This window comes from Choloepus didactylus, chromosome 7, assembly GCF_015220235.1.
Source record: "Choloepus didactylus isolate mChoDid1 chromosome 7, mChoDid1.pri, whole genome shotgun sequence".
Taxonomy (NCBI): domain Eukaryota; kingdom Metazoa; phylum Chordata; class Mammalia; order Pilosa; family Megalonychidae; genus Choloepus; species Choloepus didactylus.
In genome coordinates this window covers 3,927,056-4,048,951 of record NC_051313.1, presented here as the reverse complement: position 1 = coordinate 4,048,951, position 121,896 = coordinate 3,927,056, and the positions used below count along the sequence as shown (strand labels likewise).

At 48.5% G+C, this 121,896-nt stretch overlaps 3 protein-coding genes across 5 annotated transcripts; 2 read left to right on the top strand and 1 right to left on the bottom strand.

The window, feature by feature from the left end:
• Positions 1-2,805: 2,805 nt before the first annotated feature.
• Positions 2,806-13,914, top strand: LTV1 (LTV1 ribosome biogenesis factor). Of its 2 annotated transcripts, XM_037842563.1 has the most exons (12): positions 2,806-2,917; positions 3,832-3,963; positions 4,869-5,042; positions 7,277-7,364; positions 9,661-9,802; positions 10,116-10,374; positions 11,139-11,266; positions 12,198-12,251; positions 12,388-12,521; positions 12,902-12,954; positions 13,220-13,420; positions 13,518-13,914. In XM_037842563.1, exons 1-12 carry the CDS (start codon positions 2,915-2,917, stop codon positions 13,626-13,628), a joined length of 1,479 nt encoding a protein of 492 aa, XP_037698491.1. In that variant the 5' UTR covers positions 2,806-2,914; the 3' UTR covers positions 13,629-13,914. The 2 variants fall into 2 exon arrangements, with proteins under 2 accessions (XP_037698491.1, XP_037698492.1); XM_037842564.1 differs by lacking the exon at positions 12,198-12,251.
• Positions 13,915-23,900: 9,986 nt separating this feature from the next.
• Positions 23,901-42,184, top strand: ZC2HC1B (zinc finger C2HC-type containing 1B). The gene is made up of 8 exons (XM_037843378.1): positions 23,901-23,925; positions 24,199-24,260; positions 25,785-25,904; positions 26,554-26,692; positions 34,049-34,188; positions 36,612-36,717; positions 41,510-41,594; positions 41,980-42,184. The coding sequence occupies exons 1-7, from the start codon at positions 23,901-23,903 to the stop codon at positions 41,578-41,580; spliced, it is 663 nt and encodes a 220-aa protein (XP_037699306.1). The 3' UTR covers positions 41,581-41,594; positions 41,980-42,184.
• A 1,182-nt stretch (positions 42,185-43,366) lies between these two features.
• Positions 43,367-77,595, bottom strand: PLAGL1 (PLAG1 like zinc finger 1). Of its 2 annotated transcripts, XM_037842565.1 has the most exons (4): positions 77,555-77,595; positions 63,629-63,700; positions 46,422-46,784; positions 43,367-45,189 (listed from the first exon to the last, which is right to left on the bottom strand). In XM_037842565.1, the coding sequence occupies exons 3-4, from the start codon at positions 46,571-46,573 to the stop codon at positions 44,052-44,054; spliced, it is 1,290 nt and encodes a 429-aa protein (XP_037698493.1). In that variant the 5' UTR covers positions 46,574-46,784; positions 63,629-63,700; positions 77,555-77,595; the 3' UTR covers positions 43,367-44,051. The 2 variants fall into 2 exon arrangements, with proteins under 2 accessions (XP_037698493.1, XP_037698494.1); XM_037842566.1 differs by lacking the exons at positions 63,629-63,700; positions 77,555-77,595 and having other exon boundaries at positions 46,422-50,924.
• Between the last annotated feature and the right edge of the window lie 44,301 nt (positions 77,596-121,896).

Below are 121,896 nucleotides of genomic sequence, written 5' to 3'. Positions count from 1 at the left end.
ACGTATGAGAGTCGGGATGTTACCATTTCTTAAGATTGTCCTTGAGCAACATTTATTGAACTGGATTATATTGTTATCTAACCTGCTTCCTCTTTGAGTTTTGTTTTTAAATATCTTTACTGTTTCTAATATATCCACATAATACTTCAAACTCTCACTGTAAAGATGTAAACAGTGAAGAAATATCTAAACAAGAAATTCAAAGTTCCCTGTAGTCCTAACCCATCACAGTTAACCGCTGCTGGCAGTTTGGTACAGTCTCCCAGATTTTTTTCTGTGTTTGTACTTTGATATATCTGTGTAAAATGTTTTCCTTTTTTATAGGTTTATTTGTTTTATTTTATTTTATTTTTTACTAAACAATGTCATACCCTCTATCATGGTGTTCTGCAGCCTACAGTTTTTTTCCCACCTAGAAAGTGGCAGTGCATGTCAGCCTGCCTCCTCCGTAGATCTTCATGGGACTTCACTGTGTGAATGGATTGTACCTTTTTTTTTTTCCAAATAATTCCTTACTAATGGGATTTTAATTGTTTTATTTTTCATTCTTACAAACAAATCATTCTGGATACATCCACCTTGATTTATTTTCCCTTTTGGTAAATAAACTACATCCAAAAGCTCATTGATATTTCCGAGCATGTAATCTGGCACTCCTAAAGTCACAGCTTCAGGGTCTGGTTAGGTTGATTTTACCGAAGCAATTTTTCTCCACTTTGGTGTACATTAGTTTGCTGGTGTTTGGGGTTCCTTGGATGATGCCAGTAGAGAATAGTTTTCCAAGTTGGAGGACCACAGAGTGTGAGATAAATGGGGTTAAAATGGTAAATAGATTTCAATGGGTGAGTCAGTTTCACATGGGAAAAACTCTTTCACAGCCAAGACTCAACCAGAAATTGTGTTTAGTCCCTTTGAAATGGTTACCATTAATCAGAGCATACTAATAAGAGAGAAGAAGACATGAGGTTTGGATTTATTATCATTACTCTAATATTTCAACTGTGGATGTCTTTAATGGTAGGAAGTAACATTTTTCTGTATTAAAACAAGCCAGGGTTTTGTACATATACCATTATAATGAACTCATTATGCCTGATACTGTATTCAGCAAACATTAAATGCACTGACATGTATATGACAGCACTCAGAACAGTCTCTGACACATGTGAGCTCACCAGATGTGTTGTCTTTTTGAAATGAGGTGTATTGAAACAGTTAAGGGTGTGACTTTAAAGTGAAAAACCTGAGCCCACATTCTGGCTTCCTCACTTGGTGCCCTTAGGCAAAAATCACTTGCCTTTCTGTTCCTCAATCTCTAATCTGTAAGATGGGGATAATAATAATCTCTCCTTAAATCCTTTAGTAAGGATTTAAAGGGTGAATATGTGAAAAGTGCTTTGAACAGTGCAATTATTATTGCACCCTTACTAGGCTAGGTCCTGGGGAAGTAAAGTTAGCGGGACAAAAACCCGTGCTGTCAAGTGAGTTACTGCAGTGAAGTTCCAGAGACAGGTGAAAATAATCAGGATTTACAGTGGCGTGTGGCTCAGTAGAGTAGGGCCATCACGGGTTGCAGTGACAGTGTTGGGAATGTGCCCCTCACCCAGCTGTGGGGAGTGTGGGAAAGATTCCTAGAGGCAGAGATGGCAAAGCTAAGACCTGAAGAAGGGCAAGGCAGAGGGAGAGCCTTCTCCATGGCATGAGAGAGTGTCCCTCTTAGGTACGCCTGGGAACTAAGGGCAAATCATTTGATAGGGCTGAGTCACAGAGTGGTGGTGGGGAGAGGACACCAGGCCAAGCAGATGGGTGGGTACTGGACGATGTAAACTGTTGGGAGCCTCACACAAGAGTTTGGACTCTGTTCTGAGGCCAGAACGTAGCAATGGAAGGATTTTATGCAGGGGAGTGACATGATTGTATCAGTGTTAAAAACGAATTTGATAACAGGGGCCATGAAGTGACATTTGGATATTCAGAAGACGAAATGGACAGAATTGCTGGCCCACCCCTTAGGGAGGCAGTGTAGGGAAGGTTAGGGTATGGCCTTCCTAACCAGACCAGTAGGCTCCCCTTCCGGGCTCTTCCACTCAATGTGTGACCTTGGGCAAGTAACTCTGAGCCTCAGGCTCCACGTCTCTGAAATGGGTTTGGGGTTAGCTAACTGTACTTCCAATGACACAATGAAAACAGGATGAGTGACATAATACAAAGTATAATGTGTTTAGTATTAGACTGATAAATAATCCGTCTGCTGATGAAACTAACAGCGCATCAACCACCCTGCGCATTAACCAGAGACGGCCCAGCAAAGGCGCTGAGGGGGCGCCGTGCCCACCTTAGATCTTCCTGAGAAGGGGCGCCGACGGCCGACTGCTCAGGCCAGTTAAATACATTCCAGGAACGTCTCGGGAAAGACTAAACAAATTCCTCCCTCACCGGTCGGGGTGTGCACACACCAAGGAGACCCTGAGTGTGTGTTACTAGTTCACGTGCCTCCCGCAGTCAACAGGGACAACTGAACGCCGTCCATTAAACATGGAAAATAACGCGTTGATGTCTGGCGCGCCCTGGAAGAAGTCGGCCCAGCGTCCTCCGTTGCTAAGGCAACTGCCCTGCCCCCGTCCCGCCCCGCCCCACGGGGAGGAAACCTGAGACCTCGCGTGGGTCCGCTCCGCCGGGACGAGCCCCGCCTCCCACTCGTTCTCGCGATCGTTGAGGCGGGGCTATGACGTCACTTCCTGTACGACCCACACCGCTCCTCCGTGATTGGCTATTTCCCGGCGCACAGTCTGATGTGCAGGCTGGGGGTTCCGGCGCGGGCGCGCTTCCAAACGCCGTGGTAAATCGGGACTTGCGCAAGCCACGGGTGTAGCGTGTCGCCTCCGGGGCCTCGAGAGCGTGGCGCGGCGGCAGCATGGTGAGCGAGCCCCCGCTGTCTCGGCGCCGGCGGGCTCCTGCGGCCGGGGGCGGGGTCTCCGGGGCCCGGGGGTGCGACGGACAGAGCCCCGGCGCCGTTCTCGGGCACATGGCGGTTCAGGGAGCGGGCCGAAACGAGGGCCCCCTTACCCCGAAGGGCCTGCAGCACCGCGCGTCTTGGGTTGGACAAAATCCCTGATCCAGGGCACGGACTCGCCGTCCTGTGCTTAATGGGGTGGGGCGGCGAGGGGCTCTGTCTGCTCTGAGGAAGGGACCTTGTGGTGGAGTCTAAGATTGGACCCCCAGCAAGGCTGCTTGCTCACCTGGGGCGGTGATTTCTTCGTTTAGAAAATCAGGGTTGAATAGCAAACCAAGAATGTGTGTAGAGATAATGAATCTTATTAGACCTTAGGTGATTGGGTCATGGTTTTGTTTAGTAGCCACTACATGAAGTGATCACCCTGCTGGGAACTGTCCACTCCAGATTTTCTTGTGGCAGACTGGTCATTCTGGCACAACTTATCTGGGATCTGCCCTGGGCATCCAGTCTAAAGTAACTCTTCATTCATTCCCACATCACCATATTTTGTTTTCTTTATCTCAAATCATTAACTTGTTTCTTTGCTTTTTATAGTCTGTAAAAAACAGAAACTTTGACTTGTCCACTGCTGTACACTCGGTGCCTATAACATGGTCTTGCCCAGAGTAGGTGCTCAAAGAATGTTGGCTGAAGGGAGAGAAGTATAGATTCATAGAAAGTAGCTGTTGCTGCTTGCCGCACAGGTGTAGGTATGAAAATTTTTGAGCATAGGCTTAGCTTACATAGCCTCGTGAAAGTTCCTGCACAGATGACAATATTGTTGGCTGTGCTTTGGTTCTGTTTTAATGACTTGTTCTGATTTTGTTCCTTTAAAGCCTCACAGAAAGAAAAAGCCCTTCATAGAGAAGAAGAAAGCTGTGTCTTTTCACTTGGTCCACCGGAGCCAAAGAGATCCTTTAGCAGCAGATGAGACTGCACCCCAGAGGGTTCTGTTGCCTACACAGAAGGTAGGTCCTGCAGTGAGCCACTAGTTTTGTAGAGGAGATGGACTGTTGATAATTTTTAATAAATTATGTTAATAGCCACTATTCCCAGATAAGTATGATCTTCTGGAAAACAAAATCTATGACTTAATTTTCAGTAAATGTGCTGATTTACTGAAAAAATATTTATTTTTTTAGGAAGAATAAAGCCTTGAGAAGTTTAAATGAGCAAATTTTATAAAATAATATTTACTAAATTATCAGCTGCACTGGTGCAAGGTGTTATTTAGGGCATCATCATATGCTCCATCTCTGCTTTCCCTTAAATCCTGCCATTTTGTCATCAATAAATGTCATTTTGCCACCTGGTCATTCATCTCATAAGCTGTAAAAATCCATACTCAGAATCAGATTCAGAAATGCAAGGGGACCCTGAAGAAGGCTGTTTTGATTGTTAGTTACAGACTACTTGTTAAGAGTGGGTAGGGTGAAAGGGAGTGTTGGGGTGTTGGGGGACTTATCCATGGCTTTCAGAAAACCCAGTTTGGGTTGTATTTTGAGACATTTCTTTGCATGTAAATATAAAGAAATTGTGCTTATCCTTCAAGGCCCTCTGGTCTTCTAGTCTTCCAAGTACATAGACGTATCTAATGTGAGTGTGTGTCTTCTTGGCTTGAGTTGTTGCACAGCAGCATCTAGGAGGAGGAGGAATTGTTTTCATTCGCTTTAAATACGTAGCACTGTGCTGACTTCGGCGGGTCACTTCTGGTTTAGAAGCTTTGTGAGTTTGTCAGGAATTCTTTTTCTCCTTCTTTTTCAGCTAATGTGCTCATGTGCCATTTGCCTTCTGTTGAGAAACCTGTGCCTCTTAAGGTTCCTATGCCTTATCCTGGGAAAGGGACCTAATTCCATGTGGTTTGCTATCCAAGGTAAATGAGGAAGAAAGGCGGGCAGAGCAGAGGAAGTACGGTGTGTTCTTTGATGATGACTATGACTACCTGCAGCACCTGAAGGAGCCGGCCGGCCCCGCAGAGCTTATTCCCACAGACGGCTTCGCTGCACATAGCAGGAGAAACGAGGAAGAAGATGCTTCAGTAATTCCAGTAAGGCATTTCTGCAATTGGAGTGTGATTTGGGGGGGGTAGGGGGGATGGTTGAGGGATGAAACCACATTTTTAAATCAACATAACTATTTGGGTTTAAATATTGGGGATTAGACATGGTGACAATGTGAAGAACACAGAGTTAGGCCATGCCCCTTGTTACACTTGTGTGTGTGCATGTGTGTGTGCACAAATGCCATTAGGAGAGAGCAGGCCTCCTGTTCTCTGGTGGCAAGTGTGAAAAGTAAACACTATTAGCTGGATGGATGTGGTTGTGCTAGGTGGCACTTTTCAGTAAGTTCCATTGAGAGCACATGTTTCTGTGAAATTTTTGCTGCTAATTTAAGCTCAGTTTTTCTCCCTCTCAAGGACACCCATGTTACATGCCTTTGTTGCCTTCTCATTTTCGGTTTCACAACAAGTACATTTCTATGTGGAAAGCTTATGTTACACACACTCTTTGTTGCAGAATGGCTTCTGTAGTTTATTTACTTACAGGCAGCCTGTTGGAATTCCAATGTTTCAGTTTCCATATCACTTGGCACTTAAGAAAAGAAAAGTTGGTCATTGGGTCTGTAGCCAAAAGGGAAGAGAAATTTCCCAGCTTGTCCCTTTCTAATCCTGTCAGGTTCTAGGCATTCTTCACCTCAGGGTGAGGTGGTTGAGCTCCAGTCCGCAGCTATGGCTGAGGGAGCGTCATTGGGGTTAGGGCTCAGGAACGAGGACCGCAGCTGCCCCACTCGCTACCTAGGCCTTGGCCCTCCTGTAAGACGCCCAAACTCACTCACAGTCAGGCCAACCGCTCTCCCCACCCCCCTCCTGGAGACTGCCACAGCCGAGGGGGACGCTGCTCTTGTCGGCCACTTCCCTCGGGGCGCGTGGAGGGAGGGAGGGATGGGGGCCTAGTAGCTGCTTAGCTTCTTTCTAGGGAGAACATTTGAATGTCAGAACCTTCTCTGGCTGATCACATGGCCAGTACAAGACTAGTGCTTAATTCATTTTAGGTAAAGATAATCATTATCTAAACATGTATATGATTTTATGTCTGTTCTTCAAGGTTTGAAAAATATCCACCAAGGTAAATTTACTGAATACAAGCCCTACCCTCTTGTTACCCCAATTCCAAGGTTAGATAATCACAAAGAGAACCTTTTAAAAAAAAATGGACTGTGTAGCAGAAACACAGATCTCTGCCCATGTTTGTTTTTGCTGTTGAGAAGCTGATTTGGAAGGCCTGACAGATTGCTGTGGGAGTGCTGCTACAGCAGCTTGCACGCCTGCTCCCCTTGGGCTTGCCATTCAGAGTCTGGGCATCAGCCGTGAGGATGTACCCCCATTTCCTGCCTCCCTCCCCACGGAGGTGGGGTTGGGTGGGAGGGTCAGAGACGGGAAACACATGAGCCCATGCCCTGGGGAGCCTGTGCCTGGCGCAGAGTCTCCGTAAATTATTTTGAATTTTTACATGACAGTGAGGAAATTGGACTTGACTGGCATGGAGGTCATTTGTTGAATGACAGAAGTTTGGATACATAGAGTTGGCCTCGATTGTAGAGGGCCTTGGGAAAATGAGGAACTGAAATGTGGAGTGAAAAATCACGGACTTGTAAATTCCAGGAGAGTCACTTGGTAATGATGTTAAAGACCTTTCATCTGGCCCTGTGTGCAGGCTGGATGAGGTGTTGGCCGGCCAGGCAGCTGTTGCTGTATCTGTGACTTGGCTGACTTTGACCAGGTCTGAGCCCAAGGGAGCAGTGTGAAGTCAGTGTATCCAGGAGGTTTCAGAGGGGCAGGGGCAGTGAGAAATGACCCACGATCACCCTAGGATTTCAGACAGCTGATTTTGAGGAAGGCTGTGCCACTGCTCTAGATTGCCTTGTCTCTGGTTTGAGAAGGAGAAGATTCACTTTATTTTGAAACTGCGGGAGAGGGGAGCCAGGAAACTTGGAGGTGAGCCCTGGAACCTTCCTTCATGACCAGTCTCAGTCAGACAGGCTGTTTTGCATTTCTTAGCTCTCATCTCTAACTGAAACATGCTGATAGTGCATGGGGTTGGTGGATTAAATGGGTTTATGTCCTGGAGGAAGCTCTGGAAGTTTGTAGAGAGGTTGCTTTAGAGGTGATGATAGGATGCATGTGTTTGAAATCGAAGACTGGAGCTCAGGTGAGAGAGAATGCAGAAGATAGTTCAGAGTATTTCTAAATAACCCTAACCATTGTGCAATTCCTTTTTCAAGAGCACCGGAATTAAGTTGCCTTCATCGGTGTTTGCGTCCGAGTTTGAGGAAGATGTTGGATTGTTAAATAAAGCTGCCCCTGTTTCAGGTTTGTACTGTCTTCAGCTTTGCAGGTGGGTAGAGCTGTGTTTCACAGAAGGCAGTGCGTGGTGGTGAGGGTGGAGTGTTTCTGTCCCTGATGAAGTGTGGAAGCAATTGAGATGCATCTGGAGTTCTGAGTCATTAGAGCGTGAGCGTACCAGTGTCCTTTTCATTGCTGTTATCAATTCACAATTCCCATTTGGAGAGGAAATTGGGAATTTTAACCTTCCCCTAACCCACTGAGAAAGGAAACAATGGTATCTAACTAAACTTAACAGATGTATAATGTGATCTTTGATTTTGTTTTATTGTGGTAACATATATATCATAAAATTTTCCGTTTTAACCTTTTTGTTAAAATTTACATTTTGAGAGCAGCTGTAGGTTTACAGTAAAATCATAGGAAAGTTTCATGTACCCTCCCCACTCACACACAGTGTTCCCTGTTATTAATATTTTACATTAGTGTGGTGTACTTGTTAGAGTTGATGAACCAATATTATAATTATTAATTAAAGTCCATCATTTACATTAGGACTCATTCTTTGTATTGTACAATTTTTTGTGTTTCGTAACAGTTTTTATTTTGGTAACATATATATATGTAATTTCCCATTCTAAATACTTTAAAGTATAGAATTCAGTATGCTGAATTAATTAATTACATTCACAGTGCTGTGCTACCTTCAATTACCAAAACTTTTTCATGACCCCAAACACTCACCGTTCCCTATCCCCACCCCCAGTAATCTCTAATCTACTTCTGTGTCTGTTAATTTGCTTATTTTTGTGCAGTCTTGAAAATGCTTAATCTGTTGGCTTTAATAGTTCTTCCCAAGAGAGCTGAGGTTCTAGAAGCATTTGTAAAAGCCCATTTACCATCCCTGTATACACTGAAAAATGGTCATAACACATTGGGGGGGGGCATCAACATGGTGTTTTAGAACAAATGCTTCTCCTGTGGACTCCTCCTCAACTGCCTTAGCTGCCAGCTAACATGCCAGGTTCTTTTGTTCATTCCTTCTGCAGATTTTTGATTTGTCACTGTGTGGTGGAGTCTTGGGTTTAAATAGAATAAAAGCATCATTCCATACCACTGGTTGGGAAGATAGGCAGTGAGAAGTTAGGGCCGTCACACAGGTTGATAAATAAGGGTTGGTGAGGGAGTTGGACAAGGCTTCCTAGAAGGGATTAGGTCGGAGTTGATCCCTGAAGAAGAAGTTCCACAGGTAGGAGGAGGAGGACAGCGTGAGAGGAGAGGATATTTGCAAGGAGCTGTGCAGGTGTGAGGGGACAGGAATCCAGGACCCTGTACAGGCCTGCCTCGGACATTGCAGGCTCAGTTCCAGACCGCCGCAATCAAGCAAATAGTAGAGTAAAGTGAGTCAGTGCTTGTGGCAGTTAGGTTTATACTCTATTGTAGTCTTAAGTGTGCAATAGCATTTATGTGTTTAAAAAAAAAAAAATTTAGATGCCCATAATTAAAATGTGACACAGACACAAAATGAGCACATGGTGTTGGAAAAACTGCATCAATAGACTTCCTTGGTGCAGGGTTGCCACAGACCTTCAATTTGTAAAAAAGTTCAGTTTCCATGACTGCAGTAGAACAAGGTATGCCTGTACACGTTCAGCCATGGGGGGGGCGAGGGGGTTGCCGGAGTGCACACAGCCTAGAAGGGGGCGGGGCTGGAAGTGTGCAGCCAGGCTGGAAGGAGAGTGGTGTAAGAGTGCACAGTCAGCCTAGGAGTGGGGGGGGGTGCCGTGAGCGACAGATCCAGAGGGTTAAGCAGTGGCCCTGTGGGGAGGGTTCTTGGGGGCTGTGTCCGACTGCAGGATTGAACTTAGAGGAAGTTTTTCTTGGACTCTAGTATTTTTACAGAAGGGAGAACAGCTTAAGGAAGGGGCTGGTTTTTATTAAAATCTCATCCTGAAACAAGACTGGAAGTTTAACAGTCTATAAATACTTCGGTTAAGTTATTTGTGAATTTAAAGACCAGTTTCTTCCTAGAGGTGAAAGCTTTAAAGTTTACTAAATAGACAACATTTATTATTGCAGATATGTAATGGGAGGCTGTTTTTTCCTGTGGGCTTCTAGAGGGGAGGGTTTTTTAAAAATTCATTTCTGTTGCAGTTCTCCATCTCTTTGTCTTTTCCTCACTAGAATGAACTTCTTACAGCTTTTTTTCTTTTATCCTTGGTACACAGACAGACTCCTACCCCAGAGGTGTTCAGGGGATGGTAGTTGAGGGAATGAATGATGCTATTTGGGGATTATTGCTCAGTTTTTGTTTTCTTTCTAGGCCCTCGACTGGATTTTGATCCTGACATTGTTGCGGCTCTCGATGATGATTTTGACTTTGATGACCCAGATAATCTGCTTGAAGATGATTTTGTCCTTCAGGCCAATAAGCCACCAGGAGAGGAAGAGGGTGTGGATAGACAGTATGTACGGTTTGTTTCAAAGCTTCCTCTGGGATGGTACTTGTAAAATTTTATAGCTGGAAGAGACTTTTAAACGTTGAATCTGATGCCTGTATTTTAGAGCAGAAAATGTTAAGTCCGGAGGCCTGTGCCAGCCCTCGAGGTGGGGCTCACCCCTGGGTGGCCTTCCTGCTGGTTGGCTGTCCCCCCACCCCGGATCTGTCTGGCAGCTGTGGTTCTGCAACAAGAGCCCTCCCTGGAGTACTCTCCGGTTTTAAGTGTGTAGACTGTTTTCTGATTTTTTGACAATGAATTGGACTCTTTGTAACTTCAGGACGTTTGGATCTGAAGATGGCAGCGAATGGGAAGATGTGGATGACGCACAGGAAGGAGGCGGTAACGCCGAGTGTGACTCGGAAGGGCTGTTGTCAGATGAAGACGATGTGTCCGCCCCAGGCGGACCTGGTGGAGCAGCGGAGAGGCACCTTTTCTGGGAAGAGGAGGCAAAGAGCCGCTTCACAGAGTATTCGATGACTTCCTCGGTCATGAGGAGGAATGAACAGCTGACTCTGCATGACGAGAGGTTTGAAAAGGTGAGGCCCTAAAATCAGGGACCTTTCATAATGGCTCCAGCAAATTGTTCTTTATCACAGCTGGAGTGCAAGAGAAAGGAAGGAGAGTATGTGGTGCTTAAAAGGGTGAATTGTAATGTCCTGGGGCTTTACGGACTGGCTAGCTCAGGGCTTGCAGGCAACACCCCATTCCACAGTCCATTTGTCCACACAGGTTCTCCCCACCCCTAAGCTGCCTTGTCCTTCTGCCCGGTAGCACTTGGACAGTCTCTGACGTATCCTCTAACACTTATTTATTGCGAGTGTTGTCTATAGGTTGGTCTCTGAGTGGAATGTAAGCTCTGGAGGGTGGGGATTTTGTGTGGTTTGTTCCGTGATAGGTCCCAAGTCCTAAAGTGATGTCTGGCACCTAGTAGGAGTTCAAACTATTCAGTGAATGAGTGAATGAATGGTTTCCTGCATGGTGAATTCCACTTAAAGATTCTGACACTGAAAATGTCTAAAATGTTCTACTGAGAAAACGATCTCTTCTGCCTGGCATTTTGCTCCCCAAGCTGAGTAGGATAACTGCCTGTTCCCAGTCTCACGTAAGCCCGAAAGGGCTGGGCAGGGTCTCCTCACCTCATGTTGTTAGGGTGCATATCCCTGCTAATATTTGAGTGGCGAGTGGAAGCCTGTGGTGTTGCTGAGATGCTGTGTAGGATTAAATCAGTGTGAAGATAACATTTACATGACCGAGTCGTAATGAGTGCATTTGTTTTTCGTGCATTTCTGCTCGCTTTCAGTTTTATGAGCAGTATGACGATGACGAGATTGGTGCTCTGGACAACTCAGAGTTGGAGGGCTGCATCCAGGTGGACAGCAGTCGGCTGCAGGAGGTGTTGAACGACTACTATAAGGAGAAGGCAGAGAAGTACGGCCACTCTTCTTTTCCTCACTTAGGTGCTCTCTTACTTCATAAAGTCTAGTTGTGCAGAAGCCACATTAAGAAAATGGCCTTTGGTTTTGTTGAGCTCATGGGTTTTCCCCCTTTGGGGGTCCCTGTTATGGAGCTAATGGCAGCAGGCGGGGGCACTGAGAACCACCTGCTCTGCCGTGTCGACTCGGGCAGCATCCTACTGGAGTAACCGAGGGTGGCTGGTGGCATGCGGGCGCATTCCAGCCAGAGAATGAGAGCAGCTTGTAGCCTCTTTGTGGCAGTCATCTAAAAAAATTTTATTGTGGTAACATATGTAACACAAAATGTCTCCTTCTAACCACTGTCAAGTAGATAGTTCTGTGGTGTTAGTTACCTTCACCATGTCATCCTGCCATCACCACCATCCATTACCAAAACTTTCCCATCACCCACACAGAAGCCCTGCATGCATTAAGCATTAATTCCGTGGCATCTTGAGTCCGTCCCTGCCAATTCGCAACCTGAAGCGGCCTTTGGACCCTTACCTGGTCTTTCGTTCATCTTCCTGAGATGCAGGGTGTTCTGCGAAGCAGATGTCTTTGGCTTATAGACGATAACGGATCTGTTTCTCCAGCTGGATGAGCAGAACTGACCAGCCAAATATTTGGCGAATCTGCATCCACATCAAGTTGACTCTTCCCAGAGAGAAACGAGTGAGCTGGTCGCATCTGCCGGAAAGGTCTGATGTGACGCGCTGTCACTCACACAAGCCCACCCCAGCCCTGGAGGGCAAGGACCTGCAGGCTCTGAACTCGGAATACTTTGGAGCCAGGATTGGCTGTGTGTTTTTAGGCCTTTTAGAAAGATTGTGCTTTTTAGGGAAACCCTCATCTTGTTTAACGTATTGTAGCCTTGCAAAGACAAATGGCCTTTTCCTCCTTATCAGCGGAACAGACGTCCGGACCTGCGTGAGGGCAGAGGCAGGGCTGGACGGACAGGGGTACGTTTGCCAGGACGTGACAAGGGCACCCGAGATGGGTTTAAAAAGTGCTGCGAAGTGCAGGTTTAGTTGCAGATAGTGTAACGGTATTTTCCTCCCTCTCCTCTATCTTGGTTTTTAAAAACTTGACCGAAAGCTGTGTCCAGTTGAGCACCCTCGAGCCCCTGGAGGACCTGCCTGCGAACGAGCTCGATGAGTCAGATGCAGAAGAGACCACTGCTGTCGTGATCAAAGAAACCAGAGAGAAGTGGGATTGCGAATCCATCTGTAGTGAGTATCCTAGAGAATGCTGACTTCTTTAAAAGTGGTCTTCAACATCGTAGTTGAGGTTAGGTTTCCAGAGAATTTTTGGAAATGATTTGGAAAGAATGATACTCTTATGACTGAGTTGTAAACGATTTACAGACATTTACATGAAGGACTCTAATGCTGTTTTGGACTATAAAAACTGCATTTTCTCATTTCGAGCATGCAGGGATTGATTTGAAAGGTTTTTAAGGTTGGTCCTGTGGACTGACCACTGGGGGCCTCACTGCCACTGCCCACCCGGGGAGCTCACAGCCAGGGGTGCAGGGGGAATGCCAGCTAGGTCTTGCTGAGCTGAGAGCATATGTACGTGTGCATGATAGTGTGTTTCTTTTTTTGTTTAGGTACATACTCAAATTTATACAACCATCCACAGCTCATTCAGCACCCACCAAAGGTGAGTCCTGCTCCCCAGGCTCTTTTGCGGGTGCAGTGCGGGGAGCAAAAGTGCATGTGCTGGGCAGGGAGCGGGGTGCACACACTGTTCCCACAGCAGCCGTACTTCTCGGAGGGAGGGAGCAGGGTGCACGTACTGTCCTCACAGCAGCTATAACCCTCAGGGGCAGCAGTGCCCTTAGGAAAGCGACGTTGGTGTGTGTTAGGGAGCTCTCCATTTAAATAGGAATGCAAAGTAACCATAGTGCATTTTACCTTTATTTCAGCCCAAACAAATCCGAATATCTTCTAAAACAGGGATACCTCTCCACGTCTTATCTGAGAAGGGCCCCACGGCAAAGCAGGTGGAACGAATGCAGATGATAAGTAGTGGCGATCTGCCCAAGGTATCAACCCAACCACGCTCTAAACACGAGAACAAAGAAGAGAAGCGAGCCAGGAAGCAGGCTGTCCGGGAAGAACGCAAGGTGGGCCAGAGAGCTGCGGGAGGGGGACACAGCGCCTGTGTCCAGGTTAGTCCATGTCAGTTTGCACAGTTGATTAACAGGAATCTGTCTTGTGCAGGAACGGAGACTGGAGAAGAAAGCCAACAAATTGGCCTTCAAACTGGAGAAGAGAAGGCAGGAAAAGGAGCTGCTGAACTTGAGAAGAAACGTTGAGGGTCTGAAGCTGTGACCTGAGCACACAGAAGACAGCGGTGCCCACAGGGACGCCTCGTTCTGTTCCTCGATGACCAGGGCGCTTTGTGGGACACGTGCTCTGCTGTTTTCACTGACAGATGCCAAGAAAGTACAATGACTGTTTTTATACAAATGAGTTTTCTTTGCTGACCATCTTGTAAATATTGTCGTATTTTAAACTTAAAATGTTGTAAGCTAAGATTTGCTCTGAAATAAATGGCTCCATGAACATGAAATGTTGGGATAAATTAAAGGAAAATGTCCTCCTAACTTGAATGGAATTGGTGTATTCTTCATGTATTTGTATACTTCTCTCACTTGCTTTTTGCAGATTATCTCAGATATTTCATGGAAACCTCTCTGCCTTTATCAGGAATTGCAGTGGCCCAGTTAAACCTAGTTCTGAAAGGCTGAGTTTATCCTGATGAGTGAGAAGAACTTTCCTCAGAAGCCTCCCCGGCGAGAAGCCAGATTTTTCCTTGCTGTAGGAAAAGGTCCATCTCAGAAGGGTGGCGAGACAGGTTTAAGTTGGAAGGACTCAGACGTCTGTTACTAGGTGAGTCGCTGTTGGGATTTGGGAGCAGTGAAGGCAGGAAACAGTGGAAGAAATCCAGAAACCTGCACCACAGTGAGTACCTAGTTCAGAATCAGAAATCCTGGCTTTATTTTGTCTTTCCAATATATGTTTAATGTTTGGGACCATTCTTACTTGATTAAAACACATAGTGGTAAAGTCATGGCCTGTGATTTTGGTGAGCACTTTTGACTTTAGATGCCAAGACTCGGGTGGTGGCTGCATCACAGCCATCAATTATTTGGTGGGCCATGACCTCTGCCCCAAACAGGTGGCTGTGGACTATCAGGTGGCCGTGTGGGATGTGCCCGGCTCTCCTGCAAAGCCTGGGGGCACGCGCCAGTGGTCTCAGTGAGGAGCGGGATGGCGGGGGCCGCTCCCTTCCTGACAGGTGGGCCTCTTTCATCTCCATGGTGGTCGAGAGCATCTTGGTCTTTGTAATTCCCTTGATTACGGCTTTTCAAAAGTTGATAGGTGTTTTCTTTTTCTAGCACGTGATCAATTCTAAGTCTAAGGAATTACTGTAGAATTTCTAAGAGTGTCGTCAAAACCTATAGCATCAGGTATCCTTCAACATCAGTACAGAAGCTTGGCTGAGGAGCCGCTGCTTACTGAAGTGGAAAACTGGAAAATATTTAAGTGCTAACCTATGTGAACAAAGGCTCAGATATTACTTGAGTATTGGGAATGTACTAAATCTAAAGGGTTGCAGTTGATTTTGCCAGCTATCAGTGGGAGTTCTCGAAATCAGTGAGAGGCCAAGAGACGCTGGAGGTTCCTTTGTCCCGGTGCTATTCATGTTCCATCTTATGGGCTCCCAGTTTGCGAATGACCCAAATGGTTTAAATCAGCGCATCAAATATTTTGCAATTAAGACAGTGTTACGGAGGCACAAGTCTTGGAGGAGCATGTTGTGATTTAGGCTGGAGATTTACCTTCCTGACATAAGATCATCATTTTGTTTTAGAGAAACAAATTCTTTCACCGTTTTTTTAGCACGTTTGCAAATACCTTAGTCATCTGTGAGCAGTGATTGAGAACCCACTGTGGGTTCCCTGCCAGAGGTCGGGAGGGTCCAAAGAGATACGAGGGCTTTTGCCTACAAGGATGTCAGTCTGAGGCCACCGTGCCCAGTCGCTGGGAAGCACCAACTGGGGACAAGGGTTTTGGCTGTCGCTGCCCCCTGTTCCCCACTCCCAAGTGCTCCTGCGACGGGTAAACCTGCCCCCAGGTTACTGCTCGATTGTCACCTGCCCTGTGTGCTTTTCCTTGAGCGACTGAGTTAAAGAGCACATGTACCCCTCCCTGCACTTTTCACCCTCCTCCCCGCTGTACCCTTTTCTGTAGCACCTGTTGGCATCTGAGCCGCGTCTTGTTTTTCAGTCCCCTCTTGCTCAACTTCCGCTGGGACGGGGGGCTTGGTTTGCTGCTTTATGTTCGGGCCTAGACCGTGCCTGGTGTATGGCGCACAGTCGCTGAGCAGTACAGGAGCAAATGGGTGGGTGGGAAGGAACTGCTTCAACCTGGAGGGACCAACAGTGCCTGGCCTCACCCAGGGGTGCACGAGGAAGAGGCCTAAGGAATCCCAGGCAAGGGCGAAGCCTTGAGGAATTTGTCTTGTCTCTTAAAATCTCTTGTGTAAACACTGTCCGTGAATGGCTTAAAAACCACTTTTTCTGATGTCTTAGTACTACCGTTACTTTACAGGTCACATTCCGTATCTGGAAGTGATTTCCGTTTGTGTAGATGATTTGATGTGCCTTATGTCTGCCCTTTCATTGTGATGTCATCAGTCACTGTTAGTTTCAGTGTTTTTGTGTTGCCTCTCTGTGTGTGGACGTAAGCAGGTTTTCTGAAGCTGGTTGGTTCCAGCCATAGGTCAGGAGGAGGTAAAAGAGTTAATGGCCTTCTAAGCCAACTTGGCAGGTGAAATCACTGCCCTCCCCACTACGTGGGACCTGACACCCAGGGGAGTAAATCTCCCTGGCAATGTGGAATATGACTCCCTGGGAGGAATCTGGACCTCGCATTGTGGGATGGAGAACATCATCTTGACCAAAAAGGGGATGTAAAAGGAAATGAAATAAGCTTCAGTGGCTGAGAGATTCCAAAAGGAGTCGAGAGGTCACTCTGGTGGGTGCTCTTACACATAATATAGACAACCCTTTTTAGGTTCTAATGAATTCGAATAGCTAGCAGTAAATACCTGAACTATCAAACTACAACCCAGAACCCTTGAATCTTGAGGACGATTGTATAAAAATGTAGCTTATGAGGGTGACAATGTGATTGAGAAAGCCATATGGACTACACTCCCCTTTGTCCAGTCCAGTGTATGCATGGATGAGTAGAAAAATGGGGCAAAAAGAAAAAAAAAAAGTCTTAACATTTTTTTTTGCCTTATATTTCATGAAATTTAAAGGAGGGTGTAGGTAAAAGCTCACAGTTTAAAGGGTAGTGAAACACTGGAAGGTGGCAGTGGCGAAGGTGCGGGCCGTTGGGGTGGGTCAGGGGGAGGCGACTGTGAAAGGCTTGTATTTTTACAGAGTTCCACAAATGAAGAAATAACTCCTGTATTTCAAGAAAGGGAAAATTTTCCTGTTACAAAGTTCACTTTGTGAAACTTCAAGTTAAAGCTTGTGCTTTGAGCCAGATAAATGCAGAGCTTCTGGCTGAAATGAAGATAGAGAAGGATTTCTTTCCTGGGAGAGAAGTTGCTGGAATTGTGTTAGATGATTGAGAAAATATAAAAACAAGTACAGTGCCAGAAGATGACCGATCATTTATTCATCCATTCATTTATTCTATAATGAGTACTTGCTGTGTGCTTAGACTATGAAGATAAAAATAGCAAAGTCCTGCCCTCAAAGAGTTGACTATCCAGAGGAAAGACCGTTACATGAGGAGACTTTTGAAAGCTCCTAAGAGAGGTGCCTAAACCCATCTGAAGAAACAAGAGAGGCTTCTTGGAAGAAGGTGTTAGCCAGGGAGTAAGAGGCAGGCAGCGGGAGAACCAGACTCATCAGAGGGGACATCATGAGCAAAGACAAAGAAACAAGTATTACTGCGAAGTATGTAGGAATGACGAAGAGTTTGGTGTTGCTGGAGCAAATAAAACCCTGAGCAGTGGGGAGGAGAAGAAACCTGGCATCAGGGAAACATTTTCTAGAGAAAATTTTCCGATCAGATATGCAGAGTAAAGGGTATTGAACAAAAGGAAACAAAAGAATAATGAAACTAGCACCCGGTATTCCACTTACGGAATACAGCACAGGAGCAGCCCTTGGGTCCACCCCCAGCCTCACTCCACCTTCTCCCTTCAGGTGACGTGTGCACTCCCCAGCCTCTTGCAGTGATCCTCTCCTTGCCTTTATTTTGTAAAACCATGTGTCAACATGTTATCTTGTTATGTTTGCACAACTGAGAGATAAGCACAAACCTGGCCCTGTGAGGGCACTGTCTGCTGCCCTGGAGGAAGGCTCCCAGGAGGAGGCGAGCCGACCAGCTCTCGGGTGCCCCCATGGAAGGGGCGAGAAGCCAGGTGGCGAGTGAGTCTAGGACACAGAAGTCACTACCATTGGCATATGGAGTCTACAGAGGTCTGCTCGGAAGCTGGGTGCCCTTTTCTGCTTTCTGCCTCTAAGTCATCAGGGCCTGCCTCTATTTCAGGAGAAGAGCAATGCGGAACCTTCCTTGGGGGGATGGGTGGCCTCAGCCCATCGAGACATGATGTGATGAGGATGTGGTCAAGCAGGCCCGGAAGAACCAGGGGATGGGGAGCCAGCAACTCCGGACACTGCCCTCAGCCTCCCACGGCAGGGGTGTCTGGGTCAAGGTTGCTGGTTTGGATGTATTATGTCCCCCAAAATGCCATGTTCTTCAATGCAATCTTGTGTGGGCCATGTACTAGTGTTGATTAAGTTGGAAACTTTGGATTGGGCTGTTTCCATGGAGATGTGACCCACCCAACTGTGGGCAATACCTTTGATTGGATTATTTCCATGGAAGTGTGGCCCCACTTCTTGATTAGTTCACTGGAGCCCTGTAAGAGCTCAACAGACAGGACCTCAGACCTGCTGCATTTTGAAGACGGCCATTGGAAGCTGACGCTGACACTTTGGAGAACCCCATTTTGAAACGCAACCTGGGAGCAAGCAGACGCCAGCCACGTGCCTTCCCAGCTAACAGAGGTTTTCCAGACGCCAGTGGCCTTTCTCCAGTGAAGGTACCTTACTGCTGATGCCTTATCTTGGACACTTAATGACCTTAAGACTATAACTGTGTAACCAAATAAACTCCCTTTATAAAAGCCAATCCGTTTCTGGTATTCTGCGTAATGGCAGCATCAGCAAACCGGAACAGCAGCCCTTGGCACGTCTTCCCTGAGCTCCGGTCCTGGCCATGGTAGCCCTCACTGCACCTGCCCGAGCACACACCTCCGGTCTGGACTGGCTGCCCTAGGGCTCTGGTGCCCAGCTATCACCCTGGAACTCCCTTCTTTCTCCCTCCTGGTTGAATCACCTGTTTCCTGTATCTTCGCATATTTTTGTTGACCACATCCTCCAGTAATTCCTGAGAGCACTTACATGGGATGTAAATGTTTTGAGACCTCGCATGTCTGAAAGTGACTTTTTCTACCCTCACACTGGAGTAGTTGCTTGTCTGGGCAAGAATTCTAGGTTGTAGATTATTTTCCCTCAGTAGTTTACGGGCTTTGCTCCATTTATTTCCATTTTTGCTGACTGGGAATCCGAAGCCACTCTGATGCCTGATACTTTGTGTGTAACTGGTCTTTCCCGCTAGAACTCTCCAGACTCTCTGCCTCACTGTGCTGGGCCCTTTCAGCCAGGAGGTTCACGGCCTTTACTTCCGGGAAGTGTCTAACAATGGTTCTATTTTTCTTTGAATTTTCTCCTTTTTCTTTCTTGAACTCCTGTTATTTGGAGGAGGTCTTTCTGGACTGGCCTCTAATTTGCATATGTTTCCCTCCCGTTTCAATGCCATTTTACTCCACTTTGTGGAAGATTTCTCCAACTTTATTTTTTCATTCATCCAATAAGGCTTTCAATTTCCAAGAGCTTTTTTTTTTTTTTTAATACAAGAAACATTAATTTTCCTTAAAGTCGCTGTTTTAGTTTGCTAATGGTGCAGAATGCAAAACACCAGAGATGGATAGGCTTTTATAAAACGGGGGTTTATTTCACTACACAGTTACAGTCTTAAGGCCACAAAGCATCCAAGGTAACACCTCAGCAATTGGGTGCTTTCACCGGAGGATGGCCAATGGCGTCCGGAAAACCTCTGCTAGCTAGGAAGGCAGCTGGCATCTGCTCCAAAGCTCCGGCCTCAAAACGGCTTTCTCCCAGGACGTTCCTTTCTAGCAAGCTTGCTCCTCTGCAAAACATCACTCCCAGCTGCACTCTCTTTTCTCTCTTTGAGTCAGCTCATTTATATAGCTCCACCAATCAAGGCCCACCCCGAATGGGCGGGGCCATGCCTCCATGGGAACAGCTCATGAAAATTATCTCCCACAGCTGGGTGGGGCACACTCCAAGCAAATCTAACCAGCACCAAAACTTCTGCCCCACACAAGACTACAAAGATAATGGCATTTGGGGGACACAATACACTCAAACCGGCACATTCCACCCCCTGGAACCCAAAATGGCATTATCTTTCCAAATACAAAATACATTCATTCCACAATACCACAAAAACTTAAATCATTTCAGTAACAAAAGTTAAGCACAAAATCCCATCAAAATCAATTAGGCATGGTCAGTCCCAAGGCACAATCTTTCTTTAGCTGTGGATCTGTGAACTTAGATAAGTTACGTGCTTCCAATATACAAAGGAGGGACATTCATAGGATAAACATTCCCATTGCCGTAAGGAGAAACAGTAAGGAAAACAGGGTTAACAGGAGCAAAACAGTTCTTAAAACCCGCAGGACAAACTCCATTAGATTTCAAAGTCCAAGAGTCATTTACAGAACAATGTTGCATCCTTGGGGCTTGAGAGAGCGGGAGCCTAACCCTTCCCAAGGGCCTTTTCGGCAGCCCGTTCCTCTCCAAACACTTGGGTGAGTGCTCCCACATATCCACACATTGGGGAGACCACCTTCTCGGCTCCTCGGGGCAGCTCCCGGATTCCCTTCCATCTCCGGGGCACACGCTCAACCCCTTCAGAACAGTGGGGTGGCAGCCAGGCTCTCCTCAATTCCCTGGAAATGTGCTCCACCCTCTTTGGGACCTGAGGTGGCAAAACTCTTCCAGAGCATCGAGGCGGAAAGCCCGCCCTCGACCTCCAGGGCAAACTCACCCTTTCCATGCGTGTGGGCTGCTCTGCTCTCGCAGCCCGAGACCTCCTGACTCCAGACCTCAACCTCCATGGCTCTGTCTTTAAAGAGATTTTTCCTTTAATTTTTTCCTTGTCTGTCTCCTCCAGTCCAGACCAGCAATGGCTCTGTCTATAAAGATCTCGCAAAAATTCTGTTGGCTTTGCATGAAGCACGCAAGGGTCAAAGCCATCAGACAATAGGACTTTCCACACATCCTTTCTGCTTAACTCCTTTTCCAATCTTGGCTTGTACTGAAATGGCGGCTGGGTTCCATGTTTGGTTCCATCCTCATGTTGGGCTGTAGCTTCTGGAATTCCACCCCCTGGAAGCTCATAATTTTCCAAGCCATCAGCTTCTGGTTTCTTTGAACCCAAGAGTTCAGTTCTAAGTTTATCTCTCTCTGCTCGCATTTTACTATAAGCTGCAAGGAGAAGCCAGGGTATATCCTCCACATGTAGTCTGGAGATCTCCTCAGCTAAATATTCCAGGTTGTTGCTTCCAGATTCTTCCTTCCATTTGACACCAGGACTCAATTTTGCCAAATTCTGTGCCACTTTAAAACAAGGATCACCTTTCTTCCAGTTTGCAACAACACATTCATCATTTCTGCTCAAGTCCTCATCAGAAGTATCTTTAAAGTCCATATTTCCACAAACAGTCTCTTTAAAGCAGTTTTGGCCTTTTCTATCAAGCTCCTCACAACTCTTCCAGAAACTCCTCCTTATCCATTTAAAAAGCCATTCCAACATGTTTGGTATCTGCAAACTCAGCAGCAAAAGCACCCCACTTCTCTGGTACCAAAATCTGTTTTAGTTTGCTAATGGTGCAGAATGCAAAACACCAGAGATGGATAGGCTTTTATAAAACGGGGGTTTATTTCACTACACAGTTACAGTCTTAAGGCCACAAAGCATCCAAGGTAACACCTCAGCAATTGGGTGCTTTCACCGGAGGATGGCCAATGGCGTCCGGAAAACCTCTGCTAGCTAGGAAGGCAGCTGGCATCTGCTCCAAAGCTCCGGCCTCAAAACGGCTTTCTCCCAGGACGTTCCTTTCTAGCAAGCTTGCTCCTCTGCAAAACATCACTCCCAGCTGCACTCTCTTTTCTCTCTTTGAGTCAGCTCATTTATATAGCTCCACCAATCAAGGCCCACCCCGAATGGGCGGGGCCATGCCTCCATGGGAACAGCTCATGAAAATTATCTCCCACAGCTGGGTGGGGCACACTCCAAGCAAATCTAACCAGCACCAAAACTTCTGCCCCACACAAGACTACAAAGATAATGGCATTTGGGGGACACAATACACTCAAACCGGCACAGTCGCTTTGTTGTTTGCTTCGGGCTGGCCCTTTGGAGGCTTTCCACAGCTCTTTGGAAATTCTTGTCTGTCAGCTCATGATTAAGCGAGGAGACAGGGCACACTGGAAGCTCTCGATGACTCTGACTTCACCATGAGGTGCTCGGGGTGGTGGGCTGTGTGTGGGGAACCTCCCTGTGTCGGGAGCCGGGCATTTCCTCGCGGACTGGGTAGACCTCTGGGAAGTTTCCATTCTCCCTCATGGTGAGGGTCCGGCGAGGGCGTGCTGTGCGCTGACCATCGCTCCACGTGAGCTCAGCCGGGGGCATCTCCCTGCCCTGGGTGTAGTGCGTGACTAGTGCACACACCTCTGCGGCCCTCAGAGAGGGGGCTTCTGCCAGCAGGCGAAGGGCGGTCGCCTGGGGGCCTGGAGGGGCCGAGGGGGCTAGGGATCTTGACTCCTTTTCCTTCTGGTTCTCTTTTCCCTTCCACTACCCCACCCCAGCTCAAGGCTCCTCCGACTCTGCAAGGGTCTGCAGTGTGAGTCCTGTTGGCTCTCAGTCCTCCTCTCGGCCAGCTTGGGAGGCGGCTTTTCATGTGGCTCGAGGTCCTTCATGTCTGACCGTGGTCCCCCAACTTCTCAGCAGCCAGTTCTGCTGTCGCCTCCTCTGCTAGCTGTCCCGTGGTCTGTCCTGTGGTTCTCTCCGTCCCTCTGTCCCTTTACTGTGGTCCCACTGGGGTTTGGGGGAGGCAGGATCAGTCGGGAGCTCCATCTGCCACCCTGGTTCATTCTTAATTCCCTTTTGTGTTTCACGCCTCACGCTCCTGAGATGATTCGGTAACTCAATCCAGCCAGGGCCATGGAGCTGTCGATGTCACTTATGTGTGTGTCTTCTGGACTGCGGGGAACTGGGGGTTCTTTGACTCCTGACAGCTGCGTGAGAAGATGCCGCCTTTCTCCCTCCCCTGCCAGGCCTCTGGGGACTGGCAGGCACCTCTGCGAAGAAGTCTGCACTTCCAGCTCCGAGAGAAGGCTCCGGCACCGGTCGAATCATTTCGGCTTCCTTCTAGCCCTAGTGCTCCCTGTGCGTCTTAAGAAACTCCTGAACTGACCTCATTGTCACACCTGCTTCCATTGTTGACAGGTGTAGCAGAACTGTTTACCACTCCCAGAGCATTTCCTTTCCCTCATTTAAAAAATATTCTAAGATTATAAACCAATGTTTAAAAACAGTCACTGCAACAGTCTACTGGGTGTGATTCCAGGAGAGAGGGCCTGGTGGAAGCAGCCAAGTCCACACTCGCCGTCGTAGAACATTCTCTGTCAAGGGGATTCTTTGTGTCTTTCCCAAAGTCACTCTTTTATTCTGATTTTTAAAATGGTAATATATAATCTTTGTAGAAAATTTAGAAATGCAGGAAACTGAACAAGAAAACAATTACCTTTATTCTTACTATTCAGGGGTAATCATTTAACATTTCTCTGATATCATTCCAGCTTTTTTTTTAATATATATTTACATAAATGTCATGTTTATAATTTTTATGGCCATTTATATTTAAGATATTCATGTATTTATAAATATGTAAGTAAACATGTATCATTAACATTTCCATGTTATTCTGCCATAAATTATTTTTAATAACCATGTTCTCATCCAGCACAGGCAGCCTTTATTTACTAGTCTTTTCGGCTTTGTGGGCTGTATGTTCTCCGTCACAGCTACCCAGCGCTGCCGCTGTAGTGTGAAAGCAGCGTAGAGATTACGTAAACAGATGAGTGGTGCTGTGTTCCAAGAAAACTTTATTTACAAAAACATGCAGCCCCAGATTTGGCCCACTGGCCATAGTTTGCTGACCCCTAGATTTTTTTTAACTTTCTATTTTGAGATAATTATAGATTCAGAGAAAGTTGCAAAGACAGTACAGAGTGAGCTGCTGTGTCCTTTCCCAGTTTCCCCCCAAATTGCATCTTCCGTCACTATAGAGCAGTATCAAATCTAAGAAGCCAGCAGCCACGCACCGTGCGTTTATAGCCCTGTGCATTCAGTCACATGCGTAACCACCGCCACCAGCCAGGTACGGAATTATCCCTTTACCCAGAGACCTCCCTTGCCCTACCCTGTAGAGGCACAAAGTAATTCGAGGCCGGTTGCTGGGAGGATGTAGAGTTCCCTCTTTTCATAAAGTGGGGAGGTGGCATCATGAAAGGAAACACAGGTGAGGCTGAGGGGTCCTTGTGAGGGAGGAGGTGGGTGGCAAGAAGGGGGGGGGGGCGAGGCCTCAGGGCCCTGGGGTCCCCCCACTGCGCTCCCTGCGACTCTGACACACTGTCCTCTCGCTCCCCTGCAGATGGCAGTCAGGAATTAGTTCCCTGCGAGGTCTGCGGAAGACGCTTCGCGGCAGATGCTCTGGTAAACATAAAGACTTTCCGTGGGTGTGCTTCACTGCTGCTCAATGAGCTGCAAAGGCAGCAGGAGGCCGCAGCAGCAGAGATTAAAGACAGATGTGGAGGGAAAACGAGGCCGAGAAGCCCAGAACCCGCGGCCGTGAGGCCAGAGCACGGCCAGGCAGCTGGAGGCGGCAGGTGGAAAGAATGTCCTGGGACAGCCAGTTATTTCTGGAGAGGTTTTGGCTCTTTTGCCTTTCCCATAAGCATCAAAAACTCAAATTTCAGGGTCAAAGCACCAGGGAAATTAGCTGGTCGAGAGGAATGAGCCCTGAAGTTGGGACATCTGGAAACTTGGCTTATAGCTTCACATTTGTCACTAATTCCATAGAGTCCTTTAACCTCTCTGTTTTCTGCTTTGACATATATAAAACAGAACACTCTGATTTCAGGGTTTTTATACAATTTGAACAAAATAATGCGTTGCTATCCAGATTCCAGCTTGCTGGATGTGAAGTCCCCTGATAGATGGCTATAAAGTTGAATTACAAGCTTGATTTATTCCAAAATTACAGCACCACACCCAGTGTTAGACCCCAACATTATAAAGGGATTCCAGTGTCTATAAAGAAAGAGGATTAAAACAAATCTAAGATGATAATGCAATTGTTAGCTGGGGCATTTTAGAACCCCAAGACTATGTTGAACTTGGAGGGTTTGGCCTATAAGCCTTACTGCATTTGGGGCAAAACTCTACAAAAGATGTAGTAGGTATTATTTCCCTGGGGAATTTTGTAAGTGGGGTTTCCGTTCCTGTAATTTGGCTGAGGTTGGAGCTTCCAGGCCTGGGAGGCGGCTCAAGGGGCCTCTGGTGGCTGCAACCCCCTGACCTGCTGCCTTGTATAGCAGCTGCTGCCAGGGCCTGCCCTGGCCATGCCCACCAGGATGGTTTGGGGCCTCGGAGGTCTCCATTTGAGGAGGGCCCACTGAATGTCAAGTGTATCTGTGGGCTCTCGAGGTTCTTTTTCTAGGTGTGCTCGATCACGTGACTCCCACCCCCACCCCTTTAATTTAAGATGTTTGGCTCGCAGTGATTCATGTTCTGGCTCAGACAAAGCAGTTATGTGAACGATAGCTCTTATGTGGTCCATGTCTGCCAAGGAAGGCCCCTTCGCTCAGAAGGGGAGGGTGTTGGGGTGTTTGTATGCCCCCCAGGGTCGCAGTCCCAGGCAAGCCCTGTGTTTGCACGGGAGGTGCTGGGAGCTCGCAGGTCTGCCAGTGGAGGAAAGCGGTGAAGTAAGGAAACCCAGGGGGAAGCAAGGCCCTTCCACTGTAGAGGTCTTTGATCGTCCCTCCCAGACACGAAGTCTGGTTCTGTGGAATGCGGGAGGGGAGCGGCAGGTGGGTCTGTTCTGCTGGTGGAGAGCGAGAGGGCAGCTGGGCTCTGCGGGTCGACCCAGACCTGGCCGTGGGGCTATGGGGATGAACAGGCAGAGCCGGGCACCCAGCAGTTTGTGATGGTAAAATTCCCATCCTCACCCCTTTCTAGGAAAGGCACGGACCGATATGTAGAAGACTCTTCAACAAAAAGCGTAAACCTTTCAACTCCTTGAAGCAAAGATTGCAGGGCACAGACGTGCCTACTGTGCGGGAGGCTCTGCCATGCAAGGTACTTGCTGTCTCCCCACTGCTCCCCATCACGGCCCGAAGCACGGAGACTCCTGATTTGCAGCTCTCTGTGTGGTTTCGTCGTTGCTTGACGGTGCAGTGTGATGCCATGTAGGAATAAGCCACCTGTATGGGTTTTTTTAGAATCTTGCTCACTTGTATTTCCAAATACTCTTTCAGATACTTTGTGGACTTGGCAAAAAAAGAATCTCATTTATGTTTTCATTAGCTTGGCATTAAATCAAGCAGTTAACTTGAGAGAAAGTCACTTTTAATCTTACATTTAAGTCTTCCTTTAAGTTTTGTAGTCTTCTTTGTTTTTCTGATTTTTATTTTGGGTTTTCCCTCACTATTGTGACTTGCACATTTTTATTGCTGTATTTTCTAAACCTCTTTAAGTAGTTCTTTAGAAAAACAAACTTCCACTGTAGTGGGGAAAAGGAGTATATGGGAACTTTCTGTACTTTCTGCACAATTTTTCTGTAAATCTAAAACCACTCTATTAATAATAAAAAAAAAACCAGATTCTTCCTTTTCTCCAAATTTCATACCCCTGTTTCCTGTAAATTCAAATTCAAGCTTAAAAAATGGTAAAGGATAGGTTTATAGTACAGTTACTGTTGTTTGCTAGTTTGTTTTGTTTTTTACAGTCTCCACCTGTGAAGAAATATAGCTGGCGACAACAACACGAAGAATTCATTAATGCCATTCGATCGGCAAAGCGGTGCACGTTAGCCATGAAGGAAGGCCGGCCGCTCCCTCCTCCGCCCCCTCCATCCGTCAACCCAGGTGCGTGGCCATTGGCTTTGCTTTTGATGTTTGCGCCTAACTGAATGACGCTGTGCTTGACTTTTGTCCAAGTCATCCTGCCTGCCTTCCTCCTGTGTATGCTGAAACTTAAGAGAATTATGTGAAAGTCATTTTATCGTCAAATTTTTATCTTATCCTAATATTTCTCAATTCTACATAAAAATACTGTGTTTCCTTTGAACTGTGTCTTAAAATGAAACTGGGTCTCAGAGAGAGAACCCTGCCCTGGCCACACTGGCGGCCTCCTGTGTCCCAGAAGACGAGTGCCTGTCCCAGTGGAGGGTAACCTTGTGCCTGATACAGCATGGGGTGAGATAAATCAGAATTTTCTCCTCCTGTTGCTTTCCTTTTCAAGCAATTTCATGAGTGACTATGAAATGAGAGAATTATACTAGACTGTGATTGATCCCTGAGGTTGCTGCCAATAAGAAAATAGATTCATTGATAAGTGAGCTAGGTCTGATATTTTTATGTGCTCTACAAAGTTCAGAAATTATGTAGCTGTATATATAATTTGCATATGCATCTATGTTCACACACACACAACATCCAGCATCCTATAAAGGATGTAGGCATGCCATGTAGCAGGAAAATATAACCCATAATCAAGAGAAGAAACAATAAATAGAAACAGACTAAGAAATGGCAGAGATGATGAAATAGACTTTAAAACAGCTCCTATAAATGTTAAGGGCTTAAAGAAAAACATGGGTATAGTGTTAAAGAAATGGAAAAAATGAAAAAGAGAACCCCTAGAGCTGAAAATGACTGTATCTAAAACAACAACAAAAAATTATTAGATAGGTTTAACAACAGATTAGGCACTGAAGAAGAAAAGATCATGGAACTTGAAGACATAGCAATAAAAACCGAGCACTAGAAATTCAGCTGGGAAAAAGATAAACAGCTTCAGTAACCAGAGGGACAGTCAAGTGGTGAACACAAGAGCAGCTGGAGTCCTGGAAGGAGATTAAAAATGGAAAGAAGAAAAAATATTTGAAAAACTGACCAAGTATTTTATAAAGCTTAGGAGATGTATAAACCCAGAGCAGGATAAATGCAAAGAAAACCACATAAAAGCAAATCATAAAAGGCTGCAGGAAAAAGGGAAAAAATTGTCAACCTAGAATTCTATACCCATAAAAAATATCTTCAGATGAAGGCAAAATAAGAACTTTTTTAGGCAAACAAAAGATGAGAGAATTCATTGCCTGTAGATCCCCACAGTAGTAAAAATTGTCAAAGAAAGTTCTTTAAGCAGAAGGAAAATTATTCCAGAAGGAAACTCAGCTCTACATAAAGGTATAAAGAGCACAGAAAATGGTAAATATGTGGGTGAAATGTAAAAGATCTTTCTCTCATTTTTGCTTTAAAATGTGATTGACTAGTTAAAGGAAAAGCAGTTGAATACTATGGGGATCATAATATGGAGACATGAAATGTATGGTAGTGGCACAGGGTCAAGTGAGGAAAATGGAAGTATATTGTTGTAAGGGTATTATACACTAATAGGAATAATAGTATTTGAAGATAGACTATTAAAAGATGCCTATTGTAAACCCCACAGTAACTACTCAAAAATATTGAGGCATAGCTAATAAGACAATGAGTCAATAGCAGGGTAGAGAGAAAAATGGAAAAATTCAGTTCAAAAGAAGGTAGGAGAAAAGGGTCAAGGAACAGACAGGATAGAGGACGCCTAGCAAGATGGTAGAGTTGAACCTAATCATGGATCGTTACATATAAATGGCTTAAATAGTCCAGATGAAAGGTAGATATTGTCAGACTGAATAACAAAAGAATGTCCGATTATACATTGCTCACAAGAAGAAAACTTCAAACAGAACTTTAAAGAAAATGAAACAAAGACTGACAAAACTGGAAGAAGTAGCCCAGTCCACATTTATATTTGGAGATTTCATCATTCCTCTCTTAGGCACTGATAGAGCAGAGGCAAATCAGTAAAGATACAGAAGACTTGAATAACAGTGTCAACCCATCGTACCTGCTGGTGGCTATAGAACATGACGTCCGGCAACAGCAGAGCACACATTCTTTTCACATGCACCTGCAATGTTCACTCGAGAGGAACCATGTGCAGGACCACAAAGTGGGTCCTGATGAATTTAAAAGGATTGAACTCATACAGAATTAAAATTTTAAACTGAATGATAATGAAAACATATCAAAATTGGTGGGATTGATTCAGCTGAGGCACTGATTAGAGGGAACTTTACATCTGTAAGTGCTAATATTAGAAAATAAGAAAGGGTTTTTATTAATAACCCTAAACTTCCACTTCAGGAGGTTAGAAGAAGAGCAAATTAAACCTAAGTTAAGTAGAAAAATGATCAATGTAAATAATCACATTAACAAAAATATTTTTAAAAGCATGATCGTCTCAATAGACACAGAAAAAGCCTTGACAAAATACAGCATGCGTACATGTTAAAAAATAAAACAAAAACAAAAACTCTCAGCAAAGTAGAAGTAGAAGGGAAGTTCCTCGAAGTGGTAAGTCTTCTATGAAAAACCTATTGCTAACATCATACTTTATGGTGAAAAACCGAACACTGTCCCTGAGATCCGAAACGAGGGAAGGATGTCCACTCGGATCACCTCTGCTCAACATTACGCAGAGATTCTAGACAGTATAATAAGCCCCCACCTCACCCCCCACCAAAACAAAACAGATATAAAAGCATAAAGATTGGAAAGGAAGAAGTAAAACTGTCTTTACTCACAGACAGTGTTGTCATGAATGTGTATATGCCAGAAATCCTAGGAAATCTACAAAAAAGCTACTAGAATTAAAGTGAACTTAGTTTCAGGATATGATGTCAATACATACAAGAGAATTGCATTTCTTTATACTGAGCATGAGCAAGTGAAATAGGAAGTTTAAAATACCATTTACAATAACATCAAAAAGCATTAGATACTTAGGGATATCTTTAACAAATTATGTGCAAGGCCTGTAAAATGAAAACCATAAAACATGGGTTAGAGAAATAAAGAGGATCGAGATAAATGGTGAGATGTATTATTTTCATGGACTGGAAGATTCCATGTTGTGTTCAGATGTTGGTTCTCCCCAAAATGAGCTAAGGATTCAGTGCCACTCCAGTTAAAATCCCAGCAAGTTTTCTTTGTCAAGTAGGAAGTGACCACCTGATTCTAAAATATAAATGGAAATTCAAAGGATCTGAAATAGCCAAGGTAATTTTGAAAACAGAAGAAAATTGGCATACTCTGTGACTCCCTGATGGCAATGTGTTATGGTGTAGGACAGACACCAGTAACAGAAAAGAGAGTGTACAAATAGGCCTAGGAATTGCCCATCTCTGGGCAGTTGGTTTTTGGCAAAGATGCCGCAGTAACCCAGTGGGGCCAGGAGAGGCTTAGTGCAAACTGATGCTGGAGCAACTGGATAGCCCTGTGGGAGAAATGATTCCTGTTCTTTACCTCACCTCATGCACAGGGATTAATTCACAGTGGATCATGTCTAAGTAGAAGTCTACAGTTATAAAACTTTTAGGGAACATAAAGAAAACCTTTTAGGTTAGCAAAGATTTCTTAGGATACAAAGTGCGCTAACAATCAGAACAAGGAATTGGTAAGTTGACTTCATCAAAATAAGAAATTTTAGTGTTTGAGCAACACCATTATGGAAATGTAAAGGCAAGTCACAAGCCGCCGGGAGAAAATATCCACAGACAGGTATCGGACAAAGGGTTTATACTGAGCATATAGAAAGAACTCTTACAACTCAATAAGCAACCCAAGAGGAAAAGGCCAAGAGATTATTTGAAAGGAAGCATCACACAATAAAGGCCAATAAGCACATGAAAAGATACTCAACATCTTTCTCATCAGGGAGCTGCAAATTCAAGGCACAATGAGACACGACAGACTCCTTGAATGGCCAGAACTGAAGACGGCCCAGCTGCGTGTGGGCAGGGTCTGTCCTGCCGCCCGGGGGAGGGACGGCCACTTGGCAGAGGCAGGTTCTTACCGAGTTATAAGAACTTATAAGGCTCATTTAGCTAAACAGCAGTTCCACTGCTAGAGATTCATGAAAACAAACAAAAAAGAACCTACAAAAAGACTTTCCCATGAATGTTCTTAGCAGCTTTATTCCCACAGCACTGGCTGGAGACGGCTGAAAACACGTCATCAAGTGGACGGATAAGAACCCGTGGGAGGGTTATGGGATGGGCCTCTCGGCAGGGGGAGTGTGGCGTCGTGGTGAACTGAAGTCTTACATTGAAGGATTCCATTTGTGTGAAATTACAGAACAGGAAAATCTAATCTGTAGTCCCAGGAAAAGAGATCATAGTTGCCTGGGACTGAGTTTGGGGAAATGTTGGCTGCTGAGGGGCGTGATAGAACTTTTTAGGGTAATGGAAACCCTCTGAATTTTTACTGGGTTGGTTACACAAATGTATACGCTCGTCAGAACTCATTGACCTATGCTCAAAATAGGTGCATTTTATTGTGTGTAAATTAATTCCTCCAAAATGTTTGTTTTGAAAAATGCAGTTATATTATAAAAATCATCTGAGCATCTATACCAGAAAATAATCTTCATGGTTGCTTCACTTTCTTGGTGTTAACGAAAATGTAGCTTAATAAAGTGTGCTACCTTACAGCGGCCAGGAGAAAGCGTGGTGGCCGTGGCTCTGGCAGCACACAAGTCTTTTGGCACGTCAAGGGGCAGAAATAGCTCTTGTGATGTTTTCATAACCAGGGGTGCTGGGTTGAGGGGGCCCTGGTTCTTTACTTGAATTAAGAGAGAACAGGTCCGTATCCTGCATTTCTTGATTATTGTTTCTTTAAAAAATTTTTTTTCCCTTTTACAAGTCCTCATCAAATATACAATTTATCTTTCTGCCTTTTATATTTTTTATGACAAACTATAATTTTCTAATTAAATTCTTTTCTGTGCCATTACAATTTTATGCACCAAGGAAAACAATTAACAGCACATTTTCATCACTTTGGTTATTTCAATTGTATGGGAGTTTTATTCAGCCTCTTTATCCTCAGGCTTAAATACTAGAAAAATTATATACACCTGGCTACAGTAATTTATATTATGGCCCAGTAGGCATGAATGTGCAAATAATTCCCTTTTTTTTTTTTCCCAGCATGATACCCTATTTTCATGACTCAGTTTTTGTGACATGCATGTTATTCTAATTCTCTCTGACTTAAGCAAGTCTGCCAGTGATTCAAATTTCCAGGGCATCATGACAGTTTTGGGGAACAGTGACATAGAATATTTATAGTTGGGATTATTCCGTGAGGTCTGAGACCTCCAGCCACCATCTCATAGAGCCACCGGCCCTGGGGACTCAACAAAATTCTTGCCTTTTAAAATGGTGCTTGCTTTTTACTTTAATTTTCTACGAGATTCTGCCACCTTCCCCAGCTTTGCCATGGGAATGCATTTGCAGTCACATGTTTAGAATCAGTGTCTACTGAAACAAGTAGTGCATTTGGTTTGTATGCCAGCGCCGGTGCTGGAGGAAGGGGTAGGCGAGTAGAGGTGAGGGTGGGTGTGCAGCCCATTGGGCCACAGTCAGACTTTGGTTGCAGAGAGACTTTTCCTCCCTTCCCAGAGAGTTTGAAGCTCGACATAACCACGGCCAGCAGCCAGGTGCTCAGCAGCCAGGCCCCTGCCACCCCTGCCCCTGCCATGGGGCCGCTGCCGTCCCCAGCTTTGCCCACGGTGGCTGACTGCAGCCCCTGCTGTCGCCAGACGGCTTGGTTGGAGGGAACGGGCTTCCCCATACTGTCTGCTCGGTGGCCTGACGTGCCCATCATGGGGCGGCAAGGAGCCCTGCGCAGGCGAGCTCGTCATTGCCAGCCCTCGTCCTTGCCAGCCCGGGGGGCTTGCAATGGCACCCTTCCTGGTGTAGGGCCTGACTGACCAGCCCAGCCACCCTAGAGCAAGCAACAGGCCGACAGCTGTGTTCCAAAAGTCTCTGAATGGCAGTGGCACCTGCGCCTGCTCTTTGGTTGGTGTCCCTCCTGTTTGGCACTGGGAAGCTGCCCTCCTGGGCCTCACTCTGTCGTGGTGGCCTGTGGCACCTGCCCCCAGAGGTACCTTAGTCAGTCTTCACGAGGCCTGTGCGGGATGGAGGCTCCACAGACAGGGGCTTGTCCAGCACCACACGCGAGGCACACGGAGGGCTCAAGCCAAGCCCAGCTGCCCAGCCTGGCTGGCCCTGCTTGGCTTTTCTAGGCCTTGGTCCTACGAGTTGTTTCTGTCCTCGAAGGCCTTCTCCTCTGTTGAGGGCATGTCGTGTCCCCGGGTATGGAGCAGAGCTGGGCATGTAGTGTTCACCAAGTGCTGAACCCAGGATCCGTACTTCCTTCCAGAGTGTGAAACGAAGGGCAGGCCAGATAATTCTGGGCCTTACAGTTCTTACATTTTATGAGTCTTCATTTTAGGAAATAATTTATTAAATAGAACACTCCCCAAACTGCTTACAGAGCTGGCCTGCAGGAAACTCTTCGCTTTGAAGGCCTCACAGCATTTCATATCCATCCACACGTGTAGGAATTTGGGCCATATCCTAGTCCAGAGTTCCATGCGACGCTTATGGTGTGGTTTGTACAGCAGCCCCATCCTGGGGGCAACTCTTTGGTTGTGTTGCACGTCCCTGAGAGGTGCCGCAGACAGCAAAGCAGACGCTCAGCCCTGGCCGTGCACTGGGCAGCCCCGGCCCTAGGACCTTGGCGCGCTCTCACTTCCCATTTCTGTCACCGGCCAAGTATGTCTGGTGATTGCAAATGAGAGACAAATGTGGAGGATGGACGTGGCCCAGCACCAGGTGCAGCTCTGGGGATGGCGGGTCCATGCGGAGCCCCGTTCCCACACCCCCCTGCTCCCCTGTGCTCTGCTCTGTCCCCACCGCTCTCCCTCTCCGGGGGTGGGATTTGCCTCCTCACGTGGTGAAGTGAGAAGAGCCAACTGCTTTGGAGGCAGCGGGTCCCTGCGTGTGCCCCAAAGCCCCTTCCTGACGCCGCTGGCCCTGGGGCCCCTGGGCGCAGCCCTCCTCCTGCCCTCTGTCCCTGCGAGGCGGCACCTGGGCTGCCAGGCAGCCCCGTTTCCCTGAGGGTTCCCCAAGCGGCTCACAGGGAGGGTCCAGGTGTGGCCCCTGAGTGTCTAACAAGCAGGACACAAGGCCTGAGGGGCGTGGGCTCCCTGCTGCACCTCACGCTCCGGGCACTTGGGACCCCTTCTCTGGGTCTGAGCGGAGTTGGGTGCCCTGGGGCCCCATAGCAGGTCAAAGGTCACAGCCACCCTGTTGCCTGCACTTTCAGATTACATCCAGTGCCCGTACTGCAGGAGGCGGTTCAACGAGACCGCGGCGCAGAGGCACATCAGCTTCTGCAGGGACCAGCCCTCCCGCCGCGTCTTCGACCCCGCGCAGACAGCAGCCAAGCTGGCATCCAGGACACAGGTGATGCCTCTCCCCAGGGGTGTGGTGCTGGAGCGGGCACCGAGGGGCTGCCAACGTCACCGGGCGAGCCCGGCCCAGGACGCGTGCCGAGACCCGACGACCATCCCTCGTCCCTGAGGGGGAGTCTGCGGCTTGGGGGTCTTTCCAGCCACGGGACTTTTGGTGTCATAGAAAAAACTATTTCCACAGTGTGTGAAGCTCCTTGGCATGAAGCTTCTGGGTCAGTCTGACCCATCACCCAGAGGTGGCCGTGGACTCTGGCCTGAGCCCTCAGGAGAGGACGGGGCCTGCAGTGGGTGCCCGTAGCGCAGGTATCTGGCTCTGTTGAGGACAGTGTGCAGAATGGATGGGTGGTGGGTGTGGGTGCATGGGAGCTGCTGTCAGAGAAGATGGAGTGGCCACAGCGTGCGCTCCACGGTCACCACTGACTCCCTGCAGCCGGCACAGCCAGACACCAAGGACACTGGCACCGCTCAGCGCTGCCGGGTGCACGGTGAGCCTGGGAGGGTCCCCTTCAGTCCTGCCCACATGTGGGGGTCTGAGTGCCGTGCCCCTGTACATGGGACGGGTGTCGACCTCCCTGAAGCGGCACGGGGCCAGGGCTGACTGATCTGTGTGACTGGGGAGTGGGGAGTGGGGGGCACAGCAGCCCCAAGCACTTGGGGCTCCAGAGGGGAGCAGACGTCACTCCTGGTGGACATGGGCCCCAGCCTGGAGTAGGGGTGCCGGCCTGAGGGCAGGGCTGGGGCGGGAGCTGGTGGGCAGCATGGGTCCAGCCCAGAGGCGGGCAGCAGACTAAGGGGGGCCCTGAATCCCGGGCAGCAGGCTAGGCCCCACCTCCCCTGCCAGGTCTTCCCGCGTTGCCGGCTCTGCCCACCCCAGGAAGGACCTTTTCAACTTTGGTGCCACTTGCCCATCATCAGCCCACATGTGCCCCTGTAGGCAGTGTAGACGGTATGAGCAGTGTAGACTGGAGGGGCCTCCAGCTGGCTTTCTGGAACACCCTAGAGGTCAGTGTTCAGCCTGACCTGGTCAGTAGACCAGACAGGAACCCCACCAACGGGGAGAAGAGGGATCCCAGAGTGAGAGGGTTAGCAGGGTGAGGGGGAGAGGGTTAGTGGGTAGGTGAGGGGAGAGAGGGTCCGTGGGAGTGGGGGTGGGAGGGTTGACGGGTGGGGGGTATCTGAGTGGTGACGGAGGCCTGTGGAACTGCCCAGACTTGGGGCTGCAAGCACTGGAGGGGTCACCGACTTTAGCCCCCCCACCCCAAGGCAATCCCTGTGTCCAGGTGGAGGACAGAGCGGGGTGGAGAGTGTGTTTGGGGGGATTATGATGACAGTTGTTCTTTTGCCTTTGCACTCGAAGTTGCTTGGAGATCGCGTTGTAGGAAGACAGGGGATCTGGACGGGTAGGCAGGGTTTGGGCTTCAGTTCTGGGGCATATGTGGAGAGCCCCAGGACTGCAGGGCAGCGGTGGTGACTGACGCCATGACTGGGTCCACTTCCGTGCCCCTGCCTGCGGCCCCCTCGCTGCCCCTCCTGCACGGGTGGCACCGCACCCTCGGAGGCAGGTGTCGGCTCTGGGCTTTGCTCTAGCCGGGTTCTGGGAAGGTTTCTCCAGTGACGCTGCCCTCGCCTTGCAGAGCAGGGCAGGCAGCTGCATCCAGGCAAATGGCTGCACAGTTCCTCCTTGTCGGGGGACCAGCGAGAGTGTCCTTAGGGCTTGGCTGCCACCCTCCCTGCTTTCCGGAGCTCGGTGGTGGCTGGGAGCTCAGAGCATGATGGTGTCTGTCTGGTGACTCGGGAGTGGTGCGAAAGGGAGGCTGTGCACAGCAGCGCAGAGATGTGTTTCTATTTTAAACATAATCAGCTTAAAAGTGTGTCATGTCCTCCACCTAAAGCCACCAAGACGGGCCTCTAAAATTAGCCGTCTTGCTGGCTGGGGGCTTGCTGCCCGTGGGTGGCAGCCACTGATGTTGCTGTGCTGCGGTTTCCGTGGAAACGGAGGTGGCAGGTAGCAGGTGACAAGGAGCCCGAGAAGGGCCTGTGGGTGACGAGGGGAGGCTCAGACTAGCAGCTGCCCTGGGCCGGGCCAGGCTCTGCGGTGCCGTGAGCTGCCCGTGTCTGTTTGCCTTCTCTGCTCATGTATTAAAAACAAAATCCTCCTCAAGTGCGAAGGGCACCGAGTCCTCCGTAGCCATCTGCTGGTGTTAACGCCTCCATCCGCCTCTCCTTTCACCAGGTTCCCAGCCCCTGCCCAGGGCCTCCTTGGTGGCTTGAGCACCACAGCCAGACATGGCTCTGCACCCGCGGGGGCTGAGGGGTGCGTCTTGCCTGCCCCTGGGCGTCTCTGGGTGCAGGAATCCCTTGGTGCTGGCTGCTGGCTGGGGGCCTGCTCACAGCACCGTGCACCCTTTCTCCTAGGCTGGGGCTCAGGTGGGCCCCAGAAAAGAGCCAACTGTGACGAGGGCCGTGGGGGCCCTGCTGCAGAACAGGGCATCCGAGGCCAGTACAGCTCCCGCCAGGAGAGGTGAGTCGCGTGGACGCTGTAGCTGGGTTGGTGGGTGGGAAGTGGGGTGGCGTTGGGTGCTGGGGACTCTGCCCTAGGTGGGTGGGAAGGGAGCCCGTGTTGGGTGCTGGGGACACCATCCTAGGTGGGTGGGAAGGACAGGCTGGCATTGGGTGCTGGGGACACCGTCCTGGGGCTCCCTGCCTGCCTGCCCCCTCGGGCCATCGCGGCTCCTCCGGGGTGTGCTCTGCTGTGGTGGGGAAGGCTCGGGCCGAGGGCACAGCCCCCGCCTGGCACCCAGTGGCCACCCGCAGAGCCCGTCATGACGCCCCCCACCCCCACCCCACCCTATGGCTGCACCCACTGCACCCCGACGCGCCACAGGGCTCCCCCCCACCCCGGCCCGGCAGGCGGTGTTTCCAAGGTGTCCTCAGGACCGTGGCGAGAGCCACCAGCCTCCCCGTCCGGACTGTTGCAGCACCAGAAACCTCGCTTCTCTATTTCTCCTGACTTGCCTTTTATCATCGGCTAAAAATGGAATTGATATTTAAAACTTCCCCCACAGCCCTGCAAACCAAAATCATTAGTTTTCTTTTTATTTTTATTGTGGTAACAAATATACAACATGCATTCCCCATTTAACCACTTTCAAATACCCAATTCAGTGGCATTAATGACATTCACAATGTGGTTCTACTGTCACCAGCCATGGACAAAACTTCTCCATCACCCCAAGGAGAAAATCTGCACCCATTAAGCATTAGTTCCCCACCCCCACCTATGCCCTGTCATCTTCTGACTCACTGAATTTGCATATTCTAGTTATTTCATATATGTGAGATCAGATAGTGTATATTCTTTTGTAACTGGCTTATCTCACTCAACCTGATGACTTCAAGGTCCATCCATTTGTGGCAGCTACCAGGACGTCAGTCCTCTTTACAGCTGTCCGTACATGCACACCACACGCTATCCATCCCTCGGCTGATGAACTTGTGGGTTGCTCCCACCTTATGGCAACTCCGAGTAACGCTGCTGTGGACACTGTTGCATATATGTGTTGAGCCCCTGCTTTTGGTTCTTTGAGGTACATACCTAGAAGTGGATTGCTGGGTTTTATGGTAATTCTATACTTAGCTTCCTGAGGAACCACCTACCTATCTTCCTCAGCGGCTGCACCATTCTACGTTCCCACCAGCAATGCACAAGGGCTCCTGTTCTCCGCGTCCTCGCCACCACTTGTTATTTTCAGCTTTTTAAATGGTAGCCATTCTAGTAGGTGTGAAATGGCATCTCATTGTGGTTCTGATTTGCATTTCCTTGAGGGCTAATGATGTTGAGCATCTTTTCATATGCTTGTTGGCCATTTGTATACCTGCTTTGGAGAGATGTCTATTCAAGTCTTTGGCCCAGTTTTTAATCAGCTTGTTTCTTTTTGTTGTTGAGTTGCAGGAGTTCTTTAAATATTTTGGATAGTAAACCTTTATCACATATATGGTTTCCAAATGTTTTCTCCCATTACTTAAATTTGATGAGGAGCATTTGTCTATCTCTTCTTCAGTTGCTCATGGTTTTGACGTCAAGTCTTGGATTCTGTTGCCTAACACAAGGCCCTGAAGGTACTTCCCTGTTTTCTTCTAGGAGTTCTATAGTTTTGGTTCTTATATTTAGGTCTTTGATTCTCTTTGAGTTAATTTTTGGGGATGGTGTGAGGTGGGATCCACCCTCATTCAACTGCATGTGGATTCCCAGTTTTCCCGGCTCCGTTTGTCGAGGACACTGTCCTTTCTACGCAGAGCAGCCCTGGCGCCTTGCTCAGGAAGCAGGCGGCTGGAGACGGGAGGGCTGACGACTCAGCCATGGAGTCGATTTTAGTTTTCACTGAGAAAAAAGAATTCCAAACTGTGTATCCATGTGTATATTTGGCAAAGCTTTCACTTACATTTCCTTAGAGTGTCATCATTAGTGGTCTTCAGAAAAGACAGTTTCTTTATGTTATGGTTTCTTTTCTTACATTTGCAAAGACTATATTATCCACTTCCTTCAAGTGGAAAGCACTCTGTAGGCTTGAGGTTAAAGCGTATTTGCCACCAGGGCTTTCTGGCTGCTGGGAGTGGGTGGCCCCTGCAGCGCGGCCCGAGGGAGACTGTCGCAGCCGGGCTGGACCTGCTCTGTGGCCTGGCGAGATGGAGAGAGACCGGGAGTGGGGAAGGGCGTGCGGGCGTCATGTGAGAAACAAGCCGAGTCTTACTCCTAGAACTCAACACCCTCTTCAGAGTAACAGCAAGGCCTCAGGAGGAGGTTCTCCACCAGGATGCAGAGGCCCCGCGTCCCAGGTAGGGCGTCCGGGGACACCATTCCATCAGAAAAGAGACGGAGGCTCGCGGACCTCCCAGAGGTGCTGAGCGTGCTCTTCGCTGGTTAATGCGGCGACATCCATCAGCGAAAGGCCACGTCTCTCACGGGGCCGGGCCGGGGCCTCATCCCACCCACTGCGCCAAATTCTTACCCCCTCCCAGTCCTGCTCCTGCCTCGGCTGCTCCCCCACCCCAGTGCCCGCCGCGCCACTCGCTCCTCCCTTCCTTCTTGGCCAGCGGGTCCTCTGGCAGTGCGGCCCTCGGACCTCTGTGTTGAGACTAAGCAGCCCCCACTGACTGCCCCCACCCCAAAGAGCCCAGAAGGAAGGTTTCGGGAAGGCAGAGGTCACCTACCTCTTTAGTTTTATTTTTATTTACTGCCGTGTTCCCACCCTTTTTCGTGTTCCATGGCATGTGCAGGGAGCTTACTTGATACTCAGTGAAATACGTGGGAGGAAGTGGACATCCTGATTCTTTGAATCGCTGGCCCATGGATAGAATTGTTGTTTAAATTCTCTTTTAAGTCACTGGCCCATGGATAGAATTGTCTTAATTCCCTTGAGGAGATGGCTTTTTGGTTTATTTCAGGCTCAACATGCTTTTGGAATTTAATTTGTGTGTTCTTTGCCATGGCTTCACCTGCATCTATTTAAAAATAAAATCTCCAGGGTTGGAGTGCCTTCAGGTCAGAGCCCTGCTGGGGTAACAGAAGCATGTGGCGGGAAGCTCAGTTCCCAGGGTCGTTTGGGTTTGTCTCCAGGAAGAGAAGCTCGGGGCCTCTCACTAAGGTGGCAGGGACCTTCATGGGCAGCTGGGACCCTCGCGGGCAGCCGGGACCCACACGGGCAGCCAGGACCCTTATGGGCAGCCAGGACCCTTGCATGCCCTGAGGCCCTCCTGGCAGTGTGGCTGCTTCCAGCAAAGCTATGCAGTGTCACCCTCTGCCCGTGTGACCCCGTGACCCCCAGGACTCCAGCTGCCACCAGGCTCTCCCAAGTGAAGTAAGTGGCAGCACCTCCCACATTTAACACTTCGTCCTGAATTCACAGTCAGGGGAGACGCGGGTATGTGGGAGGCCCAGGCCCCTTCCTGAGCCTCTTGGGCACGTCTGGGGGGCTGGCGGCCACCACAGGGGTGCAGAGGAGGGCCTCTCATTCGGGGGTCGCTGGGCGTGGACCCAACAGGGCCTGAGAGGAGGTGCTGGAGGTGGCGGGGCGGCAGCCCTAGAGGGGGGCTCCGGGCGGGGGCGTGGGAGGGGCCCTTGGCAGCAGCCGAGGAAGGAGAGGGCTGGGCACGGGGAGCAGGGGCTCAGGGGTGGCCACATCGCCACCTCAGGGCCCCAAACTACTGCTTCCGATAAACACATTTAGAAATCAGCATGTAGGGGGTTCTGGTGTGCCACAGAAAATTTTGGAAAGGGGAGGAAAAGGAAAAGGAAAAAAAAAATCCTCCAGAAAGCCACTATCCTGCCAGGTCTGAGTGACATTTCTCCCCGTTTCTTCCCGCTTGGCTGCCTCCATCGGAGGTGTCCGGAGCTCCCCCTGCCCACAGGGCACCCCCGGGGCAGTCCCTTGGAAAGGCTTCTGTCACGGGAAGGCACCCTGGGTGACGGCCTCCTGCTGTGCTCAGCCCTGGCCCCTTCTGAGCCCCTCTCGGGGGGTAACCTGCTCCCCAGGGGAGGAGCCAGGCTGGGGGAGGCCGAGCCAGCCCAGTGTCTGCCTACTTTGGGAAAACTGGGCCCAGAACCAGGAGCCATGAGGGGACCGGTGGGCATTAGGAATTTGTTTTAGAAAAAGGTGTGTGGTCCTGCCCACATCCTCACAGGATGCTAACGGTCCATGGGAAGCAGGTTGGCTGCCCAGGTAGCAAGTGTAGGCACCGTCAGGGCCAAGAACCACGGAGCTGGGGGCCGTGACTTCTTCGGGAACGGGGGTCCCATGGTGGGGCCAGCGTGAGCTCTGCCCTTAGCTCTGGGGCCAGTGGATTCTCTCAAGTTAAGGACCTTACCTGCCTGGCACCCCCTCCTTGCCAAGTCCTTAACAGAAGGGGGAAGCGTGTACACCTTTGGGTAAAGCTAACACTGAAAGCTCATTCTATTCCTGCGTCTTTTGATGGTCTGATTCCAAAGTCCTGGGAGGTGGTTTGCTTCCTGCTTCACAAAACTGATTGGAAAGAGGCCCCGGGGAAGGGGGCAGCCCCCACACTCAGCCCTGACCCAGGCTGCTGCGGGGCCCAGAGGCAGGAGATGGGGCAGATGGGAAGACGGGAGGACAGGACAGACTGCTGTGGAGAGGCCCACAGGGAGGGCTGGGGCTTCCCCAGTTGAGAGCTCCGCTAAAGGGGAGAATAGAGACTTCTAATTCCAACGTGGGGATTTTCAGTCCTTCCTTTTACACGTTTTTCTCTTGCTGATGTTTTGCTTTGACATAATAACCAATCTGTTTGTGTTTGCAAAGGATTAGCAATGGACCCTGCTTCTGGAGCAAAACTCGGACAAGGATTTACTAAATCTCCTAAGAAAGATTAACTCCCAGAGACCAGGTAAGAAAACACTGCTGCCGCTCGCCCAGGGTTGGTGAAGGTGCAGATGAGTGCGTGAGCCAGGCTGGGCAAGCTGGGGTCCTGGAGGGCTCTCGTGGGGCACAGTGTCAGAGGCCACTCGGCTCTCAACTCAACAGGCCAGGAGACCCATGTTCCCCCTCTGACCTGCGTGGCCACTGCTGCCCTGGGCCCTTTTGCAAAGTCACTCCCAAGGAAGGGCAGCTCCCCAAGACAACACACTCAGGATTCCCATGGCATTGGAGCCTTTTCTTGATGTTGTGAATTGTTTGCGAAAATTCAAAAGTCAAAGAGACCTGTGCTGCTGAACATTCTCCCTGCGGAGATGACGATGTTCTGACATCACTGCTTGTTTTCCTGCTTTCAGACTCTCCCTGACACCTCCTGGCCAACGGCTGAGCACCCAGGAGTGCCACCAAGTGGGGTACGCAAGGCTCACGGGCCCACGCTCCTCCAAGGCGTCACCTAGCGCACGTAAAACCGGCTTCCTCTTTTCTCATTTACACCTTCAAAGTTCCCAAACAAAATCATTAAACACCCCAGCAGTCTGTATGAAAGGCTTGATTTCAAGATTCACTTTCATTTTTTAGAATGGACATTTAACAAGCTCTTAAAGAAAATGATGCTTTGAAAGGGAGCCTTTTAGTGAAACCGTCATTGGAGCCCTGGCATTATTTACTTCCCTGGAAAAAGTGGTTTTTACCTCGCTGCTCCTCCGCGGCAGCGGAGCCATCCCGGCGGCCCCCTGCTTCCCCCTGCTTCCCCGGTGACCGCTGGGCTGTAGTTAGTACCGAGCCCGCTCTAGCCACCGTCTGCCCGGGTCACTGCAGTGGAGGGGACGGCTACGAAAACCTCCCAACACACTCCTTCTGCAAATTCTTCTACACTCAGCTCACGCTTTTTAATCCAAGAGCTTTATTTTTCCTAATTCAAGGAGATTTTAACTAGGAAAATTAAGCCATTTTCCTTGTATCAATTTAAGTCGGAGAGTCCCAAGCGCCTCCCACCTGCAGGCGCGGCTACCGCATGGGAACCGGGGCAGTGCTCTGGGGCCTGGAGGCTGCAGTTGGTGCCCAGGTAAATCAGGTGTGCATCGTGGGGTTGCCTGGTGGAAGCTTCTAGCAGTGGACCCAGAGGAGGGCAGAGGGAAGCAGGCACAGTGGGGAAGGAAGTCGCTGTCCAGCCCACCTCCCGCGCGCCCCAATGGCTCACTGCACCCCACACCTCCCCCAGGCCCCGGGAGGCCTGCTCCCATCTGCCCCACAGGCTCCTTTGTGGGGCATCGGACTCGAGGACCCCCTCCCCTTCTCGCTCCTCCCCACCCTGCTTAAAAGTGAAACACAACTAAGAGGTCTTGTCAGATTTAAGGGGCAAGACTTTCTGAAGGAAGCCTGATGAGGAGTAATTTCTAATTTGTACTGAAGGTTAATGGTAAACGCTGCTCTGACCTGGGCACTGACCATATGTCAGAAAGAGTAGCTGAGCCATACAAGCTTCCATCTGCAGTCGTCATTTCACTCAGAAAGCGCTACGCTCCTCCACGTGCTGGCAGGAGGGCAGGGCCGCGGGCACTGGGGACACGGCCGCGTGCGGGAGACGGCGTGCGCCGAGGCGGAGCCGTGCGTGTGGGGGATTCTAGTCAGGACGGGTGTGACAGCAGCTTGTTAATTAGCTGCCAAACGCACAAGCTAAACTGGAGTGACATCACAAAATATGGTCCTTTTTGAATGAAAACCAATAATGACTTCAGTGGATGAATTAAAAATGCTTTTATTTATTGGTGATTAAAAACAATATTGAGGAACTTAAGTAGAGTAGTATAAGCCAGATAGAGCAAAGAAAATTCTTGTTTAATATATATATATATTTAAAATTCCAGTAATATTTTCTTAAATTCCTGTTAAAAATATAATCAATATTAAAGTCAGCAAAATGCTTTCCTTGGCTGACGCCGCGATTATTCTATCACTTAACCTGGTTACACAGTGATATATATATATATATTTTTTTTTTTTTTTCTGTCAGATGAGACTGACAGTTTAGTCTTTAAGATAAATGAAGTCAGTGATAACTCACATTGTAGCATCTTGTGGAAAATATTCAAACTAAGTTTACAATGCTTTTCTTAAAAGGAGAAATCTACTGTTCCACAAGAAGTTGTTTGTAGAGGACAACAGGTTGGTTATGGCAAGAGTGAGAACTAAGCTACGTCCAACCCTGAAGGTAGAGAAATCCCTGAACAGAAGTGCTGGCCTGGTCGGAAGGTGCCGCACAGGCTGCTGTCACTGGACGCAGCAGTGCCCCCTCCGTGCCCGCACTGAGCCCGCCGTGACCCGCACCTGTGTAGCAGCCGTCCCTGGGACGTTGGGAGGCACGCAGCGATAGTGCAGCCCCCCGGGGGCCCGACGAGCTCGCGGGGCGAGGGCTCCCCCGGCCGAGTCATCTGAAGGCGTGGTGGAAATGAGGCAGGATGGCCGGGCCTGGGCCTGTGGGGAACACGGGGGGCAGGGGGGCCAGGGGGAGCTGACCCAGGCCCATGGCACCCAAGGCCAGGGGCGGCTCCGGCTGCCCCAGACAGCCCAGCCGGTGCGGCAGGGGCTCGGCCGGCCCCAGGGGCAGGGCGCTGGCGCCGAAGGCAGCGGGGCCGGCGGGTGGGGGCAGCTGCCAGAAGCCCAGGAGGGGCGAGAGGTCCAGAGTGGCGGGCAGGGGCAGGTTCACGTTCACGTTCACAGCATCCACGGGGTGCTCCTTGGGCACGGCCCCTTTGCCGGCACCCCCCTTGGCCAACTCAAAGCCCGGGATGAGCTTGGGAGGCGGCGGAGCCTCCTGCAGAGGCAGTTCCTCCAGCAAACCAATGGCGCCGAACCCTTTAGCATCCGCCTTGGGCGGCGGGCCGGCCAGGGGGGAGAATGAGGTAGACCCGGCTTCGTACTTGGGGCTCTGGAAGGCTGGTGGGGGGGGGCCCGGGGCCGGCTGGGGGGCCAGGGGCTCGGGCAGCAGCGGGCCGGGCGGGACGGGGGCCCCCTGAGGCAGCAGGGGCCCGGCGGCGGGGCCGGTGGCCAGGGGAGGGCCCTGCAGGGCCCCCTCGCGCAGAAGCTCCTGCGAGTGCGTCTTCTTGGTGTGCCGCATCAGGTGGTCCTTGCGCCCGAACCTCTGGGCGCAGAACTGGCACAGAAAGTCCTTGCAGCCCGTGTGCACAACCAGGTGGCGCCGCACATCCTTGCGGGTGTGGAAGCGACGCTCGCAGTGGTCGCACCGGTGCTTCCTCTCCTTGGCGGCGCCGCCGCGCGCCTTCTCCTCGGCGTGCGCCTTCAGGTGGTGCAGCAGCCCCTCGGGGGTGCCCAGCTCGCGGGCGCACACACCGCAGGTGAGGTCGCCGGCGCTGGCCGCGTGCAGGGCCAGGTGCCGCTTGTAGCCCAGCGCCGTGTGGTACTTCTTCCCACACTGCGCGCAGCCGAAGGCCATCTTGTTGGGGTCGTGCGTCTGCAGGTGGTTCTTGAGGTGGTCCTTGCGGTTGAAGGTTTTCTCGCAGTGGGCGCACTGGTGCGACTTCTGGGGCGAGTGCGTGGCCATGTGCCTGCAGCGGGGCGGCAGGAGGGGGCGGGCACGTCAGGGGGGCTCGTGGCTCCCAGCGGAACCCACTCCTAGTTTCCAGATCCCACAAGGACTGGAATCCCTACATTCAAAGCAGAACTACCCCTGCCAAGCGTGTTCTGCAGGGGGACACGTTCCTAAAGTGGACGAGCACGGTGTGCAAGTGTTTTAAAACGTGATCATGAGAAGCATTTTTCTCGGAGGGGCTAAACAGTGCCCTGGGTTTCCCCCACCTGCCGCCTTCTGCACAAAACCAAGCTATTCTGGCTTGGTCCCTGCTGGGGGGTGGGTGGGGGGCATCACCCAACCGAGGACACTTGGGAGCTGCTTGGAAAGCCATCCTGAGCCTTGGGGACAGCATCACAGGCCCAACTTGCCCCCTCACCCCATGAGCCCTGGGCCATGGCCCCTGCTCCACGAGGCCGCCCCTCCTCGGCTCTCCCCGAGACCCTTCCAGCCTGACGCCACCTTTGTACCTCTCTTGAAGGGTGCTTCAATCAGGTCAGCAAAATCAGCAAAATCCAAAAAGACCTTTCCTAGGAAAACTAAGCTCCTGCTCCCAACAGTATTTATAAGCTCTTCCACATTGGGTTTTAGTCTTGGTTTCAGACACAAGTCATAGTCGTCCTAGTCAATCTGGAATTTCAAAGTAGCCACTTGGTGTTTATCTTTGCAAAACACAGATTAGTTGTGGGAACCACCATCATCTCATCTCTATCAGTTGTGTAGAATTCCTGAACTCCGAGCCCTGAGCTGCTTTTTACAAGCTCAGTGATGGATTTCCCAGAGTCTGTCACCCGTGAACTTGAACAAGGTTCATGTTAGTAACTAAACATAGCACGTGAGACGCCAAGCACACCATGTTTGCGTTCCTGTCCTCAGGACAGCCACCCCTCTGGGTGATCTGTCTGCGGGGGCTGAGGCCTGTCCTACTGACAGTCTACAAGCACCTGCCCCTTTGAGCCTGACTTCTCTCTGCCCCTCCTGAGGCGCCCACCCAGGTCTCAGCGCGCAGCGGACAGCGAGCTGCCCCGCAGGCCAGGCCCATCCCAACTGGTGAGTTGCAGGCACATGAGAGGCCTGTCGCCAGGATGGCCGGCCCCGTGCAGCAAAGCCGCCGAGACGAGCGGGCACGCTGCAGTGATGGCCGGGAAGGCCGCCTCGGTGTCTGCAAAGGCTGGCGGCCCGGGCAGCAGAGCCCCCGCAGCCCCTCACCTCATTAGCTTGTATCTGGACACGAAGGCCTTGCCGCAGTCGGGCTGCAGGCACTGGTAGGGGCGCTCGCGGGCGTGGGAGTAGGTGTGCACGGTGAGCTTCTCCAGGGTGAGGAAGGCCTGGCCGCACAGCCGGCAGGGGAAGGTGGCCATGGGCGAGGTGCTCACTCGTGGGCGGGCGGGTGGGCCTGGGCCCCTGGCAGGGCGGGCGGCCGGGTGAGGGGCCGCATCCCCCCGACGCCCCTCAGGGCCCGCGAGCTGCCTGCTCCTCCACAGCCCACGCTCTGGGGTGGGGGCCTGGCCGAGGCTCCAAGGGCGGCAGGGGTGCGGGCATCACGACGCCGGGCCACAGGGCACCGGCCTCCTGCGGAGAGAAGGGGAGACAGGGCTGGTCAGCGATCACAGGTGGCCCCCCACCCGCCCGCTGGCCTGGGAGCACCCCCCACACACAGGGATCCTGCTCAGTGTCACCCCTTGGCGGAGGCTTGGCCAGTGCAAGGACCCAGACCCAAAAGCTTACATGTATGCTCACATGGGCACCACTTGCCCTTCCCAAGCGTGCACGAGCCGCCCGAGGATGAGGGGGTGGGCTGTGGGGTCAACAGGATGCAGGGAGGGGTCCTTGGGGGGATGGACAACCCCACGGAGACGGCAGGCCCTGATCGCTCCGATGAGCTGGGCTCCCAGCCCCGACACCACCTGCCTGGGACCCCGTCATGGCCAGGCCTGGCCCGGACTCTCCAGCAGACAGCAGCAAGGGGTCTAGCTGCCCAGGACAGCACGGGAACAGCCGCATGTCCAGGGAAGACGGGCCTCTGGCACATGCCGCAGGCCACCCACTGCGGGCAGCATCTCCGCCAGCCAGCCTGCCCTGGCCCTGCCAGCTAGTCGGGCGCCTGAGGACTGGGCAGCACGGCACGGCACAGGGGCTCCCTGCAGCCCCTCTTTACTGTCAGGTCTCGGAGGTGCGCGTCTATAAGATGCTCCCTTTTACTTGCCTTCTCAGTTACCTTCTGATTGGAACCATCCCAGGAAGCGACCGTAGCCAGGGGTTTTACCGAGGTGAAAGCTCGAGCATCTCTGTGCACGTGCCTATCATACAGCACACGTTCAGGGAGCTTTCGAGGTTCTTCGCCCCTCTCATGTGTCTCCAGGGTCCAGTCAGAGTTCACTGGGGTGCATGGGGCACCTCCCGCCTTCCTACCCTCCTTGGGAGCCTTCCAAGTGGACGTAGCCGGCCTAAAGGCTCCGTGTTGACCCTGATGGGTGTGCAGGAGACACGGCCGGCAGCTCGGCCATGAGCCTCCCACCTGATGGCGGATGCCAGTGCCACACTCGGCCCTGCTTCTCCAGGCCAGGTGGCTCCGAGGGACTCCTGGCTTGGCCTGAGCCCCTGCCCGTGGTCCGAGCACACCTGGAGACTACCTTGAGGCCCCCCCACAACCTGGCCGTGTTCAGATGTCCATCCTTCTGGGGACGCCATCCTGTGTGGCCGAGCTTTGCTGCTGTCCTCATGCAGCTCACGTCCATTGTCGTGAACACACCCACTGGAAACTGCTCTGAGTCACAGCCTGCGCAGCCGGCTGCAGACGGGGACACGTGACGCCAAGTCGCCATCCCCTCCCCTCCCATTTGTGGCTGCACGTGATGTGGCAGTGGTCACTTCAGGGGCTGGGGGGTGGGAGGGCTGACTCCCACCTGCTTCCACCCATCCCCCTGCACAGGGCTTTCAGCCTCTCCCGGTGAGGTCACCCCCACGCCTCGCTTTAGGAGAGGGGCTGCAACATCCCAGGCTTCCTGTGGTGATGGCCATAGCCAGGAGCCCAGGACACGCCGGGCTTTCCCTCAGACCCCGCGGGGGACTGATCCCCAGGACCGGGGAGGGGTTTATGCAGACCCATCGCTGGCTTTAGGAACACGGGAAGACCCTAGTTCAGCCTCCAGCTCATCCACCGGCTGGCCGTGCCCCGAGCTTCAGCTTCTGTCCCAGTGAGACCCACCAATTTCTGTCAAAGTGCTGCTGGTGACAGTCATCTGAAGCAAAACCGGTCTAAAAGTGCACTGCAACCTACGCAAACGCCACACAAGTGCACAGGGTCTGGAAGCACTGGCTTACAAGGTGGGACCCACAGGCCGTGCCATGGCACGTGGTTCTCACCAGCTCAGCCGAGGGCACAACGGGGAAGACACGTTCTCTCCACATGCAGAGGACGGTCGGAGCCGGGAGCGTGGAGGACAGGTGCCCACAGTCACACACACGCAGAAGGGGACGCAGGAGGCAGCAGGGAAAAGGCTGCACCCTTCGTTTCTTGACAGATCACTCGGCGACACACAGGAGTGCCAAGGGAGGGAAGCTGTAACGAAGCCGGCCACCCTTGGCACCGAATGCTGTCTTCCCCGACGCAACTTTGCAGCCACTTCGTCCCCAGATCCAGGGCCCCCCCGTCACCGCAGCTGTGCCGGCCTCGCCGTAGCCTCCAGACGGGTGTGAGCTGAGGGAGGGGCCCGGCTTTATTGAAGGTGAGACCTTCCCGCCACCTTCAACTCCTTGCCCCATCTAACTTCCTCTCAAAGGCCCAAAACAAGTAAAATCTCGCAAACACCTTTATACCCACTTACTTCATGAATGACTTTCCCCGAGACCTTCTTGTTGAGTTTTAGGCCTGCGTGTTAAATACGCACAGCCCGACGCCAAGTGCAATGTCGGTGCTCCAGTGTTGGACTGACTCACATGGTGGTGCACGCAGGTTAATTTCTTCAGGAAGTCTTTAATGGTGAGCACAAATTCACAGTTACAGCATTTCAGTCACCATAACTGCGAATTCCATAAATACGCACCTTGGAACACAACTATCTGCATTGCCATCTTGATATAATCAAACACTTCTGTTAAAATAACAGGGTAGAGTGTAAGTTCTTTGTGGCTGAGGATTAAAGCTTAGCTAGTTTTTTAAAAATAAGCCACGTGGATCCCTACAATGGCTCACAGCCCATATTTGATCGGCACTGGCCATCTGCTGCCGATTCCAATCTTTGGTTGAAACCTGCTGCACCTTCTTGACACATCTTTAAAAAGACTCATGATTACTTTTTCTGTATTTTCTGGCAAACTCCCAACAGTCCTCCCAGAGAACGGACGGACAGTCCCGGTGACCCCATCGCCTGCGAGTCTTGAATACAGTGACATTTCAACACGTGTCGCCCTGGAGAGATGGTGCGTCTTCCCCCCAAATGGCTCAGGGCAGGATTTTCAGTCCCCCTGGTTCTAAAAATACTGAGCGAGTGATACAGATCTGCCGGAATGCCAACGAAGGCCGTGCCATCTGCTCTGTTCTGTTCCTGCCGATTATTTTGGGGACAGAGTGAGGGACACATATGAGGCGGTGCAGAAGACCCATTCCCAGGGGCTGTCTGCAGACGGCAGGCGCAGGTGTGGCCCAGGACATCCCCGTGCCAAGGGACAGTCAGCTGGTGGACACAAACGCTCTACAGCACACTCGAAATAAACCCTAACTCCTGGCTTTTGGTTCCCTTGTCCCCGTGACTCACAACCCAAGGCCCATTTCTGAGAGGAAATGCAACTTCCATTTTCAGTCTTCCCACATGTGCACCAGCGTTTTTTCCATCACGGCAGGACTTCTTGTAGATAAGGAAGTGCTACTCCACATGGGGCTCACCTCCTCCTAACCGGGGCTGCCGAATTTAAGGGGCTGTGTTTATATCAGCGTGCGGTGGCGGATTTTAAAGGAGGTTGTTTCTTGTCGTGCTCATGAAGTGTGAACGGGCCAAGCAGGGGCAGCCGGTGGGAGCTCACGGCTGACCCGGCCCAAGGAGGCTCCAGAAGGAGCTCCTCTCAGTGTCGGGTCCCCGAAGGTAGGTCTCCCCTCAAATTAAAACCCGTCAGAAACGCCAGAGAAGGAAGGAGGGGAGAGGCCGACCTCCAGTCGTCGCCCCTGCTGTTCTTATCCCTCCTGTGTGCGGTGAAGCCTGTTAGCGAGTCCGACCTGCCAGGGCCCCAGAGAAGACGCTCACGGGACGGACGGGCTGGCGAGCCCCTCACCCAGGCCGGCACCTCGTAGCTGGGGACAGGGTTCACCAGGGCTGCTGTGAGTTCTCTGAAACCCTGTGCGGGAGGCCTTTGGGGACACGGACTGCACTCTAACTCCGACTTTCTGATGGGTCCAAGGCTCAGGCAGGTTAACGGACACTGAAAGCATGAGAGAAAATCCCCTTCGGAGCAGCCGATTTGGTCCAACTCTTCAGAGCCCTGATGTTCCCTATTCCACGGATGTGCGTTTTGTGCCTTAATCACTGCATTTTACCTGGTTAACGTTAAAGAAAGAAAAGGTTCTGTAACAACGTTTTTCTGAAAGCCAAGCCGTGAAGAGTTTACGACAGTCCACCAGTTCCCGCTGGGCCCGGCAGGCTGCCCCCCAGGTCCCAGACAGCCATTTCTCAGCATCTTCTACCGAAATCCACGAAGGCTGGGCTGCTGCATCACCTGGGAGGAGCCTCTGGCCGCAGCCCTGTCCCCCCACACCCCTGGCCCAAGGGCAGCCGCCGCACCCTTCCCCAGCCCCCTGCTCCCAGGCCTTCCTGTCTCCTACGCTGTCCTTCCTGGAGTGTCCCCCAGCCCGTGTCCCCCGGTAGTGGCTCCCGTGCGGGGTGAGGCCAGGAGGCTGTGAGGCAGCAGAGCAGTCCAGGAGACAGAAAACGCTGCCTCCACCAAAGGCCCTCTGCTCCCCACAGGACTGTTTATTCGGCAGCCACGCAGCTGTCCTCATCTACACCTTGGCATGCTGGAAGCAGCTGGAAGCAGGTTGTCCCGTTTTGCTCATCTGTGGGAAGCGGTGCCTGCTCCTGCCCGTCTCTGCTGTGGGGGCCACCCCAGCCCCCCCCAGGAGCAGCCTGGGGGACACCCAGGCCTGTTATGGACCCTTACGGTGTCATTTCATGAGGCTTAATTTTGTTAACCCAGTGACTGGAGCTCCTATTTTGTTAGAAATGAAACCTAAAATAGGCAAGAATCCAAAGTGAATGAACTACTAGATAGAGAATGTAAACGAGGAAGCCATCCCATTGATCAGACCACAGGGTTAGAATGTCAGATCTATGCAGGTGACTGAGTAAACTTGAAAAAAGAGCAGATACTGTACTACCTGGTTAAAACGGCAGACTAAACAAAAGCCGCTCTCCTCACTCCTGGGCCAACTCCGCCATTTTAACCCCTTCCTCTGTGGATGACGTTCCTGTTAGCCTGAACCATGTTAGCTGGTTATAAAAGGACTCTGCGTCATGGTGTTAATCACTCATGAGCATCAGGAGTGGCTGAGCTAACGTAAAAAGAGCAGGTACCCTTAAAACACTCTGTGTTACCAAATCCAGGGAGCCTGGTAGACCTGCAGATCTTAAACGCCTGCCCCTGCCGGGGTCTCGCACTCACCACCATCCGGAAGACCCCACCCTCAGGTCTCCACTGGGGCTGGGCCCCCATCTCAGGTCCCCAGGGAAAGCTCTTTCCTGACCCCACGCCAGCGCAGTGCCTCACCTCTCCCGGCGCGCTCCACCACATCACCCTGCTGTCCCGTAACCACCCAGAAGCTCCTGCTACTGAGGAATGCAAGCTCCGTGAGAGCAGGGACTCTTGTCCTCTGTTTCCTCAACTTCCAGAGGCGTGCCTGGCACACGGTGGGCTCCCGTGCAGGAAGGGAGAGTGAGAGAAGACGGCGAGCACCGGGCTGGGATGCTGGGGGCCAGGGCTAGGCCTTTGTCTAATAAATATCGTAAGCGGCAGCTGCCAGAAACCGAGAGCAAACACCCACCACCGTGACCGTCAGGCACGTTTCCAGGAACACGAGGAACCCGATAAACGTATCTGTTGTCTTTGCTTCCACTGGCATCTCGTTCCTGTGCAGGAAGGCAGGGCCATCCAAAGAAATGCGACACACAAACGCGGGAATGGAATGCATCTTTCACTAATCGTGGATAGCTGTGTACACAGAGAACCCCAAAGAGTCCACACGCAACATATCAGAATTAGAAAGGTGGGCAAGGATTTTGGTTGTAAAAATCAAAATACAAAATCAGCCCCATTTCTAAATACCAGCAAACAAATGTAATTTAAAATACCATACATATTAGCCACAAAACAAAGATAAGAGGAATAACTCTAACAAAAGATCTGCAAGATATTTATGGAGAAAAATATAAAACCATACTAAAAGATATTAAAGACCTAAATAAATGGAGAAACATACAATGTTCACAAGTAGGAAAAATACAGAATAAATTATTGTAAAGTGAGTTCTTCCCATAATTATGTATTTATTCAAAGAAGTTCTAATCAAAATTCAACAAGGTTCTTTGTGGATCTTGACAAGATAATCTAGATTATATACGGAACAGGAAAAGGCCAAGGAGAGCCAAAGCTTCCCAGAGCCACTGGATTATTCTCATAAACAAACAGACCATGATTTCTAGGGAAAAGCTACAGTAGTGAAGGCAGAAAGGCTGAGGCATGGATTAGCTGAGTGGAGCAGCGAAGCACAGCGGACGCCCGGAGACACGCACGCCTGTAGGAAACTTTAGTGTACAGAAGTCTGGCCCTGCAATCCTGGGAGAAAGGAAGGACTCTTGAGTAGCTGGTTATCCATGTGGAAAAACCCAAAGAAACACTGGATTCACACCGCATGTCATACATAAAATCAATTCCAGACAGGGTAAAGAATTTATGTTTAAAATAAAACTTTAAACATTAGACAAGGATCGTAATTCCTTTAGGATGGTAAGGGTTTTTAAGAAGCACAAAGAACATTAACCATACAGGAAAATAAAACAAAGTTGACCACATTACAGTTAAAAATTTCTCTTCAGAGATGACTAGAGAGACATTTGTAAGATATAACCAACAGAAGATCAGCATCTCGGCCATATAAAGAAGACCTACTATTACTAAGACAGACAAGAAAATCCAAAGAAAAACCACCAACCAACCAACCAACCAACCAAAAAGCAGAATTAAAAAGGCATTTCCAAGAAGGGGAAACTCAAAACCCAATGGGTGCAGGTGTGCCCGGCTCACCCGGCCTGGGCTCCGGCCCGTCAGTGACACTGCCCCCCGGGCCTTCCCTCGGACCCTGCTGGCCGAAGCCCGGTCTACTGAATCCCCATCTCCACTGCCTTCGAGCAGGGTGATGGGGCAGTAGAAAAGCCCAGAAGCAGACCGGGGTCCCTCCAGCACGTGACCTGGGAGCCTGGGAGGGCAGCAGGGCCCCTCTGCCCGCATTGCCCACTCCCCGCTTTCTGCAGGGCCACTCCGTTCTCAGGCCTCCCACTTCCCCACCATCCTCACCCTGAGCCAGGGCCTCTGGGGCCCCCCACCCTGAGGACCTCCTCTGCAGCCCGGGCCCCTTTCCTGAACTCGACTCGTGCTGTGCCTCACGCGCCTCCCCCAGGTGCTCAGCCGGGCCCTCATGCCAAGCTCCTGACCCCCCGCACTCCCACGCCATTGGACGGCTTCCCTGCAAGGCAAGGAGAGACCGGAGGGGAAGCCCAGAAAGGGGTTCTGTCTCAGACGGAGGGGGGCGGCGTTCAGGCCAGCACGGAGACCCAGGGCTCAGGGGTCGTGCGAGATGAGACCAGTTCAGGAGGGGGACACCCTCTGCTCGGGAGCTGAGGAGCCACTCAGGCCGTCACCCCAATCACCAGTGGGACCCCAGAATGGGCCGGCAAAGTGGACTAGTCGTGGCTGGGGAGGTGTGTCCTCCTCGCAGGCCGCAGTCAGACTGACCGCCCAGGGCCACCACCTCTGCACCGCCCGGCACGGTGGGTGAGGGCTGCGGGGTGCAGTGCCCGGAGCCTCCAAAGGGGCAGCCTCTGCCTCGAGGGGCCCCAGCTCTCGTGGGAAGCGTGTAGGGACAGGTCAGCAGAGAGAAGATGAGCAGGAGAATGAAGTCCAGCCCTGGCTCAAAACTCTTGGTAGGACTTTCCAAGACATTCCCTAGAAGGTAGTGGTATTAGACCCTAATTTCCCCAAAGCCCCCTCGCTGCACCACTCTGAAAATGGCTTTTTTGTTATAATTTGTTTAGCAGAGTGAAGTTGACACTGCTTGATGGAGGTGAGCCAGCGAGGGCCTGTGAGGGGCTGGAGGAGCGGCGGGGGGCAGGGGCACGGGTGGTGAAGCGGCAGGGAGGGTGGAAAATGCCAACGGAGCTGCCCCAGGGGGAGCTGCGAGGGCAGGAACCCGAGAAGCAGCCTCGGAGGCCGCAGCGGTGGGGGCAGCCAGCCCACCACGGGGACGGGGGCCAGGGAACGGGGACCCCCGGAGGGGCTTCCTCGTAGCAGGCCTCCAAAGCCCCCCGTCTGTACAGGGGGACCCCCGGCGGGGCTGAGGGGTGCTGCCAGGACATCCTCCCATAAGGTACCCCAGTCGGGTACAAAGGGACTTTCTCCACAGACCCGCGAATGGTCCCGGGAGAAGGGGGGGCAGTGGGAAAAGGAAGGGGACAGCAAGAGGAGGGGGGAGCAGGAAGAGGAGGGGGCAGCCGGAGGAGGGGGGCAGCGGGAGGAGGAGGGGGCCGCGGAAGGAAGAGGGGGCCGCGGGAGGAGGGGGGCAGCGGGAGGAGGAGGGGGGCAGTGGGAGGAGGAGGGGGCCGCGGGAGGAGGGGGGCAGCGGGAGGAGGAGGGGGGCCACGGGAGGAGGGGCAGCGGGAGGAGGGGGCAGCGGGAGGAGGGGGCCGCGGGAGGAGGGGGGACAGCGGGAGGAGGGGGGCAGCGGGAGGAGGAGGGGGCCGCGGGAGGAGGGGGGCAGCGGGAGGAGGAGGGGGCCGCGGGAGGAGGGGGCCGCGGGAGGAGGGGGCAGCGGGAGGAGGGGGCCGCGGGAGGAGGGGGGACAGTGGGAGGAGGGGGCAGCGGGAGGAGGAGGGGGCCGCGGGAGGGGGGAGGAGCTCAGGGTGCTCCCGCGTCCTCCCCACGGATAAGGCAGTTGGAGGCAGCAAGTGCGAAGGCTGCCGTGAAACCCCGCGTTTCCCTTCAGCTGCGGAGCAGGGTGCAGCCGGCCCAGGCCGTGGCCCCCCTTCCAGGCGGCCTCGGGGGAGCGGCGCCCTGACGTGCCCGGTTCTGTGCGAGAGGGGAACCGGCCCCTCCCCAGCTGCGTCCCTCCCAGGGAGGCCCCTTCGGGTCGGACCAGCCCCGTGCAAAGCCCGAGAACCTTCTCTTTGGCCCTGCATGTCACTGCCAATAAACCCACACGACGCAAAGTGAAGTGTTCACCCAGAAATGCCCTCTTTGAAATAGAAAAGTATCCGCTGCTGGTCCTCCAAGGCTCTCCCGGTGTTTCGCTTTATTGTTAAAGTGATGAGAATCAGGGTCAGGTTCTGTCTGAGAATGGCACGAGGGGCCGTTTCCGAGCGGCCAGGGGATGGGGAGAGCTTGGGCGGGGGGGTGCCAGCCAGGCCCTCTCCTCCACCCCGAGCTTCTCTCTCCCAGCAGTGAGGCCTCTGCCCGGGAGCCCGGCCGCCCACTGTGGGCTCCTACTCGCGCCCCAGGAGCCCTCCGCTGCCCGCACACCTGCCGGCCTGCCAGCACCCCGGGGCCAGGTGCCCCCTGCCCACCCGACCATCCCTGTCCCGCCTGCTCGGCTGCTCCTGCCGAGTGCCCGAGACGGACACCACCTGTTCCGTGAGCCGCCAGGGCATGCCGGACACACGCCAGAAGCTTCTAACCCAATCAGACCGTGCCCCGAAGATACAGCCGCAAGCCCCCCGTCCCCAGCCTCCACGCCTATCGAGGGTGTTCCTGCCTTTCCTGCTTCCTCGGGACGTGGCGGCTCTGCGGAGGTGAATTCCAATTCCTTCATCAGTAAACCAGAATAACACTTGTAACAATCTTAAATTTCAATATGGATCAAAGTAATAATTAGTACAAGATTCTATTTCCATGGAGCCCATCAAGCCCTTCCAAGCTCTTTCATCTAGGGATTTCCATCTCCCAACTGGTGAGACGGACAGAGCGGTGCCCCCCGCCCCCCAGCAGGTGAGGAAACCGCGGCTCCCAGGACACCAGCGCTTGGGCACCAGCACGTGCCAGCCTGTGGCCTCAGCCAGGTGCCTGCTGGGCGCCCACAGGGCATCGGCTCCCTTCACATGACTGTTGGCGACAGTGACAGCCGAGCCCAGCGGAGAGCTCAGCAGGGTGGGGGACCCCGACTCCACGCCCCCTCTTAGCCAAGCGCACTTCAGCCCTCGCCGTTCCTACACCATTTCCAAATAAGCTCAGAACACGGAGCTGGATTCCTGGGGACAGCTGGCATGTGACCACCGCCCCGGGCCTGTCCGTCAACACGTTCCCCACGGGTTGGCCACCTCTCTCACATCTCGAGTGTGTGAGCTCAGGCGCCCTCGGGGCAGCTGCAAAGCTCTGTGTCGGCAGCTGTCAGAGGAACTTCTGCAGACCTGCAGGCTGTCTTGGTGTGGGTCAGAGAGGGTCTGAGAGCCACTCGCTGGATCACCTGATTCCCTAAAATACAGAGCTCCGGTCCACAGATAACCAGACACCTGTTCTCCTAGAAGACGCTTAAAAAAGGAAAAAGCCACACGAATCTTATTCTAGGGTCAGGTGCAGTTTGAGGAGGACATTCACTTATTCTCCATGGGAACCTTCTGGAATGTCTTGAACCACTTATGCGTCCTTCCCTAATTCTGTTTCCAAGCAATTGTGAATAAACATACAAACACGGCCCGCTAGAGACACGGGAGGGAGCTATGCTCACAGCGCCTTCGGCCCAGGAGGAGGTCCGCCTGCTCCAGAAGCGTCCCCAGGCAGGTGGGCATGGCGGTGGGGAGGGGGAGAGGGCTGCACTGTGTCCCTCGGTGCTTCACACATCAAAACAGATGACAGCCATTGACGTCAGACTTTAAAATCCTGCAGTCTTCCCGCAACAGGCCCACCATGCCTTCATGTTAATACCGCAAAGTCACACACATTTAGAGCATCTGAGCATTCAAAGGCTGGGACGAAGCTCCTGATGTTGACACGTAAAAGATCTTCAATGTCATACAATCTGCCCACTGAGGGTGCTTAGCGGCTTCTATGGTGTCCTGCTTGCAACTGGATTGGAAAAACTCGAGTGCTTCTTGAGAGCATGTGAAAACGTTTACATAAAACATTCAAAACAGTGCTCAGAGGAAACGTTTTCTTTTTAAACCAACAGTATTAAAATATCCCAAAGCAGGTATGCAAATCTACGCAATAACAGGACTGGAAACAGACCATGGGCTGAGAGCCTGTAATAACTACCGGGCATTCGTTTCCAACAAAAGCCTCCTCTGAGCACACGGGCTGATGGAGTGCAGGGTGACTTGCAGGGCAGTGGCCTCCAAGCCTGGGTGTTAGAATCAGCAGGGACACTTTTTAGAATTCAGATTCCTAGGCATAGCACCAACCACCTGCAAGGGCAACTCTGACAAGTCCTGGGAGGCCTGCAGCTAGCTTTGCAGCACTGAGCCCCGAAGAACGTTCCAGAACCAGGAGCTCTGTTCTCCAACTGACTGCCAGGTCTGGCCTCTTGCAGCTAAGATGCTCCTACAGATCAATCCTCGCTCAGGGGAGACTCTTGGGATTCTCCTGACCCTCCACACAAAGGGAAGTCTGTTGCGACACAGTGCCCGTCACACCTCAGCAGCGAGCCCTGTCCTCCTGGTCCCGTTTCCTTCTCCGAATTCAATCACGAGGCCATGTCCATTTGCTTCATTTGAGAACATCCTTTAAAGTTACAGAACTGAAGAATTAAAGCGTCTGAACCATCCCAGCAGTTTGTCTTAAAATGTGCAGTGTTGGTTGTGCTGGTCTGAGTGGCCTGCAAAGCTTCAGCTTCACTTCTACAAGTGCTTTACCTGTCACTAAAGCAAGAGAGTGAAATCAGTCTGCAGGATTCTGCCTGTGCCATGTCCTGGCAGCCAGCACCGATGGCCCCGGGCACCACAGCCAGGCGTGGGAGGTGGTCACCGCCAGCGCAGCGCGGAACGGACAGATGGTGACACTCTGCCAATGTCCCAGCGCCCCACAGCCCGAGGGCACACACAAGCGCTTTGACTGGGCAGTGCTCGGGGAGGGTGGGGGTGAAGCCTGCCCGGCGGCCCCCTGGCCTGTAAGCGGCTCCCACAGCACCAGGGCAGGCTGGCAGGGCCTGGGGGCTGTTATCCGTCCACTATCCAGCGACGTGGAGTGGCCACGGGGCTGCAGCAAACGACGCATCCGAGCCTGGTGGTGGCTGCCTACGGTCAGACCTCAGGTTTCAAACTCAGAGAGAAAGGTTTGCACAACAGAAAAGCACGTGGGCAAAGTGGCCCAGAGGTGGAGCCGCTCTGTTACTGTGTTGGCAGACACACAACCTGATGCATTTGCCAAAACCCACGGACAGCCCACACCAAGAGTGGGCCCTAAAGAAACCAGCGGCCTCTGTTGCCTGTCCTGAGCGCCACATCAGTAATGGGGACCGCAGGGGGCACATGGGAACTCTGTGCTTTCTGTGCAATTTTTCTGTAAGCCTAAAACTGCTCAAAAAATAAGGTTTAATCTGTTTTTTAAAATGACCCTATAAAGTTAAACATTCCTAAATATAGATGTCTCCAAGTTCCCGAGTAGCAAGAAATGTCATATTTTTTAAGAATGGAGATGGGTACTGAGTGAATGCGTTAGTTAGAGTTCACTGCTTTAATTGAACAGGAAAATGGATTTTTGGAAACGATGCGTTCGTTGACAGCCAACACCAGGTTTTGTGAGTCTGGAGCTGGTGATGTCTGGGAGGTGGGCTGCCGTCACCGGTGCCCTCTGTCAGTGCTTCTAGAAGGCCTCAGAGAACAGTCTTTCCCTCCGAGTGAGCCGGTCAGCGCCTGCCGGGCCTTCCAGAAAACCTGAACTTAACACGGGGATTTCCCTCCATACTCGGCTCCTTCGCCTCCAGCTACTTCTGATTTCATGGAGGCAAATTTTTCAGGCTAATTCCATCGCTGGTGATTTCAGCGGGGAAGAATCCGCCCCAGTTTTCCAGGAAGACTCCTCTAGCGTGGAGATGCATGAGGTTTGTTTTTGAAAAGCCTCACAAAATGGCTCTTTTTAATTTCATCTTCTAAAGGTGGATCCGATGGCACAGTCAGATCCCAACACGGAGGCTTGCAGCAGACGGTGGCTTCTACTTGGAGGCAAAGTCCCCAGATAGGACGTCCGAGGCCACTGCAGAATGTGGGGGCCGCTCTGGAGCTGCAGGAGGGCCACCCCATTACCCGCGGACCCCGGGGCTTCCTCACGTCTCAGACATCCACCTTCAACCAGGAAACTTCCCCCAGCTTCCCGCCAGCGTCCCCCGGCCTGCCGCCCCCAGGGCCCCTCACGGTCGCTGGCCCAGCCCCAGACCCTGGATGCAGCTGTGGCTAAGGAGCTGCCCGCTTGCCCAGTGCCCGCTGTGTCCCTGAGCTCTGTCCGACGCGCTCGCTGGCCTAGCGAGGACGGACCCCACTTGCCGAGGGGATGTGGAGGTACAGAGCCACGCATGCCAGCCCTGCATCCTTGGTGCATCCTCATCGCGTGCGGAGACAGCCCTGCACCCCGGATGGCTGCGCCCACAGCGTCCCCAAGTCTGCTTCTTTCTCGACTCCCAGTTACCTGCCGCTTGGGGGACTTTTGGTCTTTATTGCCCGGCAGGGCAACTCTGGAGCTTTCCTCTGTTTTGTTCTCCTTCTGGCTTCTAGTCTGTCCCTGCCTAGCTCACCTGAAATTGGAGGCAGGCTTTGTGTTTTAGATCACTGAGGCAGAGGTGCCCGAGGAGCCTCTGTAACATCTAAACCCAATGGGGAGCTTCAGCCAAGGGGGTGGGGGGACCCCAGGCCTGGAGAGGTGGCAGCTGTGGCACTGCCCTGCTTCCCGAGCGGAGGGCTCCCTGGCTGGGCGGTCGTGAGGACCCTGGGCCCCTGGCTCACCATGGCAGGGAGCTGCAGGCCGCACGCCCACCCAAGGGGGCCACGAGGCACCTCCCAACAGCCCAGATGCAGCTTGTCAGAGTCACAATTCAGAGTCAGAGGAAACGGGGACAGCGACACCTCCGGCGTGGACACTGGGGGCCTCACTCCCGAGTGGGAGCACCTATGAGGGCCCTCGAGCATCGGGCAGCTGGAGAGAGAGGCCGGAGGGCCCGGGCGACGCCGGAGAGAGCTCCAGGGCTGGCCCCCCCAGTTCCCGCACAAACACCCAGGACGGGAGAGGCACAGAACATTCCTGAAGGCCCATATCTGAAACTCTGAATTCCTAAAGTCCCAAAGACTTTTCTCGGGGAGGGGAAGGGATCTCTAGGCCACTAGGGACTTGAGGCCAGGCCCCTGTCTCCTGGGGTGTGCCTCCCAGACCAGAGTGCTGGGACAGGGGTGGGAGGGTGGGTTTCCAGACAGTGGAAATGGGGGGCACACTGGGTGGGGGTGGGGGTGGAAGGAGAGGGGTGATGCTCCAGCCCTCCGCCAACACTGCTCCAGGAAAGGGGTCTCCACGCAGTGCCAGGATCAGAACTCACATCACTCACCCACCCGCACGGGCCGATCACATGGGGTGAGGTGGGTGAGGGGTCCACGCGCGTGAGTGCACCCTCCCTGCGACCCCAGCCTCCGTGTCGCCGTGCGTGGCCTCTAATACCCGCCACTCGCCCAGGAAGGGGCACGACCTCAGTGGGTACCGCGTGGGCCCGTCAGCTGCTCCTCCAGTCAAGGGCCCTTTGGGTAGAACAGGCCCAAGTGACGCCCAGTGGGGCCCAACACACGGACAGAGAAGCGGGTTTTATTTACCAAATAAACTGGTAAATAAATAAAATGCCAAATAAACTGCCATGTCAGGCACTCGCTGCCCCCACGTCAGGCCCCAGCTCCCTCCATCCCCCCACAGCCTCCGTTTTAACCTGCTTTGTTTGTTTGGCGAGAGGAAAAGTAACGGAAGGGCGCTTTACTGGTGTTTTACTGGTTCTGCTCAGACAATGACTCTCCTCCCCGGAGAGCGCCGTGGCCATGGCCGTGTGCCTGATGCCATCTCCCCCCGCCTGCAGCAGGCGGCCCCTCGCTGGGTTGGTTCCCACAGCCAACGCGCCCACTCCACACAGCGGGGAAGGGCCTGGCCACAGCGGGGCGCGGCTGCAGATGGGCCCCAACTTCTCCAAGCCTCGAAACGGGGAAGCCTGCCTGCCACGCAGGGCGGGTCTAAAATTACACGTTAGATACGCACATCTAGAGGCAAAGCAAAGCAGACGCAACCTCTTAAGAAGTACAGCGATCTCACTCAGTTAGCAGACACCGAAGTGTTTGGGGATACGATATATGTATGTAGATATATGTATAGATCCCGGATGCACTTCAATCATATTTAATTCAGCTCATTGTGACACCACTCCATTTCCTAACATGGGCTTGAAAAACAAATTCCTGTTAGCTATCTGTATGTTTCAAATTTTTATATACCATGTATTCCTAAATCCTTGAGTGCTGACACCTTATTTGTTAGGCATCTAATGAAAACATACCACATTTAGAGAAAACAGTGACAGAGCAGGCTGGCCTCACAGGTGTCATAGTTACCCAAGTGACATCCAGAAGTGGCTCCAGCATTTTTGAATTCTGCTAAATCCTTCCTTTTAAATGTGTTGGGGGCGGGGGGAAGTAGACAAGTTCCCATAAGAATTGTTTTGAAAATCAGAATTTAAACACTCACGTCTAAAATGCTCCTCCCCCAGCCGTCCCCTGCGGTTGGGAGCCCCTCTAGAGGTCAGTGCAAGAGCAGAGAGTAAATTGGGAAGTGGTTTATCTAAACAGATACTTAGGAGGAAAAAATCAGGTGCAAGATAAATATAAGAAAACTTACAAAGAAGACTGGGATTAAAAAAAAAAAAAAGATATGATTGCAGGCAATTGCAGGCAAGGACATTTTGCCAAAGAAAGCGTGGTGAGAAGCTGTCTTAGCCTGCCAGGCTGCGGTGACAAACACCACACACGGGTGGCTTAGCAAAGGGACTTCATTGGCCAGGGTTTTAGAGGTGAGAAGTCCAACACTGGGCTCTCCACAGGCTGGCGCCCCCGGAGCCTCAGCGTCCGGTGCAGCTTGCAGCCATCACGGGCTCCCACTCGCATCCCTGCCCGGCCCCTGTCCATCTGTCCCCAGCCGTCTGTCCCCCGGCTGCCTCGTGTGGCCTCCTCTGTGTCTGGATTTCCTCTGCCCTCGGAGCCTTCAAGCACATGGATTAAGGCCCAGTTTAGAGAAACAGGATCTCCAAGGACCCCGTCCCCAGTGAGCCTGCAACTTCCCGGACAGAAGCACCCTCAGAGGACCTGGCACAAACGGGCCACCCACAGGAACGTGGATCGAGACCTGAATGCGTCTTTGTGGGGGGGCCTGGTTCAACCCCCCAGAGGCAACAGTGACGATCAGTGAAAGTCTCCTCACCAAAGCCGCCACGCAAGGGAGGCGGCTGGGATGGTGGCACCCTGGCTTCAACTGGATGCAGGGTTGTGTTACGGGAAAATGACAAAAACGGTGGAGGAGAAACGTAAGACTGTGATTAAGGCTATCACCTTGAAATAGGTCATGAAAACAAACGTATGGTGGGAACTAAGAAATAACGTCTTACGTCCACGGTGGCCATGAATTCCCTCCAATAAAAACATTTGGTGACACACCTGTTGCACCATTTTAGGAAATTTGGGTAAACATCTGTAAACTGAGCATCACCTCAAGTGTGATTTTAGGCAAGTGACAACGCCTCTGAATCCTAATCCATGCAATGTACTAAACCTCTGGCTCTAAATGCAGGATAACAACTACAATTTTTTCCAAGTACTTATTTGTGTGTTTTTTTTTTTTTTTTTAGATAAAACAATTTTAAAACATCTTTTAAAATGTGAGGGAGAAAGATCTCATGTATAGTAAGCAACTCATGATAAATGAAAATCATTTGCAGAATACCTGTGAATTTGTACAAAAAAAATATCAGAGAACTTAGCAGTTCTCTTGATTTCTCCACAGAGTGAAAAGTCGACTTTTGCAAGTTTCTTCCAACCTTTATTCTGCAGCCCTGTTTTCCCGCCAGGCCTCAAGTTCCCCAAGTGCCCATCGTGCCGTGCGTCCTAAGGCCGGGCGAGGACGGGCCGCGGGTCGGGCGCAGCCTCAGCGGCAGCCACACTTACCTTCCCGAGCGCGAGCCGGGAGCAAGCCCAGGGGAACGGGGAGCAGAGCCGGCGGCAGACGGGAGGGCAGCCCTAGAGGGAACAGAACACACGGTTACGACCCAGCCCGGAGGGGCCGCTGCCGCCGGCGGGGACGGGGCTGAAGCTGGGGCCGAGGGCAGAGTCTGGGGTCACACCCCAGAGCCACGGAGCCGGCCCCTCACGCCAGCCACTGTCTCTCCGCGACCTCGGCGACCTCGGCCTCCTCGCCTGCAAAACGCCACCGTGCGGGACCCTTTCCAGCATTAAATGAGGTGACTCGAGTCACCGCACTGTGGCGGCTCAGCCACAAGCACGTGTCCACTTGCGGTCACTCTCAGAGACCCCAATTCGCGATCACAGGCCCCCAGCTAAGACTCTTTTTAAGGACAGCATGCTTTGGGAAAAGAAGGAAGTCCCCGAGCAGGGCAGAGGGGGAGTCTAAGGAGCAAGGACAGGGCACTAAAAGGGGGGGGGGGCAGCTTTGCTTAACACGTTTTTTCCAAAGATGGGGCCACAGTTCCGAGATAGGTGTGGACACCACAACCAGTTGACAGGACACACGCCCCACTATTGTCTGGGGACAAGGGCAGGACCACGGCTGGAGGCAGTGATGGCAAGGCAGGAGAGGAAGTTTTAAAGCCTGAAAACAATTTAAGTCGACTTCCCATGCAAAGAATGAAGACAGGAAAGAGTCTAGAAACTCCACGTCCAACCTCACCTGCTGGACACGCACTCGTTACTGATGGCACGCTCACCCAGACGGACGGAGGCCCACGCACTGGCCAGAAGCGAACCCTTCCACGTTTGTGGACTGACCAGGAGGCTGGTTTTTAATTTTTTTAATAGTAAAACCTCATGAATTTGAAGCTACGAAAGCTAGAGGTACAATAACTTGGGTGTGAGCTGAGCAGAGGTCTTTTGTCACTGAAGAATGTCTCCCTCGAGAAGACAATAGGGAACGCTGCAAAGTAAACATTTAAACGACTGGAAACACGCTAAGTAATTTAGCAGCCTCACTAATATACTAACAGGTAATGACAAATGACTAGCTATCTGATTATTAAGGGCGATATCTGCAACTGTAACATCTGGTCTTACACATGTGCTGGAAGGTAACTGGATTTTGCATAATTCTGTATTTCACAAAAGTCTTTCCTGCCACGAGTCAGGTTGTAAGGAGGGTGTCTGTTTTCCCACGACTGGGGATAAACCTCCTCTCGGCTGCTTTATTTACTGGGAGGTCATCAGACAGGAAAGGATTGCACAGCTCTCCACCGGGAAGTTTGCTTACACAGATAAACACACATGAACACACACACACAGGGCCCTGATGCGGGGAGGCTCTGGCTCCTAAACCGCTTGAAATCTCCCCCTGGCTCTTCCAGCAGCCTTCAGTCCTGGGAGGGAGGCTCTGGCCCCAGCGCTGAAGCCGTTTGATTCCACGAGCAAAGCCAGAAGATAAATTTTAACGGCCGTCACTCCCCGTCTATCAGTGCAGACGGAGATAAGCCCACGGCGGAAAGCTGAAACATCAAATGGCAGAGAGGGGCTTCATTTCCTACCCCTCTCCCGGCTCCCGCCTGACGTCACGCGAGTTCCTTCCCGGAGCTGGGAGGCCTGGCGGCCACAGGCCGTGCCCCTCGCCTCCCCGCTCCAGGCTCACGCTTGGGGGGTGGGGGTGGGGGGCCCCAATGCCCAAGTCACACCAGTAACGAGACGTCTCAGGCCCTGCAGAATCGCAGCCGCGGAACCCACCGCGCGCAAACAAGCCCACGAAAGCCCAGTCCCCCACAACTCCCACCTCACCTCGGTTCCCACACTTGTAAACCCGGATTGTAAACCTTATCTCCACCTTTAATTGAACAGAAATCCAAACAGACGTCCTTAAAAACAACCTCAGTAGTAAAAATAAAACAAAGGTAACACAGGGAGTAAAAGAGTTCCTGCACTTGGGGTGCTTACCTACTCCCCCCCCCCCAACATTCTTTAAAAATTTTCACTATGATTTTAAGATGCTAGTTTCCCAAAGAACGTGGACAACTATTTCCCACTTAAAGCTCTGGTTTAAAAAAGAAATGGGTTGTAATTTGAGATGAGCTCGGAAATTGGGTCCCCTGATATCAGAGCACCTAGTTCTTGAGAAGCAAAGTCTCCCCTATGCTTTCCCCCAGGAGCGAGGATGTTTGTTTCTGTCCTTGGATAAGGGTCTCGAAGCCCACCGTGGTGGCAAATCTGACTGAGGACACCTTGAAAGTGTTCTGCTTTGCATCATTTTCCATCACATCACTGTATGAAATCATGCAAATAGGCTTGAGCCACCTCAACCCAATGTGGTCGAGTGAAAGTCTACAGAGCTCCAAATTAAAAGCTTTTCCATCTTCTTCCTGCAAAAATGTAAACATCCTGTTGAGATTTATCTCCAGGACAGGAAGATTCCAGAAGAAAGCCTGGGTCTGAAAAGGACGATGCCACCCCGTTCCCTGCCCCCTCCTTGGAGGCCAGTGGAGAGGACTTCCCAGACCAAAAAAGGGTTCAGTGAATCTCTGCACAGGAAAGCCGTCTGGGGGCCCAGCACCCACCGGGGAGAGGCAGCGCCGGCTGGGCGTGTCCGAAATTTGGCATTTGAGGAGAGACCCTCAAAGCACTGTGTGGGGAGCTGCAGGTCCCCTCCATTCGGCCACTTGCTGCCGCGCCGGGAGCTCTGCTGAGTGTGGAGACAGACAAATGGATGGGCACATCTGCTCCGCTCCCAGCTCAAAGAGCACATCCAACAAAGGGCGGCGGGCAGCGGGCTGAGCGCTGCACCAGAGGGTGCCCAGAGGGAGCCATAAATCCTTCCTGGGAAACCGGCAAAGGAGGGGACGGGGATGGGGGGGTGGGGGAGCAGAGCTTCCTCACGATGACCCCCAGGCCTTCTCCCAAGGAAGGGCTGATCTGAAGACGCAGGAACTGCTCCCGTTCCGGGCGCTCTCCTGATCCATGAGCCACTGGCCTTCACGTGGGATGCGGGCTTCCAGCTAAGTATTCCAAGGATGCTCATTTTTACAAATAACATCCCCTGCAGGACCGATGACCCAGAACCGCGTGTCGCACCAGCATGCGTGGAACCCAGGCCTGAGCTCAAAGATGTTTGGAAACCTACATGAATGGGAGACACGTCACAGAACTGGCATATTATATTAAGAAAAGTGAACATCGCTTACTTTTTCATCTTTTTTTCCTTCTTAATGGAAAAAATCTAAGAATTGGCTGATTATACCATGGTTGGTAGTTGTCTTTCTCTACTTCTTTGTTTAAAAAGAGAAGGGGGTGTTGACTCAATGTCTACGTAGCACCATCTCTCATGCAGGCTGTATTCCTACTGACGGCCCAGCTGTGACAAAGCCCCCATTGTCCGCCTTGCACCCCCACACCCCGGCCAGGCGAGGGGTGCCTGAGAAACCTCTTCTCCTAGTGGGTGGATTTCCAAATTCCGCCGTGTTAAACAGAGGTCTGCTTTTCCCCCTGCCTGGTTTTCATGGGAAGCCCCCCCATGTGCCCCCTTTCAGCAGTCAATGCGCAGGGGCGGTGAGCCCCCGGCCGGCTGCACGGAGCTGAGGCTGGTCATTCAGGGCTCCGGGAAACAGGCATTGATTTCAGCGGGTTCCCAGGGAGCAGCCGGGACACAAGATCAAAGGCCCACCTCCCTCACCCTCCTCTGCTGGTGGAGGCTGGCAGACACACAGCGACAGGTCCCCTCGAGCAGAGGGACTGCAGACCACCTCAGGGGGCGACTCCAATTCATCCAATTCTGATGTCCCAGGGACAGCCCCGTGCTCCGACCACGACAAGCCCGCACGGCCACTCCTCGCAGCGCTCTGCACGCCGGCTCATCCAAGGGCGGGGGGCTGGGGGGCCTGCTCCCAAGGCCGCTGGACCTCAAGGCTCCCCAGCGTTCCAGAAGTGAACTCCGCCTGCACCTGCTCCCGTCCTTCCCCCTACTATCACCCTACAAGCAGTTTTGCGTCATAGCTGGCAATTTCTCTCCTGTCACTGTCTTCAGTCCGTTTGGAAACCTGATTCTTGCCTTCCCAGGTCTGGTTTGATGGATAAGAGCTGGAAGTTCTGGGGTTTTCCCGAGGGATCTCTCCAGCGAAGGCCACACAACCCAAAGGGAGTTGTTTTGCATAAATGCTGTTTGCAAAACAAAAACGTGTACAAGATAAACATGCAGCGAGGTAATTGCCTATGCTGAACGGCAGTGGGTCTGTGTGTGGAAGTGTGAGCGTGTGTGCGGGGCCCCTGGGTGAGCGAGGGGAGACGAGGATGGCAAAGAGGATGGAATACTCCAAGTACTCCAGCTGGTGACCGACACTGAACAAATGTAATAAATCGTTTCCCAAGTCTCCTCTGCACTCAGAAATGCCTCTTTAACAGCCTGCACAGAAGCCTCGGACAAAATGCACTCATTTCATTGTGCTCAGTCCCATCTCTGCCACTAATCCTGAGCAAACATGGGAAAAGGTGGGTGAAGTTTCAGAATTCCTAAACCAAAAAGAAAATAAACAACCTTGGAATGAAAGGCATGGAGAACTCATTCCTTGACACAAGCGCACAGCTGAGAGACAGGAATGCAAGCTTCCTACCCTGCCCATCTCGGGGTGTCAGTACTGACGTGGGGGGCTGCCAGAGCCCTCCTGGCCACCCCTTACAGCCTGTGCACTTGATGGTGAAGGTGCTATTTTGTACGGGGTGCTGGGCAGCCCCCAGGAGAAAAGACTTATTTTCCAGTTGGGACAGAAATGAACTTGGAAAGGACAGAACTCTGAACCGCACGGGAAAGAGGCCCCAGGAGGTGCGCTGTGTGGGCCAAACTGGGAATCTCGGATGGGCTTGCACTGGCCCGCTTTGGGCCAATGGTTCACACTTAACCTGCCTTCCCACTCTACCTCGAGGGAAAGAGAAAAGCCTGCCAGAATTCCCTTAAAAGGTATCAGGAAGGACTCATTTCCCCAAGCCACTCATCCCACCAAAAAAAAAGGTGGTCTGGTGAGCAGAACCTCTTTTTATAACTGAGGGTCTGTCATTCAACAGAGGGTCTCTGGAAACTCAGTTTCTATTATCAAATAATTTTGAAAAAACACTTGGAAAATTTACTACTCAAAGAGTCTTTGGCAATTGACCAAATACACTCGCTGATTCACTTACGAACCTTTCGAAAGCATTTATGAAGTACTCAATACAGACATAATCAGTTTGATCTTCACCACACCCATGTGAGATCAGTGGTTTTATTCATTTCTATTTTTGAATGAGGAAAACAGAGTGAAAAAAGGTAAACTGACTTTCTAAAGTCACAGAGTCAAAAATTCACATTCAGGTACTTTGTCACCAAACCTCATGCTGTTTCCCTTAGCCGTTGCTAATCTGAACCATAGATCTAATTATTAGGCCAAGTCTCTCGTCATCAGTATATCCACTAGGTAATTGTCAATGATTTCTAAGCCCGACACACTGTACCGTTTCATGCAACAAGAGGGAGTGCTACTGGGCAGCGACTGTGCAGTCAGATCTGAGCTTGAGGTTTCATGTCACCTTGTGTAATTATGAAGTGTCAGGCAATCAGCAGCATTTGCAGAACCTGGGCTTCCTCGTCTTTAAAACTGGAATGTGATTTCTTCTCTTGCAGGCTCTGCAGAGGATCAAACTAGATAGCTTCCAGAAAGAACCTCGAGCAGGCTTGGCATTTCAGAAATGCTCAGCAAGCGGCAGCTATTACCAAGGATGAAAACCAAACCAATATAAAATTCGCTGAAAGGGGAAAATGCTTCCTCTCCAATAAAAAGTCATAAAATTTAACTTTCAGCCTCTGGATTACATGATCCCTCTAGCACTAAAACCTTTTGCACTGGAGTACAGGATCTGACAGCGCCAACTAATGAACCAAGATCAAACTCATAAAAGATAAAGAAGCTGCTACACAAAATAGATATGCCAATTGAATGAGCTTTTAAAAAGCTAATTGAGGCAAATCGTTGCTTGCTATAATAAAGCAGTGTGGTTTTTCTGTGCAATTCAGCTTTACTATTTGCTCTTTCGCCATTTTAAGCAGCTGTTTTGGCGGCTAGGAAAGAGAGTCACAGTCTGGAGCCACATGAGGAGAAAAAAACAGCGAGAGGTCTTATTAGCTGCACGTATATAGTGCTTTGCACATTTCAAAGAACTACTACATATCTTACTTCTTGTGACCCTCACAAAACTCATGAAGAAAACAGAGATTAACTTCCCAGCACAAAATAAGACTGCCAATAGCAAACAGCCAACCTGATTTTTTTGCCCTGTCCCACTTTCCATAATATCCTATCAGTGGCTGGTGGCGTGTTAGATTCATATTTCTGAGTCCTACTAAACACAGCCTGTTAGCAGTAATCTAATTTTCCTTGCCTGCTGTTCTTCTGATGGACCCCCTTTTATTTCATCCAAGGCCTCGATACCTACTGAACAGGCACTGCTGTCTGACTAAAGGCTTCTAATTCTACAGTTCTGTGGTTTTAAAAATCACTGCTCATTCTTACATCACGTTACCTGCTACATAACACATCATTTTAAATGTGCATGTTAACTATAGCCATGTTAGCACAGAGAAGTACTGTTTTTCTTTACTACCATTTATCTCAGGAATTAAGTCAGAAAGAACCCTCAGAAAACCTCGGGGCACATGTCTTGCTGGAGAAACTCAGCCTATCTAGCTGGGGAATTCTGAGAGGTTCTTTCTTTCCTACAAAGAACAATGAGTTGTCTTTTTGTAACCGCTCCTAATTGTTTTCTCCAACAACTTGAAAGAAACTTGATTTTTCATGAAAGGCATTCAAACATCTGAAGAACAAAACTCTTTAACCTTTCTTTTCTAATTCAGAGTTTAGTGCTATGAATTTCCCTCTAAGCACTGCTATGGCTGCATCGCAGTCATCTGGAAATATGTTTTCATTTTCATTCAGTTTGAAGTATTTCTGATTTCCCCTTTGATTTCTTTTTGATCCATGGGTTATTTTGGGGGAATTTACCAGTGACCCATCAGAGCTTTCTTCTCTGGAAGGTTTTTACCATGAATTTAATCTCTTTGACATAGGTTATCTCTTTGACACAGGTCATCCATGCTCCTAGACTAAGTTTTGGTATTTGTATGTATCTTTCAAGGACTTGGTCCATTTCATCTAAGTTAACAAATTTGTGGGCATGAAGTTTTTTGCAGCATTCCTGTCTCAGCCCTGGAATGACCCTGGGATCAGAGTGGCGACAACTTCTTCAATTCTGAGAGTGGTAATTTGTGTCCTCTCTATTTCTTAGTGAGCCTGGCTAGACACACACTGACCATTTTATTATTCTGTTCAAAGAAACAGCTTTTGGTTTCATTAATATTCTCTACTATTTCATGTTATCAATTTTGTTGACTTATTTCATTTCTTATGATTTATTATTACAATTATTCATATAGTTTCCTAAGGTAGAAGTTTAGGTTATTGATTTTAGGTCTTTTGTCTTTTCTAATATTTGTATTTAATGCTATAAATTTCCATCTAAGCACTGTTGTAACTGTATCCCACACAGTTCAGTAAGTTGAATTTTTATTTTCATTTGTTAAAAATATTTTAATTTTACTTGAGATTTACTCTTTGATCCATGGGTTGTGGTCTGGGAGTATGCTACTTTGAATCTGTGATGTACCCCAGAAAAGACTATGTTCTTTCAATCCACTGTTGTGGGGACAGACCTATTACAGGTGGGACCTTTTGATTTGACTGTTTCCATGGAGATATGACCCCACCCATTCAAGGTGTGTCTTAATCCTTTTCTGCTGTTGTTGGGTAGCTTGTTCTACCAATGTCAGTTGAGTCAAGCTGGTTGACAGGGCTGTTCAAGTCTTCTATAGCCTTACTGATTATCTGTCTGCTTGATCAACTATTGAAAGAGGGGTGTTAAAATATGACTGTAGTTGTGGTTTGTCTATTTCTCCTTTCAGTTCTATTAGTTTTTGTTTGTGTATAGTGAAGCGCTGTTGTTAGTTCTGTTTAAGATTATGTCCTCAGGATGAATTTATCACTTTATCATTACGAAATAAGACTCTATCCCTGGGAATAATCCTTAACTCTAAATTCTACTTTCTTTTGTTAATATCACCACTCCAGCATTTAAAAAAAGTAATTCTAGCATGGCATACCTTTTGTTATCCTTTTACTTATAACCTTTTCAAATCTTTATATAAATGAAGTGCATTTCTTGTAGGCAGCATACAGCTAGGTCTTGGTTTTTGGTGGATTTAAACTGATGATCTCTGACCTTTAATTAGAGTATTTAGATCATTTACATCTAATGTGATTATTGATATGGTTAGGTTGAAATCTAGCATCTTGCTATTTGTTTTGTATTTGTCCCACCTGTTATCTGTTCCATTTTTTCCTTTTTCTTTTAACTCCTTGTATATTGACTGAATTTTTTTTTCTGATTTAATTCTTCTATTTTGGCTTATTTTTTCATATTTTAGTGGTTGCTTTAGGATGTATCGTTGCATCTTCAACTTTTCACAGTTTATCTTAAAGAGATATTATACTACTTCATGTATACTATAAAAATTTTAAGGCAGCATATTTCTATATTTCTTATCCTGACCTTGTGCTATTGTTATCATAACTTCTACTTTTTATGTTAAAAACTCTGCCCATTGTTACCATTTTTGTTTAACAATTCTTTTTCTTTAAAAGATCTAAACAATAAGAACAAAATTGTGCATTTATCTGGGTGACTCCCATTCTGCTGCCCTTCATTTCCATTGGCATCATTTTCTTCCTCCCAAAGGGCTTCCTTTAACATTCCTTGTAGTGCAGTTCTACCGGTGATGAAAACTTTCAGCCTGTGTGTGTCTGAAAAAGTCTTGATTTCATCTTCTTCCGTGAAAGAGCTTCTCACTGGCTACCGACTTCTGGTTGACGGCTTTTCTCTTGTACCTTCAAGATGCTGCTCCATCTTCTGCTTGCCCTGCTCTGACAAGATGTTTGCTGTGATTCCCATCCTTGTTCCTCTCTTTCCTGCCTTTGTTTCTCCATCTGCTTTTAAATTGCTCTCCTGTAATGTTACTGGCATTAGGCAATTTAATTATGTGCCTTGGCATAGTTTTCTTTATATTTGGGGGGCCTGCTAAGGAGTCATCAAGCTTGTTAAGTTTTGTGGGTGTATTGCTCTCATCAAATTTGGCAAATTTTCAGCCATTGTATCTTGAAATATTTTTCTCTGTCCCTTTCCTACTTTGGAGACTCCAACTATATATATATTCAGCCATGTGAAGCTGTCCCACAGCTCACTGATGCTCTTCAATTTTTTAAGTGTGTTTTCTGTTTCATTTCTCATAATTTCTATTGCTATGTCTTCAGGTTCACTAAATATTTCCTTCTGCACTGTCTAGTCAACCGTTAAAGACATCCAGTGTATTTTTTATTTCAGATGCTTATGTCATCTCTAGAAGTCCAATTTGGCTCTTTTTATGACTTCCTTGTCTCTCCCTAACAAGTGTCTGCTGTCCTATACATCTTGAACATACGGAGCATAGTTATAACAACTGTTTTATCTTTATTAATTCTACCATTGCTATCATTTAGTCTTTTTCTATTAATTGCTTTTTCTCCTCACATTTGAATTTTTTCTTTCTTTGCATACCTGGTAAAATCTGATTAAATGCTAGACATTGTGCACTGGTGCTGGGTATTCTGTATTTTTAATATTCTTGAGCTTTGATCTGGGATGCAGTTGAGCTACTAGAAACAGTTTGATTCTTTAAAGCAAGAGTCTACAAACTATGGCCCCAAATCTGGCCTGCTGCCTATTTTGTCAATTAAGTTTTATTGGAACACAGTCACCTCCACACATCTGAGTGTTACCTAAGGCTGCCTTTATGCTATAAACCACAGAGTTGAGTAGTTGCAACGGAGAACATATGGCTCACAAAGCCTGAAATATTTACCATATGGCTCTTTATGGCTTTGCTTTTAAGATTTTTTTAGGCAGGATGAGAGCAGCGTTTAGTCTAGGGTTAATTTTACTTCACTACTGAGGCAATACACTTCTGAGTATTCTACTTAATGCCCTTTGAGGTGCAAGTTTGTTCCACTCCAAATGATAAGACACTAAGTCTTCCCAGCCCTGTGTGAGCTCCAAGGATTATTCTACATTTTCCTTGCCAGTGGTTCTTTCTCCAGCCTTGGATAGTGTTCCGACATTCGTGCACTAAGCCATACTCAGCTGAAGACTCCCAGGGAAGCCTCGCGAGACCTCACCTTCCTGGCAAACTGACCTGCAAAGTTCCAGCTGCCTCGGCCTCCTAAATCCCCAACTCTGTCTCCTCAGTTCAGGGGGTCACTGGGCTCTGTCTGGGCCCCCTTCTTGCACTATGGGTTAGGACATTTAAGGGCCCACCTCATTTGTTTTCTTTCTCTCGGGGCTCACCATCTTGTGCTGTTGACCACTGTCTGAAAACCTTTGTCTCATGTATTTTATTTTTTTAGCTGTTTAAGGCAGGAGAGAGTAAATCCAGTCCTTGTTACTGGCTGGAAGTGGAAATATCCTCAGTATGAAGTTCAATACCTTACATTTGTATTAAAGTTTATACTCACAAAGAAGTGCTGACAAATCTGCATGTTCTCATTTCTTCCTAACTCCACTCTAAGAGGTAGGAAATGCCTCTAAAATTTCAAAAAGTTCAGAAAGTATCTTGTCTGAAGTCACACTGAAGAGCAGCCCATGTTCCCCTAGACATGGTTTTTTCTATAAAAAGACATAATTTTCCTAGATGTGCCATGTGATGATACAGATAATAAAGCAGACCGTCTTTCCCAGGAGGCTTGTTTTAAAACAATCTCTTACTAGGGGTGAAGCCGACAACGCTGAGCAGTGCAAAGCAGCTCGAGTCCCGGCTCCAGGAGGGGAGGTCACCCGTGGCCACGGCTTTTGCTCAATGGTCCTTAAAACCCTCAGAGGCCTGCCTCTGTTGGAGGTTTTATTTACTTCAATTTCACAGAAAAAAGAACTGTGGCTCAGAGAAGGTCACTGACTTGCTCCTGGTCACCTTAGTCGGAATTCAAACCAGGCTTTAACCTGGCTCTCACCTGCCCTGCCCGCTCTGCTACCTGCTCACGTGCAGCTCTTGAAAGGAGAGCCTCTGGGACTAGATTCCGTTAGGCCTCCAGCCCTCCGTGGCAATACTGGCTGTGGCTGGAGAATGGGGCCGGGGGAGAAGCATCAGCAGGGAGACCAGCGACTGGAGATGGTGTGGCGGCAGAAGCAGTGGTGAGAAAAGGTGCCCGGGTGGAGCTGGCAGTGCCCCCGACAGTGGCGCAGGCAGCCTGGGAGGGGAGAGGACTCCGGCCTGGATGACTGGAAGGGCAGAGTGGCCCTTCACTGGGAGGGGGACGACTGAGAGAGGAGGGGCCTTGGTTGGGAGGAGGGGGCTTGGGAGTGCCCCTGCAGTCCTGCCAGGTGTGCCATGCTGACCAGACGCTCAGCAGCGGGATGCCGCGCCCGGAGCTCCGGAGACGTCCGCTGGGTGGGTGTCCGCCGCTCTGCGTGTCCAAAGCCGGGAGGCGGATGAGGTCACCTAGGGAGTGGGCGGGGCCAGGGCAGGGGCCGTGCCTGGGCCACCCGGTGCGTGGCGGTCAGGGCGCCAGGAAGGGATCTGCAGGAGAGGCAGGCGAGGGGTGCTGGCACAAACAGAAGGCAAAGCGAGGAGCACAGCGACTCGGAGACGCACAAAGGAAGCATTCCACAAGGACAGGAGCTGTTGGGCCAAAAATTTTCCCCATTCCAGCTCAAATGTCCTCATTTTCTTTTGCTATCATCATGAAAAAGGTACAGCAGATCTTGTCATCTATATCCATTTCCTAAATATTGAAGCAATAGTTCCCCAAAAATGGTCCATGGAGCACAATGCTGTGGTATATTTGATGAAATAGGGGTGCCATGGTAAAATAAATTTGAGAAACACCCAAACCATAGCCCCTCTTAGATTATCAGTCTTGTTGGAAATAACAAGTGTAATTTTTCCCAAGTTTGCTTGCTCTTTTCCTGAGATTTTCATGCCCATGGACCCTTTCTGCACGTTAGTTATCCTAAGAAATGAGTATCCCAAGGAATCCCTTTGGAGAAGGGGGCGTCTTTCTGGTGGCCTCAAAGTAGATGTGTCAGTTTAAAGTCATTATGGACCCCAGCAGAGCCAGGGTCTTTCAATCTAATCTTGTTGGGTGGAACCTTTTGATTGTTTCCCTGGAGATGTGCCCACCCAACTGTGGGTGAGACCTTTTGATTAGATCATTCTATGGAGAGGTGACCCCACCCATTCATGGTGGGTCTTAATTAGAACACTGGCGTCCTTTAAGAGAGCTCACAAAGAGAAGGATCTCAGAAAAGCCGAGAGAGACATTTTGGAGAGAAGCTAAGGTATGTAATCCAGAGTTTGCTAAAGAGAAGCTAAGAGCTGACACAGATGTTTGGAGACATTTGGAGATGCAGACAGAAAGACATCTGGAGATGCTAAGCTAAGAGATGAGGCCCAGAGTTTGCCCTGGAGAAGCTAAGAGAGGACCCCCAGACACTTAGAGAGAAACGCCCCAGGAGAACAAGCAAAGATGCCCTGGAGCTGAGAGAGAAAAGATAAAGAGACAGAAGCCCAGAGACATTTTGGAGAACGCCATTTTGAAACCAGAACCCAGGAGCAAAGGACCAGCAGACACCAGCCACGTGCCTTCCCAGCTGACAGAGGTGTTCCTGACGCCATCAGCCTTTCTTCAGTGAAGGTTCCTCTTGCTGATGCCTTAGTTTAGATATTTTTATGGCCTTAGAACTGTAACTTTGTAACCTAATAAGTCCCCTTTATAAAAGCCAGTCAATTTCTGGCATTTTGCATAATGGCAGCATTAGCAAACCAGAACAGCAGGGGAAGCAAAAGCTTCCAGAAGACTCGAGATACTGCTCTGGAAGCTGTCTGGGGCTGAAAACTCCCTGAAGTCGCACCATAAAAACACTCCCTTCAGCAGCTGTATTGAAGAACAAAGCCGTCTCCAGGTGATGACATGTCCCAACTATGACTTTAAAATCAGGCTGCCTTAATTCAGTGCCGTCCATCAGGATGGCTCCACGTACCTGAGCAAGGGTGCAGGCTGCACGTGGCGGCTTCCCCGACTCTCCCCGCCCCGGCACCGCAGCAGCCACGTGGAGCCCCCTCGCTGCGGTCACGTCTGGTGCTGGGGCAGGATTCCTTCTCCCAGGTCAGAACTGTGTGCTCAGATTCTCGCGGTTTCAAATGTTTGGACCTCCCTGAACTTTACTTTTTTAAAACTATCTTTTTTTTTCTTCAATATACTACAAAAAGTTGTGGAACAGGGATGCAGCTGGTCCAAGTGATAAAATGGAAGTGAGAACGACGTCTCACCCTGCATCCTGCCCTCGTTTCACGAGCCACCGGGTCTCCCCAGGCAATGGACACCAGGGCTCGTCTGGCCTCTTCCAGCACAGCACTCTGACCAGTAGCTCTTCTCCCCAGCCCGAAGCCATTCGGGGTGGAGGCAGGGCCTCGGCTCCCCAAAACCCAAGGAGGGGTACCCTTTGCACACGTCTTTGCTCCTGCAGATCATGACCCCAAAAGGAATTGCTCCAAAGCAACCAACATCCCTAGCCCGAGACACAGAATTCCAGCTACCTCCAAATAATCATCCATCGCCTAACGGTATCAGAAAAAGTGCAACAGACCTTAAAATGACTTAAGAAACAAATAATAAATAAAGTTGTGCTCCCATTTTTGATCCAGGTCTGCTAGAAAAGTACTGCACATAAAGAATACAAGGTACTAAGGTGGGGGATAAAAAAATTTTAAATTTTTAGACTTACAAAGGCCAGTGGCTTTGGGTGGGAATCAGGCAGGATGAGTCTAAAAACAAAAATAAAAATTACTTATTAGTTTTGTATAATAGTTGCACATCTATTGTTTTATTTGAAATATATTGACATAATTGTAGATTTACATGCAGTTTAGAGAAATAATAGAGATTCCAGAGACCCTTTACCCAGCTCCCCCCAAAGGAAACATGGTAACACGTTGCAAAACTCGTACAACATCTCGACCAGGATATGGATATGGATTATGGATACCATCCACCAGGCTTGTCCAGGCTTCCAGCTTCACTTGTGTGTGTGTGTGTGTGTGTTGTCTGACACGCTCACCAGTCCTTTACTACCAGGAGCCCTCGTCACCCCTCTCTGCCTGCACCCCCTGCCCCGCACGCTCCCTCCTGCCCTGAGTCCTCACACATCCATTTAACATAAAGTAACATCTGTGTATGAACAATAAATATTTCCCTCACTGTGCATAAGAGACTAGTTATCTGTCAAATCATGAATAAAGAATCCTACTTTTCTGCACAAAGAACTAATTCGTTTTTCTTGAAGGAGCAAATTCTCTGGGGGAAGTTTCTTCTCACAGGGACCGCGATGCAGACGGCTCCCTCCAGAAACCCAGAGGCGAATGGCGAGGTGGCAGGAAATGTTGCCTGAATTCACAGGATCCCTTATTTTCAATGTTTTCCGAATCACACGGGACCTCCGGTGCCTGCCACGGGCCAGTCTAAGCGTTTCCTGGCTATCGCATCACCACCTCCCTGCAGCGACCCCGGGAGGCAGCCTTAGGGTCCTGGGGTGACCCACGAGGAGACCCAGGAGGCAGGAGCCTGAGAAGCCCCCCAGGACCCACAGCCACAAGCGGCAGAGCTGGTCCCGGCTCCTAGACCAGGCCACGCTGCCCCCCAACGAGGACGGAATCCAGCCATCATGGGGCCCCGTCGTCCCACGACAAAGCACTGACGCCTGTGGGCTTCATTTGCTCTTGTAGGGACTGAATAAGGGAAAGGACCAAAACCAGGGCACGTGAGGCAGAAGGAGAGCTTTATCCAAACAGCAAATGATGCGGAATTGCCAAATTGAGGGATCAACACACAGGGAGAGTTTTTCACGAGGACGACAAGCTGCTAGCCAGCCGAGTGGTCACCCTTTAGCGTGTGCCGCCGGCGGCCAGGGTGACGTTTCTGCGGAGTCACAGTCACTCCCGACACAGCTCACCCATCTGGGCCGAGAGGGTGGTGGCAACGCCTGCAGTTTCTGGTCACAGATAAAATCTCCAGAATCAGGCTGGATCTCCAAAGGCCGTGTCTGGAGAGCACCGCTTAGCAGCACCCACCCTGACGTGCTTCCTGCAGGTGAGTAGCGGGACGAGTTGGGGCTTTTCGTGCAGATGCGTTGATGTTCTCTTCTGTGAAACCCCAAACACATCGGTGGCTCTGCACCTCAGCCAGCGGGCACCGACACCGACCAGGGCCCTGCTCACGACGCTCAAGAGGCTGCCCCCAAGGCCCTGGCAGCCTCTCACCCGCGCTCGCCCAGTGGCCTTCTCCAGGAGCTCCGGTGGCACACGGGGCCAGGGCAGCAGCGAATTCATTAGCTTGTTAACATCGACACTTTTAAAACTGTGCAGTGTTTGTATTTCATATAGTTTCTAGAAATCATGATTAGTTCGTTTATTTAACTAAACGTGATCACCTCTGCCAGTTTCTCACGCTCACACCTGCTGCAGCAGGGAGGCAGGCTCCAGTGCTCCCCCCTTTCTGGGCACCGCCCCCCAGGCCTGCTCTCCTGCCCCCCCAGGGTGGGCGGGCCCCGGGCCCCTCGCGGGGGACACAGACGGGCCCTTTGTAAGCAGCCCCATGTCAAGAAAACACTGCACTTTGGCCTTCTTGGGTAAATACCAGGCTGAGGGCAAACTTAATTTTCTCTGAAAGCTCAGTGTCTAGAAACAGGAACTAAGTGGATTTTGAGATTGGATTTCCTTTATCAGCTGCATTTTCCTCCAATTCTTCCACAGGGGAAACATATATTCGATGCCCCTTTGCACCCAACATGACTTTTCTCCCACACGTTTCCTGAAAGCGCAGGCTGTGCTGAGAATGACTGTTTTGTCTTTCGAGCATTCTCCATGCAACCCAAGAGCTGAGAAATCCCTTTCCCTCTTACGATGTCGCTGCACAGTCACCCGAGCGGTGTCCGTGCCGCGCTGGCACAGTCTGCAGGGAAGCCAGCTGGCCCTTCACATGCCAGCATCCCCCGTCATCGTCTGTGGGTCTCCACCGGAGCTGGGTCAGCCACAGGGTGGTGGACACAGAAGACATCAGCCCCTCCACGGATGCTCTGCGCAGACTGTCGTGAACTGTCCCAAAGTCACTGGCACCGAGCTCCTTACCCCCCATCCCGGCCCCTCCTGGCCTGCAGGTGCAGGCTGAATCACAGTAAATTATTGGCAGGTCAAAAAAAAAATTTAACCTTTCTTTATTAAATGGCTAAATTCTTAGAGGACAGGGACTACCTCCCTAAAACCAGGTTTGCAAAGAGCAGCCACGCACATCGTTCAGTCAGAGCCCATCGGCGACCAGCCGGGCCACAGCCGAGACGATGGTGGGTTACTGGGTCTGGGGTCTGGGGTCTGGGACCCAGACCCTGGCGGGAGGGGCACCGAGACCTTCTCTGAAAGACAGGATCCAGCCCCAGGGGATGCTTTGAATCTCGCTTGCCTGCCAGGAAGATGATATTCCTGATGAGCCCTCAGCGACAAGCCTTAAATTCCTGGGATATAAAACCAACCACACCCTTCTATTGACACGAGAACAGTTCAGGAACTTCTGAAAGCCCTCACAGTCTGCAAAATTGTGAACCAAAAACAATAGTGCTGTGGGGGAAAGTTGGGCAGACCACTCAAAACCTGGGCAACTTTGCCATCAGAGCTGAGCCAGCATCCACAGGGGCCCTCAGAGACTCACGGCCAGCCCAGATTGGCAGCTCGGCGTGTGCCCGGTACCGTGGGAGGCACTGAGGAACGCAAGCATGTGGCTTGGAAGGCAAAGGCAGCAGGGACAGAGTGGGCTTTGGAGGCGGCCGCCCCGGCCAGGAAGGGGGCATCACTCAGTCTGCTCGGACCAGCCCGGGCACTGCTCGCTGTCCACCAACGCCGCGTTCCACTGCGATGTCACTTTACCCCTTCACTCTCCCAACTGCTCTCTCCATTTCCCGTTCTCGTTCTCACTCCTCTCCGTTCACATCCCCACCTCCTGCTTCTCTGTCGCAGCTTTCTGACCCCAGCCCAGAGCCTCTCCGCACCTGCTCCAGGGCCAAGAGCCAACCCACCCCTGTGTTCAAAGTTCCCTGCCCACGGCCGCCCACCTGGACACCTCTCCCCAAGCCCACAGGCATGCGCTGACTGTTCCCAGCCCTCAAAAGCAAAACCTTCATCAGCCTCCCATTGTCCTCCACTTCGTTCCCACCCTTTCTCAGAGAAACTTCTGGAGAGTCCTTTGCAATCCCCATTTCCTCACCTCCTACTCACTCTCCAACCCGTTCCCAGGCTCTTATCTCCACTACCCTATCAGAGGATCCTTATCGAGTTCATCAAGGCCATAATGAGTGCCCTCCTTTTGTAAGTCAGGGCACTGAGGCTGAGAAAGCGGGACGGGCAGGCTTCCCTCGGAGCCACCCTTACCCAGGGGCCTCGCCTTCCAGGGGCGCTGACACCCAGGCGTGCTCCATGGAACATCCATTTTTCATTATTTGTTCATTGAGCAAAGGGCCTTCTTTGACCCATGAGTACTTTGTGTTGACCACTTGGTGTACGTCACTTTATTGGATCATCACGACAACCTGAGACTAGGTGGTCCCACCCGCTCTGTGCAAATGAGAAGACTCCAGCTGAGAAAGAACAGAACCACAAGAGTCTGTGGGCTCCACTGACAAACATCTCAATAGTTGGACACACATCTGGTCCTGGGGCTTGGTTCCGGCCGGGGCCTCCCGGATCACTGGGCCGGGCCAGGGCTGAGCTCGGGGCTGCTAACGAGCTGTGCCTTTCGGGCGCGTTCCCTGCCCTGGCGGCCGAGCAGGCTGAGCACCCTGAAAGCGCACAGTGACAGAGGTGTGTGTGCAAGGGCCTGGCTGTGCGGAGCAGAATCTCCCTGCAAGTCCACCAGGGCACTGAGTGGGAGCCACAAAACACACGCCTCTGGGGTTAAGCCACTGAGATCAGCCCAGCACATCCTGACCACGGGGAAACAGGTACCCAAAGGAGGGTGCTGCTCCAGCAAATTCCTAAACGACGCAGCCTTGGCTCCGTGGTCGGGAAGAAGTGAGGAAGGCAATGTGCCGCAGACGGGCAAAACCCCTGGTAGAGCTTTGCCTCTGAGATCCTGGTAGGCAGACTGCCTGCCAAATGAACTTGTAGCTCTAGGGGAAGAGGAAAGACACAAGGCATTTACGGTGTGGACAGGTGGTCGGTGGCTGCAGTGCCCTCCCATCCACCAGGTCAGCACAATGGGGGGTACTTTTTGAGTTGTCAGCCTAATAGAAAAAACGGAATGTTTCTTTCTGGTTTTACTTACACACATACACAGAGAAAGGTACCACTTATTCTTATTTTTAAAAATCTGAGTAACACATTTGGGCTTTAAAACCTGGGTATTTTCTATCATCTATGCCACTGTGGGGGGAGAACTCAGATTAGCAGGAGTAGGTAAGTCATTACAAAAAGCATTAAACCCCGAGTTGAAGTGTATGAGTGAACGTGTAACGTGCGATTGCCCAAAGACAGACTGCGTGCGGCTCTGTGGCTACTTCAATTGCCCAGAGGGACGTGTCAGAACAATCAGCTACTCCCTGAGCGCTGCGGATCTTAGAACGTCGCGGCCCACCACCTCGCCTCCCAGAGGAACATGAGCGGCTTCCCCGGCCGCGCAGAGGCCGTTTTCCAGATGGCAGCCTGAAACCTCCCGCGGCTGCAACAAGCAGGTGATGGCCACGTCACGCCCGCAGCCCTGCCGACAGCTCACGTCGCAGCTCACGTGCTCCCTCGTGCCTTGGGCCCCGCAGCAGGAGCTCAGCAGGTGACATTAGACTCCCGCCGCTGTTCTGATGACAGGAGACGCAGCCCAGGCCCAGAGCCGCTTGCTGCCGGACTCCACGGTGCGCTGCTGCTTCCCCGAGGCACGACGGACTCACAGAGGCGCGATTCCTACCCGTGGACTCGGAATCACATAAATCACCACGAGGATCAAAGCCACACACAACAAAGATACGGTGATCACAAGTGTCGATGTTAACGCCAAGGGCAGAATTTTGGTGGCACTCTTCTCAAAGTGAATACAAGTAATTACAAAACAGTGAACAACTACAAGGCGGGCCCCCGTTTTTAAAATGCAGGTCTTATAAAACAGATCCAAAATAAACAGGCTAGCTCTAACAAACATCTTCAACGCTTTCGAAATCCACGAAAAGATTAATGACACCCGGAGACAGGGGCCACTAACTGGCCTCCACAAGTAACTTTCAAGGCCCTGGGGTGACACCACATCCTCAGAAGCTCACTTTCAGGCAAAAGTTATCCTAGCCGCATATTTCACGGTTAGTTCAATTATTGTCTTACAATTTAGGGGTCTGCAGGTGATTTGGAGGGAAGTGTCCTTTTTCATCAGATACGTTTCTGGATAGCAAAAGATTATGCTAAAAAGGCTTGCGTGGTGGCACTTCAGAAGATGCGGAGACGAAGGGTGCTGTGAGAACCGCTGTCTGCACCCTCACCTCTTTACCTAACAGTCGAATGCCACAGGCTCCATCAAGCCTGTTTTCCCCAGAGCCCACCGGCCTGGGTGGCACCCCCGGGAGGGGCACAGCTGTGGGGGACTCCACCCTCAGGCGACAAAACCAGGTACCAGCGTGGACTCCTCAAAACTTAAAAAGCAGAAACAAGAGGGGCAGAGACACAATTAGGAAAGCTAATAAGAGCTGGGCCCACAGCCAGCTCTCGGTAAAAATCCACCTATGGCCGGCTCAAGGACAGAGGCACAAAGTCAACCCAGGGTCCCCGTCAGATGTCAAAAATGACTTATTCCTGTCCTTGGACACTTAAAGAATGTTCTGATCTCTCTGCTACTTGATCTTCAAAAAGCACAATGGAATGAGTGTAAATGAATGATTATCTACGTAACACAAACCGGGCCCCCTGTAGGACTTCCCCACTGTGAAGTTGTAGGTTTGCACGCATAAAGAGACACAGCTGATGCATCTATCCCTGGTAGATAGATGCACCCCAATCTATCTCTGCACCCCCATTATGCCAGGGAGTGAAATGCAGTTTGGGTAACTTTTGTTTTTCACTTCTCCACTATTTTTTTAATTTTTACTTTATACATGTTTAGGAGATGTATTATGTCGATTTAGATGGAAGAAGGGTGTAGCTTCTTGACGGTGCATTTGAAGTTTGTAATTTACTCTTAAAGTTAGTTAATAAAGTAAGATTGCAGCATGACATAGATATTCGTGTGCACACACTGTGCTTCCCTATAATTGTCATGGCAAACATTAGAATAAGCGATTGTGAAATACAGAATTTGGCCTTTTTCCCTGATTCCTGGGAGGTAGCCTACAAATCCTTAGAATTTCTCAAGTGACGGGAGTGTCCTGGTTATTTGTGTTGGGCCCCCAAACCACACCTGAAAGTTTATGCTAACGAGGTGACTCGGTTTATGCTAATGACAGGACAAGGTGGTGCCAGCCACACCTGCAGCCTCGGGTGGGGGCCGTCACCCTAAAAAGTCCACCATGTGATTAGGGGCTTAGAGCTTTGAGCCACATCACCGGATCTCCCAGCCCTTGGGAGGGGCGGGGTGGGGAGAGGTGGGGAGAGGAGGGGAGGGTGGGGTGCGGTGGGGGGCTGGAGATTGAGCCCCACCACTTGGTATCCATTCGATCCATTATGCCTGCGTAACAAAATCCCAATAAAAGCTCCGGACATCGAAGCCCCAGTGGGTGTCTCTGGTGGCTCTGGGTCCTGTCACACTTCAGCACTGGGAGGGTGACATGGCTCTGAAGGTGACGGCTCCTCACATCTGAGCCCCCCGGACCCTACCCTATGCGTCTCTTCATTGGCCGGTCCTGACTTGCACCCCTTTTGCTCCAACAGAGTGCAGTTGTGCGGACAGCACTCTCCTGAGTTCCGCGAGCTGTCCGGTGAATGGCTGAGCCTGAGGGTCACCTGGGCGCCTTGGAATCTGCAGCCACATGGTCCGAAGTGAAGGTGGCTGGGGAGCCCCGCAGGGGCATCTGGTGTCTGAAGTCGGGGTGTGCTTGCAGGGACGGTGCCCTCTGACCTCGCAGCTGCACTCTGACCCCTTTAAACGGTGCAGGATTCCTTTTTTCATTAGTTATGTTTTTATTTCGCTTTCGTAAAAGGAAGTTGAATGGTAAACTTATTTGGGGAAGTGAGTTAAAACGATCAAGGAACCTCAGGATTCTAAACTGCATAATTTTAAAGAGATTTCTATACTTTGGGTTGCGTAGGTGAGCTGTCTGGGGTCAAAATTTGAAATTCCGTCTGCCTCCTACAAATGAGAATGAATGAATATTCTAAGGTGATATCTTAAAAAGCTATTTGACAAAATATTTTGTTATGGAACTTTCATGCCATTTAAACTCTTAAAATCATCATTATAATAAATATGCTTATATAAAATGTTTCAGATATAAAAATGAAAATATTATAAGGTTTTTCATTTGTTTGTTTGTTTTGTTTTGTTTGTTTTTTGCCTGAAGCACAAAGGCAGAAACACCACCCTTCTGGATATTTCAGAATCTCTTTCCCAGGGATGAAAGAAGGAAGGAAATTTAACACCGGGCGAGCCAAACCTTGAGTCAAACAGAGACCTCTGTTTCCAGGCCTGGTAACAGTGAGGAGTCCCATGAAAAACCCAAACCCACTGCCTGCGTTCATGGGATCTGACAGCAAAATTACAGCAGATGAAAGAGACCTCCAGTCTCTTCTCCACAACATAAAGGGCAAAGGGTGCTCAGGGCCAACCAAGACTGAAAGGTGTTCCGTGCTCCCATCTGGGCTCCCTCCTACCATGGTTCCTAGATGCCAAGACCAGCTGAGCTGCGTCTTCCTTTAGAGTCCCCTGATTTAGGTTTCCGCTTCCTCTGATCTGCTAAGGTCACAAAGATGCCACAGAAAGAAGAAACACTGGGAGCTTGGGAGGAACCTTAGCAGGTCCTGACGCTCCCGTCCCTAGAAGCAGCAGAGCCCACTGCTGCCCAGGGTGCTTCTTGTTAAGCGGATCTGGGAGAGTCTTGCAGAGCAGAGCTGTGACATCTGCACGTGTGATCACGAGCAACTGCAACCAAAAAGGCCACAGCGGGAGGCAGCTGAGTTAATCAAATGAAAATATTTATCGAGCACCTACAAAGTGCTCACAAATAGGAGGCACGGCAAAGATGCCGATTTGCCCCAACATTCCCTTCTCCTCTTCTTTTTTTGTAATAGAATCTCTGACTTTTAAACGGGCACAGGCTGTCAGAATAAAGACATTTCCCAATTTTCCTTGAAGATAAAAATTGTTGTTACTGATAGTGACATGTACACAGAGGCATTATATACAAATTCTGGGAACAGTCTTCGAAGGAAGAACATACCCTTTGATTTCTTCCTCCTTCTGGCTGGCTGGAACACAGATGTGAGAGCTGGAGCTTGACTAGCCGTCTTCAACCATGAGGCAAAGAGAACAACAGTTCAGAATCATGAGTTCAGAAACAGACTCTCGTGTATACAAACAGTTGATTTTCAAAAGAGCACTGCTGCAGTTCAATGAGCAAAGGAAAGTCTTTTCAAAAAATGATTCCAGAGCTACTGAATTTCTATACTGAAAGATATTAACCTTGACCCTTAGTTCACATCATACACAAAAACTAATTTAAAACAGATCATAGCATGGACCATGAATCTAAATGTGAAAGGAAAATCATATCTTCTTGACTGTGAAATAGGCAAAGCTTTCTTAAACAGCACATAAACACTATTAAAAAACTGATAAACTGGATTTCAATAATTCAGAACTTTTGTTCATCAAATGACATCATTAAGAGAATAAACAAAAAAGTCACAGACTGAGGGGAAGGTATTTGCAATACCCATATTTATCCAGAATCTATAAATAACCCCCACAAATCAATAAGCTAACAAACAAACCAATAGAAAGGCAAAGGAAGCTATCTAACATGTTTGGGAACACATGGAAAAGGCTGGACATCACCCATCATCAAGGAAAGGCCAAGGAAAACCACAAGGCAGTGTCACCTCTTGCCCACCAGATAGACTGAATGATGGATTCAAGCGTCAGCAAGAATGGGGAATGACAACAACAGCTCTCATTGCTGGTGGGAGAGTAAATGGATTTGTTCACTTTTGGGAAACTGTTTTGCTGAATTGACCAAAACCAAGCATATCCCAACCCCATGACCCAACAATTCTACTCTTGGATGTTTCCAAGTGAAATACCACAAATGCCCACCAAAAGGCTATTCACAGCAGTGAATTTGTAACAGGCCAACCTGTCAACCAGAGGATGGATAAACAAACTGTGGTATACTGATACAATCAAATGCTAAGAACAGAAGAAGAAGGAAAAAAATAACTACAGATACATAAGGCAACAGGGATGAATCTCAAAAACTGTGCTGAATGAAAGAAGCCAGACACATAAGAAGATGTACTGTTTGATTACACTTAATCAAAGCTCAAGAATAGGCAAAACTAAACTCCAGCGACGGGAATCAGAAGTGTTAGCTCTAGAGGAAGCATTGGCCAGGAGGTGCGCGAGGATTTTCTCTTTCTGGGCAGATGGAATACTGGCTACCTTTGTCTTGGTGGCAGGTACACAGGTGCATGCGTCTGTAAAAATTCATCATGCTCCATACTTAACATTGGTGCACGTCATACAATTTTTTTCTTGTATTTTATACCTCCATAGGAGAATAAAAAGGGCTTTTATAAAAGCAAAGCAGACTGTTTGCCTTATCACTTGCCTAGTCAAGGCTATTAGACAAATGCAAGATTTTCTACCTAAAAATAAAACAAAGATCAAGCAAACCATGCTTAGGTATCTGTTTCACTGACCCATAAAGAAGCCAAAACCAGACACTAATACCTTATCCATTAGTATCAATAAAGAACCTAGAAGAAAACTCCAAAGAAAGTGAGAGCGTGTCAAAGCAGCTCTTATTGGTGCCAAGGAGTCTCTGTGGGTGGCAACTAGAGCAGGGCACAATTTGGGTGGTGAGTTTTACCATAATTATATCTGCTCACTAATTTTATTTATTTAACTATCTTTAGCACCAAGGCAGACTAGTAGAGAAGAAACAGCAAAAGCTTTGAAATCAGTCAAACCAGTTTTGCCACTTACTAGCTAGAAGGCATTGGGCAAGTTTCTTAAACTCTTTGATACTAAGTTTCTTCACAATTTAAAACAGAAATAATAGTGGCTGGGTTGCAAAACCGTAACACAACTGCAGTAGGTACTTAAGAGCGGGAGCTGCTGGGCAGTAACTCCTCCCAGGCCCAGCACCGTGCCAGGTGTGGGAGCCTTATCTCTAAGGTGCTTGCCATCTGGAGATGACATCTAGACATAATGATCAGTACGAAAGGCACGGATTTAACAAGGACTATAGATTACAAATTATAGGGTTCTTATCTAGCTGGGAGGATCGTGGCGTGGGCAGCTTCTGAGCAGGGTCTGGGACATTTTTGTCAAACAGGAGTCGGGGAAAATGCACTGAAAGCAGAAGGGAGGGCGTGAGCAAAGCAAAGCTGCAAACACGGCGACAGGTGAGAGCTTGAGGCCAGCTGTCCCACCGGACCAATGCTGAGGAGGGACAGAACCCCAGACCGAGAGGCGCCAGTGTCCCGCGAGGGGGGCGAGGACCCCTCTTTCAAGGTGCCGTGATGCCGCCAGAGGGGTCTGATCAGGGAGCTGACCCCAGGGGTAATTCCACACAAGACAAAGAGAAGGAAAACCTGGATGCAGGGAGAATTTCTGCAGAACGGTGAGAGCCTAAACTGATAGGAGCGAGACAGATGGGAAGACATCAGAAAGGTCAATTTCACGAGCAGACGCTGCGCTTCCCTGCAAGGCACGAGTGGCTCTGCCTCCAAGTCTCCAAACGACCCTGATCGGCCCAGAGGCTCCCCGAGAGCAGAGGAGGGTCCCCAGCCGCCAAACCCTCCTCCCGGCACACAGAAAGTACTCGGGATAGTGTTGGTAAATCGCTCCTTTCAGATAGTCTAAACATTAAAATCTCTACACACGAAATTAAATAATATGATGTTCAAGGTGAAACATGCAGAAAAGCTCAAATCACTCCTCCTTCCTGTCGAAGGCCGTATTTCACAATATGTGCCAAGTTTTGAATTTGCTCACGAAAGCGCTCTCTCTATCTCGATCTCGATCTCTACCAGAAGGCTAAGGCGTCAATCGCTCTGAGGCACTGGGCATGCTGTCTCCTCAGTTGCTGAGCTCTTGTGCAATATTTTAATAGGAATCCATCATTCATTATGTCCTTTGCTACAGCAAAAGAACAGCTACTTTACAACTCGTGAATATTACATAAAAAAACAAGGCAAATAAAATAGTAAGTTAAATCCAGATCACACTGATATGTAAGGTTTGCCCAAGAATGCAAGGTGGTCCAATAATTATACATTTAATGTAAATATTAAAATAAGTAAAATTAAAACAACACCCCTCATTAAGAGATAAAGAAAGAGGAAAATTCAGGAACGGTTCTTGCCGTTTCTTAGCATTAGCTCACTTACTCTCCCAACAACCTCACAAGATGGTCACTTGTCAGCTACATGTTAAGGATGAGAAAACCCAGTATCACACGGTCGGAGAGGGGCTCCAGAGACCAACAGAATCAGAAAATGTACTTACTAAAACTTGATACTATTCATGCAGTGAAATTCCCAGAGAACTAGGAGCAAAGGAGAATGCCAAATATCCAGCAACAATGTCACCCAAAGACGTGGCACTACAGAAGGTTCCCATTTAAGACAGGGATAAGATGAGCGTCTACTGTCACCACCACACTTCGTTGCATGGACCCCTCACTGGTGAAATAACACAAACGCGAGAAAACAAGAACTATGAAGACCATAAAGGAAAAGGAAAATTCTATCTCTTACAAATTATGTAGTCCCTACACGTAGAAATCCATCATCATTCACAAAGCAATAACTAATCAATTAGAAAATATAATGGGAAACAAAAAGAAATCGTTCACAGTTAGCAAAATAAAAAAGTCACAAGGATCTGGGAATAAATTTAACAAAAGTTGTATAAGTCCACTGAAGGACAAAGAGAAGACACACTGGGAGAACGGAAAGGTTGAAGATTGTAAGTACACCCATTCTTCCCAAGTTAATTTCTACATTCAAAGCCACTTCAAAGAATCCAATAAGATTCTTGATGGAACTTTATATATCAAATGGTAAAACCTATTAATTAGTAAAATTAAAAATCATAAACCAAACAGTAAAACCATTTCATAAACCAATAGTAAAATTCACAGAGAATAGGATAGGTCCAAAAATATTCATGACAATTCAGCATAACAAATGGAAACTCAATGCCCCATGTCATAGCAAAATGTGTTACAGAGTTATCTTAAGATTTGTTCAGGCAATATGGGAAGCTAGTATTTGGGGGATGGAAGGGGGGAGGGGGAAGGGACTACTTGCAGTAAAGCACCTAAAAACGTTAGGTAAACATCTTCTAATAGGCCATCAATTTGTAAAATCACCATATCACCAGGCTAAGAAAAAAAAAACTGTGAAAATGTCGGCACAGATAAAGCATTTGAAAAAATTCAACACTGAGTGTACCCACATGTATCTCCTTACTCTGTCCATTGAGGAGGCCCAGGAGCAATGCGCACACCCAGCACCCAGGACTTGGTCTCTAAATACCATCCTCCAATAAAGGGAACCAGGGCTTCCTGGACAAACAGCTGATTCTAAGGCTGGGGCAAGGAACATACTAAATGAGCTTGGAGTGTTCTGTGGTACCAGACATAAAGGACGTGCTTGAAAAAAATATGGGGTCATGTCAAAAGGACATAGAGGCCAACCTTAAAAAGTTCCAAATGCTAAAGCAGGGACAATTTAAGCAACATAAGAATGACTATATTGGATTATAACCCAGAGATTAAAATAAATATCTGTGAATACACACTGATATAAACAAATGATTGAATAAATATGTAAGTGGGGTAGAATACCATAACAATTGCTGCCGGCAAGATCCATCAATGAAGACCAATATTTGTGGGCAAAATTTGATGAAGGAACAGGGTATCTGCATAGCCTAAAAATATCTCCCTCAAAATACTGATTAACTACCATGGTGATTTAACATACCAAATGACTCGATACTCTTCCTTCCCTTCCTCTTGAAGGTGGACTTGATTCTGACAAACACGGTGCAGGAAGGGAAAACAAGCAATGTCACCGTGGGAAACCCGGCGGACAACCTAACTGGTCCAGCTCCTCACCAGTCGATGCCGAGACCATGCGTCCCTGACGTGATTCAATGAGAAGGGCACGGCCCTTGGGTAGCAGCTCCCCCCAACCCACACTGCAGCTAACTGTAAGAAAGCATCGACAAACCCAAACTGAGGGACTGTCCATAAAATATCTGTCCAGTACCTTTCGAGTGAGTCAAGGTCAAGAAGGATGAGGAGAGCACAAGAAATGGTCAGAGACTGAGCAGACGGGGGCGGAGGACAGTGAAATGCAACGGAGCACACAGAGTGGATCTGGGAACAGAAGAGGACGTCAGTGGGAAAAATCGGAAAATGTGAATAAATTCTGTAGTGTAGTACTATGCTAAAATTAATTTCTTAGTTTTGATAAATGTAGTGGGGTTATTTAAGAGACTAATATGAGAGAAAGTCTAGGGAAGTGTAAAGAGCAGCACCGTACAATCTTTGCAACCTTTCTGTAAATCTGAAATCATTAAACCTGAAAAATCTTAAAAAATTTTAAATTCACTATCCATTAATGAAAAAAAAAAGAAATCTCAGTAAACCAGGAATAGATGAAAATGTACTCACTATGGAAAGGACATCTACAAAAAACACAGAATAAACATCATCATTGAGAGTGAAATATTGAACTATTTCCCCTCATGAAGAGGAACAAAGCGAGGATGTCTTTTCAATATTGCTTCTATTAAAATTTGTTCTGGAAGTTACAGTCAGTGCAATAAGGCAAGAAAAAGAAATAAAAGGCACAGATATTAGAAAGGAAGATTTAAACCTAGTTTTCATTTGAAGATGAACATAATCATGCATTTATTAAATCCCCCCAACTCTAAAAAATTATCGGAACTAGTAAGTGAATTTGGAAAGGTCACAAAATACAAGATCAATACAAAAAAAAACCTGAATTGCCATATCCTAACAAGACAGTCGGGAACTATTCAAAAAAAAAAAAAAACCAAAACAAAACAAAAAACACCCTCTACAATAGCATCAAAAATCATCACATGCCCTAGAAACAAATTTTACAAGTGATAGGTAAGTCCTCTACATGAAAGACTACCAATAAATGCTGACAGTCATTGAAGAGCTTATTCAATGGAGATATACCATGTTCATAAACTAGAAGACTAATATTGTTAAGGCATCCATTCTCCCAAAATTGATCTGCAGAGTCAATGCAATCCCAACCAAAAGTCTGGTAGACTTTTTAAAATAGAAGTTGACAAGCTGATTTAAGAGTTTACATGCATACACACGGCACATAAACAACCAAAACAATCCTTAAGAAAAACAAAATCGGAGAGTTTACACTACTATATGTTAGGACTTACTATCAAAATACAGTAATTAAAGTGTGATACTGATGCAAGAATTGATAAGTCATCCAGTGGAACAGAACAGAATCCAGAAATAGATCCAAATATATGCGATTGTTGATTTTTCAACAAAAACACCACTAAAACTCAAAGGGAAAATAAATATTTTCTCAATAAATGGTGCAGAGCAGCTGAAAGTCCATATGGAAAATAAATATTGACCCCCTACCTCACACAATAAACAAAAATTAACTGTAGATAAACCATGGACCCAAATGTAAGGACTAAAGCTATAAAACTTCTGGAGGAAACAATAGACAAAGGTCTTCTTTGGGACAAAAATGAGGGTAGGAGAAAATCTGGGGGGCAGGATGCAAAATAAAGCACTAATACTGTCCCCCATTGATAAACTGGACGTCATAAAAAATATGGTCATCAAAAGGCTCATTAAGGAAATAAATAGGCACATTCAGATGGGTAGAAAATACCTGCAAACAAGTCCCTGACAAATGTTTCCTATCCAGAATATATAAGGAACTAAAGATTATTAACCAAAAGAGCAACAACCTAATATGAATGGATGAAAAATGTGCATAAGAACATCATAAAACAAACCGGAGTGGCTAATAAATACATATAAATGTGTTCAACTTAATATTCCTGGAAATGCAACCAATTTCTCCAGGACCACCAATTCAGCTCCTTAGGACACACCCAAGAGATATAAGCAGAGGTCCACCAATGGCAGTTTCAAGAAGATGCATATTTCAAAAAAATTTCATCGCTGAAATACTGAAAACAGCTCATATGTTCATCAACAAGAGAAAGGATAAGTCGATTCTGGTATATCCATATAATTCAATGCTACAGAAAAGGCATCAGCACATCTTCTTTGTAAAGAGCTACATACAAATTATTTAGGCTTTGTGAGCCATGTAGTCTCTGTTATACTTACTTAATTACGCCAAATAGACATGGCTGTGTTCCACTGAAATTTTATTTATGAAAACATGCAGTGGGCTCAAATTGGCCCATGGGCCATAGTTTGTCAACCTTTGTTACAGAGCAAAAAACAAAAACAAAAAACCTACTTACACATGCCTCATAGGTGAATCTCAAAAAGACTATGTGAGCAAAAGAAAACCAAATAAGAATAAACTATAGGATTCCATTTATGTGAAGTTCAAGAATACTTAAAAATGATCCATCACAATAGAAGTCAGGATAGTAGCTGCCTAGGGAAGAGGGGAGCTCAACTGAGAGGAGGGAATGAGAGAGAAAGAGCTCTTACAGGGAAGAAAAGGTTTTATAGCTTGACCATAAAACATATGAATACATATTTAAATTTCATCAAGCTGCACACTTTATTTTGTGTTTTTGTCATATATATTATGGCTCAATTTGAGGGGGGGAGCAAATTATATAAATATCTGAATACAAATATGAAGGAATTACCCAGACTTCATGGAAAAACAATATAAAAGCTAGATTAAGAGACATGGGTGACAGAGAAAATCTAATAGAAGTCTAATCAGAGCCTAGGGAAAATATTTTTAAGTGAGAAGAAAGGGATAAAGTATAAAATTTCCAGAATTGATCAAAGGAAAACCATAGAGACAGGAAGTGCAGTAAATGCAAAGCAGGATAAACAAAATGTCTACACTGGGACACATATTGTTGTTTAACCACAGAACACCAGAGGGGGGAAAAACATCTAAAAAGCAGACACAAACAAGGAAAAGGCAATTGTGGCAAAAAAAAGTGTAGTAGGAAGCTCTAGGGTCAGTCTCTCCACTGAAACAACCTGTATTAGTCAGGGTTCACCAGATATATTACAAGATTTATTTTAAGGAATTGGCTTTCACGATGGTGGGGGCTGATAGGTCTGTAGGACAGGCCAGAAAGGTTGAAATTCTGGTAAGAGTTGATGCTGAAATTTTGAGCCCAAGATCCCCAGGGGAAGCCAGCAAGTTGGAGGAGTAGAGGGTGTAGCTTAAGGCAGAAACTCTTCTTCTGGAATCCTCAGTTATTTGTGTTTAAGTTCTCCCAATTAAATGGTGTTACCACATGAAAATACTCAAAATGTATGCTTCAACAAAAAATAACAGTACAAAGAAACAAGAAATTATGGCCCATTCACAAGAAAAAAAATTCACAGAAACCATCCTAAGGTAGACCAGACATTGGAATTACTAGGCAAAGAAGCTAAATCAATTGTCTTAAATATGCTCAGTGAGTTTGTCATGGACAAACAACTAAAGGAAATCAAGAATATGATGTATGAACAAATTGAAAATGTCAATAAAAACACAAAGTATAAAGAGGAATCAAACAAATTCTGGAGTTTAAAGCTACAATAACTGACACAAAAAATTCACTACAGGTGTTCAAAAGCAGCCTGAAGCAGACAGAAGAAATGAACAGCAAAGTTGAAGATAAGGCATTTGAAATTAGCCAGTCTGAAGAGAAGAAAAAGAATGAAGAAATATGAACAGAGCCTGAGCTACCTAAGAAACGCCTCACAGATTACCAACATATGCACAGTAGGAGTCCCAGGAGTTGACAAAAGAAAGGAGCAGAAAAATATTTGAAGAAAACTTCCCAAATCTGACGAAAGACTTAAGTATACAGATCCAAGAAACTCAGCAAACTCCACGCAGGATAAACTCAGAGATCTACACTGAGACACATTTTATTCAAATTTTTGAGAACCAAAGACAAAAGAGAGGATTTTGAAAGTAAGAAGAGAAAAATGGCTCTTTGTGCACAAGGGATTCTCCGTAAGACTAACTACTAATTTCTCATCAGAAATCACAGAGAGCAGAAGGCAGTGGGATGACATAATCAAAATCACCAAAGGGGAAAAATACCTGTCAAATAAGAATTCTATATCCCACAAAACTCTCCTTCAAGAATGAAGGAGAAATTAAGAATTTTCCAGATAAACAAAAGCTAATAGTGTTCATTACCGGTAGACTTGCCTTATAAGAAACAATAAAGAGAGTCCTTCAGGCTGAAATAAAAGGACATGAGACAGTAACTTGAGGCGCTATGAATAATCAAAGAACACTGGTAAAGGTAACTACATAGGTACATACACAAGCCATTATTATTAGACTTTTGGTTATAACTCCTCTTTTTGTCCTATGTGATTTAAAAGGCAAATGCGTAAAACAATAATAAATCTGTAAATGGGCACATAATGTATACAGATATAATCTGTGACAGTAACAATTTTAAGGGAGAGGGTTGGAGATGTATAGGAGCAGAGTTTCTATATACTATTGAAACTAAGTTGGTATTATTTAAACTAGGTTGTTATAAGTTTATAAAGTGTTAACTGTAATCCCCAATGTAACCACTAAGAAAATAACTTAAAAATATACAGAGAAAGAAAGAAGGGAATCAGTATGGCACACTACAAAAAATCAATTAAATACAAAGAGGCAATAACAGATGAATTGAGGAGCAACAGTTATGTAAGACATATAGAAAACAAATAGTTAAATGGCAAAAGTTGATCCTTATAAGTAATTACTTTAAATATAAATGGATTAAACTTTCCGATTAAAAGGCAGAGATTGGCAGAATGGATAAAAAACAAACAAACAAAATAAAACAAAAACAAAAATCCATGACCCATCTATGTGCTGTCTCCAAAATCTCACTTTAGATACGACTACACAATATGGTTGAAAGTAAAAGGACAGAAAAAGATATTCCACGTAAATAGTAGCCAAAAGGGAGTTGAATGGCTATGTTACTCCCATAGAAAACAGACATTAAGTCAAAAACAGTTATGAGACAAAGAAGGACATTGTATACTGATAAAAGTATCAATCCATCGAGAAGATACAATACTTATGAACACACACAACCTCAGTTTGCCAGGGCTGCTGTAACAAAGTACCACCAACTGGTTGGATTAAACAACAGAAATTTATTGCCTCACAGTTCCGAGGCGGGAAGTCTGAAATCAGTGGCAGCAGGTGTGCGTCCTCCGATGTCTGCAGGGTTCTGGCAGGGGCTGGCGGGCTGGCAACGCACGATGATCCATGGCTCACAGCATAACTCAATCTCTGCCTTCGTCACGTGGCCATCTGGTGTCTGTCTGTCTCTGTCTACTGACTGTGTCCAAATTTCCTCTCCTTACAAGGGCACCAGTTGTATTGGTTTAGGACTCTCCCCAATCCAGTTTGGCCTCATCTTAACTAGTATCTTCAAAGTTTCTATTTCCAAACACGACCACATTCACAAGACAGGGGTTAGGACTTCAATGTATCTTTTGAGGGACACAGTTCAATCCATAGCACACACCTAACAACAGTGCCCCGAAATACATGAAGCGAAAATTGACAGAGTTAAAGGGAGAAAAAAGAGAAAATTCTGCAATAACAGTTGGAGACTTCAATACCTCACTTTCAGTAATAGATAGAAGACAGAAGATCAATAAGGAAATAGAGGACACAAGCAATTCTATAAACCCATTAGACCTAACAGCATATACAGAACACTTCACCACCAGCAGCACATTCTTTCCAAAGGCAGAGGGAATATTCCCCAGGATAGATGACATCTGAGGCCAAAACACAAGATTTAGTAAGTTTAAAAAGAATGAAATCATACAAAGTATCTTTTCCAATCACAATGGAATGAAATTAGAAATGAATAAGAGAAAGAAGACTGGAAAATTCATAACTATGCATAAATTAAACAACACACTCTTGAACAACCAACGCACCAAAGAAGATATCTCAAAGGAAATTATAAAAGGCTTTGAGATAAGTGAAAATGAAAACACAACATACCAAAACTTATGGAATGCACTGAGAGCATTCTTAAGAGGAACATTTATAGTTGTAAAGGCAAAAAAAAAAAAAAAAAAAAAAAAAAAAAAAAAAAAAATCTTGCATCAACAAACTAACTGTACACCTTTAAGAACTAGAAAAAAGCACAGCAAACTCAACCCAAACCCAGCAGAAGGTAGGAAATAAAGATTAGAGCGGAGATAAATGAATAGAAAAAAGAGAAAATCAACAAAATCAGAAGCTGGTTATTTTAATGGATCAACAAAATGAAAAACCTTTAGCTAGATTTGACTAAGAAAAAAAGGAAGAAGGCAAACTACTAAAATCAGAAATGAAAGTGAGGATAGTATTACCAATTTTACAGAAATAAAAAGGGTTATGAGAATACTATGAACAAGTATATGCCAACAAATTGTATAACCTAGATGAAAAAGACAAATTTGTAGAAACACACAAACTACCCAAACTGATTCCAAAATAAATAAAAAATATGAATATACACATAACAAGTAAGGAGATTGAACCAATAATCAAAAACCTCCTATGAAAGAAAATCTCAGGATCAGATTGAGTACCCAACAAAGAAAAGCCCAGGACCAGATGGATATTCTACAAAATATTTAAGGAAAAATTAACACCAATCCTTTTCAAACTCTTCTACTTTCTAATTCACTTTATAAGGCCAGAATTACCCTGATACCAAAGCCAGACAAAGACACTAAAAGAAAAGAGGGCTACAGGTCAATATGCCTTATGAATATATACTCAAAAATCCTTGACAAAATACTAACAAACCAAATTCAGCAGCATATTAAAAAGATTATCCATTATGATGAAGTGTGATTTATTCCAGCAATGCAAGGATGCGTCAACATATAAAAATCAATCAATGTAATATATCACACTAATAGAAAAAAAACACATGATGATCTCAATTGATGCAGAAAAATCATTAGACAAGATCCAATATGCTTTTATGATAGCTGCTCAATAAAGCAGACCTACAGGGGAAGTTCCTCAACATGATAAAAGCCCCACATGAAAAACCCACAGCTAACATCATACTCAATGATGAAAGACTGAAAGCTTTTCCTCTAAGATCAGCAACAAGATAGATGTCACTGTCACCACTTCTATTCAACACGGTATTAGAAGTTCTAGCCAAAGCATTTAGGCAAGAAAAAGAAATAAAAGACACACAAATTGGAAATGAAGGAGTAAAATGACTTCTGCCCACAGATGACATGATCTTATACATAAATAATCCATATACAAACAAAAACTGGTAGCTAATGAACAAATTCAGTAAAGTTGAAGGATACAAATTCACCATGCACAAATCAATTATAATTCTATGCATTAGCAATTAACAATCAGACAAGGAAATGAAGAAAAGAATTTCATTTATAATAGCATCAAAAAGAATAAAATACTAACGAATAAATTTTACCAAGGAGGCAAAAGACTTACACAATACAAACTACAAGACATTGCTAAAGGAAATTAAAGAAGACCTAAATAAATGGAGAGACATCCCATGTTCATGTACTGAAGACTTAATATTGTTAAGATGACAAAAAGACCAAAAGCAATATATGAATTTAAAGCAATCGCTATCGACCTCCCAACGACATTTTTGGCAGAAACAGAAAAAAACCATCCCAACATTCATATAGAATTTCGAGGGACCCCAAAGAGCCAAAACAACATTGAGAAAGAAAAGCTGGAGGACTTAAACTACCCAATTTCAAAACCTACTGCAAAGCTACAGTGATTAAAAAAAGTGTCGCACTGGTACAAGGACAGACGAATAGAGCTCAGGAAAAAAACCTCACATCTCTGGTCAGTTGATTTTTGACAAAGGTGCCAAAACCATTCAGTGGGAAAAGGGCAGTTTTTTTAAGAAATGGTGCTGGGAAAACTGGATATCCACATGCAAAAGAATGAAGTTGGCCCTTTATCATACTCCATATTAAAAAAAAAAACAACTCAAAATAGATAAAATACTTACATGTAAGAGCTAAAACTATAAAACTCTAGAAGAAAACATAGGGGCAAATTTTCATGACTTTGAATTTGACAATGGTTTCTTAAACATGACACCAGAAGCACAAGCAACAAAAGAAAAAAATTAATTGGACTCCATCGTGATTAGGAATTTTGTGCATCGAAGGACACTATCAAAAGAGTGAAAAGACAATCCACAGAATGGGATAATATATTTGCAAATCATATATCAGATAAGGGATTAATATCCAGAATAAAGGATTAACATCCAAGATACATAAAGAACTCCTACAACTCAACAACAACAAAGGAACTGACCCAACTAAAAATGGGCAAAGGACTTAAATAGACATTTCTCCTAAAAGATGTACAAATGGTCAATAAGCATAAGAAAAGATGGTTGACATTATTAGTCAACAGGGAAATTCAAATCAAAACCACAATGAGATGCCAATTCATACCCACCTGGATAGTTATCATGAAAAAACAAAGCAAAAAACAGAACAGAAAATAACAAGTGTTGACAAGAACGTGGAGTAATTAGAACCCACATACATTGTTCTTGGGAATTTAAAATGCTGCATCCTCTGTGAAAAACAAGTTAAAGACAGAAGGACCATATGACCCGGCAATTCCATTCCCGGATATATATCCAATGTATTGGGAAAATAGGGACCCAGACACACACACACACTGACATTCACAGCAGTGTTATTCACAATAGTCAAAAGGTGGAAACAACACAAGCATTGAACGACAGATGATGCATAAAAAAAAATGTGGCACATATATGCAATGAAATACCACTCAGCCACAGAAAGGAATGAAGTCCCGATACATGCCACGACATGATGAACCTTGAACACATTATGCGGAGTGAACTAAGACACATAAACACAAATACTATACAATTCCACTTACATGAGGTATTTAGAAAGGCAAACACAAAGAGAAAGAAAGTTACCATGGGCTGTGTGAGGGGAGAATGGGGAGTTATTGCTTAACGGGTACAGAGTTTCTGTTTGGAATGATGAAAAAGTTCTGGAAATAGATAGTGGTGAAGGTTACACAACATTGTGAATGTATTTAATGCAAATGAATTGTACACTTAAAAATGGGCAAGATGGCAAATTTCATGTTATATATATTTTATCTCAATAGAAAAAAAAAAAAACAGATTCCCAAAAATAACAGTTATTACACTAACTATAACATCAGAAGGTAGAAGTAAACGGAATGTTATCACCAAAGGACTCAGAGAAAAGAACTGTCAACCTGGGATTATACACCCAACAAATCCATCTTTCAGGAATAAAAGCAAAATAAAGACATTTTCATGTAAAGTTGACCATCAACAGTTCCTTAAGAAACAAGCTTCTAATGTATGTACAATAGGAAGAAGAAATAAAAAGGGGACCATAACACAGGAAGGAATGACTAGCAAAGGACCCATAAAAACAGCAAAATAATGTCAAATTTGGGGCCGAAAAAAATGAAGATGGAACTAAAACTCTGGATGACAAACCACATGTAAGCCAGGAGATTAACTAGAGTCAATAATCTAGGGTTTTTGAATTATCTGGCAGAAGAGTAGAACAATTAATAAATTTTAGATTAAGTTCAGTTTATACGTTAATACCAAAATGAATAAAACATACAATTCTCACACTAGTCAAGACAGAGGAAAATGGGATGACAAGATACTATCCAAATGGTGGCAAAGAAGACAACAGGATTAAGAGTCATAAAATAAAATATCATCTTTAATCCTAAATTTCTCAGTAATTATATTCAACCTAATTGGACTGAGAGCTCCTGTTAATAGACAAAGATTTTCAGAATGGATTGGAAAAAGCAATCGGATGTAACCTCGTCACAAGACACAACTCTAAAATACAAGGAGGAAAAATATATTTAAGAATGAGGAAAGAGGTATTCTAAGCAAATCCTAGCCAAGAGAAAAGTGTGGTTATAGTAACATAAAACAAAATATATTTTATGGCAAAAGGCATTTGGGAGAAAAGATACAATGATGTAAGATCCCACTGACAGAGAAGCTGGGGCACTGCTTTTATAAAGCAAAAGTTGACAGAACTACAAGAAAAACTGAGAAAATCCATCACCATACTGTGAGATTTTTAATATGCCTATCTCAGAGATTGACAGATTATAAATATAATAAGGCTAAAAAATCTTGGGATCAAATACACAGACACCACCCACACCCACACCCACACACAACCTTGTCCCAAATGTCTGCGAATATATATTCTTCTCTATCATTCAAGGAACAGTTGAAAAACTAACCATGAGACTGCAAATCAATTCTCACATTTAAAAGAATCTGTATCATACAGCCTTTGAGTGGACTATAGTGTAAGTCAGGAATCAATAAAAAGAGGATAACACAAAACCTTCCAAGTTTGGAACTAAAAAAAAAAAACTTTAATATTTCTAAAAATCTCATAGGTGGAGGAAAATATAATGGAAATTTGTTTAATTCTTATAACCAAACAATATATAATATAGCAACCAACAGTACTTTTTAAATTCTGTAATTATCTGCAGAGAGATGGACAAAAACACGAACCAGGGCTGGGAGCCCAGAAATAAGCTGGGGCAGCAACTGGGAATACAAACCACACCCGTCCGGGGACAGTCAGCTTTCCACTGGTAAAGAAAACGAATTAATCTTGATCTCACAAAAGGACCAAACTATATACATCTCTATACACTCATGTATACATATATGTCAGGTAAATCAAAGAATTAACTGTGGGAAAATATAAGCTTTAAAACTTTAAGAAAAAAATTTCAGAAAATATTTCTCTAGAAGACTTTCTTAAGACACAAAATGCACAAAGAAGAGATTAACGTCCATGGTTCATATAACCAACAATGGATCATATCTACAACAATGGTTTTCAATTGAAATTTTTACAATGACGGAAATGTTCTGATATGATACATGGTAGCCTCTAGCCACACGTGGCTACTGAACACTGGAAATGCAGCTAGAGAGACTGAAGAACTGAAATTGTTTAAGCAAATATGCCAAAGTGCTCACATTTCAAACTCTGCTTGTAGGTCCATGATGATTTGTTATATTTTTATATACTTTTCAATATATAAATTCGAAAGTATTTGATTTTAGCTAAGGTTATTATAAAAAATACAGTCCCCATTTTATTAAAAAAGTATGCCCAAGTTTTTTTTTTTTAAACAAACACACCAAAATGTTCACAGTTACCTCTGAATTTAATTTTCTTTTAAATACTTTCACAAATATTAAAAATTATTTAAGGTGTAAAAAATATAAGGAATAATTTAATGAGCTCTGACGTATCCACCACACAATGCATAAAATAGAACGAGTGACATTATTGACGTTCACTGGCTACCTCTCCTTGATAATTTTTTTTTTTAGGAGAATTCAGAAGATAGGAAAACGAGACTATAGCTTAACGCTTCTTCATTTTGTGACGCCCAGACTTCAAAATATTTTATTTGGAAACATAACATAGACGGTTATGTGAGCCATTTAGCAGTGAATGATTAAACCAACGCCAGGTCCCGGGCACCCAGGTCAGGAAATGAAACATTTCCAGCATCCCAGAAGCCCTCCACGCTGCTCTTCCAATTCAAACCCCCTTTCTCCCTGCTTGACTTTTACGTGATTCCTTTCTTCGGTACTCACACAGCTTACGGGCACACCCCTAAAGAGTAGCTCTACTTTTCCAGGTTCTGGGCTTTCCATAAACACTATCCTGCAACTTGCTTTTCTTTCCCCTCAACACTGAGATGCATTTGTGCCGAAACCCAAAACCATTCCATTCACTGGAAAATGCATCCTCCTCCTGCGGAGGGACGTGACGGTGGCTTCCAGGTTTTTGGCGTTAGGGCCCTGCAGTAAGCGCTCATGAATGCATCTGCTTGTTGTATACGTATGAAAATTTATCTAGGGCAGTGGCTTTCCAACTTTTTTGACCATGACTCATAATATGGAATGACATCTTACATCCTGACGCACAGATCTGTGTGTGTAGAAAATCGGGGGGGGGGGGGGGTTTCAGGAGACAAGTACCCCGTGCCCAAGACGCCTTCTGAATTTCGTGTTCTCTCTTCGCCTTTCACCAACGCTCATCCTTTCCCACTCGATCGATTTCAGGACCCACTAAAATAGGCGTCCCCCTTGGAAAAACGACGCTCTTTGGAGAGGAGCTGCGGGGCCTGGGAGCGCCAACCCCTGCAGACCCCAACTTTCCGGGGAGCGCTCATCCCGCATCTGGAGATTTCTAACCACCTACCGCCAGCGTGCACCCCGGGAAGCCCAGGCCGCGTCTCCTGACCCGCCGAGAGCCAGCTGACCGCGGCTCCGTCACCGCCCGGGCCGGGAGGGGCGCCGGGGCCCCCGAGCTCAGCGCGCCCGCCAGCCCGGGCAGGGCCCCCAGCACCTCAGGGAGGGGCCTGCGATCCCGCCAGGGGGGAGCGCGGGGAGGGATTCCTGGAAGAAGGAGGACCTAAGTGGGGTGGGTCTATTTTTAGTTTTATTGGTTTCCTAAAACGTAAAAGTAACACATTTGGTGAAAAAAATTCAAAAGTACAGGAGTCTATTGAGCCAGAGGCCCCGGCGGCGTCTCTAAAGTTTGATGCCGAGCGGCGGCCCCGTGGGGTATCCCGCCCCGGGAGCGCGGGCAGGGATCGGGATGGTCCTCCGAGGGTTGCCCCTCTCGGAGTCCGCAGGCTCCAGGCACAGAAGGGGTCACGGTGTCCATCTGACGTCAAGGCAGAATGGCACGTCTGCCCCATCGTTACTTTTCCCCGGCTCTTTCCTCTTTTCCTCGTTTTCCCTTTTGCGCCTTAGCGGCGAGCAGGGCGCAGGGTGCGGCGATCGGTCCGCTCGCGGGGACCCCGTCCGCTCACAAGGACCCCGGGACCCGGCCGGGCGCGCAGGGCGACCCCAGGCCCCCCGCCCACCGACCCCGCTTGTCGCTCCGCGCCCGGTCCCGCGGAGCCCCGATCCGCGCGCCCTGCCCGGGACTCGGGGACTTGGGGACTCGGGGAGCCCCCGCCGCCCGGCCGACCACCTACCCGGCGGGGCTACGCAGCCCCGGGGCCGCCCGCAGGCGCGCCGCCGTCCTCCGCCTGCGGCCATGTCGGGCGCCGCCACCGCGCCAGGCCAGCGGCCGCCGGTCTGTGGGTCCGGCCGTCCGTCGCGCGCGCAGTCGGCGGGCGTCGCAGGGGCGGAGATGTAGAGGAAGGGGAGAGGGCGGAGGGGGGGGGCGCAGGTGGCGGGGAGGAAGGAAGAGGCAACGGCGCGGCGAGGGGGGGCGGAGGGGGAGCGTAACTGGCGGGAGGAGGGCCCCGCGGGCGCTGCGGGAGGAGGGCTGGGGCAGGGCTGGGGCGGGGCGGGACGTGGACGCGCCGTGCCGGGCCCCGGGCGGGGACAGCACGGGCCGGTGGCCGCATGTGCCCGGGGCCCAGGTGCGCGTGGCGCAGGTAGACGAGCGCGGTCAGAGGCCGTCCTGCACTGGGGCCTGCAGGTGCCCGAGCGCCCGTAGGAGGACCCCGCTGGGCTGGCGCGCCACTAGGCCTCGGCCCCGGGCCAGATCGGGGTCCTCCTTAACGGGCCTCGGCGGACGGGCCTGCCCCCCAGCGCGCTCGGGCTCCCAGAGGAACAGGGAATCTCGCTCTGCAGGCTCCCAGGAGTTTTTAAAAATTTAACGTTATTCAAATTTTAAAAAAGGAAGCTGAAGTGAATGAAAATACACATTGCTGAGCGAAGCCTGTGAACCTCGGTCAAGAGGCCGAGAAAGGTCCAGGGGTCCCGGCGCACCACCCAGGCCCGCACCTCCACGACCTCCCTTTGCCATCGCTTTAGGCTCTTTGGTTTTCCAGCAGTTAGGGAATTTACAGCTGCTTTGAACCCGAAGTCCCCCGACATGCAGTCTGCACGCCACAGTGAGAGAAACTCTGCGGCGCTCTCAACCCCGTTCCTTCCCTGAATTCTTTATTTTCATCTGTTTCTTGACAGGCTGCTTTCTTGTTCAAGTACTGTATTAAAGGACAGCTTGTAGGTCTGCTTTTTATCTCTAGACCTAAATAAAAACCAAGCTGGCTAAATATTTTGGATTCACATCTTCCTTTAAAACCTAGAGAAACAAGAAAGAAGGGCATCACTTCCCTGACTTTTGCTTTCCCAGACTTCTTTCTGGGCAGAGATCTGAATCCTGCCTGGGTTTCCCCATGGAGGCAATTTGAATTTTCCACTTGGATGCCAGAAGAATTCTTCATCTTAAAATACCATTTAATATTCTTTTCTAGGTACAGTGGGTCAATCTGTGTCCCCCCAAAACATACACCGAAGTCCCAAACCCATGTAACTGTGACTATGATCTTCTTTGGCAATAGGGTCTTTGAATACGTTAAGATGAGGTTGAGGGTAAGTTGAGATGAGGTCTTCCTGGAGGAGACTCCCTGGCTGGGGTCTTTATAAGACAACTGAGCGGGAGAAGTGGACTTGGAGACAGAGGAGATGAGAGAAGGCCACATGCAGGAGGAGGCAGCAATTGGCAGCAATTGGAGTGATGCACCCACAAGCCAAGGACACCACAGCCACCAAAAGCCGGAAGAGGCTGGCAGCGCCTCCCCCAGGACTTTCTAGGGGGGGCTTCACCCCCCCTTGACTACAAACGTCTGACCTCCAGAGCCTCCAGAGAGTAAATGTTGTTTCAGGCCCCCAGTTTGTGCTACTTTGTTACATCCGCCCCTGGTATCTAAGACACTAGACCATGTCTCAGGGCTGGTTTTTCTCTCCCTGTTTTTCCTCAGCATATAGTATGGTCTTTCAACTTATGGATTCCATTCTTCTTTTCTTACTATAAAATTTTATTCACATTATAAATCTGAATACATTCGTCTTCCATATGCTTCGTTCCCACTCTAGCATCACCAATTATCTTTATATTTGATCTTTATCTTCATATCCATTTTCCTTTGATTCACGCTCACTTGCTCCCTCGATCTCAAAATATTGTGTATTGGTTTTCCTAGTTTATTGGATTTTAAAATCATGTTGTTTTGATTCAGACTTCATTTTCTTACCTATGCAATTTCCTTTTCCATCACCTGCTCATCTTATATTGTCCTTGAACAATTTTGTGGAATTGATATTAATTTTTTTTCTGTAAAGTGTGGTACATATAAAGAATAGACATTTTCCTTCCTTGATTATGCTTTCTTCTAAATTGGGTTCTTTGTCTGCCTTCTACATGCTATTTTCCTTGCTTCTCACTTCTGTCTCCCATGTTATGATATGTTTGCACAACAGCTGTGTCAGATCTTTTCATCTTGCTTAACCTTGAAAATTAACAACAGACTTTCTATTTGCACCACTACACTGAGGGGGATTTCCTGATGCACTTTCCTCTTTGTCTGGGTCCTGTCTTCCCCGTGGTGAGCTTCGGTTTTAAGGCTGCATTGATTCTGTTGACGTTTTCTGTGGTCCGAAGGTTTGGGGGGCAGAAAAGGGGGAAAACTCAGCAGGACTGAGTACAGAGCTCGCTGGGGAGACTCAGCCCAGGTTCCAGCCAGCAGGGGAGTACCCCACACTGGTCCGTTCATTATTTGCCCAATTTAGCATGAGATTTCCTTGCCCAAGAAGCAAGGAAAATAGCTTTCCACCTCCATCCAGATCCGAGGGTTATGGAACGGTCCACAACAGTCCACAGGAGGCTGCTGCCCCCACGACTTCGTCCCAAATTGGAGGGCAGCTGTGAGAATCCTCAAGATTTGATCTGATTGCCTTTCTCCTCCATGTGTCCTTCACTGGGAGTGGAGGCTTGGGGCCCATACAGGCACTTGTGGAAACCCACCACCCTTCAACAGAATCTTCTGTATCTTTGCTTTGCCATCGCTTCTCAAGTTTTACATGATAGGTGGTCCTTTTTTCATTCTTCCATTGCAGCAGGTGACTTTTTTACTGCCTTCCTCTCTGCATGGCTTAGGGATTTACTTTCGATTTTTTTTTTTTTTTTTTTTTTTTGCTTCTCTCTGCCATCTACATCTAGAAGCCAGTCAATGTGTCTGTTTGTCTTTCTCTGTGGTAATGAATGATACGAAAACCCTTTTTTGTCTTCAGGTTTGTTACACAAGTTCTCCGTGAGCCTGACTGTTGGCTTGCTGGCTGTGACCCCCGGCTTCTCCTAAGCCTTCCTCAGGGACACGTCCTTGACGAAGGTCCTAAAGCAGAGGTTGCAAACTAATCTCTATGAAGTTGGAGTGCCCAAGGGGGGGAGTGATAAAGTGAAGAGGACATTCTTCACATAAGGAGCAGCTACTGTTACCAAAGATGGCCATGTTGGAATTCAGAGAAGATACCCAATATTTCAATATAATGTTAGAAAATTTCCTAATTTTGAAAAACACCCTGGAGCCCAAATGCAAGGCCAAACTGGACCCAAAGTTTACCAGTTTGTGGTCCCTGTTCTAGAAAGAAACACTCAGTATAAATTCAGTATCTACTTTTTTCCCCATCTCTCAAATATTTTAAGATACGGTTTCATTCCACAGACTTTTCAGTGACATCTTAAAATCTCTTTAGCACCAACAGCGCAAGAATATTCCTTCTGACATAATAACAATTTGATCCAATATGGCCGGACCCACTGGTTTCACACAGTCCACTGGGGTGACGGCTGTGGACCGGCGAGCTGCCCCGCACAAGCTGACTGCCAGGAGGGACTATGGGCACAGTGACAAAGCAATGGGGAATATCGTAAGACAGACGCAGAAAAGAAATTTGACAAAATCCAACACCCTCTCTTGAAAAGGAAACAACAACAAAAAAGACTAGGGATAGAATGGAACTTTCTCAACCTGCTAACAGGTATATGTTTCCTGAGGCTGCCACAGCAGGTTATCCAAACCGGGTGGCTCAGATCGACAGAAACCTGTCGGCTCCATCTTGGAGGCCGGCCGTCCCAAAGCAGGGTGTGGGCAGGGCACAGGCCTCAGAAGGCTGCAGGGGAGAGCCTTCCTTCCCTTCCAGGTGCTCCCCGGATCGTGGGGCATCACCCCAATCTCGGGCCTCCCCCTCTTCTCTGCGCGTCTCTTCCAAGGGTGCTCCCACGGGAGTCAAGGCCCATCGGAAAATCCAGGGGACCTGAGCTTAAGGTCTGGAACTCAGTTAACCTCTACCAAGACCCCTTTTCCAGGTAAGGCATCGGTCAGGGGTCCCAGGGACTAGCACAAGGACACGTCTTTGGGGGCCACCATTCAACCCAAGACAAGGGCATCTGTGAGTCCCTCACAGTGACACCCGCCACTGAGGGCCCCGGGCTTTCCCCCCAGGTCAGGGTCGGTTCTGAGTGTCCGTTTCCCCCACTCTGGATTCCTATCCAATGCAACAACGGGAGGGACAGCAAAAGACACACAGACTGGGAAAAAGGAGTAAAACTCTATTTGCAAATAGCATTATTATCTGAGAAGAAAATCCTAACGAGTCTACCAAAGAAAACCATTAAACTTCATAAGTGAGTTCAGCGTGCGCAGACTGCAGGGCTAACGTACGACGATGAGCTGTATTTCCATATGTGAGCAGACAACCCCTGTGTGGGTTTCCGATTACTGTAGAACAAGTCACCACTGAGTGAGACACTTAAAACAACAGAAACCAGCTCACAGGTGCCACGTCGGGAGTCCAGCCCCACGCGCGGGGTCTCCAGCCTGAACTCCACGCGGCCGTCGCCTGCGTCCCCACCTGGGGCTCCGAATCCTCTCCCAGGCTTGTCCTCGTCGTTGGGGGAGTCTTTCCTGGGCCTTGTCTGAGGTCCCCGTTTTCTCTCGGGCTGCTGGCGGGAGACAGTGCTCAGCTCCTGGGAGCCACTCCCGGGTCCTTGCCACACTGTCCCCACCCCGGCAGCCCAGGACACGCTGCCCGCTCTGTGAACCTCCTCTTTCAGCAAGGGGTCACCTTGTATGGGGTCACCCGATTAGGGCAGGACACCCAGGATAGCCTCCCTTTTAATCAATGCATTGGGGACCGTAATTACACTGGCAAAACCTCTTCACCTGCAAAATCCCGTAACCTCATCCCAGGGGCAGCCGATCCATCGTACTCTCTGGTCTTGCCCGCACTCAGAAGGAGAGGGTGCTCCCAGGGCACGCCCACCAGGGATGGAAATCTTGGGGGGCCTGTCTCGTGGCTGCCCACCACCAATAGGAAAATGAAAATCAAAAAATTGTACCATTTACTGTAGCATCAAAAAATGTATTATCTGGAAACAAATGTGACATTGCTGAGAGAAGTTAGTGAAGTCCCGAATGAAGGAGAGAGAGACGATGCTCGTGGTTCCCAAGAGGCAGCTGATAGGGCAGTGATTCTTCCCAAATGGATCCATGACTGTGACGTGATCCCGTCAAAATCCCAGTCAGCTTTGCCATAGAAACAGATTCCAAAATTTACATGGAAATGAAAAGAACCTGAAGAGCAAAAGTAAGCTTGGAGAAGTCAGGAAGACTGTTGGAAGAACTACGCCCCCTGATTTTAATGCTTCCTCTGGAGCTGCGGTAGCCAAGACAGCGTGGTGCCGGTGTGAGGTCAGGCGGCAGCCGAACCCAGAAGCAGACCTGTCACCTGCGCAGCTGATTCTCCACAAAGGCTCGGCAGAATCCCATGGGAAAATTCCAGGGTTTATTTCCAGTACACTGTGAGGACCACAGCAATAAAATAAAACATATTTTATCCATATGGAAAAAAATACAACTTCGACCTGTATTTCACACCATACACAAATATGAAATCAAATTTGATCACACACCTAAATCAAAATTAGGAACGATGAAACTTCTAGAATTCCCTGTCCAATAGAGCAGCCACTGACCACCTGCAGCTGTTGAGCACTTGAAACGTGGCAAGTCCAAACTGAAACAGGCATAAGTGTGAAATATACTCTGGCTTTTAAAGACTAAAGATGAAAAAAAGAAAATTAAAAAAATCTTGTTAGTAATTTTTATATGGGTTACTTGTTGAAATAATATTTTGGATGTATTGGGTTACATAAAATATATTATTCCAGTTATTTCCACAGCTCTTTACTTTTGTAATGTGGCTGCTGGAAAATTTTAAATTATATATATGCTTCACATGATATTTCTATTTGATGGCACAGTTCTAGAAGGAAATCTATGGATAGACAAAGATGTCTTGGGCAGGACACAAGCAGCAATGACTGTAAATGAATAAAATAAAATTAATGATTGGATTTTACCAAAAATAAAACGTTCTGTTTTTCAAAATAGCCCATTAAGGAAATGAAATGTCAAGCCACATACAGGAAGAGAATATTTACCACACCTATGACATAGGACGTGCATCAGGGTATTTAAAGAGCTCATACGGCTCTATTATACCAAAAGACTCAAAAAGACACTTTGCCAAACAAGACATGAACAACCAATAAGAACATGAGTGATATTCAACATCATTTCTCCAATGAGTAATGCAAATTAAAACCACAATGAAAGTCCAATGCACACCCATTACAATGGCTAAAAGAGGAAACGGATAAACCAAATGTGGATGACTATGTGGAGGAACCGGGACCCTCACCCCTGGCCAGTGGGAATAGAAAATGATGCAGCTCCTTTGGGAAACAGCCTGACAGTTTTCAGAAAGGTAAACATATACTTAACATCTGACCCACCAATGCCGTGCCTAGGTTTTTAGAGAAGAGAAATGATAGCACACCTTTAAAAGACAAACACAAATGCACATACTCGCTCCAGACTGCACAAATCCAAATGTCAGTATAAAAATGAGCAAACTGATAGTCTCAAAAACATACACTCATAAAAAGCATTATGCTGAGCAAAAGAAGCAACACATAAAAGACATACTGTATGGTTCTATTTACATGAAGTTCTAGAAGGACAAATCTAATCTACAGTGACAGAAAGCAGACCAGTGCTTTCCTGGGACAGGGCGGAGGGGAGCGTGAGAGAGCTCTGCAGACTGCTGGAAACCCTGGAATCCGACTGGCAAGAGGAAGATGTGGTTAAAACCTCCTAGGGAACACACTTAGCGACTGTGCATTTTATTGTATGTAAATCAAACCCCGATGAAGTTCATTAAACATTTTCTGTTCTTACATGAATGGAACGAAGAGGAAGAAACTAACATGGAACTTAGTTTCTATCCTCATCCACAGCAGTTTGGATCACAATTCACCTTCTGTCTTTCCCTTGCTCAGTTTTCACCAGCACCCTCTTGTCTAGGTGAGCTCCTGCTCGCACCTGTGAGGGGCGGAGGCAGAGCTCACCGGAGCCTCTCACCTGTCCCCTAATCCTGAGTTCTCGCCCGGAGCCAGTGGCCACATGCGCTGATCACATCGCACAGTTACGTTCCGCGAAGCAGATTTAAACCATAACAACTTGCGCAAGCTTCTAGTGAATTCAGCTCAACGAGTGTCCAGGAAGGGCCCAGGTTTAGTTTTCTCTAACCAAAAAAGACCCACACTTTAAAACCGATGCAAACACCCAGCTCTTGGAGGTGATGGCGTGTGGTCAAGCCCCGGGCCTCCCGACCCCCAGCTCCCCCTTCCATTCTCAGACCCTGTCATCTGGTCTCAGGATTGCACCCCCTTCCCTGCTCGTGCCTCTATTGGCAATTACTTCTCTGGGCAGGTATCACTTCCTCAGACCGGCCCCCCAACAGCACTTGGCTATTTTTCCCATGGCAGACATGCCAGCGTGCCCCGCTGTCCCGAGAGGTAGACTTTGGAGAGCACAGTGGGCCCCCCCTACTTTTGCTCTCTGTACTTCCTCTACTGCAGACTTTTCCGCTATGTGGTGAAGCCTTCCTCTGCCTTGGAAAGTGCAAGAAGCGAAGGGCCATGCTGTTTGGGGGGCCCCCACCCCGGGAGCTAGGGTGGACCGGCCAGGGCAACTCAAGGCTCCCCAGGGGCAGCAGCCAGGATGGCCTGTGCAGCTTCCCAACCTGGACAAGGGGCAGGAGGACGTTTGAGGTTTAAATAGGAGAATTCAGGGTCTGGTGTGAACCCAACATCCCACTTCAAAAATGGAAAAAAAACACACACACACACAGACTTTCATTTTTGTTAATAAGCACCCAGAACCAGGGAGAAATGATTTAAAATGGAATCAGTGGCATCAGTTTTCATTCCTGTTTCACAGGCCCGAGGCTGGCTTTTGGGGCAAAGAAATGAAAGCAGTTTTCAAATGCCGAACGCCAATATCTAGTCTACTTTTCTGTCTACTGTAATTACAATTTCATCACAAATTCCACAGTAAGAGGCAAAAAGATACAAGGAAAAGGGAGCAGGGGCAGCTTTCATGATTTAGGAGTAGCGGCCACTCACGTAAAATAAGAGGCCACTCGAGCATCTCCCACACGCGCCGTCCCTCCCCCGCCATCCTCTGCTCAGTAAAGACCCCGGGGGACAGGAGCGGCTGCTGGGGGGGTCCAGTGGGTTCTGGGGGATGCAAAGCAGGGCCTGGGCACCGAGGGGCACCAGGGAGCCCCAAGCCCAGCTGGACAACCCGCCAGGAGGGGCGAGCCCCATCTTCCTTCTGCACCCCGAGCACCTGGGTGTCGGTCCCTTCAGCCACCCAGGGGGTCAGGCAGCCATGTGCCCCCACCCCAGGGTAGCCAGACAGCCGTCATCTGCACAAACTGAGCCGAGAAAGACCCTGACTCCAAGGCACCTCAGGTATGGACAGCAGCTTAGACAGAGGCCTACCGACCGTCAGAAAGCTCAGCAGTGGAAACACCTCTTATATGAAATTTTTTAGAACATTTTAAAAAATTAAAACAATAAGAACTGCCTTGGTTAGTCATGTAACTTTGCTGTGTTCATCGTAAAGTTTTCCTTTCCTTCCTGAATTAGGCTCTGAAGCCTGAGCTCTGGATGAGCTGAGCTGACAGCTGCTTACTCTGGATGAGACGACGCATTTGAGACCTTCCCCAAGTGTCCCAGTGGCTTGGTCCAGGACCCAGCTTTCACCCCAAGTTCCTCCACCTCTTCCACAGGAAAAGTAGCCAAGTCCCACCCCACGCTGCTTTTGATGTAGCCCAGGGACTAAGAATGGGTTTTACGTTTTTAGATGGTTGCAAAAAAAATCAAATTCAAAACAAAAATATCTGGCCACACACGGAAATTATATGAAACAAATTTAAGGGACCACAAATAAAATTGATTGGCACACAGTGATACCCGTTCCTTTGCGTGTCATCTGTCCTGCCTTTTGGCTTTCATGCTGGGCAGCAGAGCCCGGCCACGCCGCCAAGGCCACGCGGACTGCAGAACTGAAAACACTGGCCACCCTGCCCTTTGCCCAGAAGGGCCGGTGGCTGCCCTGGGCCAAGCCTGACAGGCACCCCATCCCTGCCGCCCTTGCCCCCATCCCCGATTACCCCCTGGACAGACGTGCTCCTCCCAGGGCCCGCTGAGCAGCCCCTCCTCTACGTCTCTCTCCCACTCCTACGGCCGCCTGCCCACTGCCCTTCCCGCAGTGCCCCCCACCATCAGCTCCCTGCCTGGGCACAGAGTTGACGCTCCCAGGGAGATGCCCCACCCGCCAGGGTCGGGGACCCTTAACCCGGGGACAGGTTAGAGATGTGGTGTTTGCACCCCAGCCAGCCTCTGGTCCCGGCTCCTCTGAGGCCGTGGTTTCTGCCCCTCTGTCCTCCATGGGCTTTAGCGGCTCTGGTACCACGATCCTAACATCCGTCCCCAGCTGCCATCCCCCTGGGCCAGGAACGCAGCCAGTTGGGAGATTTACTCAGATCCTCCTCTTAGAAGCTCCTCTCCCCCAATCTCAGGGCCTTCTCTCCACCCCAGCAAATCCACAACAACTCCGAGACCCAGACGGGCCTGTGCGGCTGCACCTGGGGAGCCCTAACCCCAAGCGCCCTGCCCGGGACCTCCGGCCTTTGAGTCTGTCCCATTCAGGGACGCCGACTCTGTCTGGCTGTAGGTGACCCAGCCCCGGCCACCCTGTGCCGTGCCAAGAAACCCTGCTACCGCCCACTGCCCCCATCTGCTGGGCAGCTCCTCTAAACTTCACCGCTCTCCCCCAATTATTCCAAATACCCTCACTGCCTTCCTGACCTGGGGGGCATCAAGGGCAAGCTATCTGCTTCCCCCACCCCCCCGGCAGTCCCCCGGAGCTGGGCCTGCTCCTCCAGCCTCCGGCATTGGGGGTCACTGGGCCCTCTCCCCCACCCCCCCTTTAACAGCTGTGCCTGGGCCAGGGCACCCCTTCTCTCCTCAATCTCGGGGCCTTCCCCACTGGCTCTTTCTCCTCCTTAAACAAACACATTTGTGTTCCTCCCAACCTGAAAAAAGTACAAAGCCCCAGCCCAGCTCTCCTCCAGCTGCAATTTGCACTGCTGCCCCCCACCCCAGCCCTGTGCCCAGGAGCAGCCTGCCCGGGCCCCTCTCTCAGCCTCCCTGCTCCCCGTAGGGCCCCGGCGCGCTCAGCCCGCATGGCCTCCCGGAATGACGGGGACTCCACCACTGCCTGGGGTCCTGGGGCATCTGAGGCTCTCCACAGCCCCTGCCTGTCAGGACTGGCCCCTGCTCTGGGCTCCCGGCTGCCCTCCACCCTCCCGGCCCCGCTGCTGCCCTCGGAGCCCCTGGGAAGCAGGCAGAGCCTCTGCAGGGAATTTCCACAGTGGCGGTGTCTCCCGCAGGCTCCCGAGAGGTCCCTGGCCATCTGGGCCTCGAAACCTCACACCTGGGTGCCCTCATTTAGCCAGGAGCAGAGGCGGCGGGGGCAGAGGTGACAGGTGCGTCCCGCCGGCCCGTCAGCACCTGTGCTGACACTCACAGCAAGCCTAAGAGGCGCTCCTGTTATCCACCTGTACCCACAAAACAGGCTCTAGGGAGGCTAAGGAACCCCCCCAAATCCCTCCACTGGTACACGGTCAAGTTAAACTCTCCCTGTGACCCCAGAGCTGTGCTGCACTGCCCCGAGGGCACCACGGGGGGAACCGCAGCGGGCCTGATGCGGGGAACGGCGGGGACGGCGCTGGGGTCCCGGCTGCCCACGGGAGCCAGCGCTGCCCCTTACCCCGGCCAGGAGGGAGGACGTCGTCAGCCCTGGAGCAGAGCCGCTCGGGAGACTGGCCATCAGCACTGTGCTGTTTTGTGTTATTGTTCTGAGGTTTTATTAACTTATTTTAAAAAATCATTCCACCTGGGGACAGTTTTTTGGGTGCTGCATCCTCACCCCTCCTGACTCTTGCTCTGCTCCTGTCACAGTTTTCCTGTTTGGTCTTTGAGGGGACGTTTTTACAGGGAGAAAACAACTTTTATAGAAAGTGGGGTCCGCTTTGTAATGATGGATGACTCTGCGGAGAAATTCTAACCCCCCAACTTGTTTCCTGCCTTGCCTTCGAGTGTCCCGAGTTGGCAGGGGAGGTGGACATGGCGGTCGTCCCTGTGGCCATGCTTCCGGGACACGGTCCCGGCGGTCTGCGTCCTGTGGGATTTTTACGTTCACTTGGGCAGCCATCACAACGCTTGTGCTTTTAGGAGCCAGAGCAATTAAACTGCTCAAAGAAACTAAACACTCTCGCCGTCTGGATCTGGCAGTTCTTTCCCTTTGTGAACGCAATTAGACAGGTAAGGAGATCTGACCACGTTGGTAGCACTCCAGGAGGGCTTCAAAAGGTCAGGTTGTCATGGAAGCACAGAACTGGAAATTGACGATACCTGCTCTCTGGCAGGTAACTTAATATTCCGATGCTGCAGATGATGCAATCAAGACGCAGAGCGGCTGAGCGGTGAGCAGTGGGGAGGGGGAGGGGAGGTGGCTGCAGACGGGCGCTGGTGCTCCTGTTGCCGTCAGATACAGGTGCTGGGCCGGAGGTCCAGAATCGCCCAGAGAACTTTTTAAGCCCCACATGCCAAAGACAAGCCACAGACTGGGAGAAAAAAATATGGCAAATCACATATCCATTAAAGGACTTGAATCCAAAATACACAAAGAGCTCTTAAAACTCAACAATAAGAAGGCAAACAACTCAAAAAGCAGACAAAAGTTCTGAACAGACACATCATCAAAGAAGATATATGCAGACCGAAAATAGCACAGGAAAAGGCTATCACCACGTCATTAGGGAATTACAAATTGACACAATAATGAGACGCCACCACACACTTGCCTGAAGAGCTAAAAATCCCAAAATCTGACAACACCAAATGCTGACAAGGATGTGGAGCAACAGAAACGCTTATCATTGCTGATGGGAAGGCAAAGTGGTACAGCTGCTCTGGAAGAGAGTCCAGCAGTTTCCTACAAGCTAAACTTAGTCTTTTCATACAATCCAGTGGTCATGCCCACAGGCATTTACTCAGCTGATTTGAAAACTATGTCCACTCAAAAACCTGTGCATGCATGTCACAACGGATTTGTTCATAATCACCAGGAACTGCAAGTAAACGAGATGGCCTTCAATAAGTGAATGGATAAACCACTGTGATGCCTCCGTAATATGGAATATTATTCAGCAATCAAAAGGAATGAGCTATTAACCCACACTACACAGAGGAATGTTAAACATGTATTGCTAGGAGAAAGAAGCCCATCTGAAAAGACTACTTACTGTACGATCCCATTCATGTGACAATTTTGAAAAAGCAACATTATGGAGATGGAAAACAGATCAAACTCCCCAGGGGTTTGGGAAAGGGGAAGAACTGAGCAAGTTTGATAGATCAAACTCCCAGGGGAGGTTTTTTGGATAGTGAGGCTATTTTGTATGTAGTGTGGTATTGAGTTCATAACACTATGATATGTAAAAACCCATAGAACTTTATAGCACAAAAACTAAACCTTAACATATGCAAAATTTAAAAAGTCAACTCTAGGAGGTAAATGAAATCCCAGGATGGAATGCAGACTGTGACAAGAGAATCAAACTGCATTAAAAATGTAAGAAATAACCTCACTGAAGGTGGTAGGGGAAAAAGAACGGGCTGACTCAAAAAACTTTGAAAATGACTGGAAATGAAGACAAAAAGAGCTGGACATTTCACTGCCCTCTAGTTGGTAAAGATGATTCTCAGGGGGTACAGGTTAACTATTCTGAAACTGCAGTATGTGTGCACTGTGAATGAACAAATAAGTAAGTGGCTGGTGGCTGTGGGAGCCGGGCTTCTCCCTGCTGGAGAGGGAGGTTACAGATAAGCAAGCAGGGAGGGCTTGAATAAGCCACTTAGCACTGGATTAGTCTGACAGCATGTGAACTCCTGTTAAGCTTAATAAAGATACAGCTGGATAGAGAAGTATTCACAGCTGTGTATATATGCTCGGGCTAGAACACATACACCTCCTCGCTCCCTCCGCTCTGGGGGCCTAGAGCGAGGACACCCCATTAGCACCAAGCACACCCAGCACACAGATCTTGACTTCTAAATATCCTTCTCCTATAAAAGGACCCAGGGCTCCTTAGAGAAGTGGGGCAGGGCCGGAGCAGGAAATACACAAGATGAGCCTGGGCCATCTTGTCCTGCTGGACAAAGAGCTCCAATGGCCAAAACGGGAGCAATTTGAACAGAATGATTCATGGAGCACTGAATTACATATCCACGAGTCCACACTGATATAAATGGAATAAACAAATAGATGGGGGAGAAGACAAATCTCCTGTTCAGAGGAATTCCAAATAACTGATGCAGTTCTCTGCCCTCAAGGAGGTGGAGCACAGCCCCCCACCCTGTAGGTGTGGGCTGCACACAGCGACCACCTTCCATGGGAGCTTTACGGTGAAGGAACGTGGCAGACAGACCAGTGCCTGCAGACAGCATCCACGGGGAAAAGTCATATTCATGGCACGAGCCCTTTCACTAGGCCACTGCAGTCTTCTTCCTAAAACCCATATCCCCGGTTAACTAGGAGAAAAACATCAAATGCCAATTGAGGGATGTGCTCCAAAATGCCTGAGCAGGACTCCTCAAAACTGTCCCAGACATCAGGAAACATGGAAAGTCTGAGAAACGGCCACAGCCCAGAAGAGCCTAAGACGTGAGGACTGAATGTCCTGTGGGATCCTGGATCACAAAAAGGACATTAGGAAAAAACGAAGGAAGTCCCAGTAAACTACAGAGCTCAGTGAATAACAACAGATCATGACTGGCTGGTTGGTTGTGACAAACAGACGCCAGAACTGCAAGATTTAGCAATGTGCTGGATATCTGGGAGCTCTCTGCATTGCCTTTGCAACATTTCTGTAAGTCTAAAACTTTTCTAAAATGAAAAGTGTTATGTTAAGAACAATCCCACTTGCCTGAGCTCCTCCCGAAGATATTTGGACTCTGCCAGTTTGGGGACATTGCCACAAATACAGGCTAACAGAAATACTAAGTAACAACAAGCAACAGGCAAAATCTGCCTCTAGAGAATCTCTGCACTTGGCCCCGCAACCCCTTACTTGCCTGTCTCAGCCATTGCTTTATTCAATGAATATGCACAGAACCTACCATGTGCCAAGGACCCCACGAGGTACTAGGGACTCTCAGTACAGCACTGTTTTCCAAACAGAGGCTCCCACCCCACTGGTAGGTCGAGAACTCAACCTGGGGGTCATGATCTGCATTTTTTCCCTAATGAAATGTAAGACTAAAATGTATCAGAGTGCCTTTTCATAATAAGGGTATGGTTTGGGAAACTGTTTTCTGTGTGTGCATGATTTGGACTACGATGCAAAAAGCATTTTTTAAATGTAGGTTGAAGCCAAAAGAATGTAAAAACTACTGCAGTAAGCTATGTTCTTGGCCAGAAAGAGCTTAAACGTAATAGGGGAAAAGAGACAAGTAAATCTTGGGGGAAAAAATCATGAAACTGTTTGCTATGATTCATACAAAACAAAACAAAACACAGTATGATGCTAACTGATTCACACCATCTTAGCCTAAGTAGTATCATGGGGTATTTGCAATTATTTGCTTGTAATTTATTCTACCATACCTCCAAAAGGAATTTAAGGTAGCTGTCTCATTGAGCTAGTCCTCCCAGGCTATGAACTTTAATTAATCTGCACAAAAGTGCAGTTCAAATTTTCTCTACAAATAGCCTAACAACTTTCTGGTGGTGTTTTTTTACAGAAATCTGTATTTCCGTGATCTTCCAATAATTTGATTATAGCCAAACTCCTGCTTTTGTTTACTAAATTTCTTTTATCATTACTTAGAGTCAAAACAAACACACATTTCTAATCTCAAGATCATTTCCACATGATTACAGCGATGCTCAAGATCAATTATATTTCATCCTTTGGATGCTCTGCAAAACACTGCAACTTCTGGCAAAGCAGATGGAAAAAAGTTCTATCTGAAGACCTAAAAATGACCTTTTCAAGTTAAGATTTCCAGATTTGGATCAGTGCATTTAGACTTCTCAATGCAAATCAAACATACTGATGAAATTTAGGGTTAGCATTAGTTTATCTGAAGTATAAGGTCTTAAAGATGTTAGATCCCTCAGTATTCAGAATAAAAAATGACATTGAGGCGAGGGCCTTTCTTTGTTGTTTCTTCTGAGAACTCCAAGAGAAGAGGCTGGGAAAGAAGAGAAAAAAGGACAAAGCGTGGGAAAGAACCGGGAAGCAGCAGTTTGAGAAGCTGGGGCAGAGCTGGTCCTGGGACCACACTCCAGGGAGGTGGGGCTGGGGAAGACAGCCAGGTGACAGCAGCCAGCTGCTCTCGACCTGCAGCTCCACCTGCTCCGCGCTGGAAAGAACCTGCCCAGGTATCCCTGCACGCCCTGACGCTGCTCACACGTGCACCTCCTTGCTCCATCAGATGGAAGTTTCTTTACGTATTCCTCCTTTGATATGGGGTTAGACATCTAAAACGGGCTCTTCCCTGGGAAACACTGCTCTATTGGAGCCTCTTTGTCATGTTTATTAAACTTACCATTAGAGCCTCCTTTTGAATGACCTCAATTTCCTCAGACTTGCAAATATGCGTACAGACGCACATATAATAAAATCCTAAAGAAAGGGTTTTCCTGATACACAGAGATACTCGTTTTGGCTCAGAGTATCATTAGGTTTGATGTGAGAATAAACAAATGCCTTGCAGCATTTTAGAAGAAAAGAGGAAGAGGACAAGGAAATAACGCTAAAGCAACACAGAAATCAAAACGCTAAAAATGCATCGGATTAATTCCTCACAGTCTTGGTCCTCAAAAAATTCAAATAACTGGCTGGTGTGGTTTGTCGTGCTTTGACTTCTTACTGTCTCATGCCACAAGCAAAGCTGGGCCCCTCCCTGAGGTTAATTATTTAACTGTATACAGTTACTTTATAAGCCATTAACTTTTCAAACGTTTGTACCTCTTTTGAGTACTCTATCTAAAGTTAACTGCTACTTTTATAAGTGTTCCAGAACATATTACTTAATCAATACTTGTCAGTGCTTCAACTGTACACTTTAATTGGGTGCATCTGGTTGTTTGTAAATTATAACTCAACAAAGCCCATCGAGAAAAGACAAGACTCTACCAAGGGGAATGAAGAGGTAGAGTAAATGGAACCGAAAAATGAAAAAAAAAAGGCATACTTTAAAAAGAAAGCCAGACCACTGTTAATAGGAAGAGTTTAAAGGAGAGAAATAAAAATTCCCTATTAACATTCTAATTTTAGGGTACCATTCTGATTTGAGCTGTGTTGTCTCCACACGTAAAATACATAAAAGAGAGTGTCTCCCGAGAGGCTGATATCTGCTATAAGAAGAAGAAAAGAAGAAAATCAGGATAAACAAGCTCTTTTCTGGACAAACCACCACTGGTTTTCTTTACCTCGCTGCTGACAGTGTGGAGAATGCCAAGTGGATCCTGTACAAACACATGTCATATAATGCACACTGCAGCTATGCCACCATCCTCCTTGCTTCATTTTTTCCCTTATAAAAACACAAGCTCATTTTAGAAGATTATGAAGAACAGAAAAACTTTTTAAAAAATCATAGTAAAATCATCTCACCAGCCAATTAAAATTATTAATATGACTTCCATTATTTTATCTCCATCTTTTATATAATTAAGATGATCCTGAATAGATACAGTTTTGATTTTGGTCTCATCGTGAGCACAAACATCTTTTCATGACTCATATTTGTAAACCATTCAGTACTAAATGTTATTAGGAATTTGCTATAAATATTATTTGTAGAGATTGCATAGTGATGATACATTGTGTAGCTACAGCACAAGTAATCAATCTCTAATTATTGAACTTCTATATTGTCTTCAGTTTTTAAAATACAAAGGATATAATGAATATCTTTACCTATAAGCCTAATTTGTATATTTAAAATTACTTCCTGCAGGAAGGAAATACTTCCTAAGTTTGGGATTAGAAACTCCAAAAGCCATGAAAGGAAAGATCGATAAATCCAGCTATATAACAAAATCCAATTTTCTGCATGTCAAAACCATAAGCACCATAAAGAAATAACAAGCTGAGGGTAAAACACCATACCTGTGACTCATGACAACAGACTAATCTCCTTAATACAGAGAGAGCTTCTACAGATGACAACTTAGTAGACAACTGAGCAAAGAATACGAACAGACACAATTCATTTAGTGAAGGATATAAAGATGGGTCGTCAATCTA

Coding starts and splice junctions, on each gene's coding strand:
- LTV1 (XM_037842563.1), top strand. Junction 7,365..9,660: donor TAAAGCTGCCCCTGTTTCAG/GTTTGTACTGTC, acceptor TTTTCTTTCTAG/GCCCTCGACTGGATTTTGAT. Junction 12,955..13,219: donor TCATTCAGCACCCACCAAAG/GTGAGTCCTGCT, acceptor CCTTTATTTCAG/CCCAAACAAATCCGAATATC.
- PLAGL1 (XM_037842565.1), bottom strand. CDS start 46,573: ATGGCCACCTTCCCCTGCCGGCTGTGCGGCCAGGCCTTCCTCACCCTG. Junction 45,190..46,421: donor TCCAGATACAAGCTAATGAG/GTGAGGGGCTGC, acceptor GCCCCGCTGCAG/GCACATGGCCACGCACTCGC.
- ZC2HC1B (XM_037843378.1), top strand. CDS start 23,901: ATGCGTAACCACCGCCACCAGCCAG. Junction 23,926..24,198: donor TAACCACCGCCACCAGCCAG/GTACGGAATTAT, acceptor GCTCCCCTGCAG/ATGGCAGTCAGGAATTAGTT. Junction 26,693..34,048: donor CCCTCCATCCGTCAACCCAG/GTGCGTGGCCAT, acceptor CTGCACTTTCAG/ATTACATCCAGTGCCCGTAC.